Here is a 144,179-nt window from a genome sequence, read left to right as displayed (position 1 = left end):
AAAGTGTCCCACAGACCAGTCAAACAAAGAGAAGGTAACCACATTCTGATTACCATCTACTATTTTCTTTTAGTTGATGATTCAATGCTCCTATACTCCATGCTGAAAAACACAAAGAAGAAATACAGGAAGTGTCTTGGGTTCAAAATGTAGTCTAATGAGAGACCTCGATGTTAATTAAGATTGGCGTGGTAGCACCAATACTGATGAAGCTGGTGAGACCTAAAGAAAATAACAGGGAGGATGCTGTGGTCAGTATGGACTGGTTGGGCCGAAGGGCCTATTTCCATGTTGTATCACTCTATGACTCCATGACTTCATATCTGCCAGATTGGTAGATGATGTACAAACCAATATGAGGATACAGTATGCATGTACCACAAGGCTCAAGGACAGTTTCTATCCCACAGTTACCAGACTCCTGAATGGAACACTCGAATAATAAAATAGACTCCTGACCACAATCTACCTTGTTATAATTTTGCACTTTATTGTTTACCTGCACTACACCTGCTCTGTAGCTTTTACACTTCATTCTGCTTTGGTATTAATTTACCTTGTTCTTCCTCAATGCACTGTGCAATAATTTGATCAGTGTGGACAATATGCAAGACAAACTTTTCACTGTATCTTGGTACATGTGATAATAATAAACCAATACCTATACAAAGGGTTAAACTTACTTGGTTCTGTCCTTATCATACTACCCACAAGAAATGCATGATAGCACTTGAGAAAGTCTCCCCCACACACTCATAGTGGAGTCAAAGTCTTGTCTTCACACGCCAGTCTGGTGTATTGCACAACAAATGTACTAAAGGGAATGATCTGAGGACAGATAAGGCAACTTGAAAAGACAATCCACTAGGCACTATGTTCCATCGACACCTACAGAAATATATAGCATCATAATCTCTAACCTGACATATTCCTTATTTTATAATAGCTATAAAGCTTGCCATTTTTCCATCTTCAGGACAGGGCTTCCTCTATATTTTAGTATTTTAAAGGGTAATTACAGAGCAAAATTTAACTAGTTCAATCGGATTAAAATCTGATGCTAATCCGCTCAGCTCAGGTTGGGCTGCTCCTACTTAAAAAGAAGAAAAGATGTTTTACATTGACTCATATCTGCTTATACAGAGCTCCCTTCAGTACCTAAGGATCACACCAGTCCTTCCTTTTTTGTTTGGTGTGGGAGAGTGGAGGCACAGCAGACGCTGGAGTCCGTGCTGGTTTAGGGTCTGCCCCCTCCCATCAGTGCTGCTCCCCAGTGTTCACCCGGTGGAAGACAAGCTGGATTATGTTTGTCTGCGGCTGCACTAGTGCTTTATGGACTGCTGCGTGCTTGCTCTTGTAGAAGGTGGTTCCAGGACAACATCCCATGCACCATCAATCTACAGGGAATGACACTCAGGAGCTTGGGCTAAATTATCTTCTTTAGTGACTGTTTTTCTGCAATCAGAATTGGATGTGGTGTATGTGCAGTGCGCTGTGAGTGACTGTTGGCACTGGGTTTTGTACTTTGGCCCCAGAGGAACGCTGTTTTGTGTGGCTGTACTCATCTGTACAGCTGAATGACAATTAAACTTGAACTTGAACAGTGACAGCATTCACACATGATCAAGTTCAGTGTGAATTCCTTTTTAGTTCAGAAGTGTCAGCTCTCTTGTCAGCAATCTATTTTCCCTTTGTAGGGAGTTTGTTGGGAGGATTCTGATTCATTTCCTTCTTTTAAAATACCATATCTAGACATTCATGTCTCTTGCACTAAAGACTTCTTAGATTCTCTTAAAGAGCACATGGCAAAGATAAAGAAAACTATGGCTCATTAAGCTGCCATTTTAACATTTCCCCAATACAGTAATGACTTTATAATCTTTACTTCATAGCTACACTTAACAATACAAAGTAAGGAGCATGCATTTCCAAAGTCACTCCACAGTGTAAAATTCTGCAAGTTTCTCTTGAACAAATGCACAGAAAATATAGCAACTGTAGCTACCTGAACATCAATAGGGTTGGGTGGTTGTACTATAAGCCAGAGTTTCTGGCCACAATTCTAGAGAAATAGAGACAAAGAGAGAGAAGTGTGGGATCTCTAATGTTTTAGACACAAGACATGCTGGAACTCTTGAGCAACACTGACAATATACTGGAGGACCTCAGTAGGTCAAGTAGCATCTATGGAGAGGAATAAACAGTCGAGGTTTTGAGATGAGACCCTTCATCAGGTCTTGAAAGGAAGCGGGCAGAAGCCAGAATAAGAGATGAGGTAGAGGAAGGAGTACAAACTGGCTGGGTGAAACATGGTTGAATAGTCAGACAGCAGCGGAGATCACAGAGGGGGAGATATGAAAGAGGGTCTCACCAAAGAGAAGATTTCAACTTCTTCTGGGTAGGCATACTCAAAGCAACTTCGCAAATCGTAAACACAAGAGACTCTGCAGATACTAGAGGTCTTGAGCAACACACATTAACTGCTAGGGAAACTCAGCAGGTCAGGCAGCAGCTATGGAAGGGAAAATACAGTCAAGCTTTTGGGCCAGAACGTCAATGAGAATGTGGGGATGATTTAAAAAATGGGATTGCTGTAAACAGAAATTTGATGGTTGTCATGGACTTGATGGCCAAATGGCTTGTATCTCTGCTCTATGATTCTATTAAATTGTTAATATATTATGCTAGTTTTAGCTATAATCTCATCTGCTTCCCAACCAGCACTCTGCTCTGTGCAGTATATAGGTACAGAATCGTGCAGACTATGTAATTGATTGGATGATTTAGGAAAACTGAAGGTATATTAGAGTAGCAATGAACCATGTCATGTGAGGTAAAGCTGAAAACTGGCTGTAGTCAATGATCTATAGTAGCTAAGAGACATGAGTTTAAAAGCAGGTATTGATTCCCCCATTAACCTGGAATGGATAGTTATTAACCCATTCACCCATGTCAGAATGTCTCAAAGTAAGTCACAATGTAGCTGGCGTATGAGAATTAACCAAGCCCTATGGCTCTCAGTGGGGTACTAATACCACAGTTATTCAAACAGCCCACAAGGGCCAAAAACAAGAGAAGATCTGCAGATGCTGGAAATACAAATTCCTGCTGAGTCCTGAGTCTGAGTCCTGACAAAGGGTTTCGGCCCAAAACGTCAACTGTACTTTTTTCTATAGATGCTGCCTCGCCTGCTGAGTTCCTCCAACATTTTGTGTGCGTCACAGGGGCCAGATCTGGCTGGACATGGTGAACTGTTGGTGGTAGTAAATGGAACGGTGAACTAGGAAAGGATTTGTTAGACTATTTTGGTAAATACCTCAAAATAATTTGTCTTACATTTGAGGTGTCAAAAATCATGGATGGCAATTCATTGACGTTGGAGGCTGGTGGAGTGGAGGATGAAACAAGGGAATACCCTAACCTCAGTTTTTTGCAAATAAAAGATAGTGCAGCACTTTACAGCACCAGCAATCGGTGATTGGGGTTCAATTCCGACAGCTGACAAGAAGTTTGTATGTTCTCCCCATGACTTCTTGGGTTTCTTCTGGGTTTTTCCCACATTCCAAAAAAGACGTATGGGTTTAGAAAATGAAAAGATGTCAAAGAGTTCCCATCAGTCTCTGAGAGATAGAAGTTCAATGATAGCATGGCTCTTATCGGCAGGTTCTACATTAGTGATGCCATTGTACCTTAGTAAATATGGTACTGCAAATTTGGAGAAAGGTAGATTGGAATGATTAGATTAGATTAGATTCAACTTTATTGTCATTGTGCCAAGAACAGATACAAAGCCAACAAAATGCAGTTAGCATCTAACCAGAAATGCAAAGAATAGTGTTATTTACAAAATAACTGCGGATAAAAAGTAAGTGCTACAACACACAAATATAAAAGTACTGAGACAGTACAATATGGGTGCAATACTGCTTAGCGCTGTGATGTGAGGTTCAGCAGGGTCACAGCCTCAGGGAAGAAGCTCTTCCTGAGCCTGCTGGTGCGGGAGCGGAGGCTCCTGTAGCGCCTACCGGATGGGAGGAGAGTAAAAAGTCCATAGTTAGGGTGAGATGCATCCTTGATAATTTTTTTCACCCTGCCCAGGCAGCGTTTATGGCAGATGTTCTCAATGATGGGCACTGAAAGCAAGTGGAGAAAACCTTTGTGACAATCAGTATCATGCCAATAGTTTTTTCAGGAGTAGATCTACAAAGGGTAAGGTACCAGAGAGAGAAATCTTAATAGAACAAGAATTCAAAGGAAAGCAAACACCATGCAAGCTCAGAATTCACTAAGGTGGTTACATTAGGGATAAATTCAGGCCTCCACTGAGGACAGACCATGCAGAATAGACCATCACCATCATACCTGGCTGAACTTGTTCTCATACTAAGCAACCTCCCCTTTAACTCCACACTCCTTCTGTTCAAAGATTCACCCATGAGAATCCCTAAAGACCCCACTTTTATTGGTGAAATTAAGATGATCATGTATTCCAGCATGTTACATTAAACTTACCAGAAAAATCACCATCACTCAATTCATATCTATTTCAGCTGATATAAATCCCCACTTACTTCATAGGATGATGACTTAAATTAAATCTAGATGCACTTTAACCAGTGCAGTTACATGGAGTAACTTTTATTTCAATAATGTGGCTATTCATCTTCCCCATTGAAATATGCACATACAACTGGCAGCTAGATATGAATAAGTTGTAAGACTATAAATAATCGGCAGATAGCAACAAAATCTCTTTGAATGATGTTCAATTATTTTGATTGAATTGCAGCCTTGTAACTGAATGCTGAAGATTTATTATCACATCCAACACCTATTTTGTTTTATTTTCCAAAGCACAGTGGGCATTACCAGCTGCACTATTGCAGACAAAATGATGATGAGATTGACTGTGACTCATCATCTGTAAATAACTAAAGGAAAATTGCTTTGCATGACACTGTATAATGTTATTGAACCATAGATTCTACAGCATAAGGGACCATTCAGTTATTATTCCAGTGCAAGCTCTTTTTTTAAATGTTCTAGAAAAAAACTATTTCACATCTCTTCCTCATAGCCCTAATTCTTCTTCAAACATCTTTTTATTTAACCTTTAAAACTTATTATTGACTTTAAATTCAGTCAGTGTATTCCAGAACATAACAATTATCTGCGTTGAAAAATTCTCCTCATTTTGTATCTAGCTATTTTCCATGATTTTGAATAATATTATTAAATTTCCATAACAATATAATGCATAGGAGTAGAATTAGTCCACTCGGCCCATCAAAACTGCTCCGCCATTCAATCATGGCTGAGTTATTTTCCCTCTCAGCCCCATTCTCCTACATTCTCCCCGCAATCATTGACACTCTTGCTAATCAAGAAGCTATCAACCTCTGCTTTAAATATATCCACTGACTTAGCCTCCACAGCTGTCTGTGATAATTAGATCCACAGATTCACCAACCACTGGGTAAAGAAATTTAATCTTTTCTGCCTTTAGAACGACCATTACTTTCAAGTCTCTCAACATAAATATTTCTAATTTTTTAATGTCCACCACTTTTCATATCATAAGAGTATAAGAACATAAGAAATAGGAACAGGAGTAGGTCATCTGGCCTGTCGAGCCTGCTCTGCCATTCAATAAGATCATGGCTGATCTGGCCATGGACTCATCTCCACCTACCTGCCTTTTCCGCATAACCTTTAGTTCCCCTACTATGCAAAAATCTATCCAGTCTTCTCTCAAATATATGTACTGAGGTAGCCTCCACCGCTTCATTTAGCAGATTCACCACTCTCTGGAAAAAGCAGTTCCTCCTCATCTCCATCCTAAATCTACTCCCTCGAATCTTGAGGCGATGTCCCCCAGTTTAAGTCCCACCTACCAGTGGAAACAACTTTCCTGCCTCTAACTTATCTATCCCTTTCACAACTTTATATGTTTTTACATTATCTCCTCTCATCCTTCTGAATTCCAGCAAGTACAGTCCCAAGCAACTCAATTTCCCCTCATAGTCTAACCTCCTCATCTCTGGAATCAACCTGGTGAACATCTTCTGCACTGCCTCCAAAGCCAGTATATCCTTCCTCAAGTAAGGAGACCAGAACTGCACACAGTGCTCCAGGTGCAGCCTCACCAATACCCTGTACAGTTGCAGCATAACGCCCCTGCTCTTAAATTCAATCCCTCTAGCAATGAAGGCCATCATTCCATTTGCCTTCTTGATAGCCTGCTGCACGTGCAAACCAACTTTTGTGATTCATGCACAATCACTCCCAAGTCCCTCTGCACAGCAGCGTACTACAATTTTTTTTTACCATTAAAGTAATATTCTGATCCTGCATTTCTCCTTCCAAAGTGGATATCAGCTGGAAACTCTGCAATTAACCCCCATATATTGAGGTCCAAATTATTAACATGTAATAAAAGGCCCAGTTATCCCAATAATGACACATACAGTAGACTTATTGAGTTACCGGCACTGTCTCATAACATGTTAACGTGTGCTAATTTAAATATTGTGAAATCTAATCAGCAATAAGTATGATTTCTGAGACAAAATTAATTACAACTCATATTACAGGAATTTCAGGTACTCAATTATTATTTAATTATAAATTGCATTTGTTCTCAAAGAAACTGTGGTGAATTGCTAAGCAAAGCTTGCAGTTCAGTGAATACTGAATTGATGCAATTGACCATGAAATGATATCATTATGCAATAGATTGCATCAGGATTTGCAGTTTTAAGATTATTGAAAAACATTAACTTTCTATCCTGTGTCACTACTATCTCTATTTTAACAGAGGTATTATCCTTTCTAAACTGCAAAAATACAATTTTATCAGTAATTGTCCATCAATGTCAAACAATGCCATTCCACAGTTCATGTATTTGAAATTTCAAAGTTCAAGAGTTTGTGAATGCTTTACGGATCCATTTCCTACCTATTCTGCAAGGGTTAGAAATTAATATAATGTTACCAAATTCCCCGGGATTGCTGCGATTTTGTTTTTGCCGCTGGGCCCTGGGACAAGAGAAGGGAAGTAAAACAAGTGCACAGTCACAGGCTACAGGCGAATGAGTATACCAGGCTTTACTTGCTCACTGTTGTCTCTCTGAAAATATGTATGCAGTGCTTTTCTTTTGGGAGATTAGATACACAGAGTAGACTCCATGGTATAACAGGCTTTATATGATGAATGGTCAATTTGGGGGCCGGGGAAGGTGGCTTCTAAAATCACAGTGTTGGATCTGCAGAGTTAGTGTAATATTTCCCACCCTCACAGTCAAGGTGGTCTTTTAAAGATCTAAATCTTACCGTTTTGTGCAGCTGTAACTTAGGATGCAATAGCAGTTTGAAATCCTGAGCAGAGCAAGCCCTCTTAAGAAACAGATTTCCCAGAGGAGCCACAGTTTCTGACAGGTATGGTAAAGACTAATACAGCAGTTGCTCTTAGGAACAATTTCCATGGAGAGACTAATGAAATCTATTTCATTATCCTCTATTATTTCTCTCATTACTTGTCGGAAACTGAGGTCACCAAGCTTTCTTCAGATGTCTTTGAGGCAATGTTGGCATTTATTGACTACATAATGCAATACTGTATAAGCTCTCAAATGTCCCAAAAGTTGCTAGATTACTTATCATCTCCAATTTTATTGGGATCGATCATCTTGAAATCACTTGCATTTACTTAATACACATTTCAATTGTTAACTTCAGCAATATTTTTGCTCATACTTTCACTGTACAAAATTAAAACAAAATTCAAACCTGGAGAATTTTGGAGTACTTAACTGTAAAGATTTGGAATTGATAGCTTATTATCTCATAAGGTATTCCAGTATGATGAATAAATTCTCCCTTTAATGAACAATGTCCATAAAAATCTTTCTTTCTCTTACATCCGTTTTAACTAATCAATTATAATCATACCAAATGTGTTCTCTGGGTCAAACAGAGTGGTTAGGGAACTTGTGTTCATAGAATTACAATAAATTTACAAAATCAGATGAGGCCATTCAGTTCATCACATGTATGGTGGTCCAACTTCATCACGTGTCCCAGCACTGCGTTTCTGTACCCTAGAGGTCATGCCTCTTCAAGTATATGTCTGAATATCATTCATCTGTAGATTCTAAGTTATACCCCTTAAGGTAAGGGAATGGAGACCCAATTATAAAGACAATTTTCTTTTCATTCGAAGTTTATTATTACAGTGGTGCATGTGGAAAATGCTCAAAAAAGAAAATCAAGACTCTCTGAAATGTAATGCAGCAGAAAGATTTGGGAACCTCAGTACTCCTTCATTAGAGCCGTTAACAATTCCTGTAAAACTCCCACCAGACATGAAAGCTTTTCCATCATCTGCTAGCGCACAGCTCTATATTTCTAGCTTTTTCTGTTTTAATTCCAGTTTTGCTTTACACCCACAAATAATCTCAGTTTCTGTTAACTTGACTGGATCCAGTTTCTCAAGAACGAGCTGCATGTTATTTATCTTCAAGCTGCGGTGAAATACAATAGCCATGGGTGGGCAGTAATTTATATCACACTGTTCTCACCTGCCAACTTACCATGGAAACCTCTGAGCAATGTGAACAGGAAGTCAATTGAAAACAGTCACCATCACCAATATAATAAAAGTACAAAAAAATCAATTATATATTACTTCAAAAGAAACAAAATCAAACAAACAAGATTTTAAAAAGAGACCTGTATTTATTCAAGGGTCAATTATAAATATATACAAATCAATATTTAAATTAAAGTGCCAATTACTATGCGGCTACCTTGATTAATCTTGCCTCTCAAAACACTTCAATTAATTGCTTTGGAAATTAGTGATTCTTTTTATTGATGCAACCATTTTACAAAGAACTACTTACATAAAAATCAAAGGAATATAAATTTCTGTCCAAAAGAACTGGTGTTATTTCTGTTATTTATGCAAACATGGTATTGTGATTTCAGGTAAGTAGCAAATGAGTGATTAAGTCCAAATATCTAAGGATAATGTCCAAATCTTGCCACTCCTTAACTCTGGAAAAATGGTTTCTAACTAACTGACTCACCACTGAAATGCACTGAATGGAATTAAGTTCATATATTTAAAAGACAGATTTGAATTGAGCTTACCACAAAAGGTGAAGACTTGTCATTTCAAGCCTAGGAATCCTCTAAATTGTGCAAGTTTTTATTACCGTCCGTCAGCATCTGAACCGAAATTTAACTATTACAAATATAGAGGCTTGTCCTTGCTATTATCAATTTTAAAAATCTAGCACTAAAACAATTTATTCATCTCTATAGATGCCACATGGGTTGGGTTCCTCCAGCATATTGTGTGTGTTACCAGGACAACTATTGTTCATTTTTTTCTTAATCCTTTGCTTTTATTGTTTCCCGTCCTATTTTACTCTCTAACCTGAATGGTATCAACTTCATCCACCCAAACTGGAGGTTCTTACTCAGTCCTTTTGCTGTTAATTTCACAATTCTTCATTCTGAGTTATCATTACTCATTCATTTTCTGGATCTGCCTATCACTGGCAAAGGCAGCATTTATTACCTATTTCTAATCGTTCTGAAGAAGCTGGTGATGAACTGCTTCTTGAAACATGGCCGTCCTTCTGAGGAGGGTATTCTAACAGTGCTGTTGGGTAGGGAGATGAGGTCATGGCTCATATTTAGTTGTCTTTTAGTTTTTCTAAGTTTTTAGGGATGGCTTTTGGGACAGAGAGACCATAAGACACAGGAGCAGAATTATGCAATTCAGCCCAAAAGTCTGCTTCACCATTCCATCATGGTTCATATATTATCCCACTCAACCCCATTCTCCTACCTTCTCCCCATAATCCTTGACACTCTGACTAATCAAGAACCTACTGACCTCAGCTTTAAATATACTCAGTGACTAGGACTCCACAGCCATCTGTGGCAATAAATTCCCCAGATTCACTACCCTCTAGCTAAAGAAATTCCTCCTCCTCTCTGTTTTAAATGGACATCCATTCTGAGGCTGTGCCCTCTGATCTTAGACTCCCCCACCATAGGAAGCATCCTCTTCACATTAGATTAGATTATGAGGACACACAGTCCTCTTTTACTGTCATTTAGTAATGCATGCATTAAGAAATGATATAATGTTCCTCCGGTGTGATATCACAGAAACACAAGACAGACCAAGACTGAAAAACTGACAAAAACCACATAATTATAACATATAGTTACAACAGTGCAAGCAATACTGTAACTTGATGAAGAACAGGCCATGGCACAGTAAAAAAAAAGTTCAAAGTCTCTTGAAAGTCCCATCAACTCACGCAGAGAGGAGAAGGAAGAAAACGCTCTTCCTGCCATGAGCCACCAGCACCGCAAACTTGCTGATGCAGCATCCTGGAAGCACCCGACCACAGCCAGACTCTGAGTCCGTCCGAAAACTCTGAGCCTCCGACCAACCCTCCGACACCAAGCACCATCTCTGCCAAGCGCTTTGACCCCAGCCCCAGCCGCCAGCACCAGGAAAAGCAGAGGATTTGGGGCCTTCCCTCCGGAGATTCTCAATCGCACAGTAGCAGCAGCAGCGAACCAGGCATTTCAGAAGTTTCTCCAGATGTTCCTTCATGCTTCTCACGTCTGTCTCCATCAAATCAGAATTGTGCACGGTCCCTATTTAACAAATACAATATCATTTCATTGGAGAGGCCGCGCACGCTGCGTCACGCAGCCATCTTCTCCTCCCGCCCATCTACTCTATCTAGGCCTTTCAATATTCAGTAAGACTCAATGAGATCACCCTCATTCTTCCAAACTCCATCGAATAAAGGCCCAAACCCATCAAATGCTCCTCAAATGTTAACCCTTTCATTCTCGTGAACCTTTTCTGGATCCTCTCCAATGCCAGCACATGTTTCTTAAATAAGGGGTCTAAAACTCCTCACAATGCTCCAAGTGTGGCCTGACCAATGACTTATCAAGCCTCAGCATCACATCCTTGATCTTATATTCTAGCCCTCTCTATTTCATTTGCCTTCTTTACCACCAAATCAACCTGCAAGTTACCCTTTAGGGAAACCTGCACAAAGACTCCTCGGCCCCTTTGCCCCTCAGATTTTTTTAATTTTTCCCTGTTTAGAAAATAGTAGTTGCCTTTATTCTTTCCACCAAAGTGCATGACCATAAGCTTCCTTACATTATATTCCATCTGCCACACCTTTTCCCATTCTCCAAATCTGTCCAAGTCCTTTGCAGAATCCCTGCTTTCTCGACACTATCTGCCCCTCCACTTATCTTTGTATCATCTGCAAACTTGGACACAACACCATCAATTGCATCATCCAAATTATAATGTAAAAAGAAGCAATCCCAATACCCTTTGTTTCCACTCTTTGCCTCCTGCCAGTCAGCCAAACTTCTATCCCTGTTAGTATCTTTCCTGTAATACCATGGACTCTTATCTTGTTAAGCAACCTCATGTTCGGCACCTTGTCAAAAGACTACTAAAACTCCAAGTACACAACAACCACTGACTCTCCTTTATCTACCCTGCCTATTATTTCGTTAAAGAATTCCAACAGATTCGTCAGGCAAAATTTCCCCTAAGGAAACCATGCTGACGTTGGCCTACTTAACATGTGCCTCCAAGTACACCATAATATCATCCTTAGTAATGGACTCCAACATCTTCCTATCTGGCCTATAATTTCCTTTATTCTGCCTCCCACCTTCTTAAAGAGTTGAGTGACATTTGTAATTTTCCAGGCTTCTGGAACCATTCCAGAATGTAGTGATTCTTGAAAGATTTCTACTAATACCTCCACAATCTCTTCAGCTACCTCCTTCAGAACCCTGGGGTGTACTCCTTCTGATCCAGGTGACTTATCTACCTTCAGATCTTTTAGCTTCCCAAGCACCTTCTCCTTAGTAATAGTAACTACACTCACTTCTGTTTCTCACCCTCTCAAATCTCTGGCATATTATTGGTGTCTTCCACAGTGAAGACTGACATAAAATACCTACTAAGTTTGTCACCATTTCTTTGTCCCTCATTGCGTCCTCTCCATTGTCATTTTCAGTGGCCCAATATCCATTCTCACTTCTCTTTTACTCTTTATATATCTGAAAAAAATTGTGTTTTTTTTTCATATTATTGGCTAGCTTACCTTCAGATATCATATTTTCTCTCCTTATGGTTTTTTAGTTGCCATGATAGTATTTAAAAGTTTCCCAATCCTCAAGTTTCCTGCTAATTTTTGTGATAAATATGCTCTCTGTTTTGCTTTTATTCTCTCTTTGATTTCCCTTGTCAGTTGCCTCCTCCTCCTCCCTTTTTCATCTTTTTCAACTTTAAGAAGTATCTATCCTGTGCCTTCTGAATAGCCCCCAGATACTCCAGTCATTGCTGTTCTACTGTCATACCCGATAGTGTCCCCTTCCAATCAACTTTGGTGAGTTCTTCTCTCATGCCTCTTTAATTCCCTTTACTCCACTGTAATACTGATACATCTGACTTTAACTTCTTCTTCTCAAACTGCAGGATGAGTTCTATCATATAATGATCACTACCACCTAAGGGTTTCTTTACCTTAAGCTCCCTAATCAGATCTGGTTCATCACACAAAATCCAATCCAGAATTAGCTTTCCCTAGTGGGCTCAATCACACGCTGCTTTAAAAATACCATCTCACAGGCATTCTACAAATTCCTTCTCCTGGGATCCAGCACCAGACTAATTTTCCCAATCTACCAGCACATTGAGATCTCCCGTAAATACTATAATATTACCCATATTGCATGCCTTTTCCATCTCCTGTTGTAATTTACATCCCACATCCTGGCTGCTGTTTGGACGTCTATTTATAACTCGGATCAAGGTCTTTTTACCCTTGTGGCTTCTTAATTTTACCCACAAGGATTCTACATCTTCCGACTCTATGTCACCTCTTTCCAAGGATTTGATTTCATTTTTTACCAACAAAGCCATCCCACCACCTCAGCCTGCCAGTACTTTCAACGCAAGATGTAACCTTGGATGTTAAACTCCCAAATATGATCTCAGCAACAACACAGCAATGCCCACAATGTCATACCTTCCGATCTCTAATTGCACCTCAAGATCATCTACCTTATTCTATATACTGTGCATATTCAAATACAACTTTCATTCCTGTATTCATCACCCTTTTTGATTTTGCCCCCATGTTACACTTCAACTCAACCTGACTGCAATTTTGCACTATCATCTGCCAATCCTTTCTCGCAGTCTCACTTCACAATGAAGCTACTTGTATACCAATTGCCCCATCCTCAGCCCATCACTCTGGTTCCCATCCTCCTACCAAATTAGCTTAACCCCTCCACAATAGCTCTAGTAAACCTGTCTGCGAACATATTGCTCCCCCTCAGGGTCAAGTGTAATCCATCCTGTTTGGACAGGTCAAACCTTCCCCAGAAGAGATCCCAATGATCCAGAAATATGAAACCTTGCCCCCTTCACCACTTCCTCAGCCAGTCATTCATCTGTACTCTCATCCTAGTCCTGCCCTGACTAGAACATAGCACTGGGAGTAATTCAGAGATTGCTACCTTGGAGCTCCTGCCCTTCAGCCTCTTCCCTAACTCCCTATACTCACCTTGCAGGACCCCTTACCACTTTCTACCGATGAGCTTCACACCATCCTGGCTTCCCTTTCTTGGCCACAGAATCTGCTATCCACCCTCTAACTATCGCTGTGCCTGACTTTACCCTTTCCAGCTGAGTCTCAGAGCCAGCCATAGTGACATTGGTCTGTCTGGCTGCTGCTGTGCATTGATAGGTCATTCTCGCCTAATCGTATTGAGCCAAAGCCTGACCATTCTAATGTTGGCCCACTCCAACAATGGCCACTCTGCTTACACCTCACTTCTTTTCATTGCCCCCTGCCAGGTGCCTAAAAGTTCGTAAAGACTGCAGACCAACAAACGCTTCCAAAAGGCCCCGAGCTCTTTCCAAACCTCGCACAGCCTCACCAACGAACGACCTCTCGTGATGATTGCAGCCCGCTAGTAAGTTCCAAAAGGCCTCCAGCTCTTTTTAAAACATCAATGTATGAGTGAAAATATATTTCCGTATCAGGAGGGTATGCAACTTGGAGGGGAATCTACAGGTGGTGGTGCTGCCCTATTGATCTTGTTGATAGCCATCATAAATTTGGGAGGTGATGTTGGAGTAAAAGAGGCTAGTAACTATTGGTCACTTCTGTCAATACCTTCATGTTTGAATGCATCTGCCAAAGGTAATTTTGTGAGGATAAGGGTAATTAAGTTTATCTCTTGTTTTCAATCCTTCACTCCCTGCCATAGGCCCAATCTAACAGTTGTGTCCTCAACAGCCAGGCTAGTGTTGGTGCAACTAAGCCACTCAGGGTGATGGAAATTCAAGTCTCGTTCTGCTGTTTCCAACTTCATAAAAGAAATTTTCAAACCAATCTGGACCTGCCCATTGCACTCACTGGTCATAGAGTCATACAGAAAAAGAAATGGGTCCTTCAGCCAATTATGTCCATTACAACCTTTTTCTTATCTGTACTAATCCCACTTGCCTGAGGACTGTACCCTTCTGTGCTTGTCTATTTAAGTGTCTGTCTTAATGCATGTATTAGATTCCACCACCCTCTCTGGCAGAACATTCCAGATATCAACCACTCTCTACGTAAAAAAAAACTTATTACCCCTCAAATACCCTTTAAAGCTCTTTCCTCTCACCTGAAACCTGTGCCCTCCTGTTTTTGGTATTCCTACCATGGGTGGCATGGTAACATAGTGGTTTGCACAACGGTAACAGTACCGGTGACCCGATGTCAAGTCCTACCACTGCCTGTAAGGAGTTTATACATTCTCGCTGTGACCGCATGAACTTCCTCTGGGTGCTCCAGTTTCCTCCCACAGTCCAAAGACGTACCAGCTGGTAGGTTAAATGGTCATTGTAAATCGTGATTAGGCTAGGATTAAAAAATCAGGGGTTGCTGAGCAGTGCAACTCAATGGGACTGTACTGTATCTCAAATTCTGATTAACAATTCTACCATTGCCTCTCAATCTTCTATCAGATCACTCCTTAGCCTCTTCCTTTTCAGGGGGAGAAAAAAGCACAGCCTGTCTAATCACTCCCCCACAACTCCAATCCAGACAGCATTCTGAAGAATCCCTTTTGCACTTTCTCCAGAGTAACTACACCTTTCCTATAACATGGAAACTAGAATTGCACCTAATACACCATGTGCAGTACAGTGTTTCATAAAGTTGTGACATAACATCTCAACTTATTTACTCTGCTTCAAACTACGAAAGGAAGCATAACACGTGCCTTCTTCCCCACTCTATTGACTTGAGCTGCCACCTTCATAGATCTATAGAGTATGAGCCTAGATCTCTCTGTTTATCAATGTTCTTTTGCGCTCTACCATTTACTGTATATGTCCTATCCCTGGTTGGCTTCCAAAATTGCATTACCTCACACGTACTGGGATTAAATTTTGTGCTCTCGACATGGAGGAGCACTGAATCATCATCATGAGAGAGAATGGTAGGTGCTTACGAGAGGAGGTTTCCTCACTCGTATTTGATGATACCATGGGACTTCACGTGGTTTGGAACCGGGATGCCACGGGCTACTCCATCCCTTTGGGAGATTCACAGTTGCAATCTCTGTTCACTCAGGTCATTACTTGTTCCATTATCCACTCACATTTTCAGCAACTTACTATGCAATGAATTGTTACAAGCTTAGACAAGCATGGTTGAGCATAACTGTTAGATACAGTGGCAGAACAGAATTCTGGTCCATTGACTCTGTTTCAGCATTTGAAAATGAACCATTGTGTGAAACAAAGGGAAGTTCTTATTCATCTTTGAAAATCACCTTGGGATTCTTTTCTGAAACAGGAAGAAAAGAGATTGTTACAAAGCAGTGATTATATAGTTACAATATCACTGATGCCTATTATTGATCATGTAATTCAGTGGTATTCATTAGTTCAAATTTCACCAAGTGCAGCTAATATAGCATTGCCTGACTGAATCCAAAACTCAGCTAAGAATTTTAGCATCCAGGTGGGACAGCTCATTTGCATGTCAGCAATTAAGTTTGATGGCTGGACCTCGTGGAAGAAAATTGGCAGGGTACAGCCAGGAGACGTGGAGGCTAGAAACAACACTTCAAGTCTAAGGTAAATGGAGGGCTGGGGAAACTGGGATTACAGTGCCCGTGTGCTTTCCCAACTTCATAAATAAATGTTTCAAAGTGATCTAGACAAGCCTCTTCACCTTTCAACCCCAGTTTATTTAAAGATGCATGGAACAGGCCAGTCGAGCCCAAGGAGCCACACCATCGAAGCATCCCACCTATTTAACCCTAGCCTAATCACAGGAAACTTAAAAATGGCAGTCTTTGGACTGTGGGAGAAAATTGGAGCATGAGGAGGACGTACAGGTTCCTTGAAGAGGTCGCTGGAATTGAACTCCAAACCCTGGAATGGCCCCAAGCTTTAATTCTATCATACTAACTGTTATGCCACTGTGGCGCCCCCTAATCTACACATCTAATGGTCCGGGTGACCACAGTTTCCATTGGCATACAATTCCCGTTTGGAATAAATCAATGGAGCTAGTTTACTTATTTAAGTTTACTTATTTAATCTGAATTCTAGTAAACATCTAGTAAACATCTAGTTTACTTATTTAATCTGAATGCCCCTCCAAAAAAAAATATTTTGAATATAAAATGGTTGTGAAGCATTGCAGATCTCATCCATTCTATTCCACTTCTCCACCAAAACACGAGGCAGATTTAAAAATTCTCTCTAAGCTGAGGGAATTTAATTTTATAGTTGCGTCCTTTTCTCTAAAGGCTGAAAAATATACAGCCAATTTTTTTTTACATGAGGCGCCAGAAATTTCAACCTGTTGAAGTACCAAACTGGGAAACTAAATGGCCAGAAACACCGTCAAAACACTTTAACATCAGATTCTATTATTGCACCTTTAGAGAGATGAGATTAAAATTTAATCAGTTCTGCCATCTGCATCCTAAATTCATGAGACAAACTAGATGTTTTATGAGCAGCTTTACATCAATACTTGTCCCATTGCACTTATTGCTCATAACAGATCCCGTTAGCTTTCAATTAGAAATGCTAAAATGATTATTGTTTTATCAAAGGAGAACATCACATCCATACAAAACAAGTACCATAAATCATGCTTCATAATACAAATAATGTGCAATGATTGATTCTTTATTATTATACGTTAGTATCTGTTCTTGGTATCTACACCTTGCTAGTAAATCTAGGCATAATTACCTATTCCTAGTTGACTTTTAGAATCAGGTGGTAAAGGCAATTACTTGTAGGAACTCCAGATCTGTTTGATACGTGATCTGCATTGAATTAGCCTGCTTTAAATGGAGCAGCACAACTGTCGTGATGTAAAGGAGAGTAAAGAGATCAGTCAGACTATCCGATACTCTAGATTGTGTAACTGAAAAGTGAACACCTGTAAAAAGGGAAGAATGAGATGTGTCAGCCATTGTGACCCCAGTGCTACTTCCCTTCCTCCCAATAGATCAATAGTCTGTTGCTATTAGTTCCACATCACATTGGGAAATTCTTAAATCATTTTCCAATCGAGGAATGTGGCAAGTTGTTTAAATTAAATACTTAGATTTTAAAACATGAAGTTAAATTTACAGTTCGGCATTTACAACACTATCATCCCCTCCAAACACATCAGTGAACTCCATATTCCGGGCCTCAATGCCCCCTTGTGAAATTGGATCCGAGATTTCCTCACTTGTAGACCCCGGTCAGTTCTGATCGGCAAAAGCATCTCCTCCACAATCTCCATAAGCACAGGAGCACCAGAGGGATGTGTATTAGCCCCCACTCTACTCACTTTACACCTATGACTGTGTGGCTAAGTACAGCTCCAACACCATATTCAAGTTCACCGACAGCACCACTGTTGTGGGCTGTGTCAAAGGGGATGATAAATCAGTATACAGGAGGGAGACTGAAAACTTGGCTGGGTAGTGTAATAACAACAACCTGTCCCTCAATGTCACTAAAGCCAAGGAACTAGTTGTAGACTTCAAGAGAGGAAACCAGAGGACCATGAGCCAGTAATCATCAGAAAACCAGAGGTGGAGAGGGTCAGTAGCTTTAAATTCCTGAGCGTCATGATCTCAGAGGACCTGTCCTGGACCCATCATATAAATATAATTGCAAAGAAAGCACGACAGTTCCTTTACTTCCTCGGGAGATTGTGGAGATTCAATATGTCATCAAAAACCTTGGCAAACCTCTATAGAATGTGGTGAAAAGAGTGTTTACTGGCTGAGTAACAGCCTGGTGTGGAAACACTAATGTCTTTGAGAGGAAAATAGTACAGAAGGTAGTGGATTTGGCCTAGTACATCACCGGTAAAATCCTCCCAACCATTGAGCACGTCTACATGAAACATTGCCATAGAAAAACAGTATCCATCATAAAGATCCTCACCACCCAGGCCAAGCTCTTTTTTCACAGGTAGAAGGTAGAAGAGCCTCAGGACTCGCACCACCAGGTTCAAGAACAGTTACTATCCCTCAACCATCAGGCTCTTGAATAAAAGGAGATAGCTACACTCATTTAAGGACTCTGTTGTATTGTTAGTTCGTGCTCGTTACATCTGCATTTGTACAGTTTGTTTATACTTACAGTTCTGATGTGTACCATTTACAGTCACTGTTCTATAGATTTGCTAAGTATACCCGCAGAGAAAGAATCTCAGAGTTGTATGCGGTGACATGGATGTACTCTGATAATAAATTTTACTCTGAACTTTTAAAGAGTTTTTTCAAATGCTGATGAGTAAAGCACTGAAACTGCCTCTCCAAAGGCTGGCACAATAGTCGTTCCAAGGATAAATATCATGCCCATAGCAATGAGCACTTGAGGTCTTTGGTATTCAGTGAGAGCTGTCAGGCATATTCTGTCCATGTGAAGAAATCAGACAAGGACAGAAACAAACTAGCCTATAGCTACAGAAAACACAAAGGCTATTGAACAAGGTCAAAGCAATCTCATCTCTTACCTCTCACAATATCCTATCAAGCCCTGGGGATTTGCCTCTTTAACTTTCTTTACCTCCTTGTTTATCTCAAAATGCCTTAGCAAATTAACATGCTCCATGCTGATCTCCCAGTGCTCCAAATCCTTCTTCTTGGTAAATACCAAAACAAAGTGCTCATTTAAGATCTCACCTGCATCCTCTGCATGCAAGAACATACTCCCTGTTTTATCCTTGAGTAGTCCTGCCCTGTCCCTAGCTATCCTCTTGTTCTTGATGTACAGTCAGTGGCCACTTTATTAGGTTACACCTGTACAGCTGCTCATTAATGCAAATTTATAATCAGCCAATCATATGGTAGCAACTCAATAGATAAAAACATGCAGATGTGGTCAAGAGGTTCAGCTGATGTTGGCGTTGTTTGACTGCATGCATCCTCTTCACGGAAAAGGCTTTGGTTTGTTGTTGTTCCTTCTCGTTGGGGCTGTCATGGCTCCAGTATTTGGCAAGAATTTAGAAGCCAGCAGTTTCCATGGAGATAAGTGAAAACTGGCGCTGAGTTAAACTTGAGCTCCCACATCTGAACAGTTGAGATGCAAAGTGAATCTTCATTGAATACTGCAAGAGTACAATGTTGAGAGGACAATGTTTTGGTTCAAGTCGACATGACCTGATTGTGGCTGTGTGGCTTATCTTCAAATCAAAAATGTTTGGATGTGGTTCAAGCACAGGCTTTAGGTCTGTGTTATGGTGCAGTAAGATCATCTCCTCTTTCATCCTTACTGGTTGAAATGAGACAATTGCCTTATGTTGCAGAGGTTGAAGCTGATGTTAACAGACTGGAGTAATTTGAGGGGGCAAAGAAATGATCACCCTGTTGATGGTGTTTTGGAGGACTGTTGGAATAGCCCTTCCAAGGATAAATATCACGCCCAAAGCAATGAGAACTTGAGGTCTTCAGTGAGAGCTGTCAGGCACATTCTGTCCACGTGAAGAAATCAGACAAGGACAGAAACAAACCAGCAGCAGACATTTAAAACATATATCTGCTGTGGGAATTTTAAGCATTCAGAAGGAGAAAGCTTTCATGCTGAACGGAGCACACATAATGTCGCTATGACTGACTGTATTTATAATAAGCATGCTACCTCACTGACATTTATTACATCGCTTAAGCTGCATTTTCTGCAAAGACAGGATGTTCATGGTAATTTGATTTGATCACAACTGTTGCTTGATGTACTGTCGGAGAAATAAAGTTGCTTAATGTTTTGATCAGAGCTCATTGAACTAAAGCACAAATAAAACTGTCTGTGAAAGCAGTGGCGTTGTACTGGAACACATGTGCTTACAAAAGATAAGCTTTCTCAGCTCTAAGCAACTGAAAACGGAACCAAACCAACCAGATTAAATCATAAGTAAGGCCATGGTAAGAAATACGCATGATACATAAAGCAGGTCATTCAATGTCTTATGTTTTCATTCAATGAATTTGTGGCTGAACTTTTACCTTAGTGTCACTTTCCTGCACTATCTTAATATTCTCTCAATCCCTTAATATCCAAAACACATCAGTCTCCACTTGTGGACATCTCCAAGTTGAATTACACCAATTAGGAAGCTTAGCTGTGTCCTTTCTATCATGATTCACCCATGCAACTACAGTGATTATATTTTATTATTTGCAACAGGGTTGCACCTAATGATACAATTCCTATGCAACACTCCTTTCAGAGCACTGCAGGGAACTTGGACAATGTTTTCATCAGGGTCTGTTGATCGGCACTTATGGGACCAAGTGGTTTTGGTCCTCCTGGGGGCCAAAAGAAAGAGGCATGCAGGAAAGTGAAAACTAAGCTAAATTCTGGGATCACCCCACACTGCAATCGTGACCTCAGGTGCTGTCTATGTGGAGATTGCACATTCTCCATGAACCACGTGTGTTCCTTTGTGTCTTCTAGTTTCCTCCCATACTCCAGGTTAATAGATTAACTAGCCAACACAAAGTGTCCCTGCTGGGTGGATGAATGATAGAAGTTGGTAGAGTTAGGGAGAATGGAAGTAATATGGGTTTACTGTGCAGCAAAGGGCCTGTTTCTGCATGGTGTCTCTCTATGACACTCTGACTCTATCTTAACATTTAACTGGCGGGTCCGAAATTTCACATTTCCAAGTTTATTGACAATACTAACAAAGGTGGGATACTGATTAGGGAGGAGGATATAAAGAGGGATGTAGTCGATGGGAATAGGCAGTTTAAATGGCTTAGCACAGGCTAGATGGCCAAATGGCCTGTTTCTGTGTTGTACTTTTCTATGACTCTGTGTCCAAGTGAGTGGTTGAGAAAATCATAGACAGAATATAATGTGGGAAATTGTGAGATCCTGCACTTTGGGGCTCAAAACTGAAAAGCAAAGTATTTGTTAACTAGTGAGAGGTTGGATAGAGATGATGTTCAAAATAATCAATGTACGCTTAAACACAAGTTGCTGAAGGCCAACTCAGGCAGGTACAATGTGATTAAGACAGCAAATGGCATGTCAGCCTTTATTAATAGGCAATATGAGTAAAGGAATAGGAAGTCTCATTACAACTGTGCAGAGCCTTAGCAAGACAGTGCTTGTAATATTATGTACAGTTTTAGATACCTTACCTAAGAAAGGACGCACTTGTCATAAAGGGAGAACAGCGAAAATTCATTGGCTCCATACACGGAGGGCTTGCTACTGGAACGATGACGCTGTGGCCATTACAGAGACTTGTGATGTCTCAGGAGCAGGACTGTCTGCTGAGTGTGCCAGGCTTCAGATGTTTCAAAGTGGACAGGGAGGGAGGCAAAGGAAGTGGGAGAGTAGCATGCTGATCAGAGATAGTGTCACAGCTGCAGAAAAGGAGGAAATCATGGAGGGATTACCCATTGAGTCAGTGTGGGTGGAAGTCAGAAACAGGAAGGGGTCAATAACCCTACTGGGTGTTTTTTTATAGACCCCTCAATAGTAACAGGGACATTGAGGAGCAGATAGGGAGGCAGATTCTGGAATGGTGAAATAATAATAGTTGTTGTGATGGGAGATTTTAACATTCCTAATATTGACTGGCATCTCCTTAGAGCAAGGGGTTTAGATGGGGTGGAGTTTGTTAGGTGTGGTCAGGAAGGTTTCCTGATGCAATATGTAGATAAGTCAACTAGAAGGGAAGATGTACTTGATCTGGTATTGGGAAAGGAACCTGATCAGGTGTCAGATCTCTCAGTGGGAGAGCATTTTGGAGATAGTGATCACAACTCTATCTCTTTTACCATAGCACTGGAGAGGGATAGGAACAGACATTTAATTGGGGTAGGGGGAAATATGATGCTATTAGGCAGGAACTTGGGAGCATAAATTAGAAGCAGATGTTCTCAGGGAAATGCATGGCAGAAATGTGGCAAATGTTCAGGGAACATTTACATGGTGTTTTGCATAGATATATTCCATTGAAGCAGGGAATGGATGATAGGGTAAAAGAACCATGGTGTACAAAGGATGTGGAAAATCTATTTAAGAAGAAAATAAAAGCTTACGAAAGGTTCAAGAAGCTAGGTACTGACAGAGTTCTAGAAAAGTACAAGGTTGCCAGGAAGGAGCATAAGAATGAAATTAAGAGAGCTAGAAGGGGCCATGAGAAGGTCTTGGCGAGCAGGATTATGGAAAACCCCAAGGCATTCTACAAGTATGTGAAAAGCAAGAGGATGAGTTGCGTGAGAATAGAATCAATCAGGTGCAATAGTGGAAAAGTGTGCATGGAGTCAGAGGAGCTAGAGAAGGCACTTAATGAATATTTAGCTTCAGGGAGAAAGACTTTGGTAGTTGTGGGGATGACTTTCAGTGGACTGAAATACTTGAGCATATAGACATTAAGAAAGAAGATGTGCTGGAGCTTTTGAAAAGCATTAAGTTAGTTAAATCACCAGGACCAGATGAAATATACCCCAGGCTACTGTGGGAAGTGAGGGAGGAGATTGCTGAGCCTCTTGCAATAATCTTTACGTCATCATTAGGGACGAGAGAAGCACCAGAGGACTGGAGGGTTGTAAATGTTGTTCCCTTGTTCAAGAAAGAGAGTAGAGATAACCCAGAAAATTATACACCAGTGAGTCTTACTTCAGTGGTGGACAAGTTGTTGGAGAAGATCCTGACAGTAGGACTTATTAGCATTTGGAGAGACATAATCTGATTAAGGATAGTCAGCATGTCTTTATCAAGAGCAGGTTGTGCTTTATGAGCCTGATTGAATTCTTTGAGGATGTAACAAAACACATTGATGAAGGTAGAGCAGTGGATGTCGTGTATATGCATTTCAGTAAGGCATTTGATAAGTTTCTCCATGCAAAGCTCATTCAGGAAGTAAGGAGGCATGAGATCCAAGAAGACTTTGCTTTGTGGATCCAGAAATGGCTTGCCCACAGAAGGCAGAGGGTGGTTGTGGATGGTTCATATTCTGCATGGAGGTCAGTGACCAGTCTTGTTCCACAGGGATCCGTTCTGAGATCCCTACTCTTTGTGATTTTTGTAAATGACCTGGATGAGGGAGTAGAGGTGTGGGTTAGTGAGTTTGCTGCTGACACGAAGGTTGGGGGTGTTGTGGATAGTCTGGAGTGTTGTCAGAGGTTACAGCAGGACATCGATAGGATGCAGAACTGGGCCAAGAAGTGGCAAATGGAGTTCAACCCAGAAAAGAGTGAAATGGCTCATTTTAGTAGGTCAAATTTGAAGACAGAATATAGTATTAATGTTAAGATTCTTAGCAGTGTGGAGGATCAAAGGTATCCATAGGACACTCAAAGCTGCTGCGCAGGTTAACATTGTTGTTAAGAAGGCATATGGTGTGTTGGCATTCATCAACCATGGGATTTTGAGTTCCAGAGCCTTGAGGTAATGTTACAGCTATATAATACCTTGGTCAGACCCTACTTGGAGTACTGTGTTCAGTTCTGGTGACCTCACTACATGAAGGATGTGGAAACTATAGAAAGAGTGCAGAGGAGATTTACAAGGATTTTGCCTGGATTGGAGAGTGTTCCTTTTGAGAATAGATTGAGTGAACTTGGCCTTTTCTCCTTGAAACGACTGAGGATGAGAAGTGACCTGATGAGAGGCGTTGATCGTGTGGATAGCCAGAGGTCTTTTCTCAGGGCTGAAATGGTTAATATGGGGGTGGGGGGGCATGGGCAGGGGAGAATAGTTTTAAGGTGCTTGGAAGTAGGTACAGAGGTCCATGTCAGGTGTAGGTTTTTCACACAGGTCTTCTCCACTGGATGAGGAATAGAGGATTAGGAGGCATTGTTTCAGAATAAAGGACTGAGCCATTTAAGATTGGAATTAGACAGTTTCCTCAATCAGAGGGGTTGAACTTTTGATACTGAAGCTTTGTGAGGATTGCATTCTTTCAAACCTCAGCTCAATGGACTTCTGGATCCTAAGGGAATCAAAGGTTATAAGGTTAGTGCTGGAAAATGGTACTGAGATGGAAGATCAGCCAGGAAATAAGTGAATGGTAGAACAAATTTAAACAGCTGCATAATTTACTCCTGTTCCTATTTCTTATGTTCTTGTAGAATGGTGCAAACATGATTCGGCATTTGCAACAGATGTTCAGGATAGAGGGTTAGTACTCAACAACAAGGGTGCCATACATCACTTTGAAATAAATGGAGTGTTATCAGCAATGTATTTCCAGTTATTTCAAAATGACTGGCAATTCTTAGTACAAACTGTAACTGTTATTTAGAGATAATGAGAAAAGCCTCCGTTTATGAAATAGTAATTGAAGTTAATATTGAGTGGTGAGGAGAAGTGGTAAAACAAGTCAATAATGTAATGAATGGGCTTTCCTAAATTGACCAAGATAGAATACAATAGCAGGGAGGATATGATGAAGGATCTCAGCCTGAAACATGGGTTCATTTCCCTCCAGAGCTGCTGCCAAACCTGCTGAGTTCCTCCAGCATTTTGTGTGTGTTGCTCAAGGATTCCTGCACCTGCAGAATCTTTTGAGTCACCTGAAAGTATGGTAAGGCAATAAATATTGAAAGAGTACTTAAGTGTGCACCTGAAGAGATAAAAAGTGATCAAGTGTTGGAAAAAGAGCATTTTCAACACGTATAGACATGATTGCCAAAATGGTCTGCTCTGTTGTAAATTTTTTATGGTTCTCTGATAATAGGACATTATTAACTTGCATATGAGCAAGTGTGAAATTGTAAGTATCCAAAATAAAATGAATATTTAAGGTAAGTAACAGTTTAGAAGTTGACAATAATTTGCCATTTTAAATGTAGATTTATTAAAGCTGAAATTGTTAGTGACATCAAAGCAAGATTTCAGAAACGTGAATTTGCAAACAAATAAATATAAAAAATATTAGTGCAAAGGTGGAACATTGGCCACACTGTGTAGAGGGATATTAATGTCGCTGTACAGGGCAGTATCCTCCAGAAAAGTCTAATAAATCTCCTTAAGTAATAGATTATTGATCTCAAATGTACTATCAAGGAAAGTCACTTCATCAGAAGAAAGAGATAAAATTATTTTAAACCAGTTGTGATGGAAAACTCAAGAGCAAATTGCGTTGTTTGTCTTGTGATTCAAAGAATGTCTGCATCAGATGGGGTTGAAACAAATTCCTCAATCACGAACACACTGTAAAACTATTATAATTTTACAAGAAATTTTCTTTCCCTCTCTCGGTGGACCTTGGGTGTAATTAAAATTGACCCTTCCCCCTATCTCCATTCACAGCAAAGTAACAGTTTTTCACCTTCCCTCAATGATGAGAACAGGTTGATAACTTCAATACCAGAAATCAAGTTTATTTCACTTTGGTCAAAATGAACTTTAAGTACAGAGAACATAAATGCATGAACAATCCAGCACAGGAATAGGCCCTCCAGCCCACTGTGTTGTGTCAGATTAGTTCCATTAGTAATCAAATGCTGAACTAAAGTAATCCCTTCTGCCTACACAATATCCACATCCTTCCATTGCTTGCGTATTCGTGAGCCTATCGAAGAGCCTCATGAAGCCTTTACTGTATTTGCCTCCACCACCACCCAGGCAGTGCATTCCAGGCAACCAACACTCACTGTGTAAAAAAAACTTGCCCCACACTTCTACTTTGAAATTATCCCCTCTCATCTTAAATGCATGCCCTCTGGTATCAGATATTTCAACCCTGAAATAAGGATACTAGCTGTCCACTCTATCATGCCTCTCATAATCTTAGGAACTTCTGTAAGATTCCCACTCAGTCTCTGCTGCTGCAGAGAAAACAACCCCAATTTATCCAACCTCTCCTTATAGCACATGCCCTCTAATTCAGGTAACATCCTAGTAAACCTCTTCTGCACCTTCTCCAAAGACTCCATATCCTTCATATAATGGGACAACCAGAAATGAATACAAAACTACAGATGCAGCCTAACTAGAGCTTTAGAAAGCTGTAATATAACTTCCTAACTCTTAAACTCAGTTACTAAACCAATAAAGGCAAACATTCCATAAATCTTCTTTAGCACCTAAGAACCTGTGCAACCACTTTCTCAAATCTATTGACTTGGACCCTGAGATCCCTCTGCACATCAACGCTGTTAAAGGTCTTGCCGTTAACAGTTACAGGCCCTTTACATTTGATCTCCCAAAATGCAACACACTTCACATTTTGGTCATGTTAAAATCCATCTGCCATTTCTACACCCATATCTGTAAATGATCTACGTCACATTGCATCCTTTGCCAGTCTTCATTATCCACAACACCACCAATCTGCATGTGATCTGCAAACACAGAGAACAGAAGTCCCAGTACAGATCCCTGAAGGATACCACTAGTTACAGACCTCCCCCAAGAATAAGTCCCATTGACTACTATACCACTACCCTCTATCTTCTATGAACAAGGTAATTCCAAATCCAAACGATCAATTCACCATAGATCCCATGCATCTTAATCTTATGAATGAGCCTTCCAAGAGGGAACTTGTTAAACACGACTGAAATCCATGTAGACAACATCCACAGTTCTACCTTCATCCACAATCACCTTCATCATCTCCTCAAAAAACTCAATCAAGTTAGATAGACACAACTAAGCACAAAGCCATGCTAACTGTCCCTAATCAGGCCTTGGTTTTCCAATTGCTTATAAATTCTATCCTTAAAAATTCTTTCCAATAACTCCCCTGCCACTGACATGAGACTCACTGGTCTATAGTTTCCAGGATTATCCCTACTACACTTCTTGAATAATGAAATAACATTAGCTACTTGCCAATACAGCAGTACATTGCCTATAGCTACAGAAGACACAAAGACTATTGAACAAGGTCAAAGCAATCTCATCTCTTACCTCTCACAATATCCTATCAAGCCTTGGGGATTTGCCCTCTTTAAACACAAAATACTCTGCAGATGCTGGGTTCAAAGCAACACTCACAACACGCTGGAGGAACTCAGAAGGTCGGACAGCATCTGTGGAAACGATCAGTCAACATTTTGGGCCGGAACCCTTCATCAGGACTGAAGAGGGAAGGGGCAGAGGCCCTATAAAGAAGGTGGGGGGGAGGGTGCCCTCTTTAACTTTCTTTACCTCCTTGTTTATCTCAAAATGCCCTAGCAAATTAACATGCTCCATGCTGATCTCCCAGTGCTCCAAATCCTTCTTCTTGGTATATACCGAAGCAAAATGCTCATTTAAGATCTCACCTGCATCCTCTGCATGCAAGAACATACTCCCTGTTTTATCCTTGAGTAGTCCTGCCCTGTCCCTAGCTATCCTCTTGTTCTTGATGTACAGTCAGTGGCCACTTTATTAGGTTACACCTGTACAGCTGCTCATTAATGCAAATTTCTAATCAGCCAATCATATGGTAGCAACTCAATGGATAAAAACATGCAGATGTGGTCAAGAGGTTCGGCTGATGTTGGCGTTGTTTGACTGCATGCTTCCTCTTCACGGTAAAAGCTTTAGTTTGTTGTTGTTCCTTCTCGTTGGGGCTGTTCATGGCTCCAGTATTTGGCAAGAATTTAAAAGCCAGCAGTTTCCATAGAGATAAGTGAAAACTGGCATTGAATTAAACTTGAGCTCCTACATCCAAACATTTGAGATGCAAAATAAATCTTCATTGAATACTGCAAGAGTACAATGTTGAGAGGGCAATATTTTGGTTCAAGTAGACATGACCTGATTGTGGCTGTGTGGCTTATCTTCAAATCTAAAATGTTTGGATGTGGTTCAAGCATAGGCTTTAGGTCTGTGTTAGGGTGCAGTAAGATCATCTCCTCTTTCAGCTTTACTGGTTGAAATGGGACAGTTACCTTATGTTGCAGAGGTTGAAGTTGATGTTACCATACTGGAATAATTTGAGGGGGCAAAGAAATGATCAACCTGTTAATGGTGTGTTGGAGGACTGTTGGAAACATCACAGTCCTTTTAGATTTAGGTGGCTGGGTTCTTATCATGCTAGGAGTATGGGTTTGCTGGATTGTGCAAATGCTTTATGCCTTAAGGCAAGGCATGAAGGATGTGCAAAAGCTTTTTTGGTAACCACCTTTTGTTTTTTCCTCAATGAATTTAATTGATTTTAGGTTGCATGATGTAATGAAGTTCAAGAATTATGATATACCTAAGAGTCTGTTGGTTCATCAATATGTTAAGGAAAATTATTGTGGTATGTTAACCATGTTTACTGACAGATCAAAAGGTAATTTAACTGGCAAAGTTGGTGTGGCTGTTTTTGTGTTTGAATTACAGCTAACCATAAAGAAATGTCTCACTAACCATTTTTCAGTGCATACAGCAGAATTGGTTGCCATAATTAGAACACAGAACATAGAAATTTACAGCATATTACAGGTCCTTCAGCCCATATTGTTGTGCCGACCATGTAATCTACTCTAGAAATTGCCTAGAATTACCCTAGCACATAGCCCTCTAATTTTCTATGTACCTATCAAAGAGTCTCTTAAAAGACTCTACTGTATCTGCCCTCTACCACTATCACTGGCAGTACATTCCACACACCCAACACTCTCTGTGTGAAAAACTTACCCCTTACATCTCTGTACCTACTTCCAAGCACGGTAAAACTATGCCCCCTCATGTTAGCCATTTCAGCCCTGGGAAAAAGCCTCTGAAATCCACACAATCAATGCCCCTCATCATCTTATACACCTCTGTCAGGTCACCTCTCATCCTCAGTCGCTTCAAGGAGAAAAGGCCAAGTTCACTCAACCTATTCTCCTGAGGCATGCTCTCCAATCCAGGCAATATCCTTATAAATCTCCTCTGCACTCTCTCTATAGTATCCACATCCTTCCTGTAGTGAGGTGATCGGAACTGAACACAGAACAAGTGGGGTCTGACCAAGGTCTAATTAGCTGTAACATTAACTCACAGCTCTTGAACTCAATTCCACGGTTGATGAGTGCCAATACATCATACGCCTTCTTAACAACACTGTCAACCTGCACAGCAGCCCTTTGTATCCTGTGGGCATATGAACATGGACCCCAAGATCTTTCTTATCCTCCACACTGCCAAGAGTCTTAATATTAATACTATATTTTGTCTTCAAATATGACCTACCAAAATTAACTACTTCACACTTATCGGGGTTGAAGTTCATCTGCCACTTCTCAGCCCAGTCCTGCATCCTATCGATGTCCTACTGTAACTTCTGACAGCCCTTCACACTATCCACAATAGCCCCAACCTTTGTGTCACCGGCAAACTCACTAACCCACACTTCCACTCCCTCATCCATGTCATTTATAAAAATCACAAAGAGGAGGGGTCCCAGAATAGATCCCTGCAGAACACCACTGGTCACTAACCTCCATGCAGAGTACGAACCATCCACAACCATCTTTTGCCTTCTGTGGTCAAGACACCTCTGGATCCACAAGGCAAGGTTTCCTTGGATCCCATGCCTCCTTACTTTGTGAATGAGCATGGGGAACCTTATCAAATGCCTCACTGAAATCCATATACACTACATCCACTGCTCTACCTTCATCAATGTGTTTTGTTACATCCTCAAAGAATTCGATCAGGATTGTAAGGCACGATCCACCCTTGACAAAGCCATGTTGACTATCTCTAATCAGATCATGTCTCTCTCTAAATGCTCATAAATCCTGCCTCTCAGGATCTTCTCAACAACTTGCCCACCACTGAAGTAAGGCTCACTGGTTTATAATTTCCTGAGTTATCTCTGCTCTCTTTCTTGAACAAGGGAACGACATTTGCAACCCTCCAATTCTAGCAATTCACAGTCCCTACTGATGATGCAAAAATCATCGCCAGATGCTCAGCAGCCTCCTTTCTCGCTTCCCACAGTAGCCTAGGGTATATCTCATCCAGTCCTGGTGACTAATCTAACCTAATGCTTTTCCAAAGCTCCAACACATCCTCTTTCTTAATGTCTATATGATTCAGTCTGCTGTGAGCCATTCCTACAATTGCCAAGGTCCTTTTCCCTGGTGAATACTAAAGCAAAGTACTCATTAAGTACCTCCACTAGCTCCTCCAAATCCATGACCGTTTCCAATATCGCACCCAATTGGTCCTGTTCTTACGCAGCTCATCCTCTTGCTCTTTACATAATTGTAGAGTGCCTTGGAGTTTTCTTACATCCTGCTCACCAAGGTCTTCTCAGGGCTCCTTCTAGCTGTCCTAATTTCATTCTTAAACTTCCTCCATGCAACCTTTCACTTTTCTAGAACTTTATCAGTACGTAGTTTCTTGAACCTTTCATAAGCTTCTATTTTCTTCTTAACTAGATTTTCTACATACACCATGGTTCTTTAACTCTACTATCCTTTCCGTGCCTCAGTGGAACATGCCTATGCAAAACGCCATGCAAATGTTCCCTGAACACTTGCAACATTTCTGCTGTGCATTTCCCTAAGAACATCTGCTCCCAATTTATGCTCCCAAGTTCCTGCCGAATAGCATATTTCCCCTTACTCCAATTAAGTGTTTTCCCAAATTGTCTGCTCCTATCCACCTCCAGCGCTATGGTAAAAGAGATTGAATTGTGATCACTATCTCCAAAATGCTCTCCCACCGAGAGATCTGACACCTGACCAGGTTCATTTCCCAATATCAGATCAAGTACAGCCTCTCCTCTAGTTAGCCTATCTATATATTGCATTAGGAAACCTTCCTGACCACACCTAACAAACTCCACCACATCTAAAGCCCTTGCTCTAAGGAGATACCAGTCAATATTAGGGAAGTTAAAATCTCCCATCACAACCACTCTATTATTATTTCACCATTCCAGAATCCGTCTCCCTATCTTCTCCTCAATGTTCCTGTTACTATTGGGGGGTCTATAAAAAACACCCAGTAGAGTTATTACCCCCTTCCTGTTTCTGACTTCCACCCACACTGACTAAGTAGATAATCCCTCCATGACTTCCCCTTCTTCTGCAGCCATGACACTACCCCTGATTAGCAATGCTACTCTCCCTCCTCTTTTGCCTCCCTCCCTGTGCTTTTTAAAACATCTAAAGCCCGGCACACTCAGCAGCCATTCCTCACCCTGAGACATCCAAGTCTCTGTAATTGCCACAACGTCATAGTTCCACGTATTGATCCATGCTCTAAGTTCATCCGCCTTGTTTACGATACACCTTGCATTAAAATAGACACATCTCAAACCATCAGGCTGGGTGCATCTTTGCTCTATCATCTGCCTTACAAACTCCCTACCTGCTATCTCTACTCGTGCTCCAACCTTCCCATCCTCCGTCTCTTCACTTCAGTTCTCACCCCGCTGCAAATCTAGTTTAAACCCTCCCCAATAGCATTAGCAAACCTCCCCTTCAGGATATTGGTTCCTCTCAGATTTAACTGCAACCTGTCTTTTTTTGTACAGGTCACACCTGCCCCAGAAGAGGTCCCAATGATCCAGAAATCTGGATCCCTGCCCTCTTTTCCAATCCTTCAGCCCACGCATTTATCTGCCACCTCACTCTATTCCTATTCTCACTGTCATGTGGCACAGGCAGCAATCCAGAGATTATTACCCTTCAGGTCCTGCTTCTCAGCTACCTTTATAACTCCCTGTATTCTGTTTTCAGGACCTCCTCCCCTTTTCTACCTATGTCATTGATACCAATATGTACCACCACCTTTGGCTGCTCGTCCTCCCATCTCAGGTTATCGTGGACGCATTTAAAAACGTCACAAACACTGGCACCTGAGAGGCAAACTACCATCTGTGTTTCTTTTCCACGTACACAGAATCACCCATCTGTCCCCTTAACTATGGAGTCCCCTATTACTGCTGCCATCCTCTTCCGTTGCTTACCCTTCTGAGCCACAGGGCCAGACTCAGTGCCAGAGGCACGGCCACTTTTTCTTCCCCCAGTAAGGCTGCCCCCACTCCCCACCCCAACAACACTCAAAATGGAGTACTTATTGTTAAGTGGTACAGCACAGGGTTGCTCTCCACAACCTGATGCTCTCCTGACACTCACCCACTTATCTGTCTCCTGTGGCTCCGGTGTGACTATCTGCCTGTAGCCCCTACCATTCACCTCCTCACTTTCCCTAGCAAGCCAAAGGTCATCAGGCTGCAGCTCCAGTTCCCTAACTCAATCTCTAAGGAGCTGCAGCTTGATACAGCCGGTGCAGGTGTGGCCATCAGGGAGGCTGGAAGTCTCCCAGATAGCCCGCATCTGATACCCAGAGCAGAAAACTGGCCTTGCAGTCATACCCACTATTCTTAAGTTAGAGGGGGAAAGAGATATAAAAGTAACATAACTCACTACCTCGCCTAGGCCCGTCCTTGCCAAAGCCCCGTTGAGCCAAAGCCCTACTACTCTGACTCACGCTACTCCGACAACTGCTCCTTTGATGACTGCTCCTCTAGGCAGTGTCTCCCTTTTATCCTGGAATCTTCTCAGCAGCCTTGCGCGATGACAAGCCAATGCATCTGCACACTTCTCCCAATCGAATCTCCTGCTGAAAGAAACTCCTTGCTTTTTAAATCTTCTCAGCTTACAGTAGGCAGAGGAAATTTTGGGCTTACAGTAGGTGAAGGAAATTTGACCTTGCAAAGTCGTATTTTGCTTAGATTCTTTTTCCATTCTGATTAGTATTAAAACAGGTAATTGCAGCAGTAGGTCAGATTTACTGCTGGAAGCCCTTCAAACTTTATTTCATATTCAAAGTATTGGTTTACACGTCCCCTTCTTATGGATCCATGCACAGAGATGCAGAGAGGAATGAACGGATTGATTGTCTGGCCAAAAAAGGCTGTTAAAAGTTCATCTGTAGATATAGACCTTCCACTTAGCAAATCAAAAACTAAGAGGTTGGTGGGACTAAGAATTAGGGGATTATGGCAAGACTTGTGGGACAATGGCATAGGAATGTGTAGGTTTTATCATCATTATGAAACAGTTGAACACATTCTTTCACAATGTGAAACATATAAGGTTGAAAGAAAGCAAATGTAGGCTGTTCATCTCTGTTCTAAATGGATGTTCCTCTATTCCGAGACTGCACCCACTAGTCCTAGAGTCACCAACTGGGAACCATCCTCTCCACACCCTCTCTATCTAGGTTTTTCCACATTTGATAGGTTTCAATAAAATCCTCTGTCATTCTTCTAAATTCCAGCGAGTACAAGCCCAAGCCATCAAACATTTCTCATACAATAATCCTTTCATTTCAGGAACCATTCTCAAGAACCTCCTCTGAAACCTCTCCAATGTCAGCACTTCCTTTCTAAGATAAGGGGCCCCAAACTGCTCTCAATGCTCCAAGTGAGGCCTCACCAGTGCCATATAAAGCCTCAGCATCACACCCTCTAATCCTGTTGAAATGAATGTTAACATTGCATTTGCCTTCCACACGACTGACTCAACCTGCAAGTTAACCTTCAGGGAGTACAGCAGGAGGACTCCCAAGTCCCTTTCCACCACATATTTTTGAATATTCTGCCCATTTTGAAAATAGCCTATGCTTTTATTCCTTCTACCAAAGTGCATGACCATACACTTCCCATTGTGTTCCATCTGCCGCTTTTTAGTTGCCTTCTGTTAGTCTTTAAATGTTTCCCAATTCTCTTCCCTCCCACTATTTTTTCTCTATTATATGCCTTCTCTTTTGCTTCTACATTGTTTATGTTGTTTCCCTTGTCAGCAAAGGTTACATCATCCTGCCTTTAGAATACTTCTTAATTGGGATATATCTATTCTGAGCCTTTTGAATTGTTGCTAGTGTCTCTTTCTAATCAACTTTGGCTAGCTCCTCTCTCATGCCTCTATAATTCCCTTTGCTCCACTCTAATACTGATACATCTGACTTTAGATTCTCCCTCTCAAATTGCAGGGCATGATTACTGACTCCTAAAGGTTCCTTTACTTTAAGCTGCTTAATCAAATCTAGTTCATTACACAACACCCAATCTAGAATAGCCTTTCCTTTAGTGGGCTCAATCACAAGTTGCTCTAAAAAGCTATCTTGTAGGCATTTTACAAATACACTCTCTTGGGATCCAGCACCAACCTGGTTTCCCGACTCTCCTGTTGTCATTTATAGCCCTCATCCTTGCTATTTTTCAGAGGCCTTTATATAATTCCATCAGGGTCTTTTTACCCTTGCAGTTTATTAACTCTACCCACAAGGATTCTACATCTTCTGATCCGACATCACCTCTTTATAAGGATTTGATTACATGTTTTACCAACAGAGCTACGCCATGTCTTCTACCTATCTGCCTGTCCTTTCGATAGAATGTGTATCCTTGGATGTTAAACTCCCAACTATAATTTTTTTTTCAGCTACAATTCAGTGATGCCCACAATGTCATACCTACCAATGTTTAACTGCACCTCAAGGTCATCCACCTTATTCCATATACTTCATGCATTCAGATATAACACCTACAAACCTGTATTTGTCACCCTTTTCAATTTTGTCCCCATGTTATACTGCAACTCATCCACTGACTGCAAATTTGCCCTATCATCTACCTGTCCTTCCTGACAGTCTCTCTGCACACTGCATCTAGTTGTATACCATCTGCCCCATCCTCACCCAATCACTCTGGTTCCCATTCCCCTGAAAAATGGGTTTAAACCTTCCCCAACATAAGCTACATAAGGTGCCTAATAAAGTACCCACTGTGTGTAATTATAGAATGCCTTGAGATTCTTTGGAATCCTACTTGCCAATGATTAGGAAAGCCCCTCCTGGATCTCATACTTCTCTTGAGTTCTTTTTCTGGCTTCTTTGTAAATGGGCTGTGTTTGATTTTAACTTTTCATGTATTATAGTGGGAAAATTAATTATAATGCACCTTCAACTGGACACAGAGGCATCTGTTGCAAAAGGCCATGAAGGTCCTAGCATAGAAATGGACTCATGAGGAACTGTTTTGCTGGATTATCCTATAGTGCTGCTAGTCATACCCTGATATTTCATCAAAATGCCTAGAGATCTTGATGCTGGAGGATATGAAGACCCTGCAGCGGATAGTGAGGTCAGCTGAGAAGATCACTGGGGTCTCTGTTCCCGCCATCACAGACATTTACACCACACGCTGCATCCGAGAAGCAAACAGCATTATGAAGGACCCCACGCACCCCTTATATAAACTCTTCTCCCTCCTGCCATCTGGAAAAAGGCACCAAAGCATTCGGGCTCTCACGACCAGACTGTGTAACAGTTTCTTCCCCCAAGCCATCAGACTCCTCAATACCCAGAGCCTGGCTTGACACCAACCTACTGTACCCTCTACTGTGCCTACTGTCTTGTTTATTATTTATTATTATTTATTGTAGTGCCTGCACTGTTTTGTGCACTTTATGCAGTCCTGGATAGGTATGTAGTCTAGTGTAGTTTTTGTGTTTTTTCTTACGTAGTTCAGTGTAGTTTTTGTATTATTTCATGTAGCACCATGGTCCTGGAAAACATTGTGTCATTTTTACTATGTTCTGTACCAGCAGTTATGGTTGAAATGACAATAAAAAGTGACTTGTCTTGACTTGACTTGATGACAGACAAGCCCAATACTTACATCACCACAGATCCACACACCTAAATCAAGGTTTGCTGGATAAAATCCGAGGTTGGCATTCAAACTCTAAGACAAAGAAAACAATTGTGGATCCATGCAACAATTCACCACCCCCACTGAAATCAACTAACACCACACAGCTATGGAATTCAACCCCTGAGCATCCTTTTATAACATTCTTCACCTTGCTGTTCATGAAATATGATTGAGGAACACAAAGTCAATTTTTAAGTTTAAAGGACATGTCATCCAACACTTTTGTGAAAAACACAAAAGAATCTAATCAAAAACCTAATGTTAAATATGATTGGATAGATTTTGCATGGTTTGCATGTTGTCCTGGGTTCTTTATGTATACAATACACATACGCACATGGCTCTCTGAATGTTTGCAGTGATATCTAATGGAACGTGTTGCTTACTTTAGCAGTTTTGGATCACAGTCCAATGTAATCCCTAACCACTTAGCTCTCCCCAAAATACTAGATTGCAAACTCTTTGATGCCTGACCTTCAAATTCCTTTTCCTCACCCCAACTAAAGGTTCAGCTTCCCAAAGTATCAGGGCCCTTCTCAAATCCACACTCCACCCAACCACCATAACAGAATTAGCAAAAGAAAGCAGTTGTGGGCATTTCCATATTATACCATGGGATTCCTACAGGATGGAATATTGCCACACACAAAACAGACATGATACAGCCACAGGTTATCAGATATATTTAACTACTGATCTGCCAAATCACTGAGTAATGGCTACTGGGCAGAATGAGCACACAGACCCAGCAGTAACAGCAACTTACCCAAGGAATCCTAATTAAAAATGGTGCACAATTTATATTTTAAGAGTAATTATAATAACCAGGCTGTAAGAGATTATTATTTCCAGCTAAATCTGAGTAAAGTCTTTCATATAAAATCTTTAAACTGGATTTTCCCTGAATTAAATCTAATACATCCCATCTATATTTTCAGTGATGTTGTATCTACTTTAATAAACTGTTCACACTTCATATTAATAGCATTACAATTTTATCAACGTCTACAAAATCTTATATTTTTAGCTTTAAATCTTCTCATTATTTTCCTTTGATAGGACAGGTATACTTAAACCTGTATTGATCCTGGATGTAAAGTGTAACCTAGCTTTTATGTTGCAATTAAGATAAGAACAGAGTCCAGATTGTACATTAGCAGTTTTGGATCACAGTTTGGACATTTTAATTTGTTGAATTGAAAACTGCATCAATGAGGGTTAATTAAATCTCCCAGCATGCAAGTATAAACGAAAGCAATTCACAGCTAATGATTTTCTCTGATGGGTATTTGAGTTCAAATAACATGACTTCTACCCTTGGTTTTTCAAATTTAATTCACTTTTTTCAAGTTAGTGAAGCGAGGATGTGATAAAAAATGATGTGATCTGTGGAGTGGGGAGGTTTCTCTCAGAATTGTTGGTTAGGCCAATCAATATCTGATACCTACAAGCATGAACAGTATGTCCATTATTACCTTAAAATGGCAAGGAAACTCCAAGATTATATAGGTCCAGACACTTTCATACTGAAAGTAAACCATTTCAAAAATCTAAACGCAACTCACTCTTCCTTCAGTTAGTCCTGACGAAGGGTCTCGGCCTGAAACGTCGACTGCGCCTCTTCCTATAGATGCTGCTTGGCCTGCTGCGTTCACCAGCAACTTTGATGTATGTTGCGTCATTTCAAAAATCTATAAAGTAATAGATTTCCTCAAATTTTGAGCAATTTGTTTTCCTTTCCTATGAATTAGTTGAACCTTGAAAGATCTGGTTCCAGAAATATGAGTTCTAATCACTGTTGAAATCTTCCTCAATTTCCAAAAATTCCTTGGTAAAGAAGCAAAGGCATGACAAAATCTAATGTTCAATAAGTGAAGCAGGAAGCCATAAATGGTGAAGAACAGAAGGAAAACAGAGTCAAAGACCATGAGAATAGATATAGGAAAAGGATAAGCTCATACACAGCAACACAGGTGTAACAAAATAGATAAGAAATCTACATTTGTGATGTACACTAAACACTCCCTCAGGAGATTATCAGTAAGTGAAAAATCATTACACTCCCTCTGTACATCGCTTATCTTTCACTATTATTCTATAAATCAATCTATGTGTACCTTGATTATACCATAACTTGATTTAAATCTGCATAATCAAATAACTTATTCAGATTGAAGAATTCACCATGGAGTTACGCAGAAACAGTTGAAATAATACAGACGTGGAATTCAATTAGAAACCATGAATTTTTAAATAATTCTCTCCGATTAAATGTGCATGGTGTAATCTCGTGAAGGGAAAATAACTCTGAGAGCTGAATGCTGAACAAAACCAAGTAAAGCTGCAAAACCTATGGAAAAGAGTAAACAGTTGACGTTTCAGGTCAAGACCCTTCAGGCCGGGTCCCAGCTCTTTACTTCATCCTCACCCCTCTCTCCAGTTTCACCTAGCACCTACTACCTTGTATTTCTTCCTCCCTCCCCTTACTTTGATTTCTCATCTTTTTTCTCCAGTCCTGATGAAGAGTCTGAGCCCGAATCATTGATTGTTAACTCTTTTCCATAGATGCTGCCTGGCCTGCTGAGTTACTCCAGCATTTTGTGTGTGTGTTGCTTGGATTTCCAGCATCTGCAGATTTTCTTTTGTTTGTGAAAGCTGCAAAATATTAATCTTTCCTAATAAATTATTTGTAAAATAATTTGTTCTTGTCCTTAAGATCTTTGGTCTTTCTTCCAATTATATATTTAGCAAAGGTTATTTCCTGATAAAATTAGTAAAAACAAATTTAACCTTTTCTGCTGAATCAGAAGTGGAAAGGTGTCACCAGGTTCGGATATGGCCCAAGTGCGGAGTAAAAGGCACTGAAGCAGGTCAATTTCACAGACTTTAATGTGAACAGTGTTAAAGGGAAAAGAAAACAATAAACGCTAGGCCAAACAGGGCCGTTACTAAAACTCTCAAATGGAAAATGAAGTCGACACGGCGGCTGAAAAGAACGACTAAGAATACCGCTGGTCTTCAGAGTCAGTTGACTCGACAGTCCAATTTCTCAGGCAAGGCAGAATGCAAACAGGCAGCGAAGTGTTGCTGTGTGTCCAAGTCTTGACAAATACTACTTACAGAATGAATGGAGTTAAATACTATCACAATGAAATAATAATTAACTGACACTTGCATATTCACAAGCGCAATTGCCATATCTACTGCGCTGTCGTATCCGTGGCTGTGACAGAAGGGGGGCGGCAACTTTAAATTCCATGGCACTAACCGGGGCTTGGACTATTTAAATGTTGGCCCAGATAGACTAGAAGCCTGAGTGTTGGGCATGGAGGCGAGGGTCGGGCTTATTTCACTAGCTCTCTGGCGATGTTTATTCCTTTCCACACAGTGCCGTCTCTCTGAACTGATCCAGCTGCTGTGCGTTTCTCCCCACTGGTGTAATTAACTGGGGACCGAGGCTTGGGCCTATTCCATCTCCTACGAGAGTGTACTGGAGAATTGGGCCGTAGGCAATGTTGTTCTGCTGTTTAAAAAAGGCTCTAAAAATAAACCAGGAAATTATAGGCTGACATCTGGGAAAGTTATTGAAAGGAATTCTAAGGGACTGGATATACAAGTGTTTGGCTAATAGGGAGTGATTAAGGACAGTCAACATGGCTCCATGTGTGGTAGGTCATATCTAACCAATCTTACAGAGTCTTTCGAGGAAGTTACCAGGAAAGTTGATGAAGGCAAGGCAGTGGATTCTGATCAGATGACAGATCTCTCGGTGGGAGAGCATCTTGGAGGTAGTGATCACAACTCTGTCTCCTTTACCATGGTGCTGGAGAGGGATAGGAACAGACAATTTGGGAAAATATTTAATTGGTATGGAGGAAATATGATGCTATTAGGCAGGAACTTGGGAGCAGATGTTCTCTGGGAAATGCATGACAGAAATTTGGCTAATGTTCAGGGAATATTTGCATGGCATTTTGCATAGGTGTGTTCCATTGCAGCAGGGAAAGGATGGCAGGGTAAAAGAAGCATGATGTACAAAGGATGTAGAAAACCTAGTTCAGAAAAAAAGAAAAGCTTACAAAAGGTTCAAGAAACTTTGATTGGGGCATGACTGTGCAAGCGCATGGACGTCAGCCAGTGAGAACAGCAAGAAGAGTTTAAAAGGAGATGGTTATTTCTTCAGCGGTTTGATAGGGGCAAGACTGTGCAAGCGCATGGACGTCAGCCAGTGACAACAGCAAGAAGAGTTTAAAAGGAGACGGTTATTTCTTCAGTGGTTTGATCAGCGCACGACTGTGCAAGCATATGGATGTCAGCCAGTGAGAACAGTGAGAAGACTTTAAAGAGGAGACAGCTTTACAGAGCAGGCATCAGAGGAGCGGGTGACAGAGTAGAGGGAGACAGAGTAGGAAGGCTTTGGCTCAACGGGGCTTCATTGATAATGGGTCAAGGCGAGGTAGGTTGCCTGTGTAGAATACAAACAGGAAGAATGTGTGGAGGCCGGTGTTCTGTGCTCAGTGTCAGATGTGGGAAGTCCGGGAGACTCCCAGCCTCCCAGATGGCCACATCTGCGCCAGGTGCATCCAGCTGCAGCTCCTTAGGGACCATGTTAGGGAACTGGAGAGCAGCTCGATGACCTTCGTCTGGTCAGGGAAAGTGAGGAGGTGATAGTGAGGAGCTATAGGCAGGTAGTCACACCAGGGCCTCAGAAGACAGGTAAGTGGGTAACAGTCAGGAGAGGGAAGGGCAGGAGTCAAATGCTGGAGAGTACCCCTGTGGCTGTACCCCTTGACAATAAGTACTCCTGCTTGAGTACTGTTGAGGGGGACGGCCTACCTGGGGGAAGCAACAGTGGCCGCGCCTCTGGCAGACAGTCCGGCCCTGTGACTCAGAAGGGTAGGGAAAGGAAGAGGTTAGCAGCAGTGATAGGGAACTCTATAGTTAGGGGGTCAGACAAGTGATTCTGTGGATGCAGGAAAGAAGCACGGATGGTAGTTTGCCTCCCAGGCACCAGGGTTCAGGATGTTTCTGATCGTGTCCATGATATCCTGAAGTGGGAAGGAGAACAGCCAGAGGACTTGGTACACGTTGGTACCAATGACGTAGGCAGGAAAAGGGAGGAGATCCTGAAAGCAGACTACAGGGAGTTAGGAAGGAAGTTGAGAAGCAGGACCACAAAGGTAGTAATCTCGGGATTACTGCCTGTGCCATGCGACAGTGAGTATAGGAATAGAATGAGGTGGAGGATAAATGCATGGCTGAGGGATTGGAGCAGGAGGCAGAGATTCAGATTTCTGGATCATTGGGACCACTTTTGGGGCAGGTGTGACCTGTACAAAAAAGATGGCTTGCACTTGAATCCCAGGGGGACCAAAATCCTGGCGGGGGGGTTTGCTAAGGCTATTGGAGAGAGTTTAAACTACAATCATTGGGGGTGGGAAACGAACTGAAGAGACTGGGGAAGAGGCGGTTGGCTCACAAATAGAGAAATCTTGGAGACAGTGTGTGAGGGAGGATAGGCAGGTGATAGAGAAGGGATGCGCTCATACCGGTGGTTTGAGATGTGTCTATTTTAATGCAAGGAATATTATGAACAAAGTGGATGAGCTTAGAGCGTGGATCAGTACTTGGAGCTATGATGTTGTGGCCATTTACAGACACTTGGATGGCTCAGGGTCAGGAGTGGTTACTTCGATTGCCAGGCTTTAAATGTTTCAGAAAGGACAGGGAGGGAGGCAAACGAGGTGGGGGCATGGCACTGTTGATCAGAGATAGTGTCACGGCTGCAGAAAAGGAGGAAGACATGGAGGGATTGTCTACAGAGTATCTGTGGGTGGAAGTTAGGAACAGGAAGACGTCAATAACTCTACTGGGTGTTTTTTATAGACCACCCAATAGTAACAGGGACAACGAGGAAGCAGATAGGGAGACAGATTCTGGAAAGGTGTAATAATAACAGGGTTGTCGTGGTGGGAGATTTTCATTTCCCAAATATCAACTGGCATATCCCTAGAGCGAGAGGCTTAGTTAGGGTGGAGTTTGTTAGGCGTGTTCAGGAAAGTTTCTTGACACAATATGTAGACAAGCCTACAAGAGGAGAGGAAGGTTTCCTGATGCAATATGTAGATAGGCCAACTAGAGGAGAGGGTGTACTTGATCTGGTATTGGGAAATGAACCTGGTCAGGTGACAGATCTCTCAGTGGGAGAGCATTTTGGAGATAATAACCACAATCCTATCTCCTTTACCATAGCATTGGAGAGGGATAGGAATAGACAAGTTGGGAAAGTGTTGAATTGGAGTAAGGGGAAATATAAGGCTATCAGGCAGGAATTTGGAAGCATAAATTGGGAACAGATGTTCTCAGGGAAATGTACAGAAGAAATGTGGCTGGGAATATTTCAGTGGGTATTTGTGTGGAGTTCTGCATAGATACATTCCAATGAGACAGGGAAAGGATGGTCGGTTAGGACTTTATTCATTGGAACATAGAAGACTGAGAGGAAATTTGATAGAGGTACAATATACAAAATTATGAGGGCTATAGGTAGCGTAAGTGCAAGCAGGCTGTTTCCACTGAGGTTGAGTGGGACTACAACCAAAGGTCATAGGTTAAGGATGAAAGGGAAAAAGCTTAAGGGGGACATGAGGGCAAACTTTGCTCAGAGAGTCATGAAAGTATGGAATGTGTTGCCAGTACAAATGGTGCATGCGAGCTCGATTTCAACGTTTAAGAGAAGTTTGGATAGGTACATGATGGTAGGGGTATGGAAGGCTATGGTCCTGGTGCAGGTCGATGAAAGTAGGCAGTTTAGATAGATTGGCATGGACTAAATGGGCCAAAGGGCCTGTTTTTCTGTTGTGCTTTTTATGACTCTATGACTCTATATGTGGTGGAGAGTATATTTGCTGGTTGCATCATGGCCTTGTATGGAAACACCAGTGCCCTTGTACAAGAATGCATACAAAAAGTAGTAAATACAGCCCGGTCCATCATGGGTAAAGCCTCCCCATCAATGGGCACATCTACATGGAGCATTGTCACAGCTGCATTCACGATCAGAGACCCCCACCACCCAGGCCATGTTCTCTTCTCACTACTGCAGAAGGTACAGCAGCCTCAGGACGCACACCATCAGGTTCAGGAACAGTTATTGCCCCTCAAACATCAGGCTTTTGAACCAAAGTTACTTTGAAATCTGTTTTAAACATAGAAAATAAGTGCAGGAGTAGGCCATTCGGCCCTTCGAGCCTGCACCGCCATTCCATATGATCATGGCTGATCATCCAACTCAGAACCCTGTACCAGCCTTCCCTCCATACCCCCTGATCCCTTTAGCCACAAGGCCATATCTAACTCTCTCTTAAGTATAGCCAATGAACTGGTCTCAACTGTTTCCTGTGGCAGAGAATTCCACAGATTCACCACTCTCTGTGTGAAGAAGTTTTTCCTAATCTCTGTCCTAAAAGGCTTCCCCTTTATCCTCAAACTGTGACCCCTCGTTCTGGACTTCCCCAACATCGGGAACAATCTTCCTGCATCTAGCCTGTCCAATCCCTTTAGGATTTTATATGTTTCAGTAAGATCCCCCCTCAATCTTCTAAATTCCAACAAGTATAAACCTAGTCGATCCAGTCTTTCATCATATGAAAGTCCTGCCATCCCAGGAATCAATCTGGTTTTATGCTTGTTTTATTCAAAATGAAGGAGGAGAAAAAATATTTTTCCTTTTCTACTTTGCTTGATACTTCTATTTTACTTCCCAAGTCAAACTTCAGTCACAAATTGATACACAAGATAAAATAAGGAACATGTCAATTGGACTAATAAGTCTGTGCAGTTGCTTATACTTCAAATAAGTAAATAGAGCTAGTCACATTTATCTGTTCTGTTCTCATAACCCAGTTCCTCTTCCTGCATTTACCTACATTCCGTGCAATTCCTTCATTTGCATCAAAGACATATAAACTCTGATGGTAGAGCTTGTCATCGAAACTTCGATTAAAATCGACACCTGAGCCCACTGGAAACCCAAGAAGAGTTTATGCATCACTTGTGCTGGGAAAGCACTAGATCCTGTTGTATTGCATCAAAGAATTTGATAAATTTTGTCAAGCGCAATCAACACATTAGAAATCTATACAACCCTAAGAACTATTTTCCCTCCATTTAGATACATAGATCAACTGTAATCAGAACCCTAGATCCACCTGCCCTGAACATACTTACATGGAGTTAGAAGTCTTCCTTTGAATAAGTATATTGAATATCGCCCATTTTCCAGTCTTCTTGCACACATGAACATTCGACAGAAACAGCATTTCTGGAACATTAAGTGATTAGTGGAACAAAAGGAACCTCTGATAGGACAAGACAAAATGCATTATTGGGGCAGTAACTTCAAAATCACATTGTACTTCTTTGTTCTTGCAGGATGTACCTAGTCAACCAAAAATTATGCTAGTACAGAAAGAAAAATGGAGCCAGGCAAAAATAGCCTTTGGTGATATGGAGAGAAAAAAAGAACAAGATCTAAAACTGGAGAATTTCACAGTCTTCAATATTTAATGTTATGTTCATACATGTCCTGTGTTTTGGAGCTGCACAATGCAAAATCCTTGCATCTCAACGGTGTAAGAAGTTTTATAGTTCTATTAGGTTTGAAGTAAGAAATGAACATATCTTTCTTACTTCAAACCTAATAGAACTATAAAACTTCTTACACCGTTGAGATGCAAGGATTTTGCATTGTGCAGCTCCAAAACACAGGACATAGGCACGTCCTCGTGGTCTTTGATAAGTGGAGTTGCTGAGATGCATTTTCACAATTACTTCAGGAGCAACAAACTTAAATCTGTATCTGTTCAACTTAAAGTTATCGATCAAATCAATGTAAATTAAATCCAAAGACTGTATTGAATTGAAAGTCTTCCCTGGGCACCAGCTGCAGGGAAGGTCTTGAATTTGCTCTGTGTTGTAGATTGTAGCAAGTGAGGTCATCTTTGATGAAAGATGCTTGTTTGTAATTCTATCCTTAGCACAAAAGGAGCAAACAACATTTTAAAAAGCAGCTTTTGTTAGAAGTAGTTTTCCTTTTGTTCTCCTTCCACCCACTTAAATCAGCCCACTTCATAATTTTGCTCTTAATCTAGGTCTTCATTTAATTCTTTCTCATTTTCTTCATCTAACTCACCACATCCCCCTGTTATGCAGGTTTAACTTTGTTCTTTACTTTAAGCAAAGGACACGTACATTATGTGGTAGTGTCATGGTGCATGCAATTCGCGGATTGAGACATATAACCCATAATTAATTATTTAAGTTAACAAGAATGATTAACCAACTAATATATGTACAAGGTTCCTCAAATATTAATGCAGTATTAAATACACAACACTCCTCCCTGTTTATCTAGAAACTCCAACTTAAAACAGAATACATCTCAACAATATACACAGTATACTATATTAATACAACTAAAAAGCAGACGTCCACAGCAAAGTAAATTTTAAATTGTCCCATTCAGGCCTAAAGATATAATCATTGTGGAGGATTTCTTACCCTTGTGGGATAACATCCCTCCTGACAATGGGACAGGTGAGACTCGTGGATGTGAAACAATCTCACACTCTGGGCTCTTCTCATGGTGGTTGTAGGAGTTGTCTCTGTGATTGCAAGAAGTGGCTTTGACAGCGATAGCTACCTTTCTTCTCTAACAATTGTCTCTGTTCTTCTTAGCTGATCAATGTGTCACCTCCAAATGATATCAGACACCATTTCCACTGTGTAGGAAAGTGGTCCAGTTCTGTCCCTAATCTTTCTGAATACCCGCTTTTGATTACCTCTGTAGTTCCATGCCAGTAGTTCCTGTTTGACCAGGAGTGAAACATCAAACCTCTTTGTTTGAGGAATCTACAACTTGTCTCAGCTGTTTGTCCTGCATGCTCCTTCTGAGACTGGGTTTGAGGAGGTCCAAGCATGAATGCAAAGGACAACCCAGGGACACCATAGCTGGTGAGCTGTTGGTTGTGGAGTGTTCTACTTTGCGATATGCAAGGAGAAGATTGACAAGCTTCTGGTTCGATGTTAGTGTGGTATGTTCTGCTGACATTGCTGACTGTGTATCCTTTAGACCCTGGGCAAACCTTTATGCCAAGCCATTTGTAGCTGGGTGATACAGTACAAATTCCAGGACAGTGGTGACACGCGGTGTGTGTGGAAGGGCATCCAGGACATCACCAACTACAGGACAACATCACCTGCCTGTGCTGATGGTGCCTCCCTCCCAGATGCGCTGAACAACTTCTACGCTCGTTTTGAGGCGGAAAATGATGTGGCGGAGAGGAAGACCATCCCTCCTCCCAATGACCAGGTGCTGTGTCTTACCGTGGCCAATGTGAGGAAAACTCTATGCAGGGTCAACCCACGGAAGGCTGCTAGGCCTGACAATATTCCTAGCAGAGTGCTCGGAGGATGTGCAGACCAGCTGGAAGATGTTCTCACTGACATCTTCAGCATCTCTCTGAGCAGCGCCGTCATTCCAACGTGCTTCAAGGCCACCACCATCGTCCCCATGCCGAAGAAGTCTTCAGTGTCCTGCCTCAACAACTACTGTCCCGTTGCACTCACATCCATCATCATGAAGTGTTTCGAGAGGCTTGTCATGAGGCACATCAAGACCCTGCTGCCCCCCTCACTGGAACCCCTGCAGTTCGTGTACCGTCCCAACCGTTCAACAGTCAACGCCATTGACATCACCCTCCACCTGGACAAAAAAGACACGTACGTTCGAATTCAGTTCAACATTCAACACAATCATTCCTCAGAAACTGATTGGAAAGCTGAGCCTACTGGGCCTGAACACCTCCCTTTGCAACTGGATTCTAGACTTTCTGACTGGGAGACCTCAGTCAGTCCAGATCGGGAGCAGCATCTCTAACACCATCACACTGAGCACAGGGGCCCTGCAGGGCTGTGTGCTCAGTCCACTGCTGTTCACTCTGCTGACCCACGACTGTGCAGCAATACACAGCTCGAATTACATCACCAAGTTTGCCAATGACACGACTGTAGTGGGTCTCATCTGCAAGAACAACAAGTCAGCATAGAGAGAGGAGGTGCAGTGGCTAACAGACTGGTGCAGAGTCAACAACCTGTATCTGAATGTGAACCAAACAAAAGAGATGGTTGTTGACTTCAGGAGAGCACGGAGCGACAACTCTCCACTGAACATTGACAGCTCCTCTGTAGAGGTCGTTAAGAGCACCAAATTTCTTGGTGTTCACCTGGCGGAGAATCTCACCTGGTCCCTCAACACCAGCTCCATAGCAAAGAAAGCCCAGCTGCGTCTCTACTTTCTGCGAAGGCTGAGAAAAATCCATCTTCCACTCCCCATCCTCACCACATTCTACAGAGGTTGTATTGAGAGCATCCTGAGCAGCTGCATCACTGCCTGGTTCGGAAATTGCACCATCTTGGATCGCAAGACCCTGCAGCGGATAGTGAGGTCAGCTGAAGGGATCATTGGGGTCTCTCTTCCCGCCATTACAGACATTTACACCACACGCTGTATCCACAAAGCTAACAGCATTGTGAAGGACACTCACAACACGCTGGAGGAACTCAGCAGGTCGGGCAGCATCCGTGGAAAAGATCGGTCGACGTTTCAGGCCGGAACCCTTCGTCAGGACGTGAAGGACCCCACGCACCCCTCATACAAACTGTTCTCCCTCCTGCCATCTGGCAAAAGGTACCGAAGCATTCAGGCTCTCATGACTAGACTGTGCAACAGTTTCTTCCCCCAAGCCACTAGACTCCTCAATTCCCAGAGTCTAGTCTGACACCAACACACACACACACACACACACACACACACACACACACACACACACACACACTCAACTGAACACCACTCCACTCCTTTTGCAAATTTTGCTCATTTCTTTCTCAATTCCTGCTAAAACATTGTTTACATTGTTTACATTTACATTTACATCATTTATTATTATATTGTAATTTGTCCTTTACTGTGCCTATTGTCTTGTTTATTAATTATTGTACTGTCTTGCACTGTTTTGTGCACTTTACGTAGTCCTGTGTAGGTCCGAAGTCTAATGTAGTTCTGTGTTGTTTCATGTAGCACCAGGGTCCTGGAGGAACGTTGTTTTGTTTTTACTGTGTACTGTACCAGCAGTTATGGTTGAAATGACAATAAAAGCGACTTGACTTGACTTGAAATGCAATATGTCATTCCATTCATTTCTGGGAATGACCAAAACTGTTCAGCCACAAACTGTGGTCTATTGTCACTGACTAAGTTTTCTGGAACAGCAGTCCTTGTGAAGAGGCTTCTCAAAACATCAGCAGTGTGTGAGGCTGTAGTGGAAGCTACTGGGAACACTCCTGCCCATGTTGCAGCTCCATCCACTACTACCAAGAAATATGAGCCAAGGAATGATCCGGCAAAATCTTCATGAATCCTCTGCCAGGGCAACGTAGGCCATTCCTAGAGATGGAGAGGCGCTGCTCTTGACATGTACTGGATGTGTTGGAATCCTGAACAGTGCATGGTAAACTGCTCGATCTGCTGATTGTTCCCAGGCCACCAAGCTTCGAGCCAATGCTTTCATTTTAACCACACCTCGGTGACCACATGTGGCTCCCTGAACACTTTAGCTCTGAGAGTAGATAATCCAATAACTCTCACTCCTCACATAAGGCAACCTCCTTCAAGAGCAAATTCATCTCAGTGCTGCTAAAAATGGGGGATCTGGAGTTTCTGCTGCATATTGCAGTCATTTTGGGTGGCCATACAGACCTGAGACAGTGTGGGGTCTTTTCTAGTCTTCCTTTTGATCATCTCTTCTGTAATAGGGAGACTTTCAATTTGGTTTAGGGAGAATACATCAAGAGGAGTGTCCTCTTTTGTAAATTTTTCTGTTGTTTTCTTTTCCGGGGGTAAATGGGATGATCAATCAGCATTTCCACGATTAATCATCCTCGTGAATTGAGTCTAGTAATTATGGCCTCCAAGAGAAAAAGGCCATCTTTGCATTCATGTAGCTGCTGTTCGTGCAACATCCTCCTATGGATTCAAAATGGACTTCAGTGGCTGATGATCAGTAACAGGGGTAAATTCTCTCCCATACAGGTACTTGTTAAAATGTTTTACACCCCAAAGCAGACACAAGGCCTCTGTGTCAATCTGTGCATAATTTTTTTCTGCAGCGGTATGAGAATGTGCTGCAAAGGCTATAGGGTGTTCACTTTCACCACTCGAAGCATGTGACATGACTGAACCTATAGCATAAGGCAAGGTGTCACAGGCAAGCTTCACTGGATAATCTGTGAGTACAGTGTCTGATGTCGCCATTTCCTTTACCTTTTCAAAAGCCACGTTACACTGCTTTCTCCATTGCCATTTCTTCCCATTCTGGAGAAATGAGCTCAAGGTGTGGAGCACAGTAGCCAGGTTTGGCAGGAACCTGTTATAGTAACTGAAAAATCCTAAAGAGGACTGCAACTACTATACGTCCTTTGGCCTGAGGGCATCCACCACTGCTTGAATTTTCTTAGCACACTTGTGTAATCCTTGAGCGTAAATAGTGTGACCACAGTAAGTGATGCTTGATTTTAAGACTTCACACTTGTCATGTCATGCTCTAAGCCCATTATCTTCTAATCTCTTTAACACTGTCTTGAGATTTTGGAGATGCTCCTTGTCATCCTCACTGGTAATAATGGTGTTATCCGGATGATACCCCACCCCCTCAGTTTACTTAGCTACGTAAGTCTAGAGAAGACATTCTCCAGTCCCATCAAACTCCTGAGATTGAGACGGCTCTGCCATCCCAAACCTCAGTTTGTGTGGATGCTGTGTAATTTGCTATCCTGTTACAAATTAGTGCCACAAAATGACAGACAGTACAATGCAAACGATTAAATGAATTCTATTTATGAATCTTAACTTAACTAAAGGGTTAGTAAAGGAAAACAAAAAGAAAAGGGTCCATTTTAATTAAACAGTCAAATGTGCACAAGTTGGAGCTCAACGTTTCACCATATTCACTGATCCTCAATCGATTATCGCCCCTGACTTCACAGTCCTTTTCCGGTTCGAATCCAACAACTCGTTCTCTCCAGCATCTTCTCTCTTCATCTCCCGCCAAACCAAAGCCCCAAGCCCAACCTTAGTGTCCCTCACCAGAAAAACCACCCACCAGTTCCACCATCCTAATTGGATGGCACACATTCCTCATCATCCCTTATCTTCAACGATAACCTAAACAGGCTGACAGCAGAACAGACTGCTCTTACAGAACTGCTAAGTGAAATACATACAGCATAACAGTAAAAATATGAACCAGGGCATTACACAGGTAACAGTGAGTGCCTGGACAGCCTTGCAGTACCTGGTCCATAGCTTTCTACCAGAGTGCAGGTACAGATGCCATTCCAAAAATAAGCCTATTATAGCTATAAAGCCTTTCGTGAGTGTTTATGGTGAGAAACACTTTGGACTCTTCTTCCATCTCTGTCAGAAGGTAGGCCTCGGCTAGGCCCACTTTGCTGAAGGGTTTTCCTCCAGAAAGGTTTGCAAAGATGACCTTTATCCTGATCAGAGGGTATTGAACTACTTTCAGTACTGAATTGATCTTAAATTGATCACCACAGATCCTGATAGCCCATTCTTCTTGGCTACTGGGACCACTGTTGTTGCCCATGGGTTCCACTGAACCTTGGAAAGAATTCTTTGACTCTATGCAATCTAGCTCATTGGCTACTTTATCATGGATGATATAGATAGATAGATAGATATACTTTATTAATCCCGAGGAACCTTATTAATATAAGGAACCAATTGGACTTTGCAAACCTTAGGTTTTCATTTAACCATATTTAACCCTTAATATGTTTTAGTTTTCCAATGCCATTCTTGAACATTGCTGTGACATCATTCAGTACCTCGCTTAATTCGCTTTCAAGTGGCTTCATTGCAGAGGATGTGGCATGCAAATGGTGGCTGGATCTCCAACCAAGTTGTAGTTGCCTTGGTCAAATTTACCCCCACAATACTGGTCCTTCTGTTTTTACCACATACAAGCTCAATATGGCTTGTTGGTTGTTGTATTTCACTGTTTCGAATGTCATTCCAACAGGAATTATCTTTTCTTCAGTATAAGTTCTGAGTTGGATATCTGCAGGCTTCAGTTTGGTATAGAAACATAGAAAACCTACAGCAAAATACTGGCCCTTTGGCCCACAATGCTGTGCCAAACATGTACTTACTTTAGAGATTACCTGGGCAGCTACATGGAGTAGTCGTAGAGAACGAGTGCTTCGTCCTATGTTCTATCTCCACACTCCTTCTTCCCCCTTGTCTCATACCAAACTGTTAGACTTTTTGCTCTTCCCCCTGACTGCGACTACGTCCATTTCACAATAACTTCAAAGAGTACTAAACCCGGGAAAAAAGACAATTCAGCGGCTGGCCTGACAGTAGAGGCTATCTCCACTCTGCTGGACCGACACCGTGTGGCATTAGCAGCTGAATTTAAATCCTCTTTCAGTCTGCTGGAAACGAAACTCGACCAAATCCAACGCAAAGTGGAGGACCATGGCCAACGCCTACCCTCTCTTGAGCTCGCTATAGACGACCTGAGCCAGTGCGTCAGTGAACTGGAAAATATCTACTCCAGCTTATGTAAAAACAACATCAAGCTAATGGCTAAAGTTACTGACCTGGAAGGCTGGAGCAGACGGCAGAACCTATGCATCCTGGGCCTGCCAGAGTCTATTGAAGGCGGGCGTCCGACTGGATTTTTTTCCAGTTTGCTTTGTGAGATATTCGGGAAGGAGACACTCTCATCCCCACCGGAGATTGATAGAGCCCACCGTTCACTAGCAGCTAAACCAGCCCCAGGACAGAGATCACGTCCGGTTATTCTTCGCCTGCACCGCCACCAGATTAAAGATCTCCTGGTCAGGGAGGTCCGGCGGAGTGGGAAGCTAGAATTCCACGGCCAGCAGATTCCGGTTGTGGAGGATTACTCTCCCAAAGTTTTGAGCCTGCAAGCCGAGTACAGAGAAGTAATGATGAAGCTATACAACCGAGGACTCAGGCCTTCCCTACTATACTCTGCACGGCTCCGTATCACACTTCCCAGCGGTGACAAGAAGTGGCTACGCTTGGTAAACGAAGCACGGAAATTGATCGATAGCCTCCCCACTACATCGAACTCTTCATAAAATACTTTTCTCCCATACCCTCTGCAGGTAACATCAGTAGTGCTTCGATAGCGAGGTCTGGTCTGACGTGGCCGGGTTAGGTCCTGACTACTATGATAGGTGGAATAATTCATTCAGACTGCTCTCAAGAGAGAGAGAGTAATTTCTTTTACCTCCAATTCAATGAACTCTATAACCTTTCATGGGAAAAACACTGGGTAAAGTCTACTTTTTTTATACTTTATTCAAATATAAGTTTATATTTTTGTTTTATGGTTCATTTTTCAGAGCGATGTTTAACAAACCTTGTGGGGAATTGTTTATCTCTCACTAAATACAATGTCAGTTTAGGAGTGTTAAATGCTTACTGTTCCTTTTAATAACAATAATGGAGTTGAAGATGACGCTACGAGTGACAGAAAGTTGTACAGTTGGATGACTATTGTTCGTAAGAGTTTGCTGCTGTGCTCTCTGGCAGCTGTCTTGTTGTGGGTTGGGGGGATGGGGGGAGGGTATTCCAATGCCGGTATTATTTTAAGAACCTTTAGAAGTTCTTGTTATACAGGAGCTATTTCTGCCCTGTTTCTCTTTGTTTTACACTTTTGCCCCAGAGCTGATACCCGAAATATTGACACCATTTATGCCTATCAATCTGTATCTTTTTTAAAGGAGAATGGTGAGTCCGTTAAATTTTGTGAGCTGGAATGTCAAGGGGCTGAATCACCCTGTTGAAAGAAGGAATGTCTTCTCACATCTCAAACAGTTTAATACAGCGATTGCATTTCTACAAGAAACACACATTCGCAGTTCTGATAACTCCTGTCTTATGTCACGATGGGCAGGACAGCATTTCCACTCCACTTTTCAGGCTAAAGTCAGGGGGAGGGGTTTCAATTCTCATAAGCCAAAACATTTCCTTTGAGCTCCACAGCACAATATCAGACACAAGTGGTTGTTTCCATTGTCTCGAGGAAATTATATAATACATTGGTGGTGTTGGCTAACATATATGCTCCTAACTCGGATGATGTGGGCTTCTTTGAACTTTTTCTTCTGCACTGCCTGATTTGAGTTCATACTCTCTCATACTAGGTGGAGACTTCAACTGTTGGTTAGATCCACTGCTGGATCCATCATCTCCTATTCCCAGAGTACAAAGCAAATCTGCCTCTAATTCAGTTCTTCCTCTCCAACTATGGCATCTCCGATGTATGGCGTTTTCTCTATCCAAATAAGAGAGAATATTCTTTTTTCTCACATGTTCATCACACCTTTTCTAGAATTGACTACTTTTTAATCGATAATCAGCTGATTCCATCGGTCCGTTCCTGTGTTTATCAGAGCATGGTGATAACAGACCACGCTCCAGTTGTCCTGTCTATAATTCTTCCTGGCCTTCCTCAAATAAATAAGCATTGGCATTTTAATTCAACCTTACTGTCAGATAATGATTTTGTAAAATTTATGGAGGACCAGATAATTTTTTTCCTTAATACCAATACTTCACCTGAAACCTCAAGCCTAGTTGTTTGGGATGCTATGAAAGCATACCTCAGGGGTCAAATAATTTCCTACACTGCGAACATGGAAAGAAAGACCCATAAAGGACGACTAGATCTGGCCAATCAAATTAAAGAAATAGACTAACAATATGCTCAAATTAAAAACCCTGAGCTGTACAAAAAACGAGTGGAACTCCAAACTAAATTTGACCTTATTTCCGCTCACCCAATTGAACGCCAACTTTTAAAGAGCAAGAGCCGGTTCTATATCCATGGTGACAAATCTGGCAAATTTTTAGTCAACCAGTTAAGGGGCCTCAAAGCCAAACAGCACATCACAAAAATTCGAATGGAAAACGGAAGCTTCACCTCGAATTATTCTGAAATCAACGACACATTCAGGAATTTTTACTCCCAACTTTACACTTCTGAATCCCCAAATTATAACATTTCGATTGAGAATTTTTTAAACAGCTTAAGTATCCCCACACTCTCTCCTGATCTCAAAATGAGACTGAATGGGCCAATATCATTAGAGAAAATATCCTCAGCCATCTCGTTACAGCAGACTGGTAAATCTCCAGGACCCGACGGGTTCCCTGTAGAATTCTTTAAATCATTTTTGTCACTGCTCTTACCTCAACTAACCTCAGTTCTATCTGGTTCGTTTAAACAAGGTAAATTGCCAGCATCATTTAATGAGGCATGCATCATTCTTTTTGCGAAGAGAGGCAAAGATCCAACAGAGTGCTCCTCGTATAGGTCAATGTCTCTGTTAAATGTCGATATCAAAGTTTTAGTTAAAGTTTTGGCCCGTAGACTGGAGAACATCTTACCCTCAATTATTTCTGAAGGCCAAACCGGCTTTGTCAAAAACCGCATCCCCTTTTACTCACCTTCAGTTGGGATCTCTGAATGTGTCATTTCTTTAGATGCAGAGAAAGCGTTCAACCATGTGGAATGAAATTACCTCTTTGCTGTTTTAGAAAAATTTGATTTTGGACCAGGTTTTATCATGTGGATTAAAGTGTATTTGCATCCCACTGCTTCTGTTTTAACCAACTCTCAGCAATCCCAACCTTTCAACCGCAAACGTGGAACCCGCCAAGGATGCCCTTTAAGCCCTTTACTTTTCAATTTGGCCATAGAGCCACTGGCGATTGCGTTCCATAGTTATGCGGACCTGACGGGGATTTGGAGGGAGGGAGTTGAGCACAAAGTCTCCCTTTATGCTGACGATCTTTTACTTTTTATATCAAATCCGATCACCTCCTTACCTCCCATGTTCTCACTCTTTAACAAATTTAACCAGTTTTCAGGATACAAACTTAACTTACACAAGAGCAAACTTTTTCCAATAAATAGAGAAGCACAAGCATCAGAGTTCCATAACCTCCCTTTTAAGGTAGTGAATAACCAATTTACTTACTTTGGTGTCACAGTAACAAGGAAATATAAGCATCTTTTTGGAGAAAATTTCATTAATTTGTTAAATCATACGAAACAGAGCCTAGCACAGTGGTCACCCCTGTCCATGCCCCTGATGGGCCAAATCAATGTTGTCAAAATGAACGTCCTTCCTAAATTCTTATACCTTTTCAATCCATACCAACTTTCATTCCTAACACCTTCTTTGACTCGCTAGTCTCAGTCATATCATCCTACTTATGGAAGGGCAAGCGTCCCCGACTGAATAAAGTCCATCTTCAAAAACCTAAAAGAAATGAGGGCATGGCTCTGCCCAATTCCCACTTATATTACTGGGCAGCTAACATATGCTGTCTCATCTTTTGGTCTCATTTTTACAGCCAATCTGACTGCCCAATATGGGTGACAATGGAGCTGAACTCTATTAAGAATGTCTCCATCTCTGCACTTCTTGGATCCGCACTCCCTTTTCTTCCGCCTAAACCAATTGCTAATCCTGTTATCAGGCACACCCTGAGAGTATGGGCTCAGTTCAGAAAGCATAGTGGTCTCTATGGCTTCTCTCTTTCAAGTCCTATTCTATATAATCATCTCTTCCAGCCTTTTATACATGATCCAACATTTCAAGACTGGTACAGAAAGGGCATCAGGCGCTTTAAAGATCTTTTTATAGACAACTGCTTTGCATCATTTGGAAAACTGTCCGCAAAGTTTAACCTACCCAACACTCATTTCTTCAGATATTTGCAAATTAAACATTTTATCAGCCCTCTGATTCCAAACGTCCCTGAGACACCCGACACAAACGTTGCTGATATGTTTCTCTGCATGAATCCATTGTGCAAAGATCTAATATCTACTATCTGTGACAAGCTACCGGCTCTGAGGCGAGCCCCCCCCCCCCACCCCGGACAAAATTAAAACTGCCTGGGAGCAAGATTTAAATTCCTCACTGTCAGATGAGGTATGGGATGCAGTTCTCAGGTTAGTTAACTCAACCTCTTTATGTGCCCGCCACTGCCTGTTACAGTTCAAGGTCGTACATAGGGCCCAGATGTCTAAAACTAAATTATCTCACATCTGCCCAGATGTTAATCCCTGTTGCAACAAATGCAAAAGGGGCAAGGCTTCCCTTATTCATATGTACTGGACATGGCCTAGCTTGGAAAAATACTGGAAAGATGTTCTCCAAACTTTATCCCAAATACTTAATTATTATTTGGAACTTAACCCTTTGATTGCTCTTTTCGGACCTCCAGAGAGGGTGACACACACCTAAGTCCGACCAAACGTTGCACACTGTCTTTTGCCTCTCTTTTGGCCAGGCACACAGTCTTGCTCAGGTGGAGGGATGCAGCCCCGCCCACCCACGCTTAGTGGCTCATGGGCATCATGTCTAGTCTACACCTTGAGAAGATCCATTATTCAATTCTCAACTCAGACATAAAGTTCCAAAAGGTGTGGGGACCCTTTCTTGAATATTTTCAGAATTCCCCACCAGACTAAAGGTCCATCCTTTCTTCCTTTCCTCAGTACATAAATCCCTGACCTCCAGCATTTTCTGGTAAAATTCTATGGACTCAGACTTGTAAACATACAACAATCTATGTATTAGGAAAATACACTTTCTCTACACCAATTGCAGCTCTGTAGGTACAAAGGTTCTGTTTAACCCTATTTGCTGATGCAGTGATGGCTTGGAGTTGAGGACTGGGAGGGGTGAGGAGATAACCAAAGCATGATTGTACTATGGGTGCATCTCTTTCACAAATGTGAAGTGTACATTTGATACATTTGTTATGCACTGCACAAATCTCCTTTATACTATGCTCTCTTTATTTTAAAACAACAATAAAAATATTGTTGAGAAAAAAGAAATTACCTAGGGATACCCATAGCCCTCTATTTTACTAAGCTCCATATACCTATCCAGGAGACTCTTCAAAGGCCCTATCGTATCCACCTCCACCACCATCGCCGGGAGCCCATTCCACACATCTTTGAAATGTATCTTTGCAATGCCATTCAAACCCATTTTGTGGAATGACTTAAACAGCCGAGCTAGTGTCCCATTTCATTTTAATTAATTTGCCAATCATTTCGGGTGTAAACCATATTGCTTGTCTATTGTTAACTTTCACAATGTAAGGCTCAGTGGCATTCGTGTGTCACTCTCATCATCAGTATCAGACTTTTCATCAACAGCATGTTCCTTTGAAACTGTAACTTGACTTTCTATCTTTTTCTCCTCTCTGTGCAGTCCATTTAATTTTGTCTGCCCAACATGTTCTTTGTTTGTGACCTACTTTGTCGCATTTTCTGTAAGTTTCACCTTTAAATCTGCACTGATCTGGGGTTTGTGAGCCCCTGCCACAATGGTAACATAGTTTGTTTGGCCAGGCTGGTTTCTGTTTAGACATTATAATTTTATTCATGCCCACTTTCACTCCTGACTGGAACTCAATTGTGTGTCTGTCTGCAGTTTCCATTGAAACAGAAATTTCAACTGCTCTTTTAAATGTGGGTTTTGCTCCAGTTAGGAGCCATTTAGCTCTATTTATTACATGTTGATTTTGCTGTTAGCTGCATGGAGTCCTGATTTGCAACTGAGTTTGGTACTACTTTTTAGGCATGCCTGTTGCTGCTTCCAATTTTTAATGCTCTCAATTGATTTTCAATTTTTTTTAAATAATAATGTCATAAAATGTTACAGCACGGAAAACAGATCTTCTTGGTCCAGTAAGTCTTTATCAATTATCAGGTGCTTATTTATACTAATCCCACACTAATACATTAATCCCATGGACCCTCAACTTGAGAGTTATTGGTACTGCCGCTCATCCAGGCAGATGGAGAACAACCATCGCATTCCTGACTTATGGCTTGGAGATGATGGAAAGCATGTGACATGTCAGGAGGAGAGTTACTCACAAGATCTTGACAAAGTGGCTTGGCTAAAAATTTTCTTAATTTTCTTTAGAAATAATTGGTAATTGGTTTAATATTGCCACATATACTAAGTTACAGTGAAAAGCTTTCGTTTGCATGCCTTCCAAACAGATCATTCCATTCATAAGTACAATGGGATATTACAAGTTTTTTTTAATGCAGAAGATAATGTTCGAGTTACAGAGGAAATTCAGTGCAAGTGGACAGGTAAAGTTGAAGGACCATAATGAGGTAGAGGCGGAAAACAAGAATCCATCTCCATCATATAAGAGATCCATTTGAGTTCCTGAACCTGATGATACGTTTTCACATGTTTCCATATCTTCAGCCCAATGGGAGAGGTGAGAAAACAGAATGACAAGGGTGGGAGGATCCTTGATTATGTTGACTGCTTTTCTGAGGCAGTGAAAAGTGTAGACAGGGTCTATGTTTTGCATGCTAGACTGGATTATGTTCACAATTCTCTACAATTTTCGGCAATAAAGTTGTGCTAAAATTGAGTCTCAGAAAAGCAAATATAACAATGATAATGTGCAAGTGTAAGTTTCTTAGGCTTAAAATCAAAATATGGCATTCAATCACCTCCATTATTTAAGAATAAACAATCTGAACTGTCAGAGCTAGGAGAATTGCTGCCATACAGCTCCGGTGACCCAGGTTCAATGGTCACATTGTACTGTCTCTGTAGAGTTTGCTTATGTTTCCAGTCACCTAGACTCAACCATCTCTGATTCACCTGTGATCCTCCTTCTGTCTTTGGGTCAGAAGTGAGGACATTCATCCATGATACAGAAAGTTCAGCTCCATTTGCAACCCCTCAGGGAATGAAAATCTCTGTTCCTGCATGCAGCAAGGCCCAGAAAACATTTACAGTAGGTGTGGACTGGAAAGTAGCAAATACCACTCACATGACTGCAGTCTCCTGCAGTGTCCACCTTCACATGGTCCTACCCTCAAATATATACATATCCTCAATACTGAATGGCAATTCCATCTCTACATTCCATTGAACTATGGTATATCATCATTACAATGTGTGTGATATGCAAAATACATTGCATTGCTTGATAGTACTGCTCCAATCACACGTCCCAGAACTGCAACCTCTGCCACTAAGATGGCCAAAGACAGCAGGGGCATTTTGAAGACCACCTTTTGCAGGTTATCCTCCAAATAAACACTATATTGACTTGAAAATATCTGCCTACACCCACCACCATCCCCAATACTCACTCTCTTCTAACCAACCCAACATCCACCCACATCCTTCATTTCTTGTTGTTTACCTCCATTACAAATCTGGGTTTTATAAATCCACCCCTCCCCCCACCATTTTTGTTCATACATCAAATCAGGATATTGCAGGTAACGCCAGTATTTATTGTTCATCTTTAACGGCACTTGAAGAAGTAATGGTGAGTTACCTTTTGAACTGCTGCAGTATTCCTACAGTGCATTGAAAACCTGGTAATGTATTTCCAAATCAGGATGGTGTGCACCTTAAAGAAAAAATTGCAGGTATTCCTATTGACCTGTTGCCCTTGTTCATCTTGGTGATAGACGTTGCATGATTGAAAATAAGTCACAGATTTGAGAGTAGCACTGGGGAGAAACTACAGCCATGGTGTGCCAGTGATATAAAGATATGAATGTTTTGGATGGTTGATGAGGGACCAGGGAAACTATAAGACGTTAAGTTATAGGAGCAGAGGTAGGCCATTCGGCCCATCGAGTCTACTCCGCCATTCAATCATGGGCTGATCCAATTCTTCTAGTTATCCCTACTCCCTCTTTCACCCCATACCCTTTGATGCCCTGGCTAATTAAGAACCTATCTATCTCTACCGTAAATGCACCCGATGACTTGGCCTTCACAACCGCTCATGGCAACAAATTCCACAGATTTACCACCCTCCGACTAAAGTAATTTCTCCACATCTCTGCTCTAAAAGGACGTCCTTCAATCCTGAAGTCGTGCCCTCTTGTCCTAGACTCCCCTACCATGGGAAACAACTCTGCTATATCTAATCTGTTCAGGTCTTTTAACATTCGGAACATTTCTATGAGATCCTCCCTCATTCTCCTGTACTCCAGGGAATACAGCCAAGAGTTGCCAGATGTTCCTCATACGGTAACCCTTTCATTCCTGAAATCATTCTCGTGAATCTTCTCTGAACCCTCTCCAATGTCAGTATATCCTTTCTAAAATAAGGAGCCCAAAACTGCACACAATACTCCAATTGTGGTCTCACGAGTGCCCTATAAAGCCTCAACATCACATCCCTGCTCTTATATTTTATACCTCCAGAAATGAATGCCATCAATGCATTCGCCTTCTTCACATCCCTGCTCTTATATTCTATACCTCTAGAAATGAATGCCAACATTACATTCGCCTTCTTCATCACCGACTCAACCTGGAGGTTAACCTTTAGGGTATCCTGCACAAGGACTCCCAAGTCCCTTTGCATCTCTGCAGTTTGAATTCTCTCCCCATCTAAATAATAGTCCGCCTGTTTATTTCTTCCACCAAAGTGCATGACTACACACTTTCCAACATTGTACTTCATTTGCCACTTCTTTGCCAATTCCCCTAAACTATCTAAGTCTCTCTGCAGGCTCTTTGTTTCCTCAACACTACCCGCTCCTCCACCTATCTTTGTATCATTGGCAAACTTAGCCACAAATCCATTAATCCCATAGTCCAAATCATGGACATACATTGTAAAAAGCAGCAGTTCCAACACCAACCCCTATGGAACTCCACTGGTAACCAGCAGCCAGCCAGAATAGGATCCTTTATTCCCACTCTCTGTTTTCTGCTGATCAGCCAATGCTCCACCCATGCTAGTAACTCCCCTGTAATTCCATGGGCTCATATCTTGCTGAACCGCCTCATGTGTGGCACCTTGTCAAAGGCCTTCTGAAAATCCAAGTACACCACATCTACTACATCTCCTTTGTCTACCCTGCTTGTAATTTCCTTAAAAATTGCAGGTGAGTCAGGTGGGATTTTCCTTTCAGGAAGCCATGCTGGTTTTGGCTTATCTTGTCATGTGTCTCCAGGTACTCCTTAATCTCATCCCTAGCAATTGATTCCAACAACTTCCCAACCACTGAAGTCAAGCTAACAGGTCTATAGTTTCCTTTCTGCTGCCTCCCACCCTTCTTAAATAGCGGAGTAACTTTTGCAATTTTCCATTCATCTGGTACAATGCCAGAATTTATCAATTCTTGAAAGATCATTGTTAATGCCTCTGCAGTCTCTCCAGCTACTTCCTTCAGAACCCAAGGGTGCATTTCATCAGGTCCAGGAGATTTATCCACCCTCAGACCATTAAGTTTCCTGAGCACCTTCTCAGTCGTAATTTTCACTGCACATATTTCACTTCCCTGACACTCTTGAATGTCTGGTATACTGCAGATGTCTTCCACTGTAAAGACTGATGCAAAATAAGCATTTAGTTCCTCTGCCATCTCTGCATCTCTCATTACAATATCTCCAGTGTCATTTTCTATTGGTCCTATATCTACCCTCAACTCTCTTTTACACTTTATATACTTAAAAAAGCTTTTAGTATCTTCTTTGATATTAGTCCTTTCATAATTCATCTTTTCCTTCCTAATGACCTTCTGAGTTTCCTTCTGCAAGTTTTTAAAAGCTTCCCAATCCTCTATCTTCCAACCAGCTTTGGCTTCCTTGTATGCTCTCTCTTTCTCTTTTACTTTGGCTCTGACTTCACTTGTCAGCCATGGTAGTGTACTTCTTCCATTTGAAAATTTCTTCTTATTTGGAATATATCTGTCTTGCACTTCCCTCATTTCTCACAGAATCTCCAGCCATTGTTGCTCTGCTGTTCTTCCTCGCTAGTGTCTCTTTCCAGTCAACTTTGGCCAGTTTCCCTCTCAGGCCATTGTAATTTCCTTCATTCCACTGAAATACCAACACATTGGACTTTAGTTTCTCCTCCTCAAATTTCAAAGTGAACTTGATCAGACTGTGATCACTGTTCCCCAAGGCTATCTTAACCTTAAATTCTCTTATCATCTCCAGATTATTGCATAACACCCAATCCAGCACACCCGATCCCCTGGTGAGCTCAACAACAGGCTGTTCTAAAAAGCCATCCCTTTGACATTCTACAAATTCTCTCTCTTGAGATCCAGTACTGGCTTGGTTTTCCCAATCCACTTTCATGTTAAAATCCCCAATGATTATCATGACATTGTCCTTCTGACATGCCTTTTCTATCTCCTGTTGTAATTTATAATCCACATCCCGGCTGCTGTTTGGAGGCCTGTATATAACTGCCATTAGGGTCCTTTTACCTTTGCTATTTCTTAACTCAACCCATAGAGACTCTACACTTTCTTGTCCTATGTCATCCCTTTCTAATGATTTAATATTATTTCTTAAACACAGGGCTGTACCACCCCCTCTGCCTACAAAGCTCTTTCTGATACACTGTATATCCTTGAACGTTCAGCTCCCAATAGCAGCCATCCTTTATCCAAGTTTCAGAGATGGGCACAATATCATACTTGCCAATCTGTAGATGAATATCAAGATCATCCATTTTATTTCTTATGCTGCGTGCATTCAAATATAACATTTTCAGTCCAGTATTTGTTGCTTTCTGTTTTAACTGCACTATGCCTCTATTGCCCTGTAACTCATCCCACTGACTGTGATTATGCCTCATCTCCTGCCTGTTCTTTCTATCATCTCTGTTGCATGCTATCTTTGATTTATTTCTGTTTTCCCCTTCCTCAACCCTATCACTCCGGTTCCCATCCCCCTGCCAAATTAGTTTAACCCCTCCCTAACAGCTCTATTAAACCTGCCTGCTAGGATATTGGACCCCTTTGGGTTCAGGTGTAATCCATCCTTTTTGTACAGGTTGCTTCATCTTGGAAGCTTTCCAAGAGTTGTTGGTGCACTTATCAAAACAAGAGGAGAGTATTAAAATGGAGTATACCATCATATTCTCAATGTGCTTTGCAGATGGTGGAAAATGTATGGCATGTCAGAAGGTGAGCTACTCACTGTAGGATACCCAGCTTCTCACCAGATCTGATAGGCACAGAGCCACTGATTTATAATTCTCATAGATTCCAGTAGAAGCCAGACATGTAAATTGGTTTATTATTTGCACATAATCCAAGGTACAATTGCATAGCCTTCACACAGATCAGTTAATTACGACAGTACATTGAGATAGTACAAGGTAAAAAAAATAACAAGAGTGCAGAATAAAGTGTTAAAACAGTTATTCCCAACAGGGCGATTACATGTCCTGGGGCTGTTAGGGCAAATTGAAGTCATTGAGGGGCATTCAAGATTCTCGGGGGGGGGGAGGGCATGGTAAGTGGCATCCTAACTTGAAGCACGAGACCTGAGCAACCATGTCAACTCGCTGCCATCATCAACATCCAGTGGGCATTCCTAGTTTGTGTTCATTTTTAAAAGTTTAGCCCGGTTAATAATGGATAAATATGTATCTCTATGAGTCTGAAGGCAGTGAAGCCTTGATTTCTAATCCTGCTAAGAAACAGAAACTACAAAAGTACAGAATACACTGTTACATTCCTGGAGTATGGTTTTATTCCATTCTCTTCAGATCCGCGACATTCCACGTGTCTTATTTGTAATACCGTACTGTCGAATGAAGCCATGAAACCATGCAAGATTGCATGATCACTTCCATAAAAGATGCCCTGAAAAAGTATTACTCAGATCAAGCAGATGAAAGAAGCATTTGAAAAGCGTTGCACTCTTGAGTCATTTGCCAAGCAAGCTGAAAATGACCTTGATAATGGTCTCACTGCTTCTTAAAACATTTCCAAAATGATAGCAAAGTGTTGAAAATCTCATTCAATTGGTGAAAGATTAATAATACCTGCTGTATCAGAAGTGTTCACCAAATTGGAAACGAATATTTTAAAATCAATTCTTTTGAGTAGTAACTCTGTAGCTTGTCGTATTGACAAAATGAGTGAAGACATTGAGTATCAACTATGCACAGAGCTACAAAATACAGAATTTGGGATACAACTGGACGAGTCAACTGTGCGAGACAATGAGGCATTGCTAATGGCATATGTATGGTTTATCAAAATAGAAAAGTTTATGAAGAGATTCTCTTTTGTATAAAGTTAAAAATAAATATCAATGGAGAATCAGTCTATGATGAGCCAGTCTGTATGATAATATGAACATTCTAAACATGAAACTGCAGGGTGAGAATTTCAATTTAATCTAGACAAAAAGTGCAGTGTCCACTTTTATCAGAAAATTTGAACTATACAAGCAAAACACTGGGAGAAGAATGTTCTTACAGTCCCCTGCATGGTAAGTATGGCACTCTCTTTCACAGACAGAGATTTGCAAGAGTACTGCTTACACCCACAGTTACTGAAGAAGGATTCTCAGAATTTATTCAAGGATTTGAATGAACTGGAAACTCCAAACTGGGTAATTAACCCATTTATTTGCAAGGTGGAAGAACCTGGTCTTTGGAGAAGAGCCAAACTGTTCTTCATAGCCTTTCCATCCTCCTACCTTGTTGAAAGAGGCTTCAGTGCAGTGTACAACATATGCACAGAAAACAGAAACCACTTGGATATTGTCACGCGTGGGGCCCTAAGGCTTTTGCTGTCACAACTTCAACCAGGTATTTCAACTTTTGCTAAAAACCTTCAAGGTCAAGGATCACATTGATATCGAAGCTGCTGTACTGTGCACAGGTACTGTGTAAACTAGATTTAAAGACAAATAAAAATTTAAAGTGGAATCATTTTTCTCATGTTAGCACATGGTAGATATGTTTTTAGACTATGGAGGTGCCAGAAAGTATACTATGCCTCAGAGGGGCATTGCCAAATATGAAGGTACCTTGGGGGTGTTGGCAAGTATGAAAGTGCTTTAGGAGATCGTTGGCAAATATGAAGGTGCTTTGAGGGGCATTGGACCAAAAAGGGAAGCAAAATATTGTGTTAAGGTTACAGAGAACGTGTGATCCAGGTAGACGATATGGTACAAGGGCATAATTAGATAAATTATGAGGTCAATAGTCCATCCTGTTGTACTTGGGGACCACCCAATAGTCTTATAACTGGGACAGAAGCTGTCTTCATGCATGTATCTTCTGCCTGAGGGAGGGGAAGAAGAGAGAATGCGGGGTCTTTAAAGCATAAGCAGGCTCCTTGACAGAAGCAGTGAGAAGTACAGACAGAGTTCATGGAGCAGAAGCTGATTTCTATGATGTACTGAGCTGCGTCTGCAACTTCCTGCAGTCTCTTGTGGTCACAAGCAGAACATTTGCCACACTAATTCATGATGCATCCAGACAGCTTGGACTTTATGCTAACTCTGAGCCTTAGGAAAACAAATTTACCAATGAATTTTTACAAACCCAAGTTGCATGGGCTTGTAAACAAAGTATAAATTATTTTACTTTAAAATAAACAAGTTGCACAGTGACAGAGCTAATGGAGCTACTGCAACATATTTCCTTGTGACCTATTGTACTTGTGTGGAGCTTGATTATAATCACTATGACCAAATGGATTTCCTCCAGGAGCTCCAGTTTCCTTCCATGACCCACAAGGATATGTGGGTTGACACAGTACATCATTTGGCCACTATAGATTTATCCTAGCGAAGGTGAATTAGCCTGAACTGTTGTCTACATTTATACTGTTTCTTTGTCACTTGGGTGACTTCACACACATGATTTTTTTTCAGATACCTTTTACACAAATGGTCTAAAACCTTCTGGAGACAGAAACCCAGGTATCCACAATTTATATTATGAAGCTGACCCTTCTGAGTACACTAATCTTTCAACTATTAACAGATCAGCTATTTAATATATTAAGTGATAACATCAATCTGGTCTGCAAGTTTCCTTGAACTAAACAACTTAGCCAGTGTTGTCCAGCTTGAAACAAGCCAGTGTCTTACACTGCACTTCTTCAGAAGATAGATCAGGTGCTGTGAGGCCAGCAAGTCTGTGCTGCAGACAGTGCTTGTTTGCAAAGCTGTCATTTTAACTTGAAGAGAATTATTGCCCACTATTTGTGGTAAGAACTGAAGACTGGCTCCTGTTTGCAGCAAGAAGCTAAACAAAAATAAAGGTTGGAAGTTTAACTTAGTCAAGAGCAATATTTTTATCTTTAGAAGTTCACAACTGCTGCTTAGAAAGCTGAGCTTGGCAAAAAAGAAGAAAGAAGGCCCTCTGTGCAGTGAATATCCATCACGATGGACGGTGAAGGTCCTTAATGATGTCAGAATGTTAAAGAATGCTATAGAAGGTATAGAATCTGGAGAAGTGATAGGAACAAACTCCAAGGAAATAAACCCAATTCTGTTGGAAGTACGTCACTATTCTCTGAGAGATCATAAACTAGAATGGCCTCTTTTATGGTATTAAATAATATGAAGTGTGGAAAAATGAAGCTAATTTCCTGTCAAATGTGCCTCCAGAAACAGAGTCCAACAACTTCATTTAATCAATATAATAGATTCTAAAAGTGCTGACATATTCTTCCCAAATAAGGAATATAGTTTTTTCTACACTTCAAAATTAAACCAATTTATTAAAATATTTAAAAAGAATAAAATAGTACAGGGCCCTTTGCATTCTTTGTATCATTTATACTACACCTGCTGCCTTGGGAAAGCACCCTCCCATCCTGGGCATTCTCTTCCACTTCCATTGGGCCAATGATTAAAAAAAAGCTTGAAAACACACGTCACCAGGGTCAAGAACAACTCCTGTCATACAAACCTCTTGTGCAGTAAAATTGAAATCTTGATCCCAGAAATTCCCTCGCCACGTCCCTTCCATCTTAGTGTCTCCCCGTTATGCATTTGCAGCTGTAGCACTACATCCTTCATTATGTTATTGCTCGAGCCTTTGTACTACATTTATGCGTTGAAATCATTCGCATGGATGGCCTGCAAAACAAAGCTTTTCACTGCATCTCTATATGACTACAAATACCAAATATCTTTACCATAGCACCATTGGCATCCCACCCCTTCACCCTCCCCCCTTGGGTCGATATACCCTTCCGTTATTTGAGGGGCTTCTCAACGCCAGACGTGGCCCCTCACTTAGTGGAAGGATCTTTTCCCTCAGAGCTTTGTGATACTGCTGCAAGTTTTTCACTGCACTGGCGCATATGACAATAATTTCGATTTAAACTTTGGCTGCACCGAGCTTCACTGCATCGCTACTCAGTGCTGACCACTACGCTAAAACAGTTTCACTCGCCGGGGAAACTCAGCAAATCGGGCAGCATCAGTGGATTAAGCAGTCAACGTTTCGGGCCGAGACCTTTCACTGGGATTGGGACTGGGACTGGGAGGGAAGAAGCAGGAGCCAGTCGAGCTCTCACCGAAAACTCTGGTTTAATTTTTGTATAGGTACTCGGAGTGTCGCGTGACCGTGTTGGACAACACCACACAACCCCAGCAGGACAGATGACGTTTGTTCAGTGATGATGTAGAGCATCGAAAGCACACTGTTTGCATGATTTATCGAAACTAATTTACTCAGCGTCACGGGATTGCAAGGGTGCATTGAGATGTCAGTCTTGACGTAACTCGGTGACACGTTGCGTGCGCGTGTACGGGTACGTCAGCGGTGTCGCTGAGTTGGGCCGGGCCGGGCCGGTCAGGGGCGGGGTGATAGAGCCGGTCTCGGTCTCGGTCTCGGTGTGAGTCCGTGCGGTGTGCAGCGGGGGGAAGCTCGGGTTCGGTGTGGCGGCGGTAATGTATCAGGTACCGGCACGGCTGTGCGTGACCTTATTCCAGCGGGATCTTCTGCAGCTCATGTCCGGTCCTTCCCCCGTGTTTCGGCGCAGGCCCCCGCTGCGGAAAACCGACTCTGCCGTGGGTGCCTCCGACACACTGGTCCCCGAGGCGGCGGCGGCGACGGCGACGGCTACAGGAGGTGGAGCGGCGGGAGTGTCCTTCACTGCGGCGGCTGGTGAGTAGTCGGTCGTTGGGGTGGTTCGGGCACGACATCGGTGGCGCGGAGGTCGCGATGCGATTTATTCGGTGCTGGCTGGCGTTTAATGGAAGTTGTGGGACAGCGATCACCGCGTGTGACAGATCAGGGCTGGGGTCGACTTGTAAGTGCTATAAGACTGTGCGGAGTGTCTGCTTCTCGCGAGGGAGGCAGGAAGCTGTGGTCCTCATTCATTTCTGAACCGAAACGAGAGGCTGCCGCCTTGAGTGGAAACTGTTGAGTCCGAGGCATGTGGAGTTGGGCATTTGGATATAAACCTTGTGATCTTGAAGTGTCTGGCGAATTGCCTGGTAATGTTGACGTAATATCAAACTACGGACACTTTTGGATCCAACTTTGCTCGTTTCCCTCCAGCGTAAAACGGGTTTTGATATGCCTAATGCATTCGATTTTCTCCAAAACTTCTATGAGGGGTGCCGAGCCTTCTACAGGTTTTCATACGAGGAGTTAGTTTCGGGGTCTCGATGAGACCGCAAATTCTCCAGCTTCTGGAGACAGAACTACAGATACCAGAACTTGGAGCACCACAAAACGCTGGAGGAGCTATGGTTCGGATCCAAGTATTTCATCTCGATTGGGTGTCATCCCATAAAATCGGCTGTCTCTTTTCCTCAAGAGATTTTGCCTGGCCAGCTGCGTTCCTTCAGCATTTTTGTGTTGCTGGCAGTTTCTGGACAAGCTTCTCTGCCTTTTCTTGTCTATTGCATGCTGCAGTAGGAAATCTTTCTCCGTAGCCATTTACTGTACTAGTTTCCTCTAGTTTATCTCTGTCGGGTAGTGTACCTGGTCTGTACTTCCGGCCCATCCTTGTTTACAGGGAAAGCTTGCAATATTTAGAGGAGGACCACTGAAGGTCGATGTGTTCTTTCCATTCCTGGATGTTTCTAGAACTAGAAAATTTCTCCATTTTAATCTGACAGCTCTTCAATGGCCTTATCACATCTAGTGCCATCAGTAATAAAAAGCTTCTCTATCTTTAATTCATCCACCAAGCCTCTGGCTGATGATTCTATCTCTCCCCACCACCTCCACCCATCCCCTCTTTTTGCTAATTCACCTTAGTTTTATTATTAATGTTGACTCCTTGTTGCTGACCTTTATACCAAGGGAAATGTGTCTTCCCAACACTCTGTTTTGGCTTAAAATATTGTGTATAAATTAAATCTGTGTTCTCTAGAAAATTGCTAAATAATGACTGAAATTTTCTAGTTCTGACAGCATTTTTATTCTCCTGTTACCATGTTGTGTAATGTGCCAGGATGGTACATGGTTTTTTTGACAGAATAGTAGAAACAGTCATTGTGGATAATGGGATTTGATGTATACAGTGGATTCTGGTTAATTGGGACACATGGGGACCAATACATTTTGGCCAGTTGGCTAATTTCAGCCCCTAATTAGCTGAAATTTCATGGAAATAGTTAAAAGTAATAAAAAATACAAAACAAACTACTGTTTAACTGAAGAACAATTTATGTATTTAAATGAAATACAGAACAAATTAGAACACCACCAATACCTCTGGAGTACTATAAAAATGATTATAGTTCCTAGTAGTTATCGACGGATGAGTTCATCTGCTGTGTTGCAATTGACTGTAAATGAACAAAATCAGAGCAGACGCCTAGTGCAGATTAATGGACTGCCTTCATACAATGCTTTTGATGATTGCATCCTCCAAATCTTTATTTTCATTGTAGCATGAAAGATTATTGTAGATACTTTTCAATTCTTCACAATTCCTAACTTGTTAAAGTAGTGAAATTGTTTCATTTTCACTCCCAGCTGTTTCTGGCATCTCCATGACTGAATGCTTGAAACTACAGTGAGCAAAACGGTTCGGAATTGTCTTACTGCTTATTTCTTGCCAATTATCAGTAAACAAAATCACTACATTTTGAACACAAACACATACAGCTGATGCCATGTAAAACCGGTCACTCTGAGCACAGTGTAGTGTATCAGCACGCAAGTGTACGTGACTTTCACTAGGTAGAAACTGCTCACCAACAGTGTGCTGCCCCAGTTAAGTGGCATATAGTCCCAAATAAACGAAGGAATCCCAGCTGTTTTCTCAATTCGTTTTTGTTCTTTAAGAGTTGTCTCAAATAAACAGCTGCCCAGATTAACCAATAAATTACTTTCTTATTCTGTATGGGTGAATAGAGCTGTGAATAAGCCACCAGGTTAATAAGTGTCTCCATCGCTTTGGAAGGGGAGTGGGACTGGCTCGATTGCTTTTACATAGACTTGACAAGACAAGTGCTATAACATTCTGTGATTAGTCTGTTGTTAGAGCATTGTCCAGCATTTTATGGTTGCAGCATGACCTTTGTTCTTGTGTTCTAAGCTTTAGCAAAAAAAAGAAATTCAATACAGGTTTCCCTGCCATCTGAAGGTAGAGCGTTCCTATGAAACAGTTCGTAAGCCAAAATGTCGTGAAGCGAAGAAGCAATTACCATTTATATGGAAAAATTTTGTGAGCGTTCGCAGACCCAAAAATAACCTACCAAATCATGCCAAATAACACACAAAACCTAAAACAACAGTAACCTACAGTAAAAGCCGGAATGATATGATAAATACACAGCCTATATAAAGTAGAAATACTTTTCCACAATCATTACTGCATTGTTCTCCGTAGCGAAAATCTCACGCAAGCGCTATCGGCAGAAGATCTCACGCAAGCACTGTTGGCAAAAACACGGCACAAGCGCTGTCTCCAGTAACCTTTAAGCTATGAAGCTGCCAAATCATACCAAATAACACGTAAAAATACACAGCCAATATAAGGTAGAAATAATGTATGTACAGTGTAGTATCACTTACCAGAATTGGTTCAGCGCCGAGCACACTGATGATGGTGTGTTAGGCTGAGTCGGAGGCTGGAGTGGTGCAGTGGCCCCCACCCTCCAGGCCACCAACCGATACCGATCCGCGAAGCATGCAGGGGTGCAGCGATAGCCAGGAGGCACACAGCACATCCTTAAGAAAAAAGCCGAAACAAACATGCTAATTAATTAGGTGCAGCCCGGCACGTAATTGTCGGCCCAGATCAGTGCTGATTTCCGATTGTGTCGTTTCTGATCTCGGCCGACAATTACGTGTCGGGCGGCACCTAATTAATTAGCATGTTTATTTTGGCTTTTTTCTTAAAGATGTGCTGTGTGCCTCCCGGCTACCGCTGCATTCTCCACGAATCGGTATCTGTCCGTGGCCTGGGGGTTGGGGTGGTGGGACACTGGGGTGTCATCTCATCATCGTCTGTTTCTATTAGGGCAGGCAGTTCATCTTCTATCTCTGCCTGCCTTGATGTCGCAGGTCGAGGTTCGTCGTCTGCTGTGGCTAATGTGGAAGGCTTGCTTGACTGCTGAGCCTCGCGCATTTTTCTATCACACAGTTCTTTGTAAACACTCAAACCATCTTGCAAATATCCCCTAAACCTACGTACCCTTTCAAAATTAAAGTCGTACTTTATCATTGCAACGAAAATCTCACGCAGTTGCTTCACGTTCAGTTCACTACTGCATTCAGTTTCAATTGTTATCCTTTTTTCTTCCAATTGCATCAGCTCTTCATCTATCAGATCTTGGTCATGGGATGCCAAAACCTCTTCAACGTCATGTTCGTCAGCTTTCACAAGCCAAACTCACTTTGTCCTTGCTGCATTCACCACGATCAAAACGCTTAATTATGTCTAGTTTTATGCCAAGTGTAACACCCTTAAGAGCTCTTTTAGGCTTTTCCGATACCATAGAATTCATCTTGCTAACGGATGCTCACAGGCACGTGTTTAAGCAATGCCGGCGAGAATGCCGTTCCGAATCGGGGGGAGAGCGGCTACTCGGGGTGCGCGCTGCCTTTTATCGCGTGCTGAATTTTTTTCGTAACAGTGAAAACACCTTCTGAAAGCGAAAACAGGGTACTAATGTAGGTCTTTCGTAACAGTGAGGTTTCGTAAAGCGAACATTCGAAAAGCGGGGGACACCTGTATACTTCCCTAACTAGCTGCTCAGAAACTAAATCATCCATCAACCTTCAGCCTTTGCTTCCTACCACTGAGTAAATTTAGGACTCACTCAGTACTTTCCCTTGCTTTTCTAATCGATTAGCGATATTGGACTTCGCTAAAATTTGTGGTGGTAGGGATAACTAGTTCTGAGTATAATGGTTACTTTTGAAAAACCCCACTTTGTCAGTAATACAGCCAGTTTGCTTGTATTATAAATCCAGAGGGATTTGTTAACAATGCTAATGCATGTAATTAGATGCCTGCAAACCAACGGTTTTTGGCTGATTTTTCTGTTTTGTCATGTAAACTGTTTCATTTTCCTGTCTTAATTATTCAAAGAAAAACTACAGTGGATTCCAGTTAATTGGGACACACCCAACCAGTACATTTTGGCCCAATTAAGCGGCTGTCCCAATTAGCTGAAGTTTCATAGAAGTAGTTAAAAACATATAAAAAGACAAATTAGAATTTAATGGAGTAACAAATTATATGCTTAAATGAAATACAGAACAAATTAGAACACTAATAGTACTACTACAGTACAATAAAACCGTAGTACCTAATAGTTATCAACAGAGGAACTGCCTTCGTACAATTCGTTCGGCGATTGCATCCTACAAATAGTCATTTTCATTGTAACATTGAAGATGATTGTTGCAAGCTTCAAATTCTTTGTAGTTTATAACTTGTTGAAGTAGTGAAATTGTTTCATCTTCACTCAGTCATTTCTGGCATCTCCAAGACTGAATGCTTGAAACCGCAGTGAGCAAAACAGTTCGAATTGTCTTACTGCTTATTTCTTGCCAACTATCAGTGACAAAAATCACTGCTTTTTGAACACAAACATATGCAACTGATGCTAAAATCGGTTTGCTCTAAGCACAGTGTAGTGTTTAGTGGCCACACAATTGCACGCAATTGACACTAGTTAGAAACTGCTTGGCAAAAGTCTCTTGTCCCATTTAAGTGGCAAGTAAATGGAGGGAATCCTGCCTATTTTTTCAATCAAGTTTAATTGTCATTCAATCATACATGCATACCCATGAACACAGCCAAACAAAACGTTACTCCGTGGCCAAGGTGCAAAACAGTACCGCCAGTCATACACAGCATTCGGCACATTTAGCACATATAAGATAGATAGCAGTAAAATACAGTCACACAAAAAAATGTAGTCCAAGTCCCTGAGCCCATGAACATTGCAGTAGTCTGCAGTTAAACACAGTAACAGCTTGTCTTCTGCCGAGTGAACACTGGGGGCAGGAATGCCACGCCACATTGCTTCTGGCACTCCAGTGGAGCATCCAACTCCGATGCTTTCCTCTGGGTGGTGTAAACAGGGTGCTACGACTGAGGCCATGCACCTCCCCCACTGTTCGCCAATAAACCTATGAATTGGACTTGCAACATTCCACACCAGCAACGTCCAACAAGATCTTGCGATCTCAGGAAAAGCAACTGAGATGATCACTCACTGTTAGACTGCTCACCTTCTTTGTGCACTGATTCCTGTCTGGCGCAGGCAGCGTCACGGTCCACAGCAAGTCCAGCTCCTTCAGTTTCTCCACCAATGAGCAACTCGCTGAAGGGGTAGACTTGCAGTACTTAAGTCCTTAATGTCCAACAGAGTCTTGCAGTCATAAATTATATGTTTTAAAAAAAGGTAACACCTTTGGTTGACCCCGTAGAAGCTGCTGTGTCCGAGCACGCTGCCATCTTACCAGAAGATTAGTTGTTGTTCTTTAAGAGTTGTCCCAAATAAGTGGCTGCCCCGATTAACCAATGGCCTAATGAATTGGAATCCATTGTATAATGAAAGTAATGCAATAAAATAGCACTGAAAAGGAATTGACAGATTTAAAAGAACATTTAGTTATAGCAAGAGTGAATGTGTTTCTGGTGGAACATTCTTTTTGAGTAATGACTCATAGGTTTTCATTTCTCAAAGGTGGTTTTAACTTGTCAAGCATCTCTAAATATCATTTGAAAATCAAACTTATTTCTTGTAGATCCAATTGAAATTCAAGTGCTGATCTTTAAGGTAGAATGAAAGAAAAGTATTCAGAGAGAGTGGAACAGTGCAGTACACTTTAGCCCTTTCACCCATTATCTTGTGCTGAGCTTTGAACCTATTCTGAGGTCCCCTTACCTCCGGCATAGCTCTCCATTTTTCTATCATCAATATGCCCTCTCCAAGAGTCTTTTAAATACCCTTAGTGCCTCTAACTCTACTACTACCAACCCCTGCCGATGCATTCCACTCACCTATCACTTTCTGTAATAAAGCCTACCTCTGACATTTTCCTTCAATACTTTAAAATTATGCCCATTTCTACCTGGGGAAAAAGACACTGGCTGTCTACTCTTATCATTGTTCATATTGAAAATTCAGTGTTTCTCATTTGCTCATTAAGATTATAAGCCCACTATTGAGAACCTCAAAATATAATGTTAAACCTTAAAACTATGAACTTTTGATAGTTTTCCCCAGAGTTGGTATTGGAAACCATGCAGGTCATGTATGGGGTGCACAGTCGTGCTGAAGGTGGCTACCTTGCACCTCCAGTATCCTGGGTTCAATTCTGACCTCTAGTGCTGTTTGGATGGAATATGTATCTCCTTCCTGGGTAGGCTTGAGTTTCCCCATATGCTCTTCTTTTCACAGATTTCCCAAAGACATACTGCTTAGTAGGTTAATTGCCTGCTGTTAATTTTCCCTGGCTTAAATAGATCATGAGAGAATGAGGGTGGAGTTGATGGGCATGTGTAAAGGAAGAGGCTACAGGGAAATGAGATTGCTCTGTGAGCCAGCATAGATTTGATGGGGAGAATGGCTTCCCATGCATTAAGAAAACATGAAGATATTCCAGATATTATTTTTAATATCTGGGATACCTCAATCCGTTATCATTTACTTATCTGGAATGGTGAGTAATTCTGGAAGCCCAGCAATGGGGTATTATTTTGGTGCTGTGTCCTGTTTATATTTTTTATTTCCACTGAGGGAGAGATATCCTGGTAAAATTTTCTATATCAACAGTCTACATAAAACTAGTTGGATGGTGTGCTACCTGGGAAATCCCAGGCAAACTGCACATAACTGATGTCCTGCAGAGCTTCATCTAAGATTGCCCGCCATGTGCATCAGCTTAGACGTTTGAAATGTTGAGCAGTGGGTTGAAGCTGTTGGCAACTGATCAGTATGATGTGTGCTATTACATTCAATAATTACAGCTTTACTTTTCCTCTCACTTTATCCCATTTTCCACGAGGTCTGGTTTGCCTCGGTGACTTTTCCCATTCTGCACCTTTACTCTGCATTTAATACATTTTTTATTTGGAGATGGCTAATATTTAAGGAATGAGAAAGAAAATTGAATCCCCTACTCAGTCAGTTCGAGCACTACTGTTTCTTTAGAGTTTATCTCTGATCGGAAGCATCATTTTGAAAGTTTGACCTCATGATTTGTAAGTGTTATTACACAAGCAATGCTGGAAGCTGCATTTACAGAACAGGGGAACTTCAGTCCCCAAATCAGATTGTAATCACATTATTCAATATATACATGTACTGATCTTCCTTCAATTCAGAAGGCACAGGCTAAATACATCCCTGCGATGAAGTAGTATTCATAAGGGAGGATGATGCAACTGTGGCTGATAAGGTAAATCAAAGACAGCTTAAAAGAAAAAGATCGCATGTATAATATAGCAAAAATTAATGGGAAGTTAGAGTGTTGGGAAGCTTTTAAAAACCAACAGAAGGCAACTAAAAATCCATAAGGAGTGAAAAGATTAAATATGAAGGTAAGCTAGTGAATAATATAAAAGAGGATACCAAAAGTTTTATCCAGTACCTTGAAAAGTATTCAACCCGCACAACTATTTTTACATTTTATTGTCTCATTTTCTAAGTTTAAAATATTTTGAAATATGATTTTTGAGCTAATCTACAAAACATTCTACATCTTCTCAAATTAAAAGAAAAATTCCAAAATCTGTCAACAAATAATTAAGAATTAAAAACCAAAATTGAGGCTGAAAATTTATTCATTCCCTTTGTAATTACTACGCTACTTTTCTCAGGTGCAATACTGTATGTTACCTTAACAACCAATTTGTTCATGTACAAAATTGGAGAATCATTTGTTTTCAATGAATTCATAAGAACAAATGCCCCCTTTCTCTGTAGGGTCCAATAGTATATTAGATTTTCAACAGACCAAACCACAATGAAGACAACAGAGCATTTAGCAAAAGTCAGGGAAGTGATAATAGAGAAGCGCAAATCTGGGGAAGGGTACAAGACCATCTTAAAGGCACTGAAGATACTTCAGAGCTCAGTGCAGTCCATTGTGAAAAAGTGGGAAAAAAATACAAAACCACAGCCACTCTGCCTAGGTTAGGCCATCCCTCTAAATTTGGTCACTGGAGAGGAATGGCATTTGTAAGAGAGGCTACAGTGATGCCAACAGTCACTGAGTGAGGTAAAGATGTCGATGGCTGCAACTGGAGATGAAGTTCATGTTTCCACAATCTTTCAGGTCATGCACAAAAAGGGTATTTATGGGGAAAAAATGCATATCCTTGCCTGTAAAGACTTTGCAAAACATTACTGAGAATATACTGTAAAGATGTGGAAGAAGGTCTGGTGGTTAGATGAGATTAATGTGGAACTTTTTGGCCTCAACACTGAACAGCACATGTGGCGTAAATCTAATACTGTGCATTAGCCAGGTAACACCGTCCCTATTGTAAAGCATGAGAGCAGTAGCATCCTGCTATGGGGGATGCTTTTCAGCAGCAAGGACCAGACATCTGGTCAGGGTTGATGGGAAGAGGAATGCTGCTAAATACAGAGAGATCCTGAATAAATATCTTCTAGTCTCTGCCCGAAAGTTTAAACAGGGGAGAAAGTTCATTCTTCAGCAGGACGATGAACCAAAACACACTGCCAGAGCAACCATGGAGTGGCTTCAAATGAAGCGAATTGATAGCCTTGAGTCAGTCAGAGTCCTGAACTTAACCCGATTGAACAACTCTGGCAAGACCTCAAGATTGCTGTCCACTGCCGCACCCAACTAACCTAGCACAGCTTGAGCAATTTTGTAAGGAATTACCTTCATATACCATATTTTCCTTCTTTATGACTTTTGTGGTTCTCTTCTGTTAGTTGTAAAAGCTTCCCAATCCTCTTAACTTCCAGGTAATTTTTGCTCTATCATATGCCCTCTCTGGCTTTGACTTCTTTTGTCAGCCATGGTTGTGTCATCCTGCCTTTAGAATACTTCTTCCTCTTTGTAATGTATATATCCTGCGCCCTTTGAATGGCTCCCAGAATTCCAGTCATTGTTGCTCTGCCTTCATCCCTGCTAGTTTCCCCTTCCAATCAACTTTGGCCAGCTCCTCTGTAATTCCATCATCTATAGCCTTTTGTTACATCGACCTATCACCTCACAGCCTCTGTTGCTAATTCCACTCTTCTCTCCTCCATTTGTCAATCAGTCCTCCTAACCTGGATCCACCTATTGCTTGTCAACTGTTGCCCTACCCCTTCCTTGTCACCTCTTTATACAGGCTACCATTCAGTCTAGATGAAGGATCTCGATACAAAACGTCAACTGTCCGTTTCCGTCAACGGGTGTTGCCCGTGTTGCTGAGTTCCTCCAGCAGTTTGTTTTATATGCAAGCATATTTTTAGTGTTAGTGACAATTCATTATTACATCCAGTAGTAGAGTTCTATTCTTCAGTTAATTATTGTGTATTACTTGCAGTATTTTTGTAAACTAATTAGGGAAAATTGTTGAGGTTTAATTATGGATTATACTGAAAATACTTGTACTATAATGTTGAATTCTGTTGTCCTGATCCCTCAGATGCTGGTGTTTTGACAGACCAGACATTCCACTATCACCTGTCAAGCTTCATTTGAGCTTAAGTGATTTTTTTATGGTGCAACAACTCTGAATTACTGCAAAACACACTCTCTGTCGCTGAAAATTAATATTGGCAAATATAAAGAGTCATTAGTTAGAGATTTAGAGAAGCCAAATTGATTGTGTCAATACTATTTCAATTAATGGAACTGGTTCGACAGTTATTTACCTTGTACATTCTGATTTGTTCTTTATACCTCTAAAGATTTTTCAGTGTAACTGGTATTTTTACCTTTGGCAAAGACCCAAATACTTCGGTGGGAGGTGCATATTTTAATTCTAATGTTTAAAATTTTCAGATAATGCTTTAGGTATCATGCAGTGGGAAGTGGAGTGATATGTTGTTAACAGGGTCTTGATTGAGGCAGGAGATGGCCAGCTCCCAAAGTGATTATACACCTTCTGGAAAGAAAGTCTTGGAAAGAAATGCGAATGTTGTTGTGTGAGATTTGCCATTGTTAATCAGCTAATTTGACATCTCAAGTGATTTCCCATTAAATGGGTGAAAGCCTAATCTTTGATGCACTCTGACATGGAACAATCAGCTCATGTGTACCAATTGTGTGGCCAAGGGGTAGCAGGATCTTCTATTCTAAATTTGGTGGGGCTGATGAAATGGCCTACTTACCAGATGGAGTAAATTGCCTATGTTTTCATGTCAGAGTCAAAAAGATTGACATGGAGTGTGTAGCCAATGTTAATGCCCATCGACTCCACTTCCAGACAAAATTCTTTGAAGAAGATCTTGTAATAATTGGCAGTCTGTTTTAGCAGAATATCTCATGCAAACATCCCTGAACCTGGCACTAGAACTTGTTGGATTATATGATTAATCAAGTGAGGATGTGATGGATAAATTTTAATTGACATTTGTGTTGATCTTCTAACACATCTGTCCTTATGAAGCCTGTTTTATGTCCAGATTCAGGTGATATTCTCCTATATCAGAATTCAGGTGCTTTAGGACTCTTGTGTGGGGGGAGGAGGATGGGAAGAGTGAAGGTCTTAACACTTCCTGTAGAGAACATCAGTGTTTCATTTACAAATACTTCTATGTTCCATCATGTCAGATTCTGCGCAGCCTTTTCCATTTACAATTTCTTATTAGTTTCATTAGGAGCAATTTATCAATCGCCCTTTCAAATTTAGTAACCACAGTACTGAAGTAATTGATTTATCCATGCACTCAGTGTTTCCTCAGATGTTGTCCAGTGTTGTCTATTAGCACAACTTCTATTGCAAAGAGTCTTTTAAGCATTACTCAGTACTTTTAAATTCCTCTTGGCATTTTGGAAACTCTGCGCTCGAGCAGAGCTTTCAGTTTTATTATTTTGCCGGTAGTTATGTAACTATTTGCTGCTACAACATTGCTGCTATCATGTTCACATTCAGTGTTCGACAACTAGCTTGCACAGGTTGAAGTTAGAGCACGGCATGGAATGGGGAAAGAAACCAGAGTTCAAGTTTGCTCCATTCTTCAGTCTGTGGGTTATAATGTCTCTTCTCACACAACAAAATGTGGTTGCTTTTTCCACTGAACTATAGACGAGGACACCTCTAATGTGGGAGTTGCTTCCTATTACTTCTCTTGTACAACCCTTGTATGGATTATCAAACCCTCAGCTCCAAAGACTGGAGAAGTTTATGCTTCAGAGAATCAGGATACAAGAACAAGGTGAGTATAAGCTAGACGTTAGCGTTCAGCTGCTGGTTTTGATTCGCTCATCTGAAGGTAAAGATTTTCTTTTGACTGAAAAATGATGGAAAAATTATATTGTGCTGTTATTAGAATGTAAATGAGGCTGCTTGTGTAATACAGGTTATAACATACATACCAATAAAAAAGATTTACATAATGACTTTAAATTGTAACCAAATGCCAGTTTTAAAACTGTAAGCCTTGGTGGTCAGTGCTGATGTGGCAGCATTGGAATATCTCTACTTTCCCCATGCTTAGAAGTCTTGATGCTAAATTGAGAGCAGAGGGTACTAAGTTCATGATAATTATGTTGTGCAGATTATTTAACTAACTCAGTTTCATCACAGCAATCGTTTTGTGGTAGCTGTCTCTTGGCATCAGATATGAGCAAGTTAGCCTACAGCTTACAGTGAAAATGCTTAGTATTAGACATTCTTATGAGACCAATTATCAAAAGATGATTAAACGTTGGTACCCTACTTCACAAAGCAAATTTGACTTGAATATTATTTTTTCAGAACCTAGTTAGAATGGACTGCAAGTTAGATTTCCTATTTTTTCAACATGACATCGCAGAATACTAATAACAGGAAATTCTATTCATGGTTGCATTTAATTGTTTAATATGTTCATGTTATATTCATTTGTATGCTAGTTTTCCATACATATGACTTATTGAAATAAAACAGCTGCTATAACAAGACAGGAATATAGCATATGTTGTATGTTCATCATTTGAATGTAGATTGGTTTAAAATATCTATATTCCACGTTAAATATGTTTTGGCTCTATTTCTATGTAGCTGTGGAAAACTGGTCTCCTTTCATAGTAAAATGTATGTGTGCCTACTGGATATGGTGGGCTAAAGAACCTGCTTCCACACTGTGTGACTCTGACTTGTGCATTTAGATCAGCCGATGTGTGCTGTACTGGCAAAGAGCTGAGTTATTGCATAAGAATTACAAGGCTGAACAATTACAGAGTCATACAATCTCTTTGACTCATTATTTCATGGTGTCCTGTGATCAAGATCACACCCATTCTGGCAGCATGCAATTGTTTCGACACCTTAAATTTGGATGAGTAAGAGAATATGCTGTTAACGTATAAATCAAGATGATAATGGATGTTTGCATGTTAAGAAACTATTATGAATCCTTTGGACTTTGCTTGTTTAATTTCAAATCACATAGAGTTGGCTCTGTCCCCTACCTTCATATAATCTGGGTTATTTCTATGGCTGTTAGACTTCAAATAACAAAAGGCAGGAGGGTGGTTATTGGGAGACAAAAAACTATCGAATAAGCATTTTGTGATTGTTCCAGCAAGCTTTTATGAAGAGAAATTTGTGCAGTTTAGATCCAAAATTTACTGGCTGTCATGGGAATTCTTTTCAAATAGGCTCCATAAAAAGGCTTGCTGTTGGCTGAAAGAAAACAAATGTAAAATGAATTGCTTGGTGTGAGTTTTGCCTTGTGTTCCGTCTCATGCAGCGATGTCAATGATTGCTCTTAATTTCAAACAATCATGTTTGACAAATTGAAAACGAGGGGCAATTCTGGAATGGTGCAGTAATACTTCTACAAGTGTAATTTTATTGTATTACTTGTGAATGTGTTTTGTATACTGGCAGTTCCAGAGTTGTAAGAATTGGGTTCCTGAAATTTGTCTAAGTTGTCCTTTTTCGTAAGTCAGGAAAGAACATTTCACATTACAGGCTGTTTCAGGTTTATGGATGCAGGTCATCTATACATGTGTTCAAACAAGCTTCCTGAATATTAAATTCAAAGTTCCACCATGCTTGTTATTCCCCACTTTGGCCTCTTGCCTTTTCTCACCTGCCAGTCACCTTCCCCTGGTGGCCCTCCTTCATCCTTTTCCTCCCACAGTCCACACTCTTGTCAGATTCTTTCTTCTCCAGCCCTTTACCTTTCCCAACCACCAGGCTTCATCTATCACCTTCTCGCCTTCCTCTCCCCCTACTGTTTTGCTGGCATCTTCCCCCTCCTTTCCAGTCCTGGAGAAGGGTTTTGGCCCGAAACATCAACTGTTTATTGATTTCCATTGACGCTGCCTGACCTGCTGAGTTCCTCTGTCATTTTGTGTGTGTTACTCTGGATTTCCAGCATCTTCAGAATCATAAGGGTTTACAATTCTAGGTTGTCTTACTGTTTATTTCTTGCCAACTTTCAGTAGTTAAAATATCTGTTTTTGAACTCAAACGCACAAATAATGCTATTTAAAAACTGTTCTCTCTAAGCACAGTGTAGTGTCTAATAGCCACACAAATTCACACAACTGACACTAGTTGACAATTGTGTGAACTGTTTGAAAAAGTCTCTTATCGCAATTAAGGGGCATAGTGTCCCAAATAAACAACGGGAATCCCAGCTATTTTCTCAATTAGTTTTTGTTCTTTAAGAGTTGTCCTAAATAAGCAGCTGCCTCGATTAACTGATGATCTAATTAACTAGAATCCATTGTACTATATTTTGTTACATGGGGTAAATGGAGTACTAAACTGTAAGGGCAAAAATATACACAAAGTTTCTTCAACTATTAGAGTGCCACATTCTCTATGGGGAAGGATGTAAAACTCTAATGATAAACCAAGGACTTGGCAACTCGTTTGTACAGTTCCAGAATATGTTAGTTTTAGCAATTCAGTGGTGGGTTTAAGTGAATTGTGTATATATTTCTTGCTGCTTTAAACATGCATTTCCATAGAATATCAACATTTCTTTCACCAGCTCTAGACCACATAGTATGCTGTTTGTAATAATGACTTACTTCCTGCATGAAGGTATCAAAGTAATGATGCCTGAAATATTTTCTGCTAATTTCATTGGGATAGGTGTTAATTTTCTGAAATATGTGCCTGTTCTAATTAATACAATTTGTTTAAATGGATGTTATGTTCAGTTAGCTGTTTTCCATCAAATTTAAAATGCCATTGTTCCCACAGTGGCCGCATATATTGATTGGGTTGTTAAGAATGCATATGGTGTATTGGCCTTTATTAGTCAGGTGACTGAGTTCAAAACCCTGGTTTGACTGCACTTGGAATATTGTGTTCAGTTGTGATCACCTCATTACAGGTTTCCCCCGCCATCCAAAGGTAGAGCGTTCCTATGAAACGGTTTGTAAGCCGAAATGTCGTAAAGCGAAGAAGCAATTACCATTTATTTATATGGGAAAATTTTGTGAGCATTCGCAGACCCAAAAATAACCTACCAAATCATGCCAAATAACACATAAACCTAAAATAACGGTAACATATAGTAAAAGCAGGAATGATATGATAAATACATAACCTATATAAAGTAGAAATACTTCTCTACAACGATTGCCTGCACAGATCTCCGTAGTGAAAATCTCATGCAAGCGCTCTTGGCAGAAAATCTCACGCAAGCACTGTTGGCATAAACGCGCTCTCCAGTAACCTTTAAACTATGAAGCTGCCAAATCTACCAAATAACACATTAAAATACACAGCCTATATAAAGTAGAAATAATGTATGTACAGTGTAGTATCACTTACAGGAATTGGGAAGACATCGAGCACACTGATGATGGTGTGTTAGACTGAGTCGTCGCAGGTTGGGTGATGCAGTGGCCCCCACCCTCCGGGCCGCTGACCGGATACATTGCCGCAAAGCACGCAGGGGTAGCCAGGAGGCATACAGCACACCGTTAAGAAAAAAGCCGAAATAAACATGCTAATTAATTAGGTGCTGCCCGGCACGTAAATGTCGGCGCAAATCAGAGGCGATTGCCGATTGCATCGGCACTGATCTGGGCTGACAATTATGTGCTAGGCGGCACCTAATTAATTAGCATGTTTATTTCGGCTTTTTTCTTAAAGATGTGCTGTGTGCCTCCCGGCTACCCCTGCATTCTCCGCGAATCGATACAGTATCTGTCCGGGGCCCGGGTGTTGGGGTGGTGGGACAGGGGGGTGTCATCTCATCGTCGATCAGGGCAGGCAGCTCATCTTCTTCTATCTCTGCCCGCCTTGATGTCGAAGGTCGAGGTTCGTCGTCTGCTGTAGCTGATGTGGAAGGCTTGCTTGACTGCTGAGCCTCGAGCATTTTTATATCACACAGTTCTTTGTAAACACTCAAACCATCTTGCAAATATCCCCTATACCTACGTACCCTTTCAAAATTAAAGTCGTACTTTATCATTGCAGCAAAAATCTCGCGCAGTTGCTTCACTTTCTGCATTCGGTTGAGTTCGGTTTCGATTGTTATCCTTTCCTCTTCCAATTGCATCAGCTCTTCATCTATCAGTTCTTGGTCATGGGATGCCAAAATCTCTTCAACATCATCTTCGTCAGTTTCCACAAGCCAAACTCACTTTGTCCTTGCTTCGTTCACCGCGATCGAAATGCTTAATTACGTCTAGTTTTACACTAAGTGTAACACCCTTACAAGCTCTTTCAGGCTTTTCCAACACCTTAGAACTCATCTTGCAAACGGCTGCTCACAGGCTCGTGTTTAAGCAATGCCGTTCCGAATCCAGGGGCGAGCGGCTGCTCAGGGTGCGCACTGCCTTTTATCGCGCGCTGCTTTTCTTCGTAACAGTGAAAACACGTTCTGAAAGCGAAAACAGGGTACTAATGTAGGTCTTTCGTAACAGTGAGGTTTCGTAAAGCGAACGTTCGAAAAGCGGGGGACACCTGTATCAGAAGGATGTGGAAGCTTTAGAGAGGGTGCAGAGGAGGTTTGCCAGGACGCTGCCAGAATTAGGGAGTATGTCTCATGAGGATGGGTTGAGAGAGCATGTGCTTTCCTCTCTGGAGTGGAGGAGGAGGAGAGGTGTTTTGATAGAGGTGCATGAGATAAGAGGCATAGAATGAATGGATAGCCATAGACTTTCTCTCAGGACAGATATGGCTATTACAAAGGGGCATAATCTTAAGGTGATTGGACAAAAGTATAGGGAGGAAGCCAGGGTAAGGTTTATACACAAATTGGTGAGTGTGTGGAATGCCTAGCCAGGGGTGGTAGCAGAGGCTGTTACATTAAGAGCATTTAAGTAACTCTTAGGCACATGAATGATAGAAATAGGAGAGCTATGTAGGTAGGAAGAGTTAAATTGACCTTAGTTAAATTGTCCATATTGCTTGACTCAGTGTCCCTGTCTTTCCTTGGATTAGGGAGTATGTCTCATGAGGATGGGTTGAGAGAGCATGTGCTTTCCTCTCTGGAGTGGAGGAGGAGGAGGAGAGGTGTCTTGATAGAGGTGCATGAGATAAGAGGCATAGAATGAGTGGATAGCCATAGACTTTCTCTCAGGACAGATATGGCTATTACAAAGGGGCATAATCTTAAGGTGATTGGACAAAAGTATAGGGAGGAAGCCAGGGGTAAGGTTTATACACAAATTGGTGAGTGTGTGGAATGCCTAGCCAGGGGTGGTAGTAGAGGCTGTTACATTAAGAGCATTTAAGTAACTCTAAGGCACATGAATGATAGAAATAGGAGAGCTATGTAGGTAGGAAGAGTTAAATTGACCTTAGTTAAATTGTCCATATTGCTTGACTCAGTGTCCCTGTCTTTCCTTGGATTAGGGAGTATGTCTCATGAGGATGGGTTGAGAGAGCATGTGCTTTCCTCTCTGGAGTGGAGGAGGAGGAGGAGAGGTGTCTTGATAGAGGTGCATGAGATAAGAGGCATAGAATGAGTGGATAGCCATAGACTTTCTCTCAGGACAGATATGGCTATTACAAAGGGGCATAATCTTAAGGTGATTGGACAAAAGTATAGGGAGGAAGCCAGAGGTAAGGTTTATACACAAATTGGTGAGTGTGTGGAATGCCTAGCCAGGGGTGGTAGTAGAGGCTGTTACATTAAGAGCATTTAAGTAACTCTTAGGCACATGAATGATAGAAATAGGAGAGCTATGTAGGTAGGAAGAGTTAAATTGACTTTAGCGTAGGTTAAAAGGTTGGCACAGTATCGTGAGCCAAATAATTCTCTGTTCTATAAATACATGCATTGCATCACTATTGTAGTGGTTTAATGGAATAGCAGTAGTTTTGTTCATCCTGGTGAGGGTTAAGAGGATGCAGTTGCAAAAGAAAGGGGTGGAGTTTAGAACTACCAATGGAAGCCCTGGTTTTCTTTGTTGTGCATTGTGATAAGGTTGGAATTAATGCCATAATACTCAGCAGGTAATATGTAGTTAATAAAAGGTAAACACATCACTAAGTATGTTGGTCACTGAATAGGTATGCCTTAAATTGTCCATATTGCTTGACTCAGTGTCCCTGTCTTTCCTTGGAATTATTAACCTTCCCTGCTTTCGTGTTACGACCTTCAGTCCAGTTGTAGGTAATGTCATGTCCAAAACCTGAACTTTGTGCCCTAAAAATATTTACATAACTGGCTCTGAGATTCTGTTTTGTTTGTTGGAGTGAGTATCCAGCCTTTCTGTGGGTCTCTTTTTCTGCACAATAAATCACCACTAGATGGAGTTGCTCCACTGATTGTGTCCTTTTAGAATTTGTCCTTGAAGCTAAATCTCCAGATGTGGATGGTGCCTTTCGCCTTAAATCATTGTGTTTTTCATATTTTTTTTCAGACAAACCATATAATCCTCTGTCTATGCTGATGCAGCTTTGCACTCGGCCATTAACTGTGTCGTTAATCTTAAGATTAGGTGAGGTGGAGTAGGTGTGAGGGCAAAGCGTTCTCTGATATCATTGTTGCTTGAAGTGATTAAATCATAAGATGAGCAATGAGCCTTTTGATCACATTTTGCAACTTAGATGATTTCCTTTTCAGATTACTTGAATGTGAAGTGACTTTAGTTATGAAGCTTTATTAATGCGTTTCAAGAATAAGTTGGCTTTCGGCTACATGCAACTGGAAATCAAATGGTAATGAAATTTAATAGTTTACATGAACAAGATCCTTTACATCTGGATTTCTGGGTTATGTAATGTGAAGGCAAATTATTGTATAGAACTTATACTGCCTATTAGCTGTGATTAGTTGCACTCAGCAATCTCTGCCCCATTATTCCAAAACATACTGGTGACAGTCTTGCAGTAGATGTGTAGTGGATTTGGAAAAATGGTGGTATTTCAATAAACACCCAAGATAGTCCTGCATATTCTCCCTCCCATCTTTAGCAGCTTATGTAAGATCCAGATATCAGAGGCTGGTTCACCTTTGTTGTTTCCTAAGCTGCCTCTTCCATGGGGGGAAAAAGGGAGGAAAAGGCAAAATATTGGCTCTGAGTTGCATGTTTAATGAAGCTCCAAAGACATCCTGTGCTTTGAGGAAACACAACAAAATCATTGAGAACAAAACTAGTCTGTTTAGGCACAACTCTCCTGCAAAGCTGAAAATCAGAAGTTGCAAATTACATTCTGAGTTCAATTTCAAAGTCAAATTCTAAAATTTTCATGGCTTAAAAATAATGCCATTTAAATTTATGTTGCCATATGAATTTGGAGACATTATGTTTTCGAAGTGCAGCTTAAAAAAATGAAATGCTTGAGGGGAGAAGAACGTGGATGCCTAAAACTGCCAACTGTTACATTTTTTTTAAAAAGCAATAGTTGGGTATTGAAGGATCCTGGTCACAGCTGCAGTAACAGAAAGAATGTTATGAACTAGCAAACACCCATTAATGCAAGAGAGTGGAAAGACTTGTTTGAATTATGGAAGTATTCAGTAGATTAAGAAACTCTATTTTAACATTCCTGTGTTAGAATAATCTAACACTTCAGTGTGAAAGCACTTGGTTAAATGTCGGAGAGGTTTCCCTGAAAGGGATCCTGATTTGTATTTGTAAACTAGTTTCCCTTTGATTCGTTTTGTTGGAGTTGTAGAGTAGTACACCACAGAAGCAGGCCCTTTGACCCAACTGGTCCACGCTAGTCCAGTTAAGACCATAAGACAAAAGAGCAGAGGTCAGCCATTCGGCCCATCGAGTCTGCTCCGCCATTTTATCATGAGCTGATCCATTCTCCCATTTAGTCCCACTCCCCCGCCTTCTCACCATAACCTTTGATGCCCTGGCTACTCAGATACCTATCAATCTCTGCCTTAAATACACCCAATGACTTGGCCTCCACTGCCACCCATGGCCACAAATTCCATAGATTCACTACCCTCTGACTAAAAAAATTTCTTCGCATTTCTGTTCTGAATGGGTGCTCTTCAATCCTTAAGTCATGCCCTCTCGTACTAGACTCCCCCATCATGGGAAACAACTTTGCCACATCCACTCTGACCATGCCTTTCAACATTCGAAATGTTTCTATGAGGTCTCCCCTCATTCTTCTAAACTCCAAGGAATACAGTCCAAGAGCGGGCAAACGTTCCTCATATGTTAACCCTCTCGTTCTCGGAATCATTCTAGTGAATCTTCTCTGTACCCTCTCCAATGTCAGCACATCCTTTCTTAAATAAGGAGACCATAACTGCCCACAGTACTCCAAGTGAGGTCTCACCAGCGCCTTATAGAGCCTCAACATCACATCCCTGCTCCTATACTCTATTCCTCTAGAAATGAGTGCCAACATTGCATTCGCCTTCTTCACTACCGACTCAACCTGGAGGTTAACCTTAAGGGTATCCTGTACGAGGACTCCCAAGTCCCGTTGCATTTCAGAACTTTGAATTCTTTCCCCATTTAAGTAATAGTCTGCCCGTTTATTTCTTCTGCCAAAGTGCATAACCATACACTTTCCAACATTGTATTTCATTTGCCACTTCTTTGCCCATTCTTCCAATCTATCCAAGTCTCTCTGCAGACTCTCCGTTTCCTCAGCACTACCGGCCCCTCCACCTATCTTCGTATTGTCAGCAAACTTAGCCACAAAGCCACCTATTCCATAATCCAAATCGTTGATGTACAATATAAAAAGAAGCGGCCCCAACACAGACCCCTGTGGAACACCACTGGTAACCAGCAGCCAACCAGAATAGGATCCCTTTATTCCCACTCTCTGTTTCCTGCCAATCAGCCAATGCTCTATCCACGTATGTAACTTTCCCGTAATTCCATGGGCTCTTACCTTGTTATGTAGCATCATATGTGGCACCTTGTCAAAGGCCTTCTGAAAATCCAAATATACAACATCCACTGCATCTCCCTTGTCTAGCCTACTGGTAATTTCCTCAAAAAATTGTAATAGGTTTGTCAGGCAGGATTTTCCTTTAAGGAATCCCTGCTGAGTTCTGCCTATCTTGTCATATGCCTCCAGGTACTCTGTAACCTCATCCTTGACAATCGACTCCAACAACTTCCCAACCACCAATGTCAAGCTAACAGGTCTATAATTTCCATTTTGCTTCCTTGCCCCCTTCTTAAATAGCAGAGTGACATTTGCAATCTTCCAGTCCTCCGGAACCATGCCAGAATCTATCTACTTTTGAAAGATCATCGCTAGTGCCCCCCCAATCTCCACAGCTACTTCCTTCAGAACACGAGGGTGCATTCCATCTGGTCCGGGAGATTTATCTACCTTTAGCCTATTCAGCTTCCTGAGTACTTTGTCTGTCGTAATTGTGACTGCACACAGTTCTCTTCCCTGACAGCCTTGAGTGTCCGGTATACTGCTGATGTCTTCCTCAGTGAAGACTGATGCAAAATACTCATTCAGTTTCTCTGCCATCTCCTTATCTCCCATTACAATTTCTCCAGCATCATTTTCTATCGGCCCTATATCTACTCTCACCTGTCTTTTACCCTTTATATACTTGTAAAAGCTTTTAGTATCCTCTTTGATATTATTTGCTAGCTTCCTTTCATAGTTACTCTTTTCCCTCTTAATGACCTTCTTGGTTTCCTTTTGTAAGGTTTTAAAAACTTCCCAATCCTCTGTCTTCCCACTAATTTTTGCTTCCTTGTCCGCCCTCCCCTTTGCTTTAACTTTGGCTTTGACTTCTCTTGTCAACCACGGTTGCATCCTTTTTCCATTCAAAAATGTCTTCTTTTTTGGAATATACCTGTCTTGCACCTTCCTCACTTCTTGCATAAACTCCAGCCACTGCTGCTGTGCCGTCTTTCCCGCCAGTGTCCCTTTCCAGTCAACTTTGGCCAGTTCCTCTCTCATGCCACTGTAATTCCCTTTACTCCACTGAAATACCGACACATCAGATTTCAGCTTCTCTTTTTCAAATTTCACAGTGAACTCAATCATGTTATGATCACTGCTTCCTAAGGGTTCCTTCACTTCAATCTCTCTAAATCACCTCCAGTTCATTACACAATACCCAATCCAGTACAGCTGATCCCCTAGTGGGCTCAACAACAAGCTGTTCTAAAAAGCCATCTCACAGACATTCTACAAATTCTCTCTCTCGAGATCCAAGGCCGTCCTGATTTTCCCAATCCACTCGCATGTTAAAATCCCCCACAATTATTATAACACTGCCCTTCTGACAAGCCTTTTTTATTTCCTGTTGTAATTTGTAGTCCACATCACTGCAGCTGTTTGGAGGCCTATAAACAACTGCCATCAGGGTCCTTTTACCCCTGCGATTTCTTAGCTCAACCCATAAAGATTCTGCACCTTCCGATCCTACATCACCTCTTTCTATTGATTTAATATCATTTCTTACCAGTAAAGCCACGCCTCCCCCTCTGCCTACCTTCCTGTCCTTCCGATACACCGTGTATCCTTGGACATTCAGCTCCCAGAGACATGTATCCTTTAGCCACGTCTCAGTGATGGCCACAATATCATACCTGCCAATCTGTAGCTGTACGACAAGATCATCCACCTTATTCCTTATGCTGCATGCATTTAAGTATAACACCTTAAGACCAGTATTTGGTACTTTTCGCTTTGATTTCACTGCAACTTTATTGCACTGCAACTCATCCCAATGGCTACAAATTTGCCCCATCACCTGCCTGTCTTTCCTGACATCTTTACTGCTCACTATCTTAGATTTATTTCTGTTTTCCCCTTCCTCCGCTCTGTCATTCCGGTTCCCATCCCCCTGCCAAATTAGTTTCAACCCTCCCTAACAATTCTATTAAATTTTCCCGCCAGGATATTGGTCCCCTTCGGGTTCAGGTGTAACCCATCCTTTTTGAACAGGTCATACTTCCCCCAGAAGAGATCCCAATGATCCAGGAATCTGAAGCCCTGCCCCCTGCACCAGTCTCTCAGCCACGTGTTCATCTGCCTGATCCTACTATTCTTGCCCTCGCTAGCACGTGGCACAGGTAGCAATCCCGAGATTACTACCCTGGAGGTCCTGCTTCTCAGCTTCCTTCCTAACTCCTGGAAATCTCTCTTCAGGACCTCCTCCTTTGTCCTATCTATGTCATTGGTACCAACATGTACCAAGACAACTAGCTGCTCACCCTCCCCCTTCAGAATATTCAGGACCCAATCCGAGACATCCCGTACCCTGGCACCTGGGAGGCAACACACCATGCGGGTACCTCTATCAGGTTCACAGAATCTCCTGTCCGTTCCCCTGACTATGGAATCCCCTATGACTACCGCATTCCTCTTCTCCCTCCTTCTCTCCTGCACAACAGTGCCAGGCTCAGTGCCAGAGTCCCAGTCACCGTGGGCATCCCCTGTCAGGTCATCCCCCTCAACAGCATCCAGAACAAGATATTTTTTGCTGAGGGGGGCAGCCACAGGTGTGCTCTCCACTATCCGGGCATTTCCCTTCCCCCTCTTGACAGTGACCCAGTTTTCTGACCCCTGTAGCCTAGGGATGACTACCTCCCTGTAGCTCCTGTCTATCACCTCTTCACTTTCCCTGATAAGCAGTAGGTCATCAAACTGCAGCTCCAGATCCCTAACACGGTCTCTGAGGAGCTGCATCTCGGTGCACCTGGTGCAGATGTGGCCATCAGGGAGGCTGGAGGGCTCCCAGGATTCCCACATCTGACACCCTGAACAAAGCACTAACCCTGCAGGCATGCTACCTAATTCTACAGGAATGAAACAAGAAAAACAAGTCTACTCACCCACTTACCTCGCCAAACAGATGAACTTTTTAAACCGTTAGCTCATACCATTAGCTGTGAGAGCCCTGCTGTTCCTGTCTGTCCGGGCCGATTCGCGAAAGGTGGGGGGTGGGGGGGAGCGGTGAGAAAAAAAAGAGTTGGTGTTTCGCTCTCGCCTCTTCCCGTTTACCGCCGAAGCCCTACACTTTGCTCCCGCTCACTCCGCTGCCCGCTGTATTAGGTGGCCTCCTTTTTAAACTCTCCGCGCTGTCCTGTTGACGTCACGCGCCTGTGCAGTCTCGTCCTTCTTGCACTTGAAGTTTTTTTTAAAAAACTGCCTTCCTTCAGAATTCAGCTCCCACGATACTATGTAGTCCCAATCCAAAAGTTGCCCGTGTTCAGCCCATAATCTTTAGCCCTTTCCCATCATCCAAGTATCTCTTAAGTACTGCAGTTGTACTTGGCCTCTCATTCCACATACTCATTACTCTCTGTGTAAAGAAGCTAGCTCTCAGATCTCTCTTAAATTTCTCCTCTCTTTTATCTGTATCCTCTTGTTTTGGACTCACCAATCTTGGTAAGAGATTGATTGACCTCCTTATCCACACCCCTCTTAAATATATAACCTTCTATGTGGTCACCTTCCATTCTCCTCTGCACCAAGGAATAAAGATACAGTGTGATTAACCTATCACTAACTCATGCTCTCTAATCCAGGCAGCATCCTGGTAAACCCCATCTGGTTCAAGTACAACCTGTCCCTGTTGCTTCTATCCCAGAAGAGACCCCAATTATCCAAGAACAGGAGCCTGTAACCCCTGAACCAGCTCTTCAGACACTCATTCATCTGGCTTAATTTCCTATTCCTGTAGTCACTAGCACATGACGCTGGGAGTAATCTGGATATCACTACTGTCACGGTCCTGTATTTTAATGATTTGCTGCTCCTCTGTGAAGTCTCTTCGAGGCATGCCTAACCTGAGCGTTTAAATCTTCTCTTCAGGAGTTCAGTGAGACCCTGTCACTGCTTCCCCTCTGATATCTACTGCCCTCCAAAATCATCAAACATGTTATAATTTCCTGCAGGACTTCATTCCTTATTCTCCCTATGTCATTTATATTAATATGTACAACGACCTTTGGCTGTTCACTGTCCCTTTTGAGAAATTTCTGTAGCCACTCAGACACTCTTGACTCTGGCACTCAGTAGGCAACACAGTATCCTGGCATCTCTTCTGCAGCCACAGAATCTCTTGTGCGTCCCCCTAACTATCAAGTCTCCTATGCTCTGTTCAAATTTCCCCTCCTGTGCTGAGGCTCTGAGCCATCCACAGTGTCACTGAGCTGGCTGCTGATGCTTTGCCCTGCTGGGTCAACCTTCCCCTCCTCCACCCACAAATATCCAAAGGAGAATACTTGTTCTGAGGGGAATGGCCACCCATCTCTCTGAAACCTCTGCCTTGGGCGTGACCACCAGAGCAAAAGTCTCAAGGTGTGAAATTCGCGGATTCCCGGATGACCCTAAGTATGTACAACTGAAGCTTTAGTTCCTTGACCTGGTCTGTCAAGAACTGTAGCTAAGTGCACTTGCCAGGAATGTAGTCATTTGGGAACCCATATGGTTCCCTAACTTACCATATTTTGCAGGGCTACCATCCTGCCTACACTGAATCAAGGACTAAGGATTAACAACTAATAAAACCTTACCTATGCCTTCTCACTGAAGCCCTTTTTATAAATTAATCTCATTCCCTACACTAATTTTACCTCTTCACACCAAAGCCTCCCACTCTAACACTGGCCCACTCACACAATGGCCTCTCCATTTCACATTAATTTCTTTTTATTGCCTACTGTCAATTAGCTAATTGGCCAATCAATTCTTAACTAGCAATTTACAAATGTGCCTCTCTTAGTGACCTCTCTAGCAAGTCCCAAGACCTAACTAACCCTTTTAAACACTCCCTGCAAGTTCTGTCTCCTCATAAGTGAAACGGGTTACTAATTCCTTTGCTAACAGGAGCTTTTTCTATTCTCTAGCCCCCTCAGCTGGCACTGCCAGGGGTGGTGGTAGAGGCAGATACATTAGGGACATTTAATGTATCTGATAGAAAAATAGAGAGCAAAATGAGGGGGAAGGGTTAAATTGATCTTGGTGGAATAATCTTGGGTAAATAGTTGGCACAACAACATGAGCTGAAAGGCCTAAACTGTGCTGTAAAGCTCTGTGTTCTATTTTTATACAGATTTTCTGATTGTCTGTTTGGCTTCCCGATAAAGGAAAAAAAAACTCGGCAAAAACTGCTACCCTCTAAAAGAAGACCAATTTAACAATTTCTTCTGCATCCTTCTAGTTCTGATAATGTGACCAGGACAGTGCAATGTTCCAGGCACATTTATTATCCAAGTATATGTTAGCATCTAGACCACCTGACGCTGATTTTCATTGCAGGTATTTACAGGAAAAAATAAAATAGAACTTTACAAAAAACTATACATAGACTGACAAATGCCAATGTGCAAAAGAAGATAAACTGTGAATAAAACTATTTCTGAATACACAAGTTGTGAAGAGGTCTTGAAAATGAGTCTGTAGGTTGTAGAATCAGTTCAGAATAGTGGTGAATTTAGGTTCATTTCAGGAGCCTGATAGTTGCAGAGTAATAACCATTTGTGAAACTAGTAGTGTGGGACTCCCTACCTAATGGTAATAGTGAAAAAGAGGGATGGCCTGGATGGTGGGTGGGGAGGGGAGGGGTCTTTGACGTTGGATGCTGCATTCTTTTGGCAGTGCTCTACGGACCCCTCAGTTGATGGGCAGGATCCATGACATAAAAAGGGTTGGAAACCCCTGGACTTGGCTGTATCCACCAATTTCTGTAGCTTTTCCCGTTCCTGGGCATTGGTCTTTCCATACCATACTGCGATGAAACCAGTTAGGATAATCTCCACTGTTCATCTGTAGAAGTTTGTCGAAGTTTTTCATGTGCCAAATCTACCAAACTTCTAAGAAAGTAGAGGTGTTGTCGTGCCACCTTTGTGATGACACTTGCATGCTAATCCCAGTACTGATCCTCTGATACGTCAACACCAGAGAATTTAAAACTACTGACCCTCTCCATCTCCATTCCTCTCATGAAGAATGGCTCATCGATCTCTGGCTTCTTCCTGCAGTCGATAATCATTTTTATTTTTGCTGACATTGAGTGAGAGTTTGTTGGCGTGGCACCACTCAACCAGATTTTCAGTGGTCGTCCTATATGCCAGTTTGTCACCACCATTGATTCGGACAGTAACAGTTATGTTCTTAGTAAACTTAAAAACAGCATTGGAGCTGTACCTAGGCACACAATCATCAGTATAAAGTGAGCAGAGCAGGGGGCTAAGCCCACAGCGCTGATGTACTGATGGTGAGTGTGGATAGGATGTCATTGCCAATGTGTACTAACTGGTGTCTGCCTGTGAGGAAATCAAGGATCTAGTTACAAAGGGAAGCCCGGGTCCTGGAGCTTGGTGATGAGTTTCAAGGAGCTGATAGTGATGAATGATGAGCTGTGGATAATGAAGAACATTCTGATACATGCATCTTCACAGTCCAGGTGTCCCAGGGCTGAGTAAAGAGCCAATGAAATGGCATCTGCTGTTGACCTGTGATGGTGGGCAAATTGGAACAGATCCAGATCACTTCTCGGGCAGGAGTTGATATGCTCATTGCCAACCTCTTGAAACACTTCTTCACGGACTTAGTGGGTGATTTGATGACTTGCACAGTTATAGTTTGACTTTTTTGCTTTTATCTTTAATGTCTGAACCAATAAAAGAAATTCTTGTCTTTCTGAAATCTTCCTGCCTAGATAACCTCAGTGATTTGAGGACCGGAATTTAAGAGGTCCTTCTGTTCTAAGTTTCTCTAATGCATGTTTATTTTATATTTTCCTACCTTATTCTCCTTGAATGTATTGAATTGTACTGTCATTAAAATTTTACTCCTCACCAAATTTTTTTAATCATAGCTCTCATGTAAATGTACATCCTAGCATTAATGTACATAATAACAATTTAGCCAGTCCCTCAATCTTTTTCCAATAACTTTCTTACACAGTTAAATCGACTGACTAATAACACATTCTATTCCTTTTAACCTTTCTAAATGATATCACTTGAAAGTAAAATCAATTCATAACAGGTAATACATATTGGTGGAAAATAAAGGCAGGCTAACACTGACTGATGGGTTCTACCATTTCCAATTTTTGCCCAAATGTGCGGTTTCCACACCACAGCATTAATTTTGTTCCATTCAGTTTTGAATCAAGGTGCAACATTCTATATGAGTGAATTTTTCTAGCAGCTCTTCTAAGTCCTTTCATAAAGGACTTCTGGAAACTTCTGCGTCCTTTATCAACACATACACTTATGGATATTTATTAATAGAATTAAGAGCCTGTATCCATAAACACCATATGCCAAGAACAGTCGTGATGAAGGGTCTCAGCCCAAAATGTCGATTGTTTATTCTCCCCATAGATGTTGCCTAACGTGCTGAATTCCTCTAGCATTCTGTGGGTGTCACTCTGGATTCCAGCATCTGCAGAATCGCTTGTGTTTCCTGTATGAATTACTGGATTGAGCTGCTCCCCATTCAGAATCTAGCTGAGAATTAACTTTCAACATGAAGGTTAAGAGATTTGGCATGGTGCTGTTTCTCTGTGAAGGATTTATAATTCTTGCAAAAATGTTGTAGGGGATTTGGACTTTTATATTTCCATGTTAAAGTCTGAATCTGTTAACTGCTTGTTATCTTCAGGGAATTGCTCGTTCTGAAGATCACATCACAGCTCAGTTCCATGACATTTCAGTTGAGCAATCTGTCAGCATGGCTCTCTGCTGAGATTGTAGAGATGTGGGCTTTTCAACACTTCCACCTCCATTTTCAGAATTTGCCCCATTTGCTGGAGATGTTTTGATATTTTCTTGCTGATTTGATGTTAGTGTTGAAATATTGCATAGAATAGGACTGACTGCAATAAACCTGTCAGTGTATGGAAACACAAACTCTTGCTCTGACTCTCCAGGTGCTAAGTTGCTTTGTCTACCATGCATGGTTTAAGTAACTAAGTAAGGAAGGATTACCGTTTGGGAGAAAAAGTCAGCAAACCATGAATCCTCTCAGTAATGGATTGCCCAAAGAAGTATTCAAGCCCCTATTCCTTTCAAAACACTATGTCTATAACAATTGAGAAATTATACCTATACTGCTGGGGTACCTCTCCTACCACAATAATCTTAAGGGACCATTCCAAACATTCATGAGAAGGGACCTAACAGCAGTGACTGAATTTTGGGAGTTCAGTCAGTAAGTGCACTACTTAAGTACGTTCACAGAACTGAGTGCATCCCTAAAGAGGAAAATGGATTTGAAATTAGAACAGATTCTTTGCATTGTTTACTTTTCCTTCTTAATCCCTGGGCAGACTGGTACCCTGGCTCTCTGCAGAAACCGAAATCAGACTGGATGACTTTGCTGCATCATTCAGTACAATGCTACAGTACGTAATGAAATGAATCATAGCCTGATGCCATTATTATCTTTGTTAAAGACAGACGGCCGTGAAATTTAAGACAGTCATATTGTTCCCCTTCGTGTGATTCACTATACAAGAGAAGCAAAATACAGTGCTCTTTGTGTTTGAGGCAGCTCCTCAAATTGAGTTATTTCCTCCCTGGACAATTGTTAAATTTCAAAGAGAGAAAATGCCAGGGTAGCAACAGTTAACAGCTGTTAGGTCATTTGCTACAGTTGACCTTGATGCCCATTGGCAAGGGGGAGGAAACATCCCATTTGTGTCCTTCCTTGTATGTGTTGTTGAGCAGTGATATAACCTGTCTTGTCTGCGGAGCCCATTTAACTCTAACACGTTAAAAATGCCTACTTAAATAAGATGAATTGCCAAAAAGGAATCAGTATCTTCAGCAGAGAAAACTCCTTTCGCCTCTGATATAATTTGGTCTCTTTGAAAACAGAAGTAAATGCAAAATTTATAAAACCATAAAAAATGCCAGCAATGATCACCCATATGGTCCCTTGAACCTGAGTGTGCTGTACAATAAGATCATTGTCGTGAGTCCTAATAAAGGATCTGTTTATTGTTGACTGTTTACTCCTTTCCGTAGATGCTGCCTGGCCTGCTGAGTTCCTGCAGCATTTTGTGTGTGTTGCCTTGGATTTCCAGCATCTGCAGACTTCCTTGTGTTAGTGAATACTGATTGGTGTTTTTCACTCCTTTCTCTCACTGACTGTCTTTTCCTCCACAATAGTAAAGTAGAACAGATTAGGTGTGTCCAATGGTGGAACAGATTAGGTGTGTCAGATGTATAACGTGTCATTTTCTTTCCTCCTCCCTTAGTGTGCTCAATGGGAACCAGTGCCACCAGATTATACAGTACTCTGGCTCCAACTATAACTGATAATGGGATTCCACAGACACAGGAGGAGTATGTGGTAGAGACAGACTTGGAACCAGTTGATCCAACAGACCCAAATGACATCCTCAAAGAATGTCAGCAGGTCCTTGAAAACCGACCACCCAGACTAAAGCGGGATTTTCTCTACCTCAGGAAAAGTAGTCAAGCTGGCGACTGTCGTCCAATCAAGGTCCTTCAGTGGAACATTCTAGCACAAGGTCTGTACTATGGAAAACAATTTTATAATGGTGATGTTTTTGGAGAGAATGTGAACTCTAGCTGTATTTAATTTCCTGGAATAACTGGTTGGGTAGTATACTAACTCTACATGGACTGGAAATACAGATGAGAACTTTTTTGCTCTTCCCCATTCGCTCACCAAATGATTAATTCTTTAAAATCAATCCCTGAAATCAAGCCCTCTGGGCCAATCTGCATGTCTAAGCCAAAAAAAATGGGCACCATAAGGCTATTTCATATGAAGGTGCTAAAGTTGAGACTGATCTTAACTTTACTGCAATATATGCTGATTGCAACACACACAAAATGCTGGAGAAACTCAGCAAGCCTGGTAGCATCTATAGAAACAAGTAATAGCTGATGTTTCAGGCCGAGACCCTTCATCAGGATTTGTGAGTCCTGATGAAGGATCTCAGCCAGAAACGTCAACTGTTTACTCGTTTCCATAGATGCTGCCTGGCCTGCTGAGTTCCTGCAGCATTTTGTGTGTGTTGCTTTGGATTTCCAGCATCTGCACATTTTCTTGTGTTAGTGTATACTGATTAATGTTTTTCACTCCTCTCTCTCACTGACTGTCTTTTCCTCCCACAATAGTAAAGTTGTGGGCTGGTGCTTGACACTTTGCAACATTTGTCAGATATCAATTGCTCTTTAATCATGGATGCCATGGTAGCGTAGTGGTTAGTGCGACATTATTACAGGTCGGGCCATTGAAGTTCTGAGTTCAATTCCGACATTCCCTGTAAGGAGTCTATAAGCCTTCCCTGTGGAACGTGTGGGTTTTCTCCCACAGTCCAAAGACATACCAGTTAGTAGGTTAATTGGTCATTTTAAACAATTAGAACAATTTAATCCTAAATTGGGGGGTTGAACCAGGTGTTATTGGGCGGTACAGCTCGAAGGGCTGGAAGGGCCTGTTCTGGACTGTATCTCAAAATAGTTTTTAAAATTCTGACTTCCGGTCATATTCTATCCCATTTTATAAAAATATTGGCATTGAAAATTGGATTGTGCCTTTTCCAGTATGTTTTTTACTGCATTGAGATGTGGTTGGAAGTAGGTTTACAGTATCTTTAGTTGCAGCCAACATGACAAATGAGGCATGTTGCTCATCTTTGTAAGATGTCCCTGTCTTGCACCAGAATGGGTGAATCATTGTTAGGGGAAAGTATTCTCACTATTTCATTAACAAGAGAAAATCTGCAGATGCTGGAAATGCCAAGGCAACACACACAAAATGCTGGAGGAACTCAGCAGGGTAGGCAGCATCTATAGAAATGAATAAATAGTTGAAGTTTCGGGCCGAGAATCTTCATGAGGACTGGGGAAGAAAAGATAAGGTCAGAGTAAGAAGGTGGGGGGAAGAGGAGGAAGAAGAACTAGTTGATAGGTGAAACCAGGAGGTGGGATGAAGTAAAGAGCTGGGAAGTTGATTGGTGAAAGAGATAAAGGGCTGAAGGAGAGGGAATCTGATCGGAGAGGGTAGAACACCATGGAAGAAAGGGAAGGGAAAGAGGAGGAGCACCAGAGGGGTAAGGGGATGGTGGGCAGGTTAAGGAAAAAGGTGAGAGAGAAAATGGGAATGAGAACATTGATTTCTTGAATTTACTGCAAATTTCACTTTTCCATTCCTGTTTCCCTCCTGTATCATTCAAACATATCTCCATATTGTACACAAATTTTAAGTTTTGGTTTCAGTTCAGTAGAAAATCTTGCTTGAGGCACAATCTGCATAGAGAGCCCCTCTTGTTAAATGCACTGTCATATTTTTTTTAGATATAGTACCATTCAATTCATAGTTGTCCTGCCTCAAAGACCTACCCATATTCACAACATTTTGGCAGTACGACTCAGTTTGTTTATGGCATTTTTCTTCCTGTGCTGGCTTTGATGTTCAACAATGAAATGTAAAGAACTTATTTACTATTTACTGATATACAGTATTTTGATTTATATTCTTCTAATTCTCTTGTAGCTCTTGGAGAATGGAAGGATAACTTTATCAAATGTCCAAGAGAAGCTTTGAAGTGGTCAGAGCGTAAATACCTTATCCTGGAGGAGATTCTGACCTACCGCCCGGATATCCTGTGCCTGCAAGAAGTAGATCATTACTTTGACACCTTCCAGCCAGTTCTCAGTGGGTTAGGTTATCATTCAACCTTCTTTCCCAAACCATTTTCTCCTTGTTTGGCTGTAGAGCATAACAATGGACCAGATGGATGTGCTTTGTTTTTTCTTCGGGAGAGGTTTGAATTGATCAACAGTGTCACGTTAAGACTGGTGGCCAAGATGTTGCAGACCAATCAAGTAGCCATTATACAGACACTCCGGTGTATAGAAACTGGCAGAATGTTTTGTGTTGCAGTTACACACCTCAAAGCTTGCAGTGGCTGGGAGCGGTTTCGTTCATCACAAGGCTGTGACCTACTTCAGAACCTAGAAAACATAACGGGGGCTGGTATTCCCCTTATTGTGTGTGGAGACTTCAATGCAGAGCCCACTGAGGATGTTTACAAACAATTTACAAAGTCCAGGCTCAATCTGAACAGTGCCTATAAGCTCTTGAGTGAGGATGGGCAATCAGAACCTCCCTTTACCACGTGGAAAATACGACCCTCTGGTGAGAGCTGCCTTACATTGGATTACATTTGGTATTCCCAGCATGCATTTGCTGTGAATAGATTACTTAATTTGCCCACTGAGGAACAGATCGGCCCTAATCGTTTACCATCATTTCATTACCCTTCCGATCATTTGTCGCTTGTTTGTGAATTTAGTTTTCTTGATCAACTTGATGACTCATTTCAGTCTGTTGCTGGAAGTGATAATAAAGTTTAATCAGTTGAAAATTTAATGAATGTTGCACCTCACCCATCATTCACGTCTGCACACCCAGTCTCTGTTGAGTTGTTGATTTTGTGGTATTCCAAGAGGTGCCTCTTTCAGGCCAGGATTTTAATGAGAATACTGCACTATCTCAGGTACAACTAGTTACAAACCTTGATTAAAGTACCAGTAAAGTTTCTGAAGTTACATTTCTTTAAAGCAATGCATTATATTAATCTTGTAGTTTGTCTTAATTTATTGTCAGTAACCCTTGGTTAACATTTTGTTTGTGCAAAAAAGTAATGGCTAGCTTTGTTGCTTCATTCTGGCCTAACTGCACTTCTTCCTTCCTGGCACTGTGACTGTGAAGGAGGCACATTTACCACTTTAATGATTCTCTACATTTTAGTTGAGTGCAGCCACACACACTGCATCATGAACTATGATTAACTGCAATGTGATCAAGATTATGATGCTGCATTTAGATTTGTTGTTGCATACTGTATAGAAACATAGAAACATAGAAAATAGGTGCAGGAGTAGGCCATTCGGCCCTTCGAGCCTGCACCACCATGTATTATGATCATGGCTGATCATCCAACTCAGAACCCCGCCCCAGCCTTCCCTCCATACCCCCTGACCCCCGTAGCCTCAAGGGCCATATCTAACTCCCTCTTAAATATAGCCAATGAACTGGCCTCAACAGTTTCCTGTGGCAGAGAATTCCACAGATTCACCACTCTCTGTGTGAAGAAGTTTTTCCTCATCTCGGTCCTAAAAGGCTTCCCCGCTATCCTCAAACTGTGACCCCTCGTTCTGGACTTCCCCAACATCGGGAACAATCTTCCTGCATCTAGCCTGTCCAATCCCTTTAGGATCTTATACGTTTCAATCCGATCCCCCCTCAACCTTCTAAATTCCAACGAGTACAAGCCCAATTCATCCAGTCTTTCTTCATATGAAAGTCCTGCCATCCCAGGAATCAATCTGGTGAACCTTCTTTGTACTCCCTCTATGGCAAAGATGTCTTTCCTCAGATTAGGGGACCAAAACTGCACACAATACTCCAAGTGTGGTCTCACCAAGGCCTTGTACAACTGCAGTAGTACCTCCCTGCTCCTGTACTCGAATCCTCTCGCTATAAATGCCAGCATACCATTCGCCTTTTTCACCGCCTGCTGTACCTGCATGCCCACTTTCAATGACTGGTGTATAATGACACCCAGGTCTCGTTGCACCTCCCCTTTTCCTAATCGGCCACCATTCAGATAATAATCTGTTTTCCTATTTTTGCCACCAAAGTGGATAACTTCACATTTATCCACATTAAATTGCATCTGCCATGAATTTGCCCACTCACCCAACCTATCCAAGTCACCCTGCATCCTCTTAGCATCCTCCTCACAGCTAACACTGCCACCCAGCTTCGTGCCATCCGCAAACTTGGAGATGCTGCATTTAATTCCCTCATCCAAGTCATTAATATATATTGTAAACAACTGGGGTCCCAGCACTGAGCCTTGCGGTACCCCACTAGTCACCGCCTGCCATTCTGAAAAGGTCCCGTTTATTCCCACTCTTTGCTTCCTGTCTGCTAACCAATTCTCCACCCACACCAATACCGTGTGCTTTAAGTTTGCACACTAATCTCCTGTGTGGGACCTTGTCAAAAGCCTTTTGAAAATCCAAATATACCACATCCACTGGTTCTCCCCTATCCACTCTACTAGTTACATCCTCAAAAAATGCTATGAGATTCGTCAGACATGATTTTCCTTTCACAAATCCATGCTGACTTTGTCCGATCATTTCACTGCTTTCCAAATGTGCTGTTATCACATCCTTGATAACTGACTCCAGCAGTTTCCCCACCACCGACGTTAGGCTAACCAGTCTATAATTCCCCGGTTTCTCTCTCCCTCCTTTTTTAAAAACTGGGGTTACATTAGCCACCCTCCAATCCTCAGGAACTAGTCCAAAATCTAACGAGTTTTGAAAAATTATCACTAATGCATCCACTATTTCTTGGGCTACTTCTTTAAGCACTCTAGGATGCAGACCATCTGGCCCTGGGGATTTATCTGCCTTCAATCCCTTCAGTTTACCTAACACCACTTCCCTACTAACATGTATTTCGCTCAGTTCCTCCATCTCACTGGACCCTCTGTCCCTTACTATTTCTGGAAAATTATTTATGTCCTCCTTAGTGAAGACAGAACCAAAGTAATTATTCAATTGGTCTGCCATGTCCTTGCTCCCCATAATCAATTCACCTGTTTCTGTCTGCAGGGGACCTACATTTGTCTTTATCAGTCTTTTCCTTTTTACATATCTATAAAGCTTTTACAGTCCGTTTTTATGTTCCCTGCCAGTTTTCTCTCATAATCTTTTTTCCCCTTCCTAATTAAGCCCTTTGTCCTCCTCTGCTGAACTCTGAATTTCTCCCAGTCCTCAGGTGAGCCACTTTCTCTGGCTAATTTGTATGCTTCTTCTTTGGAATTGATACTATCCCTAATTTCTCTTGTCAGCCACGGGTGCACTACCTTCCTTGATTTATTCTTTTGCCAAACTGGGATGAACAATTGTTGTAGTTCATCCATGCAACCTTTAAATGCTTGCCATTGCATATCCACCGTCAATCCTTTAAGTGTCATTTGCCAGTCTATCTTAGCTAATTAGTATAATTTCAATTCTTGAAGTACTAAGGGTTATTTGATTCATGTAGCTTCAAGAAAAATAAAAGTTTGGCTCACTGTCATAAATTCAACTGTAACTGGAAAATGGTTATGCTAGGGATTGGAACAGGCTTCAATGGCACAGTAATCACTGGTAGAGCTGCTGCCTCTACTCTGGAGATCTGCACTCAGACCCAACCTCTGGTGCTGTCTGTGTGATGTTTGCACATTATTCCTGTGAAGGAGTGCGTCTTCATTTGGTGCCGTGCTTTCTACCCGCCCACCACCATCAGACCAGTCATGTATCACATTGGCTAATTAGGCACTTAATTGCCCTTCGTGACAGTAGAATCTGAGGTGAGTAGATGTGTGGTGAGAATAAAGGAAGTATTATAGGATTGATGTAACTAGTTAGCTGAGCCAAATGGGCTGTTTAAAGTAAATTTATTATCGAAGTATGTATAGGTCACCAAATTACAACCCTGAGATTTGTTTTCTTACAAATACTCAGAAAATCCAAGAAAATAGTAGAATCAATGCAAAGACTGCACCCAACAGGATGGACAAACAACAATAAAACAACAAACTGCAAATACAAAAGAAAAAAATAATATTAATAAATAAGCAGTAATCATTGAGAACATGAGATGAAGAGTCCTTGAAAGTGAGTAGATAAGCTGTGGGAATAGTTCAGTGATGGGACAAATGAAGTTGAGTGAAGTTATCCCCAGTGGTTCAAGAGTGATGGTTGAGTGATAATAATTGTTCCTGAACCTGGTGGTGTGAGTCCTAAGTCTCCTGTACCTTCCTGATTACAGCAGCAAGAAGAGAGCATGTCCTGGGTGGTGGGGGGTCCTTGATAATGGGTACTACTTTCCTGTGACAGCACTTTGAGTAGATGTGCTCAGTGGTGGGAAGGGCTTTACCTGTGATGGACTAGACAGCATCCACTACTGTTCATAGGGTTTTTCCATCAAGGTGTTTCCATACCATGCTGTGATGCAACTAGTCAATATACTCTCCACCACACATGTATAGACATTTGTCAGCGTTTTAGATGTCATGCCAAATCTTGGTAAACTTCTAAGGAAGTGGAGATGCTGCCATGCTTCATCTCTAGGCCCAGGGTAGATCCTCTGAAATAATAACTCCAAGGAATAAAAGGTACTGACCCTCTCCACCTCTGACCCCTAATGAGGACTGGCTCATTTACCTCTGGTTTCCCTCTCCTGTGGTCAATAATCAGCGTCTTTGCCTTGCTGACATTGAGCTGGAGGTGGTTGTGGCACACTCAGCCAGATTTTCAATCTTCCTTTTCTCTGCTGATTTGTCACCACCCTTGATTTGGCCAACAGCCGTGGTACCGTCAGCAAACTTGTATATTGCATTGGAGCTGTGCTTAGCCTCACAGTCATAAGTATAAAATGAGTAGCGCAGAGTGCTAAGTAGACAGCTATGGTGTTGCCAATCCGAACTGAGGTAAGAGAGGAAATTTATTGAGGCCAAGGTCTCAAAACTTGATTAGTTTAGAGGGGAGATGGTGTAGAGCTGTAGTCAATAAAGAGTATCCTGATGTATGCATGTTTGCTGTGCAGATGTTCCAGGACTGAGTGAAGAGCCAATGAGATGGCATCTGCTGTGGACCTGTTGGGCTGATTGGCAAGGTTTGAGACAGGTTACCACATTTTTCTTGGGCACTGTTATGATTGAAGCCTGCCTGAAGCAGATGGGTACCTCAGACTGCCAAAGCGAGAGATTAAGGATATTGGTGAACACACCAGCCAGTTGATCAGCACAGGTCTTTAGTATTCCATTTGGGCTGGATGCTTTCCTGGTCATGTTCCTGAGGGATACTCTCACGTCAGCCTCGGATATTGAAATCACAGGGTCATCATGGGCTGTGGGAGTTTGTGAAGGTTCCTCCATGTTTTGAAGGTCAAAGCGTGCCTAGAAGACATTGAGCTCATCTAGAAGCAAAGCCTTGTCACCTATGTCGTTTGGTTTCACTTTGTAAGAGGTGATAGTATTCAAGCCCTGCCACAGCTGTCAAGCATCCTTCAGTGATTCAAGTTTGGTCCGGAGTTGCCACTTTGCCTTTGACTTGGCTTTCCAGGGATCATACTTGAGTCTCTTGTAGCTTTCTTGGTCGCAGATCTGAATGGCAGTGATCTGGCCCTCAGCAGATTACAGATCTCGAGGTTCATCCAGAGCTTCTGGTTGGGGAGGACTCTGAATAATTTATTAGGGATACACTTGTCTGCAACTGTTTTTATTAAGTTCTTGACAACCATGGTGTATTCATTCAGATCCTCTGAGTCCTTGAGCACTGCCCCAGTCCACTGACTGGAGCAATACTATAGCCGCTCCTCTGCCTCCTGCAACCACCTCTATTGCCCTTCTCTCTGGAGCCCTGCTGTTTAGCCTCTGCCTGCATGCAGGCAGGAGAAGAACAGCCAAGTGATCTGATTTCCCAAAATGTGGTCTGGGTATGGAAAGGTAAGCATTCCTTATCGTAGTATAGCAGTAGTTTAGTATATTGGGTTGCAGGTTTATATGCTGATGACAAATCTGATCAATGCTTCCAAACAATTAACGCTGAATGAATATTCGTGTGTTGTGAAGAAAAGTGGAAATAATTTGATGCATTTTACAACCTGGTATTTAGTTTGTTTTTACCATTTTGTTCCAAGTTATTTAATGCTCCAGTTCTGTCCCAGAATGGAATGTATAAGTATTGTACACTTTTAGAATCTTTTAATTAGAGTATTCAGGGATAATAAGTCTGAAAATCTACTGCACTCAAAGCTAAATTACTGTGAATACATAATATATTGTAAGTTAAATGCAGATATTTATTTTTATTGTCAAAGCCAATAATTATGTAGAGCTGTGCATGAGACATTAAAGATGCTATTCTGGAACTTTTAATCATTAGTTGGTTTCTTTCAAACATACTCTGCACAGAAAGCAATCAGTCACTTTTTCTACATTTTCTACACTTTTTCTGATGTTGATCAGGTTCAATAATAGGACATATATGTTTTAGTTTCGAGCTGGTAACTAATCAAAGGGTTGTATTTCCAAAGTGTCATTGAAATAAATCAGAAATAATCATATATTAATGAATGCAGTGTTTGGTTTCAATTTTCTTCATCTTAAAACAGACTTCATTGCATTCAAAGAATGGCACTGGTGGTACATTAATGTAATTAATATCCTTCATAGTTTTGCAATACATGTACGTACCCAAGGAAAGAAAACGATTGGATTAATGTTCAGTGATTGACTTTTTTTTTCCACAAGTAACAGTGTGGAGAAAACCCCAGTCGAAGTTAGTGGCCTTGGAAGTTAGTGGAGGGTGGCTAATGTAACCCCGCTTTTTAAAAAAGGAGGGAGAGAGAAACCGGGGAATTATAGACCGGTAAGCCTGACATCGGAAAATGCTGGAGTCAGTTATCAAAGATGTGATAACAGCACATTTGGAAAGCGGTGAAATCATCGGACGAAGTCAGCATGGATTTGTGAAAGGAAAATCATGTCTGACGAATCTCATAGAATTTTTTGAGGATGTAACTAGTAGAGTGGATAGGGGAGAACCAGTGGATGTGGTATATTTGGATTTTCAAAAGGCTTTTGACAAGGTCCCACACAGGAGGTTACTGTGCAAACTTAAAGTACACGGTACTGGGGGTATGGTATTGATGTGGATAGAGAATTGGTTGGCAGACAGGAAGCAAAGAGTGGGAATAAACGGGACCTTTTCAGAATGGCAGGCAGTGATTAGTGGGGTACCACAAGGCTCAGTGCTAGGACCCCAGTTGTTTACAATCTATATTAATGACTTAGACGAGGGAATTAAATGCAGCATCTCCAAGTTTGCGGATGACACGAAGCTGGGCGCCAGTGTTAGCTGTGAGGAGGATGCAGGGTGACTTGGATAGGTTAGGTGAGTGGGCAAATTCATGGCAGATGCAATTTAATGTGGATAAATGTGAGGTTATCCATTTTGGTGACAGAGAACAAGGAAACAGATTATTATCTGAATGGTGGCCGATTAGGAAAAGGGGAGGTGCAACAAGACCTGGGTGTCATTGTACACCAGTTATTGAAAGTGGGTATGCAGGTACAGCAGGCGGTGAAAAAGGCGAATGGTATGCTGGCATTCATAGCAAGAGGATTCGAGTACAGGAGCAGGGAGGTACTACTGCAGTTGTACAAGGCCTTGGTGAGACCACACCTGGAGTATTGTGCGCAGTTTTGGTCCCCTAATCTGAGGAAAGACATTCTTGCCATAGAGGGAGTACAAAGAAGGTTCACCAGATTGATTCCTGGGATGGCAGGACTTCCATACAATGAAAGACTGGATCGACTAGGCTTGTACTCTCTGGAATTTAGAACATTGAGGGGGGATCTTATTGAAACCTATAAAACTCTAAAGGGATTGGACAGGCTTGATGTAGGAAGATTGTACCCGATTTTGGGGAAGTCCAGAACAAGGGGTCACAGTTTGTGGATAAAGGGGAAGCCTTTTAGGACCGAGATGAGGAAAAACTTCTTCACACAGAGAGTGGTGAATCTGTGGAATTCTCTGCCACAGGAAACAGTTGAGGCCAGTTCATTGGCTATATTTAAGAGGGAGTTAGATATGGCCCTTGTGGCTAAAGGGATCAGGGGGTATGGAGAGAAGGCAGGTACAGGGTTCTGAGTTGGATGATGAGCCATGATCATACTGAATGGCGGTGCAGGCTCAACGGGCCAAATGGCCTACTCCTGCACCTATTTTCTATGTTTCTAATAGACACGAGAATATACAAGTGGAAACAAGACAGATGAAAGACCCAATTGGCTTAAAAGCTTGGACAGAGAGGGTATGGAATTGTTCTTAGCTTTTTTTTGGATCTTGACTTTTCAGATGCAGGAGTAAGCATAATTGACTAAATTCTATGATCAAAAATGAGAAAATCTGCAGATGCTGGAAATCCAAACAACACACACAAAATGCTGGCCAGTCAGCATCTATGGAAAAGATTCGGGCTGGGACTCTTTGTCAGGACTGGAGAAAAAAGGGTTGATCACACAGTGTTTTGTTACTCTTTTTTTGGGGGGTGGGGTGGCACAAAAATGGATCTGTCTGCTCCGAATCATGTGCATTAATCTCAATCCAGTATAACTCTCAGTTTACCAAGGCCGGTTGTTGTCTCAGTGTTAAGTCCAGTGGTACTCCCAGTATGCTCTTCAAGGTCTCACTGAAAATAGTGACTAGTGCTGGAGAGATAAATGGCCTCCAGGAGGAAGAGATAAGAATGTCTTCAGATGAAGTCTAACCTGAATACTAAAGACAAAGCAAAAGCTTTCAAAACCTCTGAATCCAGCCAGAAGTGCTGTTGTGTAATCCATCTCTGCTTCCTCCTAAGATCTCCCCGAGGACATAGAAACATAGAAACATAGAAAATAGGTGCAGGAGTAGGCCATTTGGCCCTTCGAGCCTGCACCGCCATTTATTATGATCATGGCTGATCATCCAACTCAGAACCCTGCCCCAGCCTTCCCTCCATACCCCCTGATCCCCGTAGCCACAAGGGCCACATCTAACTCCCTCTTAAATATAGCCAATGAACTGGCCTCAACTGTTTCCTGTGGCAGAGCATTCCACAGATTCACCACTCTCTGTGTGAAGAAGTTTTTCCTCATCTCGGTCCTAAAAGGCTTCCCCCTTATCCTCAAACTGTGACCCCTCGTTCTGGACTTCCCCAACATCAGGAACAATCTTCCTGCATCCAGCCTGTCCAATCCCTTTAGGATTTTATACATTTCAATCAGATCCCCCCTCAATCTTCTAAATTCCAACGAGTACAAGTCCAGTTCATCCAGTCTTTCTTCATATGAAAGTCCTGCCATCCCAGGAATCAATCCGGTGAACCTTCTTTGTACTCCCTCTATGGCAAGGATGTCTTTCCTCAGATTAGGGGACCAAAACTGCACACAATACTCCAGGTGTAGTCTCACCAAGGCCTTGTACAACTGCAGTAGTACCTCCCTGCTCCTGTACTCGAATCCTCTCGCTATAAATGCCAGCATACCATTCGCCTTTTTCACCGCCTGCTGTACCTGCATGCCCACTTTCAATGACTGGTGTATAATGACACCCAGGTCTCGTTGCACCTCCCCTTTTCCTAATCGGCCACCATTCAGATAATAATCTGTTTTCCTATTTTTGCCACCAAAGTGGATAACTTCACATTTATCCACATTAAATTGCATCTGCCATGAATTTGCCCACTCACCCAACCTATCCAAGTCACTCTGCATCCTCTTAGCATCCTCCTCACAGCTAACACTGCCACCCAGCTTCGTGTCGTCCGCACACTTGGAGATGCTGCATTTAATTCCCTCAACCAAGTCATTAATATATATTGTAAACAACTGGGGTCCCAGCACTGAGCCTTGCGGTACCCCAGAAACCATCCTCGAGTTAAAACAGAATTAATTCTGTTCAAAGTTTAAAGTACATTTATTATCAAAGTATGTATAAATAAATTACACAACCTTGAGATCCATCTGCTTACAGTCAGCCACAAAAAAGAAACCCGAAAGAATCCTATTTTTAAAGAAGACCAACACTCAGTGCGCAGGAAGAGGGGAAAAATAACACATTGCGCGAACAATGAAAGCAAGCAACACATTCAGAACAAAATTGAGTCCATAGACATGAGACCTGGAATAGGTCCATAGCTTTACCGCAAAGCTCGCAGATACAAAGCTGGGAGCAGTCTCACAGCCTTAGTGCCACAGAGAGAGAAGTGAACGTCACAGAAGAGTGAGCAGAAATGGCCTGACTCTTGCCTTTGGTCCAGTCACCCTGCCATTTCTGCCCAGCTAGGCCTGTCCAAACACCAGGTTGTCCCCTGCACTCAGACCCGGGCCCCACTGCCACATTCTGGCCCATACTCGACCTTTCCAAATCAGCTCAGTGCTTAGATCAATCACCCTTGTCCCTGCTTCAGGTGGATGAGCTCCAAAACATTTCCACTCCAAATCCGTCTTAAAGATGCTCCGACCACTTCTCTCCAAATATGCCACGCTCTGACTTGGCATCGCACCTGTACGCCTTGACCGTCGAGTCAGCCTTGCCTTCGTTCGCCATGTCATCAAAGAGCTAAGGGGACTGGATATGTTGTAGAGAGTTTAGATATGCCTCAAGCCAAATAGTTTCAGTGTAATTACAGTACTGACATACACTCTGCAAAGATGGTCAATGTATTGATAGAAAGCAAATCACGTCTTATCTAGGTAATCAACTACCAATCTTCCTACTCCTAATCCCAACAAACTGACTAAGTGCTGACATCAGTGCTACCAATTGGCACTTCTTTACCATGACCACCTCACATCCGGCCTTTGCCACAGTCTTGGTCTAAACAGGAACCGAAAAGAATCAAAATCTAAGGTTCAAGTCAGATTGACTGTTCTTCACACCGTAGCACCAAATGACAATAGCATCAAGGAGCCTAGGTAAAATTACACCAATAAGTAAAATAAAAAAAACTCCCAGTGGTTGGAATTATGTGTTCATTAATCTAGAACAAAAATAAACAATTATTGGAGAAATTCAGCAGAGCAGGTGCCATCTAAGAGAGAACAAGAATGCTCAATGTTTTGGGTTGAGAACCTGAAAACCCTACCTCATTCTTTCTCAGTTCTTTATATTGGCCTTATGCCCTCTACACTAGAAGTCCTGGCTGAATGGTGCCACAACAATAATCTCTCGCTCAATGGCCGAAAAACCACAAGAGCTGATTATTAACTACAAGAGGAAGAAACTGGAGGTCCATGAGCTAGTCTTCATCAGGGGATTAGAGGCAGAAAGGGTCAGCAATTTTAAATTCCTCAGCATTATCATTTCAGAGAAAATGTCTTGTGTCCACCATGCAAGTGTCATTACACTGAAAGCACACAGCACCTCTACCTTCTTAGAAGATTCTGTATGTCTTTTAAAATTTTGACAAACTTCTATAGATGCATGGTGGAAAGTATACTGACGGGTTGCAGCACAGCCTGGAATGGAAACATCAATGCTTTGAATACAAAATCCTATGAAAAGTAGTGAATACAGCCCAGTCCACAGGTAAAACCCTTCCTGCAATTGAGAGTATCTACAAGGAGCACTGTCACAGGAAATCAGCATTCATTGTCAAGGATCCCACCACCCTGCCTATGCTCTCTTCTTGCTGCTGCCTTCAGGAAGGAGATACAGGAGCCTCAGGACCCACATCACCAGATCCAGAAACAGTTATCACTCAACCATCGGACTCTTGAACCAAAGGGGATAACCTAACCCAACTTCACTTGCCCCATCACTGAACAGTTCCCACAACCTATGGACTCACCTTCAAGGATTCTTCTTCTCATGTTCTTGAAATTTATTGCTTATTTATTTTTTTTATTATTATTATCTTGTTTGTTTTTTCTTTTTGTATTTGCACAGTTCAGAATCAGAACCTATCTTTGTATTGTCTGCAAACTTGGCCACAAAGCCATCAATTCCATCATTCAAATCATTGACATATAACATGGAAAGAAGTGGTCCCAATACTGACTTCTGTGAAACACTACTAGTTATCAGCAGCCAACCAGAATAGGCCCATTTTATTCTGACTCTTTACCTCCTGCCAGTCAGCCAATCTTCTACCCATGTTAGTACCTTTCCTGTAACACAATGGGCTTGTATCTTATCAAGCAGCCTCATGTGTGGTACGTTGCTGAACACCCACTGCAGTTTGCCTATTGCTACAATAGTTCAACAGTGAATGCAAACTCACTGGCTCTCCACTTGGCCTTGGATCACCTGGGCAATAGCCTTTTGAAAATCTAAGTAAACAACATCCACTGAATCTCCTTTGTCTATCTTGCCTGTTATTTCCTGAAAGAAGTCCAGCAGATTTGTCAGACAATTTTTTAGTTTTCCAAACCATTCCAGAATCTATCGATTCTTGAAAGATTATTGCTAATGCCTTCACAATCTCTTCAGCTACCTCTTTCAGAATCCTGAATGTGGTCAATCTGGTCCAAGTCACTTATCTACCCTCAGACCTTTCAACTTCCCATATACCTGCTCCTTAGTAATAGCAAATACACTCACTTCTCCCACAGCCACTTGCAAATCTCTGGTATACTGTTAAAGCCTTCCACAGTGTAGCCTGATGCAAACTACTTAAGTTCCTCTTTGTCCACCATAGCTACCTCTCCAGCGGTCTGATATCCACCCTCACCTCTCTTTACTCTTTATATACCTGAAAAAGAAACATTTGGTATCCTCTTTAGTATCTTTACTCTCCTCATGGTTTTATTAGTTGCCTTCTGTTAGTTTTTAAAAGCTGTCCAATCCTCCAACTTCACAGTATTCTTTGCGATATATGCCCTCATTTTACTCTGATGCTGTCTTTGACTTCCCTTGTCAACCACGGTTGTCTCATCCTCCCTTTAGAATACTTCTTCATCTCCAGGATGTATCTATCCTGTGCCTTCTGAATTACCTCCAGAAACTCCAGCCATTGCTGTAGAAGTTTAAAGGTTCACTTATTCAAGTCTTGAACTCTGAAATTCTTCTTCTCCAGATAGCCATGAAACTGAGAAAGAAAAGGACAGCAGCATACTCATCGACCCCAAATCCCCCTCCCGCACACAAAAAATGAACAAAAACAGAATAGGGACATCAACCCCCAAATCCCCCTCCCCTACACCAAAAAACAAGAAAGATCAGGTGAAGAACACAATATAAAAAGTATAAGACTGAAAAAAAGTCTATAGTCCAAGAAAATATCCATTCCCATATCCAAATGGCAGAAAATCTGGTTAACATTCTCTGGGCACTGTGGCTGGCCATACGGTCTCTCCTCTCTGGCAGTAGAGTAATCACACCAGTGATCAAAAGGCAGGCAGCCAGTACTCACCCTCCACATTCATCTCAATGTTTCCATCACCTTTGTCGCTTTAATCAGCAAATGTACTTTGTTTAATAAATTTACTTTAAAGTTTAATGTGGACTGTTGAAACTGTCAACCATCCCTTGACCTCTGAAGTTGCTGCAGTTACAGCTGGAATGATATGTTGCATTAAGGAAGGCAGTTGGTGGAGATCAATTATTTCAGCTCCAATATATAATGCAGAGCTGTGTTAAGATACAACGACTGCATTTGATGATTAAAGTGGTTCTTAGGTGTCTTTTACAGATAACCATGTGGGAAGGCACAGCTCAAACACCATTTATAATTTTGCCGATGACACAATTATTGATGGCGGAATTTCAGATGGTGATGAAGGGGTGTACAGGAGTGAGATAGATCAGCTGGTTGAGTGACGTCACAACACTAACCTTGCATTCAATGTCAGTAAGACCAAGAAATTAATTTTGGTCTTCAAGAAGGGGAAATCAAGGGAACACGTACCCATCCTCATCGAGGGATCAACAGTGGAAAGGGTGAGCAGTTTCAAATTCCTGAGTGTTAACGTCTTTGAGGATCTGTCCTGGGCTAAACATATCAATGCAGCTACAAAGGCGGCATGACAGTGGCTATATTTCATTAGGAGTTTGAGGAGACCGGGTCTGTCACCAAAGACTCTCACAAATTTCCACAGCTGTATCGTGGAAAGCATTCCAACCGCTTGCATCACTGTCTGATATGGAGGGGCCACTGCACAGGACTGGAAATGTTGCAGGAAGCTGCAAACTCAACCAGCTCTGTCACAGGCACTAGACTCGGGGACATCCTCAAAATGGCGTCATCTATCATTAAGAAACCCCATCACCCCAGACATGCTCTCTCCTCAATGCTACTATTGAAGCAGAGGTACAAGAGCCTGAAGACACACACTCAACATTTTAGGAAAGATGTCTTCCGCTCCACCATCAGATTTGTGAAGGCACAATGAAGCCATGTATACTATTTTTTTGTTCTCTCTTTCCAAGACTTACTTAATTTTATAGTATATATATTTCTTACTGTAATTTATTGTTTTTTGTGTTGTACTGTACTGTTGCCACAAAACAACAAATTTCACAGCATACTGTACACCCATGATATTAAAAGCAATTCTGATTCTGAACATAAATCACAGGGTAGTACATGATGACATACAGTATACTCGCCTTGATAATAAATTTACTATAAATTGCTAAGTGCTGATGGATAAAGAGACTTGGGTATTCTTGAAGACTAGTCACTGAAAAAGCTATCTGATGTATTAATATTTTCTGTTATTTTTATCATTATGTTTTTATCTTATTATGTGTGTTTTTTGTGTGTTGCATCGGATCTGGAATAACAGTTATTTTATTCCCCTTTACACTTGCGTATTGGAAATGACATTAAACAATCTTGAGATCAAACACTGATGCCACAACCTGTTAAGGCAGCAAAGCTATGTTAGCCTTCATAGAAAGAGAATTTGAAAATCAAAGCAATAATATCTTACTACGATTACTGTATATAGGGCTTGGCAGGACCACTCCTGGAGTATCATGGACAGTTTTGATTGCCTTATCAAAGAAAGGATTTATTTGCCATAGAGGGAGTATACAGCCTTCCCCACCATTGACGACATTTTGAAGAGGTTGTGCTTGAAGGTAGCAGCATCAAACAGCCTCATCGACCCATTACAACCATCAGGGATGTGGTACATGACCCTGAAGACCTAGACTCGGTGATTCAGGAATAGCTTATTCCCCTCTGCCAGCAGATTTCTGAATGGTCTATGAATACCAATATATTAATCCTTTTTTTTTGCTGTAGAACATAGAACAGTACAGCAGAATACAGGCCTTTGGGCCCATGATTTTGCACCAACCTACTATAAGCTGCGCCAGGTGCATCGAGCTGCAGCCCCTTAGGGATCAGATTAGGGAACTGGAGATGAAGCTCGATGACCTTCATCTAGGTCAGGGAAATTGAGCTGATACAGAGGAGCTATAGGCAAGTAGTGTGTTGGCGCGTGGCCAAGTGGTTAAGGTGTCGGTCTAGTGATCTGAAGGTCGCTAGTTCGAGCCTCAGCTAGGCAGCGTGTTGTGTCCTTGAGCAAGGCACTTAACCACACATTGCTCTGCGACAACACCAGTGCCAGGCTGTATCGGCCCTAGTGCCCTTCCCTTGGACAAAATCGGTGGCATAGAGAAGGGAGACTTGCAGCATGGGCAACTGCCGGTCTTCCATACAACCTTGCCCAGTCCTGCGTCCTGGAAACCTTCCAAGGTGCAAATCCATAGTCTCACGAGACTAACGGTTGCTATATATATATAGGCTAGTATTCACACCAGGGGCCTTGGGAGACAGATAAATGGGTAACAGTCAGGAAAGGGAAGGGAAAGAGTCGGATACTAGAGAGTACCCCAATGGCTGCCCCTATAAGTACTCCTGTTTGATTACTGTTGGGGGGTATGACCTACCTGGGGGAAGCAACAGTGACCACGCCTCTGGCACAGGGACTGGCCCTGTTGCTCAGAAGGGCAGGGGAAGGAAGAGGATGGCAGCAGTGATAGGGAACTCTATAGTTATGGGGTCAGACAGGTAATTCTGTGGATGCAGGAAAGAAACACGGATGGTAGTTTGCCTCCCGCGTGCCAGGGTCCGAGATGTTTCGGATTGCGTCCACAATACCCTGAAGTGGGAAGACGAACAGCCAGAGGTCTTGGTACATATTGGTACCAACGACATAGGTAGGAAAAGGGAGGAGATCCTGAAAACAGACTACAGGGAGTTGGGAATGAAGCTGAGAAGCAGGACCTAATAGTAGCAATCTCAGGATTACTTCCTGTGCCATGCGACAGTGAGTATAGGAATAGAGTGAGGTGGAGGATAAATACGTGGCTGAGGGATTGGAGAAGGGGGCAAGGATTCAGAATTCTGGATCATTGGGACCTCTTTTGGGGCAGGTGTGACTTGTACAAAAAGGACGGGTTGCACTTGAATCCAGGGGGGAGCACTATCCTGGCGGGGGGGTTTGCAAAGGCTATTGGGGTGAGTTTAAACTAGAATTACTGGGGGTGGGAGCCAAACTGAAGAGTCAGAGAAAGGGGCAGTTGGCTCACAAATCGAGAAAGCTTGTAGACAGTGTTCGAGGGAGGATAGGCAGGTGATAGAGAAGGGATACGCTCAGACTGATGGTTTGAGATCTGTCTATTTTAATGCAAGGAGTATCATGAACAAAGCAGATGAGCTTAGAGCGTGGATCAGTATTTGGAGCTATGATGTTGTGGCCATTAGAGAGACTTGGATGGCTCAAGGGCAGGAATGGTTACTTAGAGTGCCAGGCTTTAGATGTTTCAGAAAGGACAGGAAGGGAGGCAAAAGAGGTAGGGGCATGGCACTGTTGATCACAGATAGTGTCACGGCTGCAGAAAAGGAGGAAGGAGGAAGTCATGTTTACTGAGTCTCTGTGGGTGGAAGTGAGGAACAGGAAGGGGTCAATAACTCTTACTGGGTATTTTTATAGACCTCCCAGTAGTAACAGGGACATTGAGGAACAGATAGGGAGACAGATTCTGGAAAGGTGTAATAATAACAGGGTTGTCGTAGTGGGAGATATTAATTTCCAAAACATTGATTGGCATCTTCCTAGATCAAGGGGCTTAGATGGGGTGCAATTTGTTAGCTGTGTTCTGGAAGGTTTCCTGGCACAATATGTAGATAAGCCTACAAGAGGAGAGGCTGTACATGATCTGGTATTGGGAAATGAACCCGGTCAGGTGTCAGGTCTCTCAGTGGGAGAGCATTTTCGAAATAGTGATTATAATTCTATCTCCTTTACCATAGCATTGGAGAGGGACAGAAACAGACAAGTTAGGAAAGTGCTTAATTGGAGTAAGGGGTAATATGAGGCTATCAGGCAGGAACTTGGAAGCATAAATTGGGAACAGATGTTCTCAGGGAAATGTACGGCAGAAATGTGGCAAATGTTCAGGGGATATTTGTGTGATGTTCTGCATAGGTACGTTCCAATGAGACGGAAAGGATGGTAGGGTACAAGAACCATTGTGTACAAAGGCTGTCGTAAATCTGGTCAAGAAGAAAAGAAGAGCTTACGAAAGGTTCAAAAAACTAGGTGATGACAGAGATCTGGAAAATTATAAGGCTAGCAGGAAGGAGCTTAAGTATGAAATTAGGAGAGCTAGAAGGGGCCATGAGAAGGCCTTGGTGAGCAGGATTAAAGAAAACCCCAAGCCATTCTACAAGTATGTGAAGAGCAAGAGGATAAGATGTGAGAGAATAGGCCCAATCAAGTGTGACAGTGCAGAAGTGTGTATGGAACCGGAGGAGATAGCAGAGGTACTTACTGAATACTTTGCTTCAGTATTCACTACGGAAAAGGACCTTGGCGATTGTAGGGATCACTTACAGCGGATTGAAAAGCTTGAGTATATAGTCATTAAGAAAGAGGATGTGCTAGAGCTTTTGGAAAGCATCAAGTTGGATAAGTCACCGGGACCGGACGGGATATACCCCAGGCTACTGTGGGAGGCGAGGGAGGAGATTGCTGATCCTTTGCATCATCAATGGGGACGGAGAAGTTCCGGAGAATTAGAGGCTTGCAGATGTTGTTTCCTTATTCAAGAAAGGGAGTAGAGATAGCTCAGGAAATTATAGACCAAGGAGTCTTACTTCAGTGGTTGATAAATTGATGGAGAAGATTCTGAGAGGCAGGATTTATGAACATTTGGAGGCATAATATGATTAGGAATAGTTAGCATGGCTTTGTCAAAGGCAGATTGTGTCTTACATGCCCGAACGAATTTTTTGAGGATGTGACTAAACACATTGATGAAGGTAGAGCAGTAGATGTAGTGTATATGGATTTCAGCAAGGCATTTGATAAGATACCCCATGCAAGGCTTATTGAGAAAGTAAGGAGGAATTGGATCCAAGGGGGCCTTGCTTTGTGGATCCAGAATTGGCTTGCCCACAGAAAGCAAAGAGTGGTTGTAGATGCAGACATCCCACCTCTCTCGGAAGTTCCGGGAGTCTCCCGCATATTGATAGCGGCTCCCTGACGCCCGCAAATTAAATACAATATCCCGGAAATTGATTTTTTTGAGCACAAGGGAGAGGGAGAGGGAGAGAGCAAGTGACAGATGTAGTGAGAGAATGACAAATAGAGATGGCATCCTGATTGGTCTCTCTTTGTGCTAAGTAGACCTATCAGTTTTCTCTGTAGGCAGGCTTTACAGTCCATCTCTCTCTCTCTTTCATTGTTCATCAGTTCAGTTTAGTGTCCTGCAGCACCATGGCAGTGTGTTCCAAAAAAAGAAAATATAAAACTTACTTCACCCCATACTACACTAAAGTGTACCCCTGCCTAATAGGGGTCAAAAATAATGACAGTGTTGCTCATTACACTGTTTGCAACAGTGACTTTTCTATTGCCCATGGTGGGTTAAATGACTGTAAAAGACATGTTGAGGTGAGTTTAACAGATGTCATTCATTTATTAGCATAGTTAATGTTATTTAAACTAGCTGGCTAGCTGCTAAGGAGCTACTCAACAGGGAATATATATATATATGTGTGTGTGTATGTGTAAATAGTTTCAATATGTGATCAAATAAATGTCCTGTATACATACACCCTTGGTGGTCGACCGGGAGGGGTGGTGATATGGGGTTGTGGGGGGCAAGGGTGGTGGTGCTACATCCCTGAAATGAGATTTTGCAGGGTGGGATGTCTGTAGACGGATCATATTCTGCATGAAGGTCGGTGACCAGTGATGTGCCTTAAGGATCTGTTCTGGGACCCCTTCTTTTCATGATTTTTATAAATGACCTGGATGAGAAAGTGGAGGGATGGGTTAGTAAATTTTCTGATGACACTAAGGTTGGGGGTGTTGTGGATCGTGTGGAGGGCTGTCAGAGGTTACAGCAGACATTGATAGGATGCAACACTGGGCTGAGAAATGGCAGATGGAGTTCAACCCAGATAAGTGTGAGGTGGTTCATTTTGGTAGATTAAATATGATGGCAGAATATAGTATTAATGGTAAGACTCTTGGCAGTGTGGAGGATCAGAGGGATCTTGGGGTCTGAGTCCATAGGACACTCAAAGCTGCTGCGCAGGTTGACTCTGTGGTTCAGAAGGCATATGATGCATTGGCCTTCATCAATCGTGGGATTGAGTTTAAGAGCCAAGAGGTAATGTTGCAGCTATATAGGACCCTAGTCAGACCCCACTTGGAGTACTGTGCTCAGTTCTGGTTACCTCACTACAGGAAGGATGTGGAAACTATAGAAAGCGTGCAGAGGAGATTTACAAGGATATTGCCTGATTGGGGAGCATACCCTATGAGAATAGGCTGAGTGAACCTGGCCTTTTCTCCTTTGAACGATGGAAGATAAGAAGTGACCTGATAGAGGTGTGTAAGATGATGAGAGGCATTGATCGTGTGTTTAGTCAGAGGCTTTTTCGAGGGCTGAAATGGCTAACACGAGAGGGCACAGTTATAAAGTGCTTGAAAGTAGGAACGAGGAGATGTCAGGGGTAAGATTTTTACACAGAGAGTGGTGAGTGTGTGGAACGGGCTGCCGGTGCTGGTGATGGAAGCAGATACGATAGGGTCTTTTAAGAGACTCCGGGATAGGTACATGGAGCTTAGAAAGATAGAGGGCTATGGGTAACCCGAGGTAATTTCTAAAATAAGTACATGTTCGGCACAGCATCGTGGGCTGAAGGGCCTGTACTGTGCTGTAGGTTTTCTATGTTTTTTTTCTATTCTAAGGTCAATCTAACCCTTTTCTCCCACATAGCCCTCCATTTTTCTGTCATCCATGTGCCTGTCTAAGGAAGGTCCCTAATCTATCTTCCTCTGCCAACCCTGGAAATGTGTACCATACACCCACCACTTTCTGTAAAAAACTTACCGCTGACATTCCCAATCACCTTAACATTAGCCACTTCAGTCCTAGGAAAAAGTCTACAGTTATCCATTTAATCTATGCATTTTATCAGCTGTACACCTCTATCAAGTCACTTCTCATCCTCTTTCATTCACTCAATCTATTCTCATGAGACTTGCTCCCTCATCTCGACAGCATCCTCCTAAATCTGCAATCTCTCTAAAGCTTCCACAGTTTTTCCTCTGAGGAGGCAACAAGAATTGAACATAATACTTTAAGTGTAGTCTAATCAGAGTTTTATACTGCAGTTTTGTACAGCTCTTGAACTCAGTCCTTCAACTAATGAAGGCCTTCTTAACCACCTCATTAACTTATGGGGCAACTTTGAGGGATCTATGGACACCAAGATCCCTCTGCTCCTCCACACTGCTAATAATCCTACCATTAACCATGTTCTCTGCCTTCGGGTTCTATCTTCTAAAGTGCATCACTTCACAATTCTCCGGATTAAATTTCATCTGCCACTTCTCAGCCCAGGTCTGTAACCTATGACAATGATGACACTATCCACAACCTCACCATTTTTCTGTCATCTACATGCTTACTTACCCACCCTTTCATTTCCTCACCCAAGTCACTTATAAAAATCACAAAGAGCTGGTGTCTCAGATCTGATCCCTGTGGAACACCACTGGTCAGCAACCTCCAGGCAGGATACGCTCCACCTGCTACCAACCTCTGCCTTCTGTGTGGAAGCCAATTCTGAATTCATGCAGCAAAGATTCCTTGGATCCCATGCCTCTACTTTCTGAATGAGCCTACCATTGGGAACATTGTCAAACACAACTAAAATCCATATGCACCACATCCACATATCTAACTTCACTTTGCCAGTTTTAGTAATAGACTAAGACAACTACGCAACTACGCTCTCCTAAGAGCCTATATGAGGTCATTCTTACCCTTAGCCAATTGGCTCTATAATGAGTCAACCTATAGCCAGGCAAGTGATGACCCCCCCCCCCCACCCCGCCGTTAGATTCTCTGAGGTAACTTATTTTTTATTCTTTCTTACTTCTCTTCTTATATTTGTATATATGTGCACTTCTAGTTCTGTGACATTAATTTCCTTTGGAATCAATAAAGTATCTATCTATCGATTAGCTTTCTTGAACAAAGGAGCAACATTTCTCACCCTCCAATCTCCTGGTACTGCTCCTGTAGCCAGTGACAATGCAAAGATCATCTCCAAAGGTGCAGCAATCACTTTCCTTGCTTGCCATAGAAACTTGTCCAGCTCCGGGGACTTACCCTAAGCTCCTAATGTCTTTCAGAAGTTCCAGTACATCACCTTTTTTAAAGTTGACGAGTTCAGCATATCAGTCTGTTTTACGTTGTCCTCACATTCATCAAGATCCCTGTCACTGATTGGTCCTACCCTCACTCTAGTCATCTCCCTGATCTTCACATATGTGTAGAATGTGTTTTGGTTTTCCTTAATGCTACTCACCCAAGCCTTCTCGTGTCCCTTTCCAGCTATCCCAAGTACATTTTTAAGCTCCTTCCTGGCTACCCTGTAACTCTCTAGAGCCCTATCTGAACCTTGCTTCCTAAAGCTTAAGTATACCTCTTTCTTCCTCTTGACCAGATGTTCCACATCTCCCCCACCTTACCCTCATTTCCCTGCCTTAATGGGACAAACCCATCAGAACCGCATGCAAGTTCTTCCTAAGCAACCTCCCCATTTCTATTGTACATTTTCTGAGTACATCTGTTCCAAATTTACGCTCCCCAGATCCTGCCTAATAGCATCAGAATTCACCCTCTCCCAAATAAATTTTTTCCAATACTCTCTGCTCCTATCTGTGGCAAAGTCTATGGTAAAGGTTAGGGAGTTGTGGTTACTGTCTCCAAAATGCTCATGTACCAAGAGATCTGTCACCCGACTAGGTTCATTGCCCAGTACCAGATCCAGTGTGGCCTCTCCTCCCATTGGCCTGTCTACATACTGTGTTGGGAATCCTTTCTGAACAATTCTGCCCCATCTAAAACTTTTGCCACAAGGAGGTGCCAATCAATATTATGTAAGTTGAAGTCTCTCATGACAACAACCCTGTTTGTTTTGCACATTTCCAAAATCTGCCTCCTGATCTGCTCCTCATTGTCTCTGTTGCTATTGGAGCATCTATAGCATACTCCCAATAGAGTCATTGCTTCCTTCCTGTTTCTGGACCCACCCACCCACACTGACTCAGTAGACAATCCAGCCATGACGTCCTCCCTTTCTGCATTTGTGAGACTGACCCTGATTAGCAATGCTACTCCCCCACCTCTTTTACATCCCACCCTGACCCTTTGGAAACATCTAAACTCTGCAACATCCAGCAGCCATTGCTGCCCTTGTGACGGCCAAGTCTCTGTAATGGCCATAATGTCGTATTTATTTTGTAATTTATAGCAGTTTTGTGTTTGCACTGTACTGCTGCTAAAAAAACAGATTTCACATCATCTAGGAAAGCAACAATGAACCTGATTCTGAGCACAAATGTGGTATTAATATCAATGATCATTCGAGTGATAATAGGAAATGGCAGTGCAGGGCCAAAGAGAACAGTGGCCTAGTCCTCCTCCGGTGCACTGTGTAACCAGGGGCTGATAAGGCATGATGTGTGATGGATCTAGCACTAGCTAGACTATTGCAAGAACACATGTTAGATGATATGTTTGCAATCTTCACAGACCTGGTGTACACATCAGTATTTGGATATTAAATGCTCACAATAACAATACTATTTAGAAATAATGTTATTTTTCAATTTTCTTTTAGATTACTATTAACGTTTGAACAAGTTTTCTAAAATGATTTATTTATTTCAATCTGTCTGTTATACTTTTATTTTTAGTAAAATAATGAATCTAAATAAACAGCAGGACACATACTTGTTCTTTAATTGATTAATCAATGATAATCTCTGGTCAAAGCTACCATGCTGCATTGGCAGATCATGAGAACTACCTCAGGGCTGTTACCTTGGATGCTTCAAAAGTGTTGGAACTGGAGGAGGAAAATTAAGCACCATGATTGGAAGTGGGAAATTCGTACTCAAGTGTGAATCATCCAGTAAAATTTTAACAATGGATTTTTAAACTCTTGCGCTAGATATAATGATGTTGGAACTATGCATAGATGGAAAACAATGCAAACTATGTAAAACAATCAAAGAGAAAGCTTACCGCACCGTTAAGTGTTTTTCATGGGCAGCTTTCTCAAGTGAATGAAGTCTCAATTTATAGACAGGCATAGAAACCCAGGCCAACATTCACTGTGGCGCCAGAAAACTGATGCACTGGCAGTGATAGCAATTGCTGGGCGAAACATTAAACTAAATTCCTGCCAATTCTCAGATCAAGGACTACTGAACTATGTTTAATGATGGTACAACGCATACAAAATGCTGGAAGAACTCAGCAGGCCAGGCAGTCCTGCTGGAGGGTCTAAAAGACCATAAGACCATAAGATATAGGAGCAGAAGTAGGCCATTTGACCCATCTAGTCCACTCAGCCATTCACTCATGGACTGATCCAATTCTTCCAGTCATCCCCACTCCCCTGCCTCCTTTCCATACACTTTGATGCCCTAGCTAATCAAGAAACTATCTATCTCCGCCTTAAATACATCCAATGACTTGGCCTCCACAGCCACTCTTTGCAACAAATTCCACAGACTTACCACCCTCTGACTAAAGTAATTTCTCCACATCGCTGTTCTAAATGGACATCCTTCAATCCTGAAGTCATGCCCTCTTGTCCTAGACTCCCCTACCATGGGAAATCACTTTGCCATATCAAATCTGTTCAGGTCTTTAACATTTGGAATGTTTCAATGAGATCCCCCCTCATTCTCCTGAACTCCAGGGAATACAGCCCAAGAGCTGCCAGATGTTCCCCATAGGGTAACCCTTCCATCCCTGGAATCATTCTTGTGAATCTTTTCTGAACCCCCTCCAATGTCAGCACATCCTTTCTAAAATAAGAAGCCCAGAACTGCACACAATACTCTGTGTGGTTTCATGAATGCCTTAGAGCCTCAACATCACATCCCTGCTCTTATATTCTATACCTCTAGAAATGAATGCCAACATTGTACTCGCCTTCCTTACCACTAACTTAATCTGGAGGTTATCCTTTAGGGTATCCTGCACAAGGACTCCCAAGTCCCTTTGCATCTCTGCATTTTGAATTCTCTCCCCATTTAAGTAATAGTCTGCTCATTTATTTCTTCCACCAAGGTGCATGACCATACACTTTCCAACATTGTATTTAATTTGCTACTTCTTTGTCCATTCCCCTAAACTACCTAAGTCTCTCTGTTTCCTCAACACTACCCGCTCCTCCACCTATCTTTGTTCATCAGCAAATTTAGCCACAAACCCATTAATCCCACAGTCCAAATCATTGACATACATTGTAAAAAGCAGTGGTCCCAACACCAACCCTTGTGGAACTCCATGGTAAGCAGCAGCCAGCCAGAATAGGATCCCATTTTCCCCACTATTTTCTGCTGATCAGTCAATGCTCCACCCATGCTGGTAACTCTTATTTTGCTAAGCAGCCTCATGTGCAGCACCTTGTCAAAGGCCTTCTGAAAATCCAAGCACACCACATCTACTGCATCTGCCTTATCTACCCTGCTTGTAATTTCCTCAAAGAATTGCAGGTGAGTCAGGTGGGATTTTCCTTTCAGGAAGCCATGCTGGTTTTGGCCTATCTTGTCATGTGTCTCCAGGTACTCCTTAATCTCATCCCTAGCAATTGATTCCAACAACTTCCCAACCACTGAAGTCAGGCTAACAGGTCTATAGTTTCCTTTCTGCTGCCTCCCACCCTTCTTAAATAGCGGAGTAACGTTTGCAATTTTCCAGTCATCCAGTACAATGCCAGAATCTATCAATCCTTGAAAGATCATTGTTAATGCCTCCGCAATCTCTCCAGCTACTTCCTTCAGAACCCAGGGGTACATTCCATCAGGTTCAGGAGATTTATCCACCCTCAGACCATTAAGCTTCCTGACCACCTTCTCAGTCGTAATTTCCACTGCACAAACTTCACTTCCCTGACTCTCTTGAATGTCCGATATACTGCAGATGTCTTCCACTGTGAAGACTGATGCAAAATATGCATTCAGCTCCTCTGCGTCTCTCATTACAATATTTCCAGCTTCATTTTCTATTGGTCCTATATCTAACCTCAACTCTCTTTTACCCTTTATATATTTAAAATACCTTTTAGTATCTTCTTTGATATTAATCACCAGCTTCCTTTCATAATTCATCTTTTCCTTCCTAGGGACCTTCTTAGTTTCCTTCTGTAAGTTTTTAAAAAGCTTCCCAATCCTCTCATCTTCCCACTAGCTTTGGCTTCCTTGTATGCCCTCTCTTTTGCTTTTACTTTGGCTCTGATGCCACTCGTCAACCACAGTAGTGTCTTTCTTCCATTTGAAGATTTCTTCTTATTTGGTCTTGGCCCAAAACGTCGGCTGTACTCTTCTCCGTAGATGCTGCCTGGCTTGCTGAGTTCCTCCAGCACTTGCAGCCTTTTCTCGTTTTTAATAGCAGAGCATTCTCTGATAATAAGGATATAAAACATAGGAGTAGAAATAAGTCATTTGGCCCATCAAGACTTCTCCGCCGTTTGATCATGGCTGATTTATTTTTCCTCTCAGCACCATTCTCCTGCCTTCTCCCCATAAAATTTCATGCCCTAAAGAACCTATCAAGTTTCACTTTAAATATACCCAATAGCTTGGCCTCCACAGCTGGTTGTGGTAATGAATTCCACAGATTCACCACCCTCTAGTTATAGAAGTTCCTCCTCATTTCTGTTCTAAAGAGCATTCTTTCTTTTTTGAAACTGTGTCCTCTGGTCCTAGGCTCCCCCGCTGTTGGAAACATTCTCTGCAAGTGAACTCTATCTAGGTCTTTCCTTGATAGGTTTCAATGAGACCCCACACCTTTATTCTCCTAAACTCCAGCAAAGCCCACAGTTACCAAATGCTCCTCATACATCAACCCTTTTGTTCCTGAGATCATTCTCATAAACCCCTTCTGGACCCTCTCTAATGCCAGCACATAATTTCTCAGGTAAAGACCCCAAAACTGCTCACAATATTCCAAATGTATTCTGTCCAACATCTCATCAATTCCCTCAAAATAAACACTAGCGGGTAGTGTTGAGGCATTTGCCTTCCTTACTACCAACTCAACCTGAAGGTTAACCTTTAGGGAATCCAGCACTCAGACTCGCAGGTCTCTTGGCACCTCTGATTTCTGAATTCACTGTTTAGAAAATAGTAACTGTTTTATTCCTTCTATCAAAATCCATGACCATATACTTTCCTATGCTATATTCCATCTGTCACTTTGTCCATTCTCTCCCCATTTGTCCAAGTCCTTCTGAAGACTCTCTGCTTCCTCACCACTACCTGCTCCTTCACCTATCTTTGTATCATTTGCAAACTTGGCCACAAGGCCATCAATTGCATCAACCAGATCATAACATACAATGTGAAAGGTAACTGAGCCCCGTGGAGCATCAATACTCAATCGTGGCAGAAAAGGCCCCCTTATTCCCACCCTTTACCTCCTACCAGTCAGCCAACGTTCTGTCCATCTGAGTATCTTTCCTGTAACACCATGGGCTATTATCTTGTTAAGCAGCCTCATGTGTGGCACCTTGTCAAAAACCTTATGAAAATCCACTTAAACAACATCCACTGACTCTCTTGTCCATCCTGCCTGTTTCTCAAATAATTACAGCAGATCCATCAGGCAAGATTTCCCTTTAAGGAAATTTAAGGGAAATGTTCAGCCTATTTTATCATGTGCCTCCAAGTACCCTGAAACCTCATCCTTGATAATGGACTCCAACATCTTCCCAGCCACAGAAATAAGGACAACTGGCATATAATTTCCCTTCTTAAAGAGTGGAGTGACATCTGTGATTTTTCAATCCTGAAACCATTCCAGAAACTAGTTCTTCTTGAAAGATCATTACTCATACCTCCACAATCTCTTCAACCTTTTCTTGGAACCCTGGGTGTAGTCCATGTGGTCCACGTGACTTACTTATCTTTAGACCTTTCAGCCTCCAAAACTCCTCCTTAGTAAGAAGCAGTTACAACTGGACTGATCATGAAAATTGTAGTTTCCAGGTCACACTAGTTTATCCCAATAAAACACTTACTTAAACTACAATTGAACTACCTTGTATGCAACATCTTTGTTGGTTGAGGAGGCTGAGTTATTTAAAGTTTGAGGAAGATCCATCCTGTAATTTTTTTGTATCTAAAAAGAAGTATTTGAGGAGTCCGATTCCTGCGCCACAAACAGGTTGGAAGGCATTGCATAAACATAAGATTCTGGAAATCTTGAGCATCACACTAAGTGCTGGAGGAACTCAGTAAGTCAGGCAGAGTATATGGAGGGGATTAAACAGTCAACATTTTGGGCTGAGACCTTTCATCAGGAAGTTAATATAGCTGCTTTTAGAAAACATGGATAGCCCACAATTACTGCAAGTCCTTATCTATAATCAGGGCAAGACAATTTTCCTCAAAGGTTCTGGGCTACTGCCTCAATGAGTGTTTATATATGCATTTGATTTTTGTTTAATATTCCACGTTTTAGCTTTTTTTGTTGTGGTTCATGGGATTTCTTTGCATGTGGGGGGGTGTTTGATGTTTTTCTTTGAATGGGTTGGTTCTATGGTTCTTTGTTTTGCAGCTGTCTGTGGGGACGACCAATTTCAGGGCTCTATGCTGCATAAATATACTTTGAATCCATTTCCTTTCTCCACCTAGAAGTCGGGCTTCACCCTGAAGGGCATCGATGATAGCAATAATCCTCATCGGAGAATCTTCCATGATTGCGCTGGCATTCCAGGTTATTTTACCCACAGAGGTGCTTACCCTCAATCAGCAGGTCTCACCCTGGATGCAGCAAGTTGGCTTTGAAAACTCCAGCCTGACAGCTATTCTCATCTTTGATGACTGAACTCCCAAACAAGAGAGGCTGTTAAAAGTCAAGACAGCCTCAATATACTCACAAGATTTGCCCTCTAGGAATGATGGCTGCTGGGGAAGGCAAAATGTTTCCAGGTTATTCTACGTTGCTTTCATTGTTTAAGGGTCACTATATTACTGAACCAAGTAATTGCTATATTGGAAAACACAAATCCTACTGTATTACTCAATGTTTTACTTTTCCATTTTGATCTATATTTGTATACAACTGAGGGGCAGCCACTTGACCCATCAAGTCCCCAAGCATCCCCACCCATCCTGCTTAATTTCCCATCAACCTTTCTGCCTTCAGCCCAACACTAAGGGGTTAATTTAAAATAGCCATTTCGCATACCAACTGTGGGAAGTGGGAGGAGACTGGAGCCCTGGAGAAATCTTGTGCCGTTACAGGGAGAATGTGCAAACTCAGACAGAACCCCAGGTCAGAAGTGAAGCTGAAACCCCCTGTCTGCTTTCAGAGTGATGCATTTAGCCTCCATTGACTTGGTGTCACCTAAGATAAGAAACTGTCTTCTTGTCGATACGGCTTTTAAAGAAGATGCACAGACACTCAATATACTTTGTATTTCTTTACCAAAACACAATCAAAACAGGATTCACTGTTAAAGTTTGGTAAAATCTACTTGAATACACTTTGAAACAAGAGTACAACAAAATAGAATATACTTCAAATGTTGAAACTGTACAAACATCTTCAGTCAGAACACTGGTAATCTCCCTAATCACTCATTAAGGAGGGAGTTTCAATACCAGAATCCAGTTTTAAAAAGCAGGTGGTTTTGAAGGGTTTAACATCGTTTTGGTCCATTGTTTCAGGTTTTTGAACACATTTGAACAGTGAGCACTGGTGAAATCCAAAGGCAGTACCAGGGAAAAAGGGAGAGAGTCGCCATGGAGGAGCTGAACATTAACTGCATATGGTACCTCAACAGTCCTAACCAAAACAATTCTCCCCTCCCACATACATCACAGTTCATCTTCAACATGTACATAAAAATTGATAAAATAGATGGACAAAAGGATGTTAATTATAATTTCATGTAATAGTTTTCCTTTTAAAATATTTGGGTCCTGATGGCGAGACTTCCTCTTTAATTGAAGTCAACAGGTTTAGAACTACCTGAAAAGGAACAGCTCATTGCACTAAGCTAGACTGAACATGTGACCTTTAAGTGGCAGGAAAATAAAAGCAAAGTGTTTATACATACACCAAGGCAAAGTAACACAGGTATTATTTAAAAAAAAAGGTTATAGCCAAAGGTCGGTCACTTAACTTGACCAGAATCTGTGTCTGGCAGGTTCTAACTACCATAAAATAACATGTTACTCCATAACAATACTGTGCTTCATGTAAGATTAAAAAGAGCTTTTAACAAAAAGCTAGTTTGTATATAGCTTATCTTTTTTTTTAAAAAATGGAAAAACTCAAATGTCATTTAACATTGCTCACTAAATGTAATTATACAAATCCTGAAAATACCAAACCTCCTCCAAATAAAAGTAATAACTTCCGTTTCAACGTAATCCTTCACATTCCATACGGTTTGTAGAGAACTCACTTAGCACCAGTAGAAGGAAAAGTACTGTGTGCACACAGTGTTATTTAACAAATGTCAATATTCCTTTGAAATGCAATAGGCAGCATTTAGTTTTAAAAGAACCAGTGTTACCAGGAATTCTCTTGCAGGCCAACTCTGCAAGAAAATGATATTTCAGGGTAGTTTATGGTGACATATACGTACTTGGATAATAAATTTACATTGAACTCTGCAACAAGCTCTTACATTTACAGAGCAATGGGCTGTGAGTTGTTACCATTATATGACCCTTCAAATAAATAACCATTGTGCTAATTCATTTTATGATTCCAGGGAAGACCTATGAGGCTATTTTCTTAAAGGTAACAGGATGTGGAGTGTGAGACATGCTGGGAAGGGCTTCAAATGGAAATTAAGGGAACAACATTTTAAAGTACATTTTAGTCTGTGAAAATGGTAACTCTTAAATTGGGACGGATTTATATTAGTAAACATGACAGAAGACTACTGCTTTGCTATTTATTAAAACTGAACCAACAGAAGGATTGGAATGCTGGGAAAGAAGATGCAGTCCTCTGCTTCAAACACTAAGTTACAGCCAGTGTGAACTGTGTCGTCATTAACATGGCAAAGACAAGGTCACATCTGAGCTCAAAGACAATAGACAATAGGTGCAGGAGTAGGCCATTCGGCCCTTTGAGCCAGCACCGCCATTCACCATGATCATGGCTGATCATCCACAATCAGTACCCCGTCCCCGCCTTCTCCCTATATCACTTGACTCCGCTATCTTTAAGGGCTCTATCTAACTCTTTCAAGCATCCAGAGAATTGGCCTCCACTGCCCTCTGAAGCAGAGCATTCCACAGATCTACAACTCTGTCTGTGTGAAAAAGCCTTTTCCTCAACTCCGTTCTAAATGGCCTACCCCTTAAAGCACAGACAAGACCTCATAATAAAATGACAACTGGGAGTGGAAGTAAATTCCTGATATCACTTGTGCTTTAAAATTTCTGCAGTCTTCAGAAAAACATTCCAAACCAAATCACCAAAACATTAGTGTTTCAGAAGTTCTTAATATAGACTTAAAATGTAGTGAAACACATGGTCCCATTTTTTTTGGATCAATACGCAATGAACAATCAATTGCATTCGAATTCATTGAAGTATCATTTGTTCCTATTTGAAAAGTTCCTTTGTCAGCATTTGATGACGTGGCTCACGACCCACAGCAAAGCGTGGGATGGAAAAGTCTACTACCTGCTGGAAAAGTCCCACTGCCAACTCTACTAACAGTTGCACAGCTATTTTTCACCAGTCACCGTGCCTTCTGCCTCTGTTTTCATTGTCAAAGGAAGGGCGATTGTTGAGGGTGCACTGACAACCACCCAACGAGTCACTGTTTTGCTGCCCTCCACTGAACGCTCTTCCTTAATCATGGGCATATTATGGACCTCGGCTCCCACCTTTGCAGCCATGCCTTCCTGTTTGACGTCTGCTCCTTTGATAACTGCAGTAATAACTCGAGCAGGACTCTGGCTGGTAGACTGCTGGGCAGGCACTGCTAGTCTCATCACAGGTGTTCCTCCTGCTATGGGCATTGGAGAAAGAGCTCGAATAGCTCCCTGAGCTCCAACGATGTTAATGCTGCCGGTCGTAGCCAAGCCTGCCTTTGTCTGTAAGTGACACTGGGTTATCTGTGTCGCAGGGATAGTAATAATTTTTGTAGGCTGCATGGTGACCTTGTCTCCATTCTCTGTTGTAGGAGGTACCATTGTTGGGATGGTTTGGATGAGAACCTTTGGAGTGGTAACAGTCGTGTTTGTGCTGGTTATTACTGTTGAAACCGGGTTCACTGACTGAACGGCCACTGATGAAATCTTCTGGCCCGAAGAGGTCATTACAACAGGCACCTGCATTGCCACACGGACAGTTCTGCTGTAGACAAACAAGCACAAAGTATGAGAAACGTACAACTATATTTAGGCTCCATTCTTACCATATGTTCTGCATCTGACACACTGGAGTTGTATAGTCACACAGAAACAGATCCGTCAGCCAATCTGATCCATATTGACCGAGAAATCCCAGCTGAGCTAGTCCAATCTGCCTGCATTTGGTCTATATCCCCCCTCCCCCGAGCCTTTCCTATCCCATGTACCTTTCTGAATACCTTTTAAGTTTTGTTAATGCACAGTACTGTAGTAATTTTATGTATTGCACTGTGCTGCTGCTGCAAAAAATAACAGATTTCATGACATATGTGAGTAATGATAAATCTGAATGTGCTATTATGGACTGAGAGTGGGAAAGGGGAAGGGAGAGGTATTCCGTAAGGATCAGTAAACCTATTGTTTGGAACCACATGACCTTGCCTGGCGTCTCATGGCTGGGTGTGCCTGTACCCACACTACCATCTGCCAAAACACTTTCTCTCTGCCACCTGTATCTGTCCCCCAGCCTTCCGGCGGCACTCCACTCTCACCAATCCTGACATCCTTGGCTCCTGACAGATTTACAAAGTCGCTCTCCGCTCCACGTTGTCAAATACAGTACTGTGCAAAAGTCTTAAGACACCCCAGCTATATGTACTGTACATGCCCAAGACCTCTGCACAGTACTGTAATCTGACTCAACTACTTGCTCTGGCAGCTTGTTCCATACACTGACTATCCCCCAGGCGAGGAACCTGTACTGCTGGCTCCTAATAAATATTTCCCTTTTCACCTTAAACATATGGTTCTTGATTTTCCAACCTTGGGATAAAGACTGTCGCATTCACCCTCTCCATGCCCCTCATTATTTTATACATCTCCTTTTCCGACACTTCAATCATAAAGTCGCAACCTGCACAATCTCTCTCAATAACTCAGTCCCTCAAGTCCTGGCAACATCCTTGTAAACCTCCTCTATACTTATTCCTAGTTTAAAGGCATCTTCCCTATATCAGGGTAACCGAAACTGCAGCATGCTACCACCCACAATGGGCCCCCTACAATTCACCTACCAACACAATCGATCGACAGATGACGCAATAGCCACAGTTCTACACACCGTCCTTACACGTCTGGAGAAGGATGCTTATGTGAGAATGCTGTTCTTGGAGTACATTCAACACTATTAATTCCCTCCAGGCTCGACAAGAAGCTCCTGTCAAGACCTTGGCCTTGACCCTGCCTTGTGCAGCTGGATCCTGGACTTCCTGTCAGATCGCCGACAGATGGTAAGAGACAGCTCCCTCCCCTCTGACCCTCAACACAGGTGCCCCTCAGGACTGTGTCCTAAGCCCCCTCCTTTACTCTCTGTATACCCATGACTGTGTTGCCACCCACTGCTCCAATCTGCTAATTAAATTTGCTGACGACACTACACTAATTGACCTAATCTCAAATAATAATGAGGCAGCCAACAGAGAAGTCACCACCCTGACACAGTGGTGTCAAGAAAACAACCTCTCCCCCAATGTTGCAAAAACAAGGCAGCTGGTTGTGGACTACAGGAGGAATGGAGACGGGCTAGCCCCTATTGACATCAATGGATCTGGGGCTGAGAGGGTAAACCGCTTTATGTTCCTCGGCATAAACATCACCAAGGATCTCACGTGTCTGTACATACCGGCTGTATGGTGAAAAAGGCGTAACAGCGCCTCTTTCACCTCAGGCGGTTGAAGAAGTTTGGTGTGGGCCCTCAAATCCTAAGAACTTTCTAAAGGGGCAGGATTGGGAGCATCCTGACTGGCTGCATCACTGCCTGGTACGGAAACTGTACTTCCCTCACAGGATTCTGCAGAGAGTGATGCGGACAGCCCAGTGCATCTGTAGATGTGAACTTCCCATGATTCAGGACATTTACAAAGACAGGTGTGTAAAAGTGGCCTGAAAGATCGTTGGGGATGTGATCCAGCTGCTACCATCCAGAAAACGGTACCGCAGCATAAAACCCAGGACCAACAGGCTCCCGGACAGCTTCTTCCACCGGGCCATCAGACTGCTTAAATCATGCTGACACAACTGTATTTCTATGTTATATGGACTATCCTGCTGTACATACTATTTATTATAAATTACTATAAATTGCACATTTAAACAGAGGTGTAATGTAAAGATTTTTACTCATATATATGAAGGATGTAACTAAAAAAAGTCAATTCAATTCAATTTTCCAAATGTGGCTTCACCAATGTTCAGTACAACTGTCAGTACAATTACCTTTTAACAACATACTTGTTTTATGATCACAAGGCCCTGCTGGACATGAAGAACTTGACGTATCGCAGGTCGACCCCATCAGCAAGTTGCTCGTTGGCAGAGAAAGTGAAGGAGCTGGACTTGGTGCAGGAAAATATAGCAACCTCTCTTCTCTGCATTCTACTTATCAGACCCCCATTCGAAGTATTTCCACCCTGGCAAACATCTGTTTATTTACTTATTTATCAGGATACAGCCAGGAACTGGCCCTTCTGGCCCTTTGAGCCACACTGCCCAGCAACCGCCTAATTTAATCTGAGCCTAATCTTGGGAGAATTTACAATGACAAATTAACCTACCAACCAGCACATCTTTGGACTGTGGGAGGAAACCAGAGCACCTGGAGGAAATCCACGCGGTCACAGGGATGGGGAGAACGTACAAACTCCTTAAAGACAGCAGCAGGAATTGAACCCATGTCACTGGCACTGTAAACGCTAACCACTACGCCACCATGCACGTTGATGGATTCATGAATACACTCTTTTTATATTGATACTTCCCAAAGAGTAAACTATAGCTTTCCTCCCCTCACGAAAAGAGTGAACCACAAATGGCAAACATCTACCACAAACACAGTAAAGCTTAATATCAGAACCAGTGTCTTAGAATGAAAATTACACAATAAAATGCACTCTCTCCAGAAAGTGCCCAACCATCTGAAAGAACCATTTCCACATTCAATATAATCTTTGTTTTAAACTCTTCTTCTATACTGTAATGTTTTATAACACATTTTATGCAGGGATATTTACAATCAAAATCATGCCGTTTGTATTGTGCAGCCCATGCACTGCACAAAACTGTTACAAAAAAACCTTTCAAAAAGTCACAAGGTTTAAACAACATACCATTCCTGAATCCCAGCTGTTTAAAAACTTTGTATGCAGATGATGAACTTCACGTGCCAAAATCAGATATATTACAATTGTGCGTGCACTTTCTTGTGACACTTCTTGCAATATATTAGAGCTGTCAAATCACTCTTGCAATATTTCACTTTGTAAGCCTTTGTGGTTTTATTTTGGCTCTGTGGTAGAACCCATGTCTCTATATTGTTTTTCCTTCCCTCCATATGAACAGCAGACATGAACATACAAATTAAGAGCAGGTGTAGGCCTTTCTGCCCCCTCAAGCTGCCGCCACCATCATCCGAAAGTGATCTCAGCTCTCCAGTCCTGCCTACATCCTTTCACTCCATTGCCTGGCACAGACCAGGCAGCTGTATGTTAAATAAATTCAAGTACACTCAAGTTACATCAACAGATTAACTCCATTTCAAATCTTACTGAACTTTGTATGCTCTTCTTGCGGTCATTCAATCTGCTTCTAGTTTGCAACTTCAACTCCCAACTGACTTCCCCTCCTTCAACCACGCTCACAAGCATGTGTACAGTTTTGGCTGCCATATTACAGGAAGGATGTGGTATCATGTATAGACAATGCTGAAGAGATTCTTCAGGAACAGAGGGCTATGGTTTCAAGGGAAGGGAGGGTTTACTACCCCTGAAATGTAGGCGGCTGAGGAGTGACCTTACAAAGATTAACAAAATTATGAGAACACTGAGGAATTGATAGGAGCAAGTCAAAATCTTTCCCCCAGGACAGCTGAATCTAGAAGAATGTAGAGGTTTATGGTGAGAAGGGAGATATTTAAAGGAGATGAAGAATAAGTTTATCCACACAAGGCTACCAAATATCTGGAAGAAGCTGCCAGAGGAGGTGATGGAAGCAGATACAACTGCAACATTTAAGAGCTGTTTGGACAAGTACTTGGGTTGGAAAGGCTGAGGGATTCAAGCCTAATTCAGGCAAATGGGATGAATACAGATGGGCATAACAATTGGCACAGGCGAGGCGTGCAAGATCCTTTTCTGTACTGTCCATGAGATTACAGCTGAATCTGCTCTCACCTCCTCTGAGAGGAGCAGAACCTTGTTATGGGATTTGGAGGCTTGTTGCCTCAATGACTCAGAGAGTTATGTTGGCTGGAGCCAGTGCCTTGGCTCTTGGCAGGGTCACCCATACCAAACTGGTCAAAGAAGTCAGACTAAGAGTGGTCCACCGGTCCTCCAGGTTCAGGGGTTCAGCTCAGGCCTGACAACTGACCGGTAAACCAAACTGTTATGGAAACAGCATAAAGAATCCTTCTACATCTAAGTGTGACGGTATTCCTGAGTCTTCTCTGGCACTCGCCTGACTGACAGTAGTGAAAACAGAGTGACTGACATCATGGTGGAAGCCCTGAATACCGCCAGAGAGAGAGAACCTTCATTGCTGCCCTAAACTCCAGCAGTGCAATGGGCAGTAGAAACTGGTCTTGCCTAATAGATTACAGGCACATGTGAAGATAGGACACTGATTACTGACTATAGTCCAATGCTTTTTAAGTTTATGAGCAAATTTGCTCCAAAATTGTTTACTGTGACAAAGAATTTCAATTAAAAATTAAAAAGTCCCACCAATTGTAACCCTGCAAGAATGACTTTTAAACAAATCGCATTTTCCCATTGAAGAGAAGCAGCTATTTTACCTCATCACTGGTGTATCCCTTTTAAGCTAAGCTATTCACATAGGATTAGATTAGTAAACTTTGTTCCTTTTGATATTTAATTATTACCACTAGTTATGTAATGTTAATAACTTAAGGAATCCCATATGCCTGGGTCAGTTTAGAGCAGAGCTCTGCTTCATAGCATAGAAAGCTGCTACACTGCACCCTAACATTAATTAACCTTGTTGTAGAACAACCAAAATTCATCAAGCTGATTGAGGGGACTTGCAATACAAGTATAATTATTTAACAATGAATTTAATGGAATTTGATGTACAAGTGTAGGCAAGAAGAATTCTTTAAGAATTGCAGAATCATAAATCTAGTTCTTTTTTGGTATTAATTTAATGGATAATGATCTGAAATAACAAGTTTAGCCACCAGGATTAAAGTGGTGTTCAACTAGGTTTGTTAATTTTTTTTTAATGCTCAGATTAAATCTGAGGAGAAAATTAATTATCAAACACTTAGCTCATCTATTCACTTTGCAGAAGATAACCAGGCAGAGTTTATTCTATCTTTATTGACAACTGCAAAATTTTGACACCTTATTTATTCATGTGTTTTGATAATTCACTTCTAAAACCAAGCGAGATTCGACAAGAATGTTAACGACAAAAGGTCCATCCTGGATTATTTGACGTCACAATCAGCTTTTACTTTTGGGTGCATGGCACGATAGGAACACTAGATGGCAGCACCTGCAATAACTGGGCTGTGACCTCAATCAGCTGCAAATCATAATTCTTTCAACCAAAGAGCTAAGGGATGAGTTGAGCATTTATGACAGATAGGATAGCTTTTCTGTTACTTTCTTCTCTAAATGACAACATTACTTCGTGCATATCTGGATCATTTCCATAAATTCTTGCATATCAAACAGCAGCTGAAGCAGAAAAGCGAAAATACAACACAAACTATATAATTCCCAGCCATAAATAAATGAAGTTATTACAACAATATGGTGGGATCCAGAGGAATTTTATTCTGTAATGATGCCATTTATTCATACTGAGCATAGAAAATCAGCATAATACATAGCATGGGTTATCCAACAAAGTGGTGACCTGCAGACTAGACATAGCCTGAGAAATATTCCGGAAAATTCTTTGGTAAACGTCAACCAACAACTACAAATGACTAGCTTTCCTACAAGCCTCAAATGCCCAACTCCATTTTCTGCCCAGGTTCCCCACAGATCATAACAGACAACTCTGCCGAGAGTGGCCTTGTCTAGCTAATATATTTGCACATGATTAACACTGGATATGAACACCAGATATAGCATTTAATACTGCTTACTTATTTCTAACCCGATAGAATCTATTTTATTGTACGTGCAACCCATCAAGTTGAAAGTGGCTCTCTCTCCACAAATGCTGCCTGAGCTGCTGAGTACCTATCTGCACTTCTCCACTAAGGTTCATACTTCATACTGCTATACCATGGTCAGAGCCAGCGACCATTTTGCCCCCGTATTCCAAAAGAGCAAGCTGCAGTTATTTATTTACTAAGCTAAAGCACAGAACAGGCCCTTCGTGCCATGTCACCCAGCAACCCCCGGATTTAATCCTAGCCTAATGACAGGAAAACTTACAATAGCCAATTAACATACCAACCAGTACGTCCTTGGAATGTGGAAGGAAAGGCATGCGGTCACGGGAGAACATACTAACTCCTGATGGGCATCGTCAGGAATTGAACCTGGATCACCTGTACCGCAAAGCGCTGTGCTACCATGCTGCCCCGTTACGCACCCCTCCAGCACAGAATGTTCCACTGCACTCTTCAGACGTGTAGTCAGAAATAGAATTGTCTAAGAGGTAGGGTGTTAATAAGGATCTTAAAGGACAAGGATTTGGAGGAGCTGAGAGAGCAAGTTCCAGAGTGAATCTTGTCAGTTTAAGATGCTAAAGAACCATTAAAGGGAACTGCAGTAATGGCCAGAGAGCTGAGGAGCAGGACACTGAGGGGATATTTGTAGGGGTGTTGTGGAATGGGCAACATATGAATGAAATTAAGCAACAAGGTGAAACTTTTTACTGTGTGGATTTGGGAGAACATAAGCCAACGTAGATCAGTGGGAATGAGCCAGCACATTGGCTTCAGGAGCAAGAGAAGCAAACACTGGAATTACCTGGGTACAATGAAGCACAAGTGAGGACAGTGACTCTGTACTGGACAGTGGACAGAGGAAGGTGGAGTAGTTACCAGCGGCTACAGAGTTCAGAGCTGCTCAAAGAGGGGCAACACACTGATTACAGTGGATGTTCTCTGACTGTTCCAGTGCTTCAGCAGAGGCATAACACTGCTTGAAAAAAAATAGAGAGAGACGGGCAGAAATTTGGAACACGGCAGCACGCTCAAGAATTTTGAAGAGGGAAGTGCTGTTGGAAATGGGGCACAGCTTGCGAGAATTGAGATGAGTGGGATGGGGTGGAGGGAGGATAACAGCAGGTGAGAAGGAACCACAGAGAGCCAATTAACAAAGAGTTGGGCTGACAGCACTTTGGTGGATCAGCTTCAGTAGGCAGGCTCTGGGACTCAGGAACAAGGTGAACTGCTGAAGGCACAAGGGAATATAGAAGAGAACACACACACACAGATTTGGAATCACAGTTAGGCACTGGGACTCAGGAACAAGGGAATATAGAACAGAACACACACACAGATTTGGAATCACAGTTAGGCACTGGGACTCAGGAACAAGGGAATATAGAACAGAACACACACACAGATTTGGAATCACAGTTAGGCACTGGGACTCAGGAACAAGGGAATATAGAACAGAACACACACACAGATTTGGAATCACAGTTAGGCACTGGGACTCAGGAACAAGGGAATATAGAACAGAACACACACACAGATTTGGAATCACAGTTAGGCACTGGGACTCAGGAACAAGGGAATATAGAACAGAACACACACACAGATTTGGAATCACAGTTAGGCACTGGGACTCAGGAACAAGGGAATATAGAACAGAACACACACACAGATTTGGAATCACAGTTAGGCACTGGGACTCAGAAACAAGGGAATATAGAACAGAACACACACACAGATTTGGAATCAGAGTTAGGGAAGCAGGCGTGCAGTGTGGAAGCTGCAAAAGGGCAGACCAACTTCAGTGGCAAAGAACACCATGATTTATTATGCCTGTTAGGAAAGGGTGCTGAGAAGAACCAAGAGCAGTTTAAGGGAAGGCTTTTATTTGTAGAGTACTTACCATGTTATCAGACTTAATCCTATGAAGAACAATAACTGACATATAGAAAGTATGGCACCAACCGCAATGTCCCATAAATAAAAACATAATGAGATGTGATTTTACTTATAATGACTTAGATGATGCTACTGAAGATGGGCAACAGCTTACTGGCGGTTCATAAAGCAAATAATACAACTAAATGATTAATGTTTCTGTGGAAAATTGTGGCAAACAATCAACACAAGAATAGGTGAGAGAAGGCGAGGCTGACTAGGCGTGTGGGTACAAGGTGAAATCGAGGAAGCCCAGAACGTACTGATGTGACGGGGCCGGGTCCCAGTGCAGGGGACAACGCAGTGTTTGGACAATTTAAACACTGAGCCGGATGGCCTGAAAAGGCAAGGCATTAGGACCGGAGGCAAGGGTCAGGCCAGTTCTGCTTGGTGCTCTGCAACATTGACTCCACTCTCCGCAGCGTCAGTGCTCCGGGCCGCGAGCTGCGTGATGATTTGCCCCACTATCTGATGGATCGAGGCAGCGGGTCTATGGACTCACTTGCGTTGTGAATGCTGTTACTTGCTTTTATTCTTTGTAAGATCTGTGTTTTTCCTTCTCTCTCTGCACATTGCGTGTTTTTTGAAAAAATTGGGTTCTTTCCGGTTATATTTGCATAATTTATACACACTTTGATAATGAATTTACTTTGAACTTTGATATAAAATGTACCATGGCATTATTCTGTTCAGGGGACTGGTTATGGTACAGAATGCAGGATCCTGAAGTAGGATAGGAAACAGTTTTACCACAGGAGTCCAAGAGGACTCAACACTTGATATAAACTGGATGCAACAATACATCACTAACCCAGTTGTAAACTACATATAACTAACTGGGTTAGTGCCAGATTTTCTAAGTGCTCATAACCTAAGAAGTGGAGAAGTCAGAGGAGAAAGCAGAATTGAGGGAATGCAGTATTAGTGAGACAGTTTAAAAGGGAGAGGTTAAACAAGGAAACGTGATCGAATAATTCCTGGAATGGGGGTTGAGTTTCAGACAGAAAAGAATCAATTCCGATGAAGGGTCTTCAACTTGAAACATCAACACTATTGCTCATTCCACAGAGGCTGCCTAAATGTGCTGACTGTTTCCACCAATTTCTGTTTTAATTACTTTTGCATCATGGTCAAGAGAAGGGTGTGAGCCAACATGTACAGGCTCCATCTGCAGAGTGTCAACAACAATTAATGTAACATCCACACCAGGACCACGAGACTCAAATACAGTCAGACTGATCAACACTTCCACCCATCAACACCCCCCCAAGTAAACGCACATCACCCAGTGTCATTTTATGTACATTCAACCAGTCGTCTTGTACATTGTTTTTATAGAATTATTTTTATATTTATTGTGCTTTATCTTGTGTTCTTTATGTTCATTGTGTTTTTTATGTTGCATCGGATCTGAGTAACAATCATATTGTTCTCGTTTGCACTGTATACTAAAGAATGACAATAAACAATCTTGAACCTTGAGCTCCTTCCTCAAGAGTTGACTTTTATTCTCTTTAGTGAAAGTAATCAAACGACTAATAAGGAATCAGACTTTCTTTTTAATCCAGCAACCTATTCCACTGTGCTGCCTCAAACAGGCATTGTAAACAAGTTCCCAAAATACTCGCAACCACTTACAGCAGAACCAACTAACCTTGGAACTGTTGAGGTTACTACCGGTAGGGAGGTTGTAGGCACCGGAGATAGGACTCCACTGGGACTTGGCGACCAGACCTTCACCGTCGCAGCCCTCCCCAGCTTCACAACACTCTGCGGCGCTGAACTCCTCGCTCCTCGAGAAGCTACTACAGATTTTGAGGAAATGTGAGAAGAGATATTTTCTAAAGATGGAGAAATTCCTTCAGATAAGTGGCCAACTACATCAGTCCGGATTTCAGGTGGATATGATCCCTCGTTGTTGGCATCAGCTTTGTCCTCATCAATAATTACTAAGTTCTTGGGCATTTCTTTAAACTGATAGACTAAGCGTTGTCCTTCCACCTTGGCCAGGATCCCCCTTTGGTAATAATACCTAAAGAAAGAAAAAAACAGACATTGTTGTATAATATCTCACAACTCCATGTTATCCCGACATTATAGACTTTCACCAGTGTGAAAATCACTCAAGTCTGAAATATAAACAGGAAATGCAACAGTCGCTGGGGTTTCTCTAGATTCTTTCAGTGCAAACAAAACAATGAATTTCAAGAAATCCAACGGGTCACTACCATACGACAAACTGGAATGAAATGGAACTGATATATTTGTGCAATTTATATCAGCTGAGTACACAAGCTTGATCCTTGCACACGTGACCAAGGATGGATGGTGACACTGTAGACTAGAGACTGAGCCAAAGTGTTGGCAATCTCACAATTTCTCAACAATGCTGCAGACTCCCATTCACCATGCAGAGTGCCCAGCCCACCTCTGTCACATCACCCATCTTCAGCCCCTGCTTCAGGCCATCTACTGTAGAAAGCTTCATCTAGGTATTTATTACCACCAGAGGCAACGACTGTAATACCCTCCATCCACATTTTGCAAATTTTGATTCAAAGGTTTATGCCCTTTATCCCAACGCCCATCAAATCTCGTGTTTCACGCCTCCAGTCACCATCATCCCTGTATCCACCATGTGGATCATCCTCAATTCAATCAATGCCTGTGATTGAAAACTCTCACTCTTTCTTATAATCCAGCACGCTAATGACCATCTCTCGGTTAGCAACCCCATAAAAATTTCACTTTGCTCCGATTCTAGCTTTTGTACTTCTGTTGCTATCTATCCATCACTGACTTTATCCTCAGCTGCCGCTGCTAAGTGCCGCAGCTTTTTATGAGCTTTTTCTCTTTAACATGGCCAATAGAGATAACAGAGTGATTTAGGCAGTGGTCACTCCAATAGACATTGATATGGGAATGACAGATCTGCAAACATCCTTGTTATTCCTCATTTGAACAATAATAGGAGGTGCAAGTACCTGGATCAGGAATGATCCCATGAGGTCCGATCACATTATTGTTATAAGACAGGAAGCTGCCAGCCCTACACCTCATTCTCTAATGTGTGCAAAGTAACTTGCCCTTTTGATTCTTCTGCACTTGCGTAACAGGCAAAGCAGAAGAGCAAATCATTCTTCATTTGTCAACTTGTTTTAAACAAACAGGCACTTTGGACTGAAAAGCTTAAAACTCAATAACAAGAGCTAATACTTTGAGTTGGCCTTTACCTTAGAGCCCTCCCCATTGTCTCGTAATTCATGTCTGGCTTGTTCTTGTGTTTCCCCCAAAGCTTGGACACGGCCTTAGAGTCAACCAGTTTGAAGATGCCCTTCTCCCGCTGAGTCCACTTGATGTATCGAGGGCAAGTGTTTTTGTCTTGTAGTAAGTCAAGAAGGAACTCCCAGAGATATGTAGTGTTCCCTGGGGAGGAAAAGCATAAGATGCATGACACAATG

General features: G+C 41.9%; 2 protein-coding genes and 1 long non-coding RNA gene across 7 annotated transcripts in view; 1 reads left to right on the top strand and 2 right to left on the bottom strand.

The window, feature by feature from the left end:
• Positions 1-63,575: 63,575 nt before the first annotated feature.
• Positions 63,576-68,222, bottom strand: LOC134345649 (uncharacterized). Its single transcript, XR_010017740.1, has 3 exons — positions 68,116-68,222; positions 67,114-67,283; positions 63,576-64,039 (listed from the first exon to the last, which is right to left on the bottom strand). It is a non-coding gene; the product is annotated as an uncharacterized LOC134345649 (long non-coding RNA).
• On the top strand, positions 67,626-107,244 carry LOC134345648 (nocturnin-like). 2 transcript variants are annotated; one of them, XM_063046654.1, is made up of 3 exons: positions 67,626-68,319; positions 98,358-98,633; positions 100,631-107,244. In XM_063046654.1, the coding sequence occupies exons 1-3, from the start codon at positions 68,103-68,105 to the stop codon at positions 101,491-101,493; spliced, it is 1,356 nt and encodes a 451-aa protein (XP_062902724.1). In that variant the 5' UTR covers positions 67,626-68,102; the 3' UTR covers positions 101,494-107,244. The 2 variants fall into 2 exon arrangements, with proteins under 2 accessions (XP_062902724.1, XP_062902725.1); XM_063046655.1 differs by lacking the exon at positions 67,626-68,319 and adding an exon at positions 79,515-79,985.
• Positions 107,245-129,588: 22,344 nt separating this feature from the next.
• The window catches only part of LOC134345647 (ETS-related transcription factor Elf-2-like), a 161,474-nt gene continuing 146,883 nt past the window's right edge, over positions 129,589-144,179 (bottom strand). For 2 of the 4 annotated variants that reach the window (XM_063046651.1, XM_063046653.1), the window contains 3 exons: positions 143,952-144,144; positions 142,373-142,750; positions 129,589-132,585 (listed from right to left, as the gene is read on the bottom strand). In XM_063046651.1, coding sequence (XP_062902721.1) covers positions 131,955-132,585; positions 142,373-142,750; positions 143,952-144,144 — 1,202 coding nt within the window. In that variant the 3' untranslated portion in view covers positions 129,589-131,954. Of the gene's footprint in view, positions 132,589-142,372; positions 142,751-143,951; positions 144,145-144,179 lie in introns of all 4 variants that reach the window. The other 2 variants (XM_063046650.1, XM_063046652.1) reach the window with 2 other exon arrangements.

The sequence above is a fragment of the Mobula hypostoma genome, chromosome 4 (genome assembly GCF_963921235.1).
Source record: "Mobula hypostoma chromosome 4, sMobHyp1.1, whole genome shotgun sequence".
NCBI lineage: Eukaryota > Metazoa > Chordata > Chondrichthyes > Myliobatiformes > Myliobatidae > Mobula > Mobula hypostoma.
This window is presented reverse-complemented; position numbering and strand designations above follow the sequence as displayed.

What these genes read in the sequence shown, in the direction of transcription:
- LOC134345648 (XM_063046654.1), top strand. Translation starts at nt 68,103, where the DNA reads ATGTATCAGGTACCGGCACGGCTGTGCGTGACCTTATTCCAGCGGGAT. An exon ending in GTCCTTCACTGCGGCGGCTG is followed by an intron (nt 68,320 to 98,357) that starts GTGAGTAGTCGG and finishes CTCCTCCCTTAG; the next exon opens with TGTGCTCAATGGGAACCAGT. An exon ending in GTGGAACATTCTAGCACAAG is followed by an intron (nt 98,634 to 100,630) that starts GTCTGTACTATG and finishes ATTCTCTTGTAG; the next exon opens with CTCTTGGAGAATGGAAGGAT.